General features: G+C 43.9%; 5 protein-coding genes, 3 long non-coding RNA genes and 1 pseudogene across 18 annotated transcripts; 6 read left to right on the forward strand and 3 right to left on the reverse strand.

The window, feature by feature from the left end:
* Positions 1–25090: 25090 nt before the first annotated feature.
* Positions 25091–26525, forward strand: LOC125176726 (uncharacterized). Its single transcript, XR_007156366.1, has 3 exons — positions 25091–25176; positions 26265–26327; positions 26443–26525. It is a non-coding gene; the product is annotated as an uncharacterized LOC125176726 (long non-coding RNA).
* A 334-nt stretch (positions 26526–26859) lies between these two features.
* LOC125176725 (olfactory receptor 52W1) lies at positions 26860–27992 on the forward strand. The gene has a single exon (XM_047878528.1). It carries the CDS (start codon positions 27003–27005, stop codon positions 27963–27965), a length of 963 nt encoding a protein of 320 aa, XP_047734484.1. The 5' UTR covers positions 26860–27002; the 3' UTR covers positions 27966–27992.
* A 5233-nt stretch (positions 27993–33225) lies between these two features.
* CD1H11orf42 (chromosome D1 C11orf42 homolog) lies at positions 33226–38229 on the forward strand. Of its 2 annotated transcripts, none has more exons than XM_047878273.1 (3): positions 33226–33308; positions 36848–37646; positions 38015–38229. In XM_047878273.1, exons 1-3 carry the CDS (start codon positions 33237–33239, stop codon positions 38227–38229), a joined length of 1086 nt encoding a protein of 361 aa, XP_047734229.1. In that variant the 5' UTR covers positions 33226–33236. The 2 variants fall into 2 exon arrangements, with proteins under 2 accessions (XP_047734229.1, XP_047734231.1); XM_047878275.1 differs by having other exon boundaries at positions 37917–38047.
* FHIP1B (FHF complex subunit HOOK interacting protein 1B) lies at positions 37517–62072 on the reverse strand. Of its 4 annotated transcripts, none has more exons than XM_047878270.1 (12): positions 61973–62072; positions 51458–51786; positions 50692–51330; positions 50165–50323; positions 49889–49975; positions 49531–49698; positions 45910–45989; positions 45482–45645; positions 44277–45056; positions 41636–41814; positions 41316–41478; positions 37517–38891 (listed from the first exon to the last, which is right to left on the reverse strand). In XM_047878270.1, exons 2-12 carry the CDS (start codon positions 51593–51595, stop codon positions 38530–38532), a joined length of 2919 nt encoding a protein of 972 aa, XP_047734226.1. In that variant the 5' UTR covers positions 51596–51786; positions 61973–62072; the 3' UTR covers positions 37517–38529. The 4 variants fall into 4 exon arrangements, with proteins under 4 accessions (XP_047734226.1, XP_047734228.1, XP_047734225.1 ...); XM_047878272.1 differs by having other exon boundaries at positions 44859–45056; positions 45440–45645; XM_047878269.1 differs by having other exon boundaries at positions 45440–45645.
* Positions 62073–62223: 151 nt separating this feature from the next.
* On the forward strand, positions 62224–72138 carry CNGA4 (cyclic nucleotide gated channel subunit alpha 4). Of its 6 annotated transcripts, none has more exons than XM_047877290.1 (8): positions 62224–62263; positions 64310–64414; positions 66636–66715; positions 66850–66951; positions 67141–67247; positions 67569–68214; positions 68990–69339; positions 71051–72138. In XM_047877290.1, the coding sequence occupies exons 2-8, from the start codon at positions 64391–64393 to the stop codon at positions 71509–71511; spliced, it is 1770 nt and encodes a 589-aa protein (XP_047733246.1). In that variant the 5' UTR covers positions 62224–62263; positions 64310–64390; the 3' UTR covers positions 71512–72138. The 6 variants fall into 6 exon arrangements, with proteins under 6 accessions (XP_047733246.1, XP_047733249.1, XP_047733245.1 ...); XM_047877289.1 differs by lacking the exon at positions 62224–62263 and adding an exon at positions 62272–62641; XM_047877291.1 differs by lacking the exon at positions 62224–62263 and adding an exon at positions 62272–62379.
* A 13721-nt stretch (positions 72139–85859) lies between these two features.
* On the forward strand, positions 85860–96215 carry CCKBR (cholecystokinin B receptor). 2 transcript variants are annotated; one of them, XM_047877294.1, is made up of 5 exons: positions 85860–86069; positions 93772–94023; positions 94167–94416; positions 94711–94883; positions 95074–96215. In XM_047877294.1, the coding sequence occupies exons 1-5, from the start codon at positions 85919–85921 to the stop codon at positions 95610–95612; spliced, it is 1365 nt and encodes a 454-aa protein (XP_047733250.1). In that variant the 5' UTR covers positions 85860–85918; the 3' UTR covers positions 95613–96215. The 2 variants fall into 2 exon arrangements, with proteins under 2 accessions (XP_047733250.1, XP_047733251.1); XM_047877295.1 differs by lacking the exon at positions 85860–86069 and adding an exon at positions 92829–92899.
* LOC125176228 (uncharacterized) lies at positions 87241–104886 on the reverse strand. The gene is made up of 4 exons (XR_007156177.1): positions 104615–104886; positions 98233–98400; positions 97494–97713; positions 87241–90118 (listed from the first exon to the last, which is right to left on the reverse strand). It is a non-coding gene; the product is annotated as an uncharacterized LOC125176228 (long non-coding RNA).
* A 141-nt stretch (positions 104887–105027) lies between these two features.
* On the forward strand, positions 105028–117026 carry LOC125176227 (uncharacterized). The gene is made up of 3 exons (XR_007156176.1): positions 105028–105374; positions 107594–111282; positions 116531–117026. It is a non-coding gene; the product is annotated as an uncharacterized LOC125176227 (long non-coding RNA).
* Positions 117027–124058: 7032 nt separating this feature from the next.
* Positions 124059–126829, reverse strand: LOC125146504 (TBC1 domain family member 12-like; annotated as a pseudogene).
* Positions 126830–143506: the final 16677 nt, after the last annotated feature.

Here is a 143506-nt window from a genome sequence, read left to right on the forward strand (position 1 = left end):
CAAAGATATCTACTCTCACCAATTTTATTCACGTGATACTCAAAATAAGACCAAAATAATAATAACAACAACAAGAACAGCAGCAACAGCAACAACACAACTGTCCCTATTTGCAGATAGCATTATTATATACATATAAAATACCAAAGAATCTACAAAAATATATATATTCCTAGAATGAGTAAGTGAATTCAACAAATTTTTAAAACACAAAATCAACACACAAAAATCAATCACATTTCTACATGCTAACAAAAAAAACATGTGAAAACCAAAAAGCAAAGATACAATACCATTATTGGGACCTCTTCAAGATAAAAAACTTCTTCACAACTAAGGAAACAATCAGCAAAACTAAAAGGCAACCAACAGAATGGGAGAAGATATATGCAAATGACATGTCAGATAAAGGGTTGGTATCCAAAATCTATAAAGAACTTATCAAACCAGCACCCAAAAAACAAATAATCCGGTGAAGAAACGGGCAAAAGACATGAATAGACACTTTTCCAAAGAAGACATCCAGATGGCTAATAGATACATGAAAAAATGCTCAACATCACTCATCATCAGGGAAATACAAATCAAAACCACAATGAGATACCACCTCACATCTGTCAGAGTGGCTAATATTAACAACTCATGGAATGACAGATGTTGGCGAGGATGCAGAGAAAGTGGAACCCTTTTGCACTGCTGGGAATGCTAGCTGGTGCAGCCACTCTGGAAAACAGTGTGGAGGTTCCTCAAAAAATTAAAAATAGAACTACCTTATGACCCACAAATGCACTAGTAGGTATTTATCCAAAGGATACAAGTGTGCTGTCTTGAAGGGGCACATGCACCCCAATGTTTATAGCAGTGCTATCGACAACAACCAAAGTATGGAAAGAGCCCAAATGTCCATCAATGGATGAATGGATAAAGAAGATGTGCCATACATATATATATATATATACATATATATATACATATATATATGTATATATGTATATATATATATGTATGTGTATATATATATATATACATATACACACACACACACACGTTGGAGTATTACTCAGCAATCAAAAAGAATAGAATCTTGCCATTTGCAACTATGTAGATGGAACTAGAGAATATTATGCTAAGCAAAATTAAAGAAAGACAAATATATGACTTCACTCAAATGAGGACTTTACAATACAAAACAGATTAACATAAGAGAAGGGAAGCAAAAATAATATAAACACAGGGAGGGGGGCAAAACATAAGACACTGTTAAATATAGAGAACAAACTGAGGGTCGCTGGAGGGAGTGTGGGTGGGGGGATGGGCTAAATGGGTAAGTGACATTAAGGAGGACACTTGTTGGGATGAGCACTGGGTGTTATATGTAAGGGATAAATCACTGGATTCTACTCCTGAAATCATTATTGCACTATATGCTAACTAACTTGGATGTAAATTTTAAAAAATAATAATTTTTTTAAAAAGATACAATACCATTTAGTGATGACAGCAAGATGGTGGAATAATAGATTTAAACCCTCAAACCCCCACAGAAACACCAATTTTAACAGTCACCCATAGACAAAAATACCTTTGTGGAAGCCCAGAAATCCAACCGAAAGTTTCCAGCACTCTGTTTGAGGGGAAAAAAGAAAAAGAAAAGAATTAGAATAAAGACATTATATAGGATAAGAAGAATGGTTTCACTTTGATTACATCACTCCTTACCCAAAATAGTACAACTCAGTACCAAGAGAGACCCCCCTCAGTTCGCAATCTCTCCCACAAAAACAGAAAAGAGTGAAGTCAGCACCCAGTTTCCCCAGCCTTGTAGGACACTGCCCAAGAGGAACACTTCTGTCTTACCCCCCTTCCAGAACACTAAGGGGACCAGCCTGGATGAATAGTCTGGAGATAGTTACAAGCAGGGAAAAGAGAGAAGGGCTCTTGACCACCAACACAAGGATCTCAACCAAAATTCCTCCTAACTGGCTTGCAGTCTCCACCAAGAGCCCATCCACAAACCCTGAAGGACACTTCACCTATGGACACCCCCAAGTAGCCAGTGTGTGCCCCAGCATTTCGTGAGTCCTCCCCATAGCCAGCACCCTACACTCCTCTGCAGATGGTGTGTGTGTGTCCACACACAGCACACAGATATCAGCAGTCAACTAGACTCTCCCGGTATGGAGAAGGTGCACAACACTTCAGGGTACCACCCTAATGAAAATAAGTGCGAGGCTCTCAGCACCTGCCTGGCTTGGTGGGATCAAGAGAAGACACACAATCCTAAGAATTTCTCCTCAAGAGGGAACAAGAAAAATGGAGCAGACTTATTAGAAAAGGTCTTAGAGACCTTTAGAATCTCTGCACCAGGATGACTGGTGAAGATCTTTCTCTCCTGAAGCCAGTCAGCAAAGACTGGAGGAGATGATTCCTTCAAATGTTAACATAGCAACTCAAGGCTTAGGACAAATTGAATGAAAACACAACGTAGCAAAACTTATAGGATGCAGAAAAAAAAAAAATCTCAACCTGAATTTATACCTCAAAGAACTAGAAAAACAACTAAGGCCAAAGTTACCAGAAATAATAAAGACTAGAGCAAAAATTAATGAAATAAAGACCAGAAAAACTACAGAAAAGATAAACAAAACTAAGAGTTTATTTTTTGTAAAGATAAACAAAACTGACAAACCCTTAGGTACATTAAGAAAAAAAGAGAAGAGACTCAACAATAAAATCAGAAATGAAAGAGGACCCTACAAAACAAGAAAGAAAAAAAACCCCACAGGATCTATTACCACTGATACCACAGAAATACAAAGGATGATTAATAATTATATGCCAACAAATTGGATAACCTACAAAAAATGGATAGATTCCTAGAAACATGCAACCTACCAAGACTGAATCATGAAGAAATCAAAAATTTGAACAGACCAATAATGAGTAAGGAGGTTGAATCAGTAACCAAAACTCCCAACAAAGAAAAGACCAGGATCAGATAACTTCACTGGTGAATTCTACCAAATATTTATAGAAGAATTAATTCCAATCCTTCTCAAACTCTTCCAAAAAAACTGAAGAGAAGGGAACACTTCCAAACTCATTTACAAGCTCAACATTACCCTGATAGCAAAATCACACAAGGACATTACAAGAAAAAAAGAAGTATAGGCCAATATCCCTGATATAGATACCAAAACTGCTCAACAAAATACTAGCAAACCAAATACAACAGCACATTAAAAAATCATACAACATGATGAAGTGGCATCAATCCCTAGGATGCAAGGATGCTTCAACATATCAATCAAAAAATATGAGACACCACACGAACAGAATGAAAGATAAAAATCATGATCATCTCAATAGATGTGGAAAAGCATTCGACAAAACTCAACATCCATTTATGGTTAAAAAAAAACTCTCAATAAACTACATATAGAAGGAATGTATCTCAGGGCGCCTGGGTGGCGCAGTCGGTTGAGCGTCCGACTTCAGCCAGGTCACGATCTCGCGGTCCGGGAGTTCGAGCCCCGCGTCGGGCTCTGGGCTGATGGCTCAGAGCCTGGAGCCTGTTTCCGATTCTGTGTCTCCCTCTCTCTCTGCCCCTCCCCCGTTCATGCTCTGTCTCTCTCTGTCCCAAAAATAAATAAACGTTGAAAAAAAAAAAAAATTAAAAAAAAAAAAAAGAAGGAATGTATCTCAGGGCACCTAGGTGACTCCGTTGGTTAAGCATCCAACTTCAGATCAGGTCATGATCTCATGGTTCATGAGTTCGAGCCCCATGTCAGGCTCTGTGCTGATAGCTCAGAGCCTGGAGCCTGCTTCAGATTCTGTGTCTTCCTTTCTCTCTCTACCACTTGCTGTTCACACTCTCTCTCTCTCAAAAATAAATAAACATTAAAAAAAATTTTAAAGAAGGAATGTATCTCAACATAATAAAGGCCATATATATTAGGCACAGCTAACATCATACTCAGGAGTGAAAAGCTGAAAGCTTTTCCTCTAAGATCAGAAGAAAGACAAGGTACCTCCTATGACCACTTCTGATCAACATAGTACTGGAAATCCTTGCTAGAACAATCAGGCAAGAAAAAGAAATAAACATCATCTGAATCTGAATCAGAAAGGAAGAAGTAAAATGGTCTCTGTTGGCAGATAGCATGATATTATAGATAGAAAAATTCTAAAAACTCCACCAAAAAAAAAAACAATAAAAATAATAGATGGATTCAGTAAAGTTTCATGATACAGAATCAACACACAAAACTCAGTTGCATTTCTATATGCTAACAGTGAACTCTCCAGAAAGAAATCAAGAAAAAAATCCTATTTGCAGTTACATCAAAAAGAATTAACTACTTAGTAATAAATTTAAATAAGGAGGTAAAAAATCTATACACTAAAAACCATTAAACCTTGGTAAAAAATTGAAGCGAACACAAAGAAATGGAAAGATATCCCATTCATTGATTGGAAGAATTAATATTTTAAAATATCCATACTGCCCAAAGCAATCTACAGAGTCAATTCCATCCCAATCAAAATTCCTATGGCATTTTTTCACACAAATAGAAAAAACAATTCTAAGTTCATATGAAACCATAAACAACTATAAATAGCCAAAGCAATCTTGAAAAAGAACAATGCTACAGCTATAGTAATCAAACAGTAGGGTAATGACATAAAAACAGATACACATACCAATGGGACAGAATAGAGACCCTAGAAAAAAACCCATACATATCAGTCAACTAATCTTCAAGATGCCAAGAAGCCAAATTGAGAAAAGAACTTCAATAATTGGTATTGAGAAAACTGGATATCCAGATGCAAAAGAATAAACTTGGACTCTTATATTAAATAATACACAAAATCAATTCAGTGTGGATTAAAGATTTAAATGTAAGACTTAAAACCACAGGCTGGGAGCCAAGATGGTGGAACAGCATGGAAGTTTTTTGTGTGTCTTGCGTCCATGAAATACAGTCAGACCGACACTAAACCATCCTACACACCTAGAAAACTGACTGGAGGATTCACACAACAATCTGCACAACCTGAACCACAGAATTCAGCAGGTATGCGGTGCAGAGAGGTGACTTTGGGAGCAAGAAGCCGTGGGGAGTAGGGAGCTGCTTTTGCGGGCAGAGAGAGGATGGAGACAGGGGAGGGGAGGAGAATATGGGAAAGGAACCCCCACCCCAAAAGCAGCTGGAGAGAAAGTGGAACATTGGAAACAGCTACAGGGACTAAACTAAAAAGGGAAAAAGGAGAAAGGAGAGGGCTTAAATTCCATTAAGACTGTAAACAAGGGGAGAGCAAAGGCTGCAACTCCACAGCTTGATACCTGGTGGTGCTCTGGTGGGAAGGGCAAATCCCCAGGAACAGAGTGGGGGCTGGGAGGTTCTCAGACCACACAGGGAAAAGTGGTTCCACTGCTGGAAGGACTTTGGTGGACACTGTTGAAACCACCTGGTCCCAGCAGACCTCAGAAAATGGCCACATTTGCTGGTGCTGGCACAAGGTCGTTAAGGGTGAATCCTAGTGCCAGATATGTGTTCTGATTATCCATAATCCCTGACACACTGCTGCTACACTATCTCACGAACTTTTTCTGGGGCAGGCTGGCACTTGGTCACAGCCTTGGGGCACCGGCAGCAGCAGGGTCCAGCAAGCGTTCCTGGGTGCTGCCGACATTCGGCCATTGCTCAGTGAGACCCTCCTGCAGAGGGGCAGAGCGGGTCAAATCTGCAGTCCTTCAGAAGTAACAGGCCAGGGAAAACAGCTGCATCTGAGACAAAACTTGGGAGAGAGGTACTGCCTAGGGCCTGGTCACAGGGAGTGAAAAAGCAGGGAGTGGATGAAAGCTCTAGACAGAGGACAGGTGCACAATAGCTGATCCGGGAAAACAGACTGGGTAGCTGGGTGGTGCCATTTTCACCTCTCCCCGGCATGCACATACGCACCTACCAGCACTGCAAAAATCCACCCGACTAGACTAGCAGCGCCATCTAGTGGAGAGCAAAGCTGTTATACTGAGCCCTGCCCAACTGGGCCAACTTCAGTCTTCAAGAAACAAGTTTCGTCGCCGCTTAGTTTATGGACTACAAAGCACTACACAGACTGACTTCTACGGGAAAACGAAGTAATTACAGTCCTACTTCAATATGTTAGCACGTTCATCTATTCAATTTCTTTCTTTCCTTTTTTGTTTTTTCTCTTTTACACTTCTTTTTCTTGAATACAGAAAGAGGAAAAAATTCATTTTTATTTTCAATTTTTATTAAAAATATTTTTCTTTAATTTTTATTACTTATTTTTTACCCTTATGTACATTTTTTCAAATTCTATTTTACTTCCATAATTTTATTTTAGTCTACTTCAGTGTATTCACCTTTTCAAACAATTTCCTTTTTTTCTTTTCTTTCTTTTTCTTTTTTTTCTCTTTCTCATTTTTCTTTATCTTGAATGCAGAAACAGAAAAACTTCATTTTTATTTTCAATTTCTATTAAAAATAATTTTATTTAATTTTCATTAGTATATTTTTTGCTTTTATGTAAATTTTTCAAATAGTATTTTATTTCCATAATTTTATTTTAGTCTACTACAGTGTACTTATTAGTTCAAATTCACACCTAGGAACTAGCATAATTTATTCAATTTGTGTGTGTGTGTGTGTTTTTAATTTTAATTTTAATATTTTTTTAATTTTAATTTTTTTTAATTTCAGTTTTTATACCTCATTAATCCTCTCCTCCCTTCAAAATGACAAAATGAAGGAATTCACCCCAAAAGAAAGAGCACGAAGAAACGACAGCCAGGGATTTAACCAACACAGACACAAGCAAGATGTCTGAACCAGAATTTAGAATCACGATAATAAGAATACTAGCTGGAGTCGAAAACAGGTTAGACTCCCTTTCTGCAGAGATAAAAGACGTAAAAAATAGCCAGAAAAATGCTATAACTGAGCTGCAATCACGGATAGATGCAGATGAGGCAGAACAGAGAATCAGCGATATAGAGGACAAACTTTAGAGAATAATGAAGCAGAAAAAAAGAGGGAGATTAAGGCAAAAGAGCACAATTTAAAAATTAGAGAAATAAGTGATACATTAAAAAGGAACAACATCAGAATCATAAGGGTCCCAGAAGAGGAAGAGAGAGAATAGGGGTAGAAGGGTTATGTGAGCAAGTTATAGCAGAAAACTTTCTTAACCCGGGGAAAGACACAGACATCAAAATCCAGGAAGCACAGAGGACCCCCATTAGATTCAACAAAAACCGACCATCAACAAGGCATATCATAGTCAAATTCACAAAATACTCAGGCAAGGAGAGAATCAAGAAGCAGCAAGGAAAAAAAAGTCCCTAACCTACAAGGGCAGACAGATCAGGTTTGCAGCAGACCTATCCACAGAAACTTGGCAGGCCATAAAGGAGTGGCAGGATATATTCACCTACAAGGGCAGACAATCAGGTTTGCAGCAGACCTATCCACAGAAACTTGGCAGGCCATAAAGGAGTGGCAGGATATATTCAGTGTGCTGAATCAGAAAAATATGCAGCCAAGAATTCTTTATCCAGCAAGGCTGTCATTCAAAATAGAAGGAGAGATAAAAAGTTTCCCAGACAAACAAAAAGTAAGTGAGTTTGTGACCAGTAAACCAGCCCTACAAGAAATTTTAAGAGGGACTCTCTGAGGGGACAAAAGATGAATATATATATATATATATATATATATATATATACATATATATCTCAAAAGCAACAAGTATTAGAAAGGACCAGAAACACCACCAGAAATTCCAATTCTACAAGCATCATAATGGCAATAAATTCATATCTTACAGTACTCACTCTAAACGTCAATGGACTCAATGCTCCAATCAAAAGACATAGGGTAATAGAATGGATAAGAAAACACGATCCATCTATATGCTGTTTACAAGAGACCCACTTTAGACCTAAAGACACCTTCAGATTTAAAATAAGGGGATGGAGAACCATCTATCATGCTAATGGTGAACAAAAGAAAGCCGGAGTAGCCATACTTATATCAGACGATCTAGGCTTTAAAATAAAGACTGTATCAAGAGATGCAGAAGGGCATTATATCATAATCAAGGGGTCTATCCACCAAGAAGACCTAACACTTGTAAACATTTATGCACCAAAGGTGGCAGCACCCAAATATATTAATCAATTAATCACAAACATAAAGAAACTAATTGATAGTAATACCATAAAAGTAGGAGACTTCAACACCCCACTCACAGCAATGGACACATCATCTAATCAATAAATCAACAAGGAAACAATGGCTTTGAATGACACGCTGGACCAGATGGACTTAACAGATATATTCAGAACATTTCATCCTAAAGCACCAGAATACGCATTCTTCTCCAATGCACCTGTAACGTTCTCCAGAATAGACCACACAATGGGACACAAATCATCCCTAAGTAAGTACAAAAAGATTGAGATCATACTGTGCATATTTTCAGACCACAGCACTATGAAACTCAAAATCAACCACAAGAAAAAATTTGGAAAGGTAACAAATACTTAGGAGACTGAAGAACATCCTACTAAAGAACAAATGGGCTTACCAAGAAGTTAAAGAGGAAATTAAAAAGTATATGGTAGCCAATGAAAATGATGACACCACAACCCAAAACCTCTGGGACACAGCAAAGGCGGTCATAAGAGGAAAGTATATAGCAATCCAGGCCTTCCTAAAGAAGGAAGAAAGATCTCAGACACACCACCTAACTTTACACCTTAAAGAGCTGGAAAAAGAACAGCAAATAAAACCCAAAACCAGCAGAAGACAGAGCAGAAATTAATGCTATCAAAACCAAAAAAAACAGTAGAGCACATCAATGAAACCATTGATGAATGCTGGTTCTTTTTTTTTTTTTTTTTTTTTTTAATTTTTTTTCAACGTTTTCATTTATTTTTGGGACAGAGAGAGACAGAGCATGAACGGGGGAGGGGCAGAGAGAGAGGGAGACACAGAATCGGAAACAGGCTCCAGGCTCCGAGCCATCAGCCCAGAGCCTGACGCGGGGCTCAAACTCACGGACCGCGAGATCGTGACCTGGCTGAAGTCGGACGCTCAACCGACTGCGCCACCCAGGCGCCCCAATGCTAGTTCTTTAAAAGAATTAACAAAATTGATAAAACCACTAGCTGCTTTGATCAAAAAGAAAAAGGAAAGGACCCAAATGAATAAAATCAAGAATGAAAGAGGAGAGATCACAACCAACACAACAGAAATAAAAACAATAATAAGAGAATATTATGACAACTATATGCCAACAAAATGGGCAATCTGGAAGAAATGGACAAATTCCTAGAAACATATACACTACCAAAACTGAAACAGGAAGAAATAGAAAATTTGAACAGACCCATAATCAATAAGGAAATAAAAAATCGGTCAAAACACAAGAGTCCAGGGCCAGATGGCTTTCCAGGGGAATTCTACCAAACATTTAAGGAAGAGTTAACACCTATTCTCTTGACACTGTTCCAAAAAATAGAAATGGAAGGAAAACTTGCAAATTCTTTCTAGGAATCCAGCATTACCTTGATTCCAAAACCAGAGACCCCACTAAAAAGAACTATAGACCAATTTCCCCGATGACCAGGGATGCAAAAATCCTCAACAAGATATTAGCCAACCAGATCCAATAATACATAAAAAAAGTTATTCACTACGACCAAGTGGGATTTATACCTGGGATGCAGGGCTGGTTCAATATCCACAAAACAATTAACATGACTCATCATATCAATAAAAGAAAGGAGAAGAACAATATGATCCTCTCAATAGATGCTAGAGAAAGCATTTGACAAAATACAGCATCCTTTCTTGATAAAACCCTCAAGAAAGTTGGGATAGAAGGAGCATACCTCGAGATCATAAAAGCCATATATGAACAACCCAACGCTAATATCATCCTCACTGGGGAAAAACTGACAGCTTTACCCCTAAGGTCAGGAACAACACAGGATGTCCACTCTTGCCACTGTTATTCAACATAGTATTGGAAGTCTTAGCCTCTGCAATCAGACAACACAAAGAAATAAAAGGCATCCAAATCGGCCACGAGGAGGTCAAACTTTCACTCTTCGCAGATGACATGGTACTCTGTATGGAAAACCCAAAAGATTCCACCAAAAAACTGCTAGAATTGATTCATGAATTCAGCAAAGTTGCAGGATATAAAATCAATGCACAGAAATTGGTTGCGTTCCTATACACGAACAATGAAGTGACAGAAAGAGAAATCAAGGAATCGATCCCATTTACAGTTGCACCAAAAACCATAAAATACGTAGGAATAAATCTAACCAAAGAGGTGAAAAATCTATACACGGAAAACTATAGAAAGCTTATAACAGACACTGAAGAAGACACAAAGAAATGGAAAAAGATTCCATGCTCCTGGATAGGAAGAACAAATACTGTGAAAATGTCAATACTACCCAAAGCAATCTACATATTCAATGCAATCCCTATCAAAATAACACCAGCGTTCCTCAAAAAGCTAGAACAAATAATCCTAAAATTTTTATGGAACCAGAAAAGACCCTGAATAGCCAAAGCAATCTTGAAAAAGAAAACCAAAGCAGGAGGCATCACAATCCCAGACTTCAAACTATACTACAAAGCTGTAATCATCAAGACGGTATGGTACTGGCACAAGAACAGACTCTCAGATCAATGGAACAGAATAGAGAACCCAGAAATGGACCCACAAACGTATGGCCAACTAATCTTTGACAAAGCAGGAAAGAATATCCAATGGAATAAAGACAGTGTCTTCAGCAAGTGGTGCTGGGAAAACTGGATAGCAACATGCAGAATGAACCTGGACCACTTTCTTACATCATACACAAAAATAAACTCACAATGGATGAAAGACCTCAATGTAAGACAGGAAGCCATCAAAATCCTTGAGGAGAAAGCAGGCAAAAACTTCTTTGACCTTGGCCACAGCAACTTTTTACTCAATACGTCTCTGGAGGCAAGGGAAACAAAAGAAAAATGAACTATTGGGACCTCATCAAAATAAAAAGCTTCTGCACAGCGAAGGAAACAATCTGCAAAACTAAAAGGCAACCGACAGAATAGGAGAAGATATTTGCAAATGACATATCAGATAAAGGGTTAGTATCCAAAATCTATAAAGAACTTATCAAACTCAACACCCAAAAAACAAATCATCCAGTGAAGAAATGGGTAAAAGACATGAATAGACACTTCTCCAAGGAAGACATCCAGATGGCCAATCAACACATGAAAAAATGCTCCACATCATTCATCATCAGGGAAATACAAATCAAAACCACAATGAGATACCACCTTACACCTGTCAGAATGGCTAACACTAACAACTCAGGCAACAACAGATGTTGGCGAGGATGCAGAGAAAGAGGATCCTTTTTGCACTGTTGGTGGGAATGCAAGCTGGTGCGGCCACTCTGGAAAACAGTATGGAGGTTCCTCAAAAACTAAAAATAGAACTACCCTATCACCCAGATTTTTCCATGGGGCATTTTTCCATGGGGTACAGGTGTTTTGTTTTGAAGGGACACATGCACCCCCATGTTTATAGCAGCACTATCAACAATAGCCAAAGTATGGAAAGGGCCCAAATGTCCATCGATGGATGAATTGATAAAGAAGATGTGGTATATATATACAATGGAGTATTACTTGGCAATAAAAAAGAATGAAATCTTGCCAATGGCAACTACATGGATGGAACTGGAGGGTATTATGCTTAGTGAAATTAGTCAGAGAAAGACAAAAATCATGACTTCTCTCATATGAGGACTTTAAGAGACAAAACAGATGAACATAAGGGAATGGAAACAAAAATAATATAAAAACAGGGAGGGGGACAAAACAGAAAAGACTCATAAATATGGAGAACAAACTGAGGGTTACTGGAGGGGTTGTGGTAGAGGGGATGGGTAAATGGGTAAGGGGCACTAAGGAAGCTACTCCTGAAAATCATTGTTGCACTATATACTAACTAATTTGGATGTAAATTTTGAAAATTAAAAATTAAAAAAAAAAAGACTTGAAACCACAAACTCCTAGAAGAAAACATAGGGACAAATCTCCTTTTTATTGGTCCTAGCAATAATTTTTTGGATGACACCAAAAACACAGTGAACATATGCAAAAATTAGCAAAGTGGATTACATCAAACTAAACAGCTTCTGTACAGCAAAGGAAACAACACCATGAAAAAACAACCTATGGAATGGGAGAAAATGTTTGCAAACCATATATCTGATGAAAGCTCAATATTCAAAAGATATAAAGAAATTGTTCTGTTTACTAGCAAGAAAAGAATCAATTTAAGTAAAAAATGGCAAAGGACTTGAATAGGCATGTGTCTAAAGAAGACACATACACACAAAATAAGACACATAAATAGCCAACAGGTATGTGAAAAGGTGTTCAACATCACTAGTCATGAGAGAAATGTAAATAAATGAATGGTGCCTGTGTGGTTCAGCCGGTTAAGCATCCAATTCTTGATTTCTGCTTAGGTCATGATCTCATGAGATTGAGCTCCACATGGGGCTCTACACTGTTAGCTGTTAGCTGTTAGTGCAGAGCCTGCTTGGGATTCTCTCTCTCCCTCTCTCTCTGCCCTTTCCCTGCTCGCTCTCTCTCCCTCTCTCAAAATAAATAAACTTAAAAAAAAAAAAAGACAAAACCACAATGAGATATCACTTTACACCTGTTAAGATGGATAGTATTTTAAAAATTTTTTTTTCAATGCTTATTTATTTTTTGGACAGAGAGAGACAGAGCATGAACGGGGGAGAGGCAGAGAGAGAGGGAGACACAGGATCGGAAACAGGCTCCAGGCTCCGAGCCATCAGCCCAGAGCCCCACGCGGGGCTCGAACTCACGGACCGCGAGATCGTGACCTGGCTGAAGTCGGACGCTTAACTGACTGCGCCACCCAGGCGCCCCAAGATGGATAGTATTTTAAAAACTATAACAAGTGTTGGCAATGAGTGAAGAGAACCATGGTACACTGTTGGTAAGAAAGTAAATTGGTATAGCCATTATGAAAACTGTATAGAGGGTCCTCATAAAATAAAAAATAGAACTACCATGTGATCCAGCAATCCCGCCTCTGGATACTTATCCAAAGAAATTAAAACCAGGATCTTGATGCGGTCCCAATAGTTCACTTTTGCTTTTAATTCCCTTAAAAGACAGATACATATGTTTTCACTCATATGTGGATCTTGAGAAGCTTAACAGAAGACCGAGGGGAAGGGGAAAAAAAGTTACAGAGAGGGAGGGGGACAAACCATAAGAAACTCTTGGATACTGAGAACAAACTGAAGGTTGATGCGGGGCGAGGGAGAGGAGAAAGTGGGTGATGGACACTGAGGAGGGCACTTGTTGGGATGAGCACTGTGTGATGTATGGAAACCAATTTGACAATAAATTATATTTAAAAATAAAATAAAATAAAACCAGGATCCTGAAGACGCTATACTCCCATACTTGTTGCAACATTATTCACAATAGCCAAGAGTGGAAATAACCTAAATGTTCATCAATGGAGATATAGACAAAGAAAATATGGTATAACCTACAATGGAATATTATTGAACCTTAAGAAAGGAAACCTTGCCATCTGCAACAACATAACATGAATAAACATTATGCTATGTTCAATAAGACAGATACTGAAAGACACACAAGATATGATCTCACTTATATGTAGAATCTAAAAGAGTGAAACGCATAGATTTTTTTAAATCTTTTTAATGTCTGTTTATTTTTGAGAGAGACATAGAGCGTGACTGAGGGAGGGGCAGAGAGAGTGAAGGAGACACAGAATCTGAAACAGGCTCCAGGCACTGAGCTGTCAACATAGCCAAAGATGCTTAACTGACAAGCCATCCAGGTGCCCAAAACTCATAGAATCAGGGTATGGAATGGTGGTTGCCAATGGCTGAGGTAAGGGGAAACGAGGAGGTGATAGTCAAAGGATGAAAACTTTCAGTCATGCAGATAAATAATTTCTATATATTTATCATTCAGCATAGTGCCTAGAGCTAACAATCCTGTCTTATGTACTTAAAATTTGCTAAAAGTGTAGATCTCATGTTAAATGTTCTTACTATACACACACACACACACACACACACACAAATAATAATAATAATAATAATAATAATAATAATAAAGGGTACAAGAGAAAACTACGGGAGGAGATTGATATGTCTATGGCCTTGATTGTGGTGATGGTTTCATGGGTGTGTATTTATACCTAAAATCATCAAATTGCATACATTAAATATGTACCACTTTTTATATGTCCACAATACCTAAAAAAAAAAAACTGGTTTAAAAAACTACAATAAAATTTACAATCACTCCACACTCTGGGAAACAGTATGGAGGTTCCACAAAAAAACTAAAAATATAACTACCCTACGACCCAGCAATTGCACTGCTAGCTTTTATCCAAGGGTTATAGGTATGCTGTTTCGAAGGGGCACATGCACCCCAATGTTTATAGCAGCACTATCAACAATAGCCAAAGTGTGGAAAGAGCCCAAATGTCCATCAATGGATGAATGAAGAAGATGTATACACAAACACACACACACACACACACACACACACACACACACAATGGAGTATTACTCAGCAATCAAAAAAATGAAATCTTGCCACTTGCAACTACGTAGATGGAACTAGAGGGTATTAGGCTAAGCGAAATCAGTCAAAGAAAGACAAATATATGACTTCACTCATATGAGGACTTTAGGACACAGAACATATGAACATAAGGGAAGGGAAGCAAAAATAATATAAAAACAGGGAGGGGGACAAAACATAAGAGACTCTTAAATATGGAGAACAAACAAAGGGTTATGGGAGGGGTTGCGGGAGGGGGATGGGCTAAATGGGTAAGGGTCATTAAGGAATCTACTCCTGAAATCACTGTTGCACTATATGCACTATATGCAACTAATTTGGATGTAAATTAAAATAATAAAATTTAAATTTAAAAAAGAATATCTGATGAGAATGACAATAAAAAGATAAACTAATAAATTTGATATTGACAAAAAAAATTTTACAATCACCCCAAAGAAAATGAAATACTGAGGTAAATTTATATCATGAATAAGATCATTATGCAGAATATTACAAATGCTTGTTAAAAGAAAGAAGATCTAAATAAATGGAGAGACATGCCATGTTTCTGGGTTGGAAGACAGGACACACTAAAAATAGCAATTCTCCCCAAATTGGTCTATAAATTTAATGACATTCCTATCAAAATCTCATCCAGGATTTCTTTGTAGACATAGACAAATTATTCTAAAATTTACATGGAAAGATATAGAATCTAGAATAGCTAAAACAATCTTGACAAAAAGGAGAAATAAAATAGGAAGAATTACTCTAGCTGTTATTAAGACCTACTGTACAGCTATAGTAATCAAACAGGGTGATATTGACAGAGGACAAGATCAAAAGACCAGAATAGTGAATCCAGAAACAGACCTGCACAAATATGCTCAACTGAGTTTTCACAAAGGTGTAAAAGCAATTCAGTGGAACTGCCATTTCAACAAATGATGCTGGAGCAACTGGACATCCATACACACACACACACACACACACACACACACACACACAGTGTAACTCGACCTAAATTTCACCCCATACAAAATTTAACTCGTAATGGATCACAGGCCAGTAAAAAACATTAAAACTATAAGAACTGTAAGGAAAAAACATGGGAGAAAGTATTAGGGATCTAGGTCTAGGCAAAGAGTTTTTAGAGTTGAGATAAAGTTCTTAGAGTTCTTAGAGTTGAGTTCAGTCCATAAAAGGGGAAAAGTAAGTTAGACTAAGTCAAGAGTTTAAAATTTGCTCTGCAAAAGACCCTGTGAAAAAAGGTGAAAAGAGAAGCTACAGACTGAGCGAAAAATATTTGCAACCACATGTTTAACAAAAGACTGCTATCTAGAATATATGAAGAATTCTCAAAACTCAACAGCAAAAATAACAACCCAATTCAAAATTATCAAAAGACAGGAAGAGATATTTCAATGAAAAGGATATACAGATGGCACATAAGCACAAAAAAGATGTGTAACATCAGTAGCCATGAAGGAAATACAAATTAAGATCATGATAAGATATTCAATACCTACCTCTTACAACAGCTAAAAATACAAAATAGTGACAACACCAAATGCTGACAAAAATGAGAGAAACTGAATCACTTATATACTGTTGGTAGGAATACAAATGGCACATTCTCTCTGTAAAACAGTTTGGCAGTTTCTTATAGAACTAGACACACAACTACCATATGATCCAGCAATTGAACACTTGGGCATTTATCCCAGAGAAATGAAAACTTACGCTCCCACAAAAACTCATACATGATTGTTTGTAGAAATTTATCAGGAACAGCCAAACACTGGAAACATCCCAGATGTCCTTCAACAATGAATGGTTCAACAAACTGTGGTATATCCATACCATAAAATATCGCTCAGCAATAAACAGGAATGAACTACCTGATTCATACAACAATCTCAAGTGAATTATGCTGTCAAAAAAACAATCCCAAATATAATTCTATTTATATAACATTGTACAGATGACAAAGCATAAAAATGGAGAAGAGGTAATCAGTTGCTAGAAGTTATGGAAAGGGGTGTAGAAGGGAGGCAAGGAAGTGGTGTGCCCATAAAAGGGCAAGAAAAGGGATCTTAGTGGTAATGAAATTGTTATGTATCTTGACAGTATTAATGTCAACTTCCTTTTTGTGGTATTGCACTATAGTTTTGCAATTTGTTACTACCAAGAGAAACTGAATAAACATTACACAGAATTTCTCAGCATTGTTTCTTATACCTGCATATGAACCCATAATTACCTCAAAATCAAAAATGTGTGTTGTGTGTGTTTCTGTATGTGCATATACAACTATTTAAAAAGAACACACTGACCTGAAAAATATACAATATATTACTGTTAAGCACCTAAGTGTAGTACTTGATAAAAGTAAATGCTGCAATAAATATTTGTCAAATGAACAAAAGAAAATTATGTAAAATATACTATTTGCTCCCAAAATTATAAAAATTAAAAACTAAAACTCTAAGTGTTTATATAACTACATATGAGCATGGATAAAAGTGTAAAACAATGCAGGATGTTAAGAAAAATTACTTCATAGTAGAGCAAGGGTTGGAAAGAGGACAAGATGAAGAGAGATTATTAAATTTTTTCTTGGTAATCTTTAGAATTCTGCTTACAGTAAACACCCATGAAATTTGAGGATTTAGGGAAGAGACAATTAAGAAAAGATTTTTTTTAATATTTTCAGATTTTTTGGAAAAAGGCAAACAATCCAAAACAATGAATGTCAAAGAATATGAATGTATGAATATGACTGTTGGATGCTATTAGCACACTGATATTCAAATAATACAAAGTTTGCAAAATGAGGGAAATGCAGCTCTTACCTTCAGGGAAGTGGTGGTGAGACCCCAAAGTGAGAAGAAAGCTGAGACTAAGTGATTACAGACTAAGCAGAAGAAGCAATCAGAACAAGGAAGATGACTGTGTGACAATAAATTCACCAGACTCAAGAGATAGTACATACTCAGACTCCCTAGAGTATCAGACAACTCTATGGTATTGCTCCCTCCACACAAAAAGGGAGAAAGATGGATTGGGAACACATACACAAAAGTGACTATCAAAATACAGAAAGTGGCACTGGCACTGTTCACGTTGCTGAGAAGACAGATTTGAGTGACATGAAAACTGAGAAAAAACTGACATTTGCAATGAATCCTCAGCCCAGGTCAGTGACACACTTACAGTGTAGCAACTTCTACAGGGTGTTTTACATTGCTTTCAGTGCACAAGGGAAGGAAGAGAAGAAGGGATGCTGGCCAGGGAATTATGAAACATTGAGCGTGTCTTTAGGGAAGCTAAAGGGCACAGCTGCAGGCTTTTGGAGAAGGAGTTGTGTGACATAAAATTCACAATGCAACCACAGAGGAGGGGCAGATAAGTCCTAAATGTATTATGTACAGAAGCTATAATGAAGAGAAAGAAGGCATTGATTTGAGTGGATGCAAGAATATTCAAGAAAATTTAGAGGTTAGGAGAAAAGCTATCTTATTCACCTACAGATTTTAGACAAAGCAAGTTTGGTGGTCCTTCATCCTGAATTGGTACATTGGTCTAGGGAAGGAAGGCGAAAGGCAGGCTAAGCATAAATTAAATTACCCATGATAAAAAGATGGAAGCCAACCTGATTTAGTTTTATGAAGCCAATGTAACTCTGATACTATATAGTCATGAAAAGTATCCATTTGGGACTCACACTGACCTGGATTCAAATCCAGATTCATTCAAAGTTTTGTGATCAGAAGTCAGCTATCCACATGTCAGTTATTTTATTTGTAAAATGGAAATAATGGTTGCACTTACCTCACAGGGACATTATATTGAATGAGGTGATACATGTAAGCACTTAGTCCAGTGCCTGATCACAGTAAGTGCCGGCAAGGCTGTAAAATAAGTCTAAATGTCATACAGTATTGTTGGGAATGAAAAATGGTATGACTACTTTGGAAAAGCATTTCTTAGCTTCTTATAAAGTTAAATATACACTTACCACATGATATACTGATACGATTCTTAGGTATTTACCCAAGAGAAACAAAAATATTTCTACACAAATATTTGTATGCCACTACTCACTATAGCTTTATTAATAATAGTTAAAAAATGAAGACAACCCAAATGTCAATCAAAAGAATAATGGATAAATAATTGTGGAATATTTGTGCAATGGAATTCTATTCACCTATAAAAAGGAATGAACTAATGATACCTTCAAGAAAATGGATGACTCTCAAAAACATGTTGAGTGAAAGAAGTCATATACAAAATAGTACATGATCTCATTTGTATAAAATTCTAGAAAAAGTAAAAGTAAATTTAAAAAACAGAAAGTATACTATTAGCTGCCTGAGGCTGGGGCTGGGGCCAGGGTTACAGGGAATTAACCGCAAAGAATAACAAGGGAACATTTGGGGATGATAAAAATGTTTTATTTCTTGTTTGGGATGGTGCTTATATGAGTATATACATTTGTGTCTAAAATCAAATTATATACTTAATATGGGCGCATTTACCCCAATAAATTGATTTTTAAAACTGTTAGCAACCTAGAATAAGTTTTCCAAAGAAGTACATTGTCATCACGGAGAAATTAAATTTTATTGAATAAAATAAAAGGGGACTTGAATAAACAGTAAGATATAACAGGTTATGAATGGAAAGATTCCATATTCAGGTGATAGCAATGCTCCTCAATTAATCTATAAGCTAGATTTACTCCCAACTAAGATCCCACAAGGTTTTTCATGGAAGTTAACAAAGTGATTCTAATAATCATGTAAGAGAATAAAGGCACAAATAAAGCCAAGATGTTTCTGGATACACACACACACAGAGAATAAGAAAGTGATTTGCCTGACAGATATAAAGATAATTACAGTAATATTGGTGAGGAATTAGCATATAACATTAATGTAATAGAGAACACAGCCTAGATCAAATCTATTATATATAAGAACTTAGTGTGTAATAATTGTATATTATTGTAGAAAAATACTAGAACAACCAAGTTTCCTTTTAAGAAAAATAAAGAAATAAAACTAGACCCTGGTCTCATATCATACACACAAAAATAAATTTCAGATGGATTAAAAGAATTAAATGTAAAAAAAAATGTCTAAACACACCATAAAATGTATAACCTTTACAATCTCAGGGTAGGAAAGGAATTATTCAATAATACACAAAAGTACATGGCCTAGAGGTGTTTTTTATTAAAATTCAAATTTTCTGTAAGGCAAGTGACACCATAAACAAAATTAAAAGATCATTAACAGACTGGAAGATTGTTATTTCCAACATAAACAAAGGATTAGTATCTAGAATATACAGAAAAGGTGTACAAAAAATATAGAGGGGAGGGTAAGGCAACTGAACAGAAAAATGGGCAAAAGAAATGATCATACAATTAACAGAAGAGGAAATATAAATGACCAATAAATATATTTAAAATATAAACTAAAATAATGAGCTCATGTTTCTACTTAATCAGATTGACGAAAACGTAAGAGTCTGATAATATAAAGTGCTGTCAAGGATGCTGAAACACAGGATCTCTCATAAACTGCTACTGGGAATACAAATTGGAACAACTATTTTGAAGAACAATTTAACAATATCTGCTAAAAATATAAATGTGCATATCTAATAACCCAGAAATTCCACTTCTAGATGTTTGTTTAAGAGAAACTATTATCCACGTGGAAAAAAAGGCATGTACAAAAATATTAAACAGCAGTATACACAGCAAAATCTCCAGAAACAGTAAGTCTACCAGTAAAGAAATAAATAAATTTTAGCATAATCATACACTATAAAACCATGTAGACATGTAAAGGGATGATAAAGCTCTGTAAACCTGCATAAACAGAACTCAAAACATAATTTCCTGTATACAGTAGGAAATAATTTATGTAAATATCTAAAAGCACCAACTAGCAAAAGCATTATAAAAACTGAATTCGAAAGATACACAAAATTCATGATAATTGTCTCTAAGGTGAGAATGAAACACTATAGGAGATAAAAGAGGCTTTATATGTAAATTTTATTACCTTTATTAAAAAGGAACTGAAAACAGGGGGGACAAAATGGTAGTTAATTATCAATTTTGAACGTCTTGGTAATGTGTGCATTGGTTATTCTTTGTACTTTTATATATATTAGCCACTTCTCAAGTAAAAGCATGACAAAAAAACAATGAAGAATATTAAAAACAAGTTATGAGGCTGCTGCAATATTCTAAGGTTGTGGGGTGTACAATGGGACATACTCCAGTGGGGATGAAAGGAGGAAGATACACAGGCTCTTTAAGGAAGCGGGCCTCAGTGGCTGTGTGAATGTTATGATAAGAGAGGCTGTTTCCCCATTCATAATACTATGTTTGACACGTAATGAGTTCGTAATAATGTTTGCTGGATTCTGTGAATGACATTAGTACTTTCCTGGTTGTAAGAGTTTCAGCCATGCAATGTGAGCTTACAGGAAGGGAGGCAATGGTGGAAAAGATGAAGGTGCTACCTATTACCTCAGAAAAGAACTTCAGGGAATTAATTTCTCAAAAGGTGGGCCCAGTAAACATAGTTCAGAAATCCCCTTCTAAATGCTAGAGAGCCTTTAGAGAGAACTACTCGTCTTCTGTAAGAAAAGTCTTTGGAAGACCAACCCAGCACTGATCTCCTTAGCCAATTATTGATCAGAGAGACTTAGAAAATGCCTCTTCCATGCCTCACATTGAAGGGAAAGAATGATTGGACAAGTTAAGAGGGAGGTTTCAACACCACAACCCAATTTTTCTGTCTTACAGTGTTGTCTGGGAGACAAAGACAGGAACTGTAACCTCAGTATGCAAGAGAACACTAGAGTCAGTGTTAAATTACCCATGATAAAAAGATGGAAGCCAACCTGATTTAGTTTTATGAAGCCAATGTAACTCTGATACTATATAGTCATGAAAAGTATCCATTTGGGACTCACACTGACCTGGATTCAAATCCAGATTCATTCAAAGTTTTGTGATCAGAAGTCAGCTATCCACATGTCAGTTATTTTATTTGTAAAATGGAAATAATGGTTGCACTTACCTCACAGGGACATTATATTGAATGAGGTGAGAAATGAGAAATGAGGTGAGAAATGAGAAATGACTATCTATAGTCAAAGACAGAGTCAATCCAAAGGACTGACCCCACTGCAGAGGAAGGGAAAATGGATAAGGACAGCAGACAATACTATAGGAGAATTGATAAAAATTAGATCTGACCTATTCCATACCCCTACCCAGAAACTGACTTCTACTAGATCCTGTTATGATAGGGAGAATAATTCCTCTCACAAATTTGTAACATTGGCGCCAGAATATCCACTGTCCTTGGTATTGGGGACTCCCAGTACCCCCAGAGCTTTATGGAATACTAAAGATGTTCTCATGGAAGGACTGGGTAGCCTCAGATGGGGGAGGGAAGTGAAGCTAGAAGACCTAGAAAACTGAGTGGTATGGTGGTTCCATGTCATCCACATCTCCATAGGATATGGAGTGCCACCTGATCTTACCTTGGGCTTATAGAGTCTACCCCACCAGAAACTGAGGGGAAGTGAAACGCCTGGGCTATTGGCGGCGCTACTGGTCACAGAAGGCTCTCATACTCGCCTGGGAATTGAGACTTGACCAATTAAGAGTTTGTCTTAATAGGTTTCTAGAAGAGGATTCAGGGCTTTTTTTCTCCCAGTTGTCTCCTTCTCGGCTCTCCGCCCATTGTCCCTACCTTCCAAGTGCTCCTCTCCTCCCTCAGAAATCCTAGGACAACCTGAACTTCCCCTCCCAGGAACAGATCTTTTTGCCCCAAATATCCTAGAAAACTCTTATTCATGTGCTAAATCTCAACAGAAATGTTTAAAGCAGTGGCTAAGAGCAAGAATGCTAGGGTCAGACCCAGTTGGTATCTAACTGCTATTTACTAACTGTGCGCCTTTGGGTAAGTTACTTATCTTTGTGCCTTAGTTCTTTGTCGGTAAAATGGAGGAATCTTTGTACCCCATTGCAAATACATGTTGTAGGAATAGGACTTAGAGCAGTGCCTGCACATAGGAAACTGCAGCCATTACTATAATTCAGAGAAGAGGGAAAGGCTCCTTTCCCTGTGCTCCCACCATATCTGATACTAACCTCAATGAATGCAATTACTAAAGTAGCCCTCCAACAACAGTTTGCATCACTGAGTCCACTAGACAGTGAGCTCCTTGAGGGCAGCAGTGCCTTGTTATTGCCATTGTATCCTCACCATATGGTACAGGGCCAGGCACAAAAGAGATTCAATCAGATCTGCTATAAAGCTGGTTTTTTTTGTTTTTTGTTTTTTTTTTTTTTTTTTTTTTTTTTTTTTCTGAAATTTATTGACAAATTGGTTTCCATACAACACCCAGTGCTCATCCCAAAAGGTGCCCTCCTCAATACCCATCACCCACCCTCTCCTCCCTCCCACCCCCCATCAACCCTCAGTTTGTTCTCAGTTTTTAACAGTCTCTTATGCTTTGGCTCTCTCCCTTTCTAACCTCTTTTTTTTTTTTTTTTTCCTTCCCCTCCCCCATGGGTTCCTGTTAAGTTTCTCAGGATCCACATAAGAGTGAGACCATATGGTATCTGTCTTTCTCTGTATGGCTTATTTCACTTAGCATCACACTCTCCAGTTCCATCCACGTTGCTACAAAAGGCCATATTTCATTTTTTCTCATTGCCACGTAATATTCCATTGTGTATATAAACCACAATTTCTTTATCCATTCATCAGTTGATGGACATTTAGGCTCTTTCCATAATTTGGCTATTGTTGAGAGTGCTGCTATGAACATTGGGGTACACGTGGCCCTATGCATCAGCGCTCCTGTATCCCTTGGATAAATTCCTAGCAGTGCTATTGCTGGGTCATAGGGTAGCTGTTTTTGAAGAGCAAATTTGTTCCAACCAATTACTACATTAGGCAACTGAGTAAGTTGGAACTGAGTGAATTTCATATTTGTTTACTGTATGATTCCCTCTGCCAGAAACTAGGTGAATGCACAAAACTGCATTCAAAACTGCTGAACATAGCAGCAAAGGAAAATCCAACATCCACACACCTAAAACACCTATCACCGCTCAGGTTATGAACCATACTCATCCACATCTGGTGTTAGAACATTCCACCCAATTTCGGATTCAGTAGTCCCCTGCTATGTGCAGGTTATACGTTCCAACATCCCCAGTGGATGTCTGAAAATATGGATAGTACCAAACTATATACACAGGCATACCTCAGAGATACTGCCGATTCAGTTCCAGACCACCGCAGTTAATGCAAATATAGCAATAGAGTCAAATGAATTTTTGTTTCCCAGTGCATATAAAAGTTATGTTTACACAGTATTGTAGCCTAGTAAGTGTACAATAGCATTAGGTCTAAAAAAAAAAAAAATGCAGAGTACGTTAATTTAAAAACTTTATTGCTAAAAAGTGCTAACCATTATCCGAGCTTTCAGTGAGTTGTAATCACTGACCACAGATCAACATAACAAATATAATAATAATGAAAAGGTTTGCAGGGTGCCCGGGGTGGCTCAGTCAGTTAAGTGTCTGACTTCAGCTCAGGTCATGATCTTGCAGTTCATGGGCTCGAGCCCCACCTTGGGCTCTGTGCTAACAGCGAAGGAGCCTGGAGCCTGCTTTGGATTCTGTGTCTCTCTCTCTCTCTCTCTCTCTCTGCCCCTCCCCCCCCCTTTCAAAAATAAAAAATAAACATTAAAAAAAAAAAGTTTTTTAAATAATGAAAAAGTTTGAAATGCTACAAAATTTACCAAAACGTGACAAGGACACAAAGTGAACAAGTGCTGTTGGAAAAATGGCGATAGACTTCCTAGAAGCAGGGTTGCCACAGACCTTCAATTTGTAAAAACCATGCTCTGTGAAGCGCAATCAAGCGGAGCACAATAAAACGAGGTATGCCTTGTACCATGTTTTCCTATACATGCATTACCTATGCCAAAGTGTAATTTATAAATTAGGCATAGCAAGAGACTAGCCAAAATAACTAATAGTTATAACAATATACTGTAATAAAAGTTATGTGAATGTGGTCTCTCTCAAAATATCTTACTGTGTTGTACTCACCCTTCTTCCTGTGATGATGCGTGAGAGGATAAAATGCGTGAGGACACAAAGTGAGGGGAATGACACAGCATTGTGATGTGGCGTTAGGTTACAGATGACCTTCTGACGATTCGTCAGAAAGAGAATCATCTGCTTCCAGACCGCATTTGATGGCAGCGGGCAATCAATTGAAACTGCAGCAGCGAAACCACAGATAAGGGGGACTCCCGTAGTCTCCCCTTCTACCGTTTCTCAGTTATTCACAAGCTGCTTCTAATGTTTCCACAAGGAAAACTCCTTGTCTTTTTCAAGGTAATGTGTCATAGTTACTGGTGTGTTTATGTGCTTTCTAACCAGCTAACATATGTAGAACGGTGCCACCATTTTGATTAGGGTCCTATCCTTTTTTTAAATGTGTCACTGGCGATGTTTTGGAATGTTGTGCCCTACTGCCACCTTTCCCGCAAGTCCTGTTTTTTCCTGCATTATTTTGTATAGCGTGGTGATTTTTAGGCTCTGCCTCGTTAGAGCAGAATCATACCCAGTGGACTCGGGGTTGATGGTATGTCTTTCTTTCTCATCTCCGTAGATACCTAAGGCTCCTGAATCTGTAGGAGCCCATGTTGGTCAGCAAACAAATGCTGTTTGGGCCAGCAGTACTGTCACACAAATAAAAGCAATAAATATATATTCATGGACAACGACATGCCAGGTACTGTGATGAGCAGTGGAGATACTGGCTAATAAGAAGCATTGCCTGTAACTCAGCCTAGTGGGAGAGAGAGAGAAGTAATTACAACAGAGGGGGACGCAGGCTATTCAAGAATATAGCAAGGTCTTCTCTCCAGACTTCAGGGAGTCTGTTTCTTTCCTTGCTGCCCCCATCTCTGCCTCCTTGCTCTACTTCCTGAAGTTACCTGTCAGCACAGAGCAAGGAAGCAGCACAGGGAAGAGTTAATGTGGCACAGGTGGGAGGGGTAAGGGCCCTGAGGGAAGCCAGTGGAACAGCTTCATAAAGGGCCCCAAAGGCACTGGTCAAGGTGAAGAGAAGCTGCCAACACCCAGTGCACAGGATCTTTCTCCAGTCAAGTCTTCTGCTGGTGTTTTCCTCCTCATTCATTTATCCATTCCATGTTTATTAATCTTCAGTAAGCTAGAGTCTGCGTGGAATCAGTTCTACTCACCCTGCCTCCTCCAACGTCAGAGATGCTTCTTCCACGTATGGCTGCTTCTCTGGGTTGAGTGCCATTTCCTCCCCCTCTGTCACCTCCACTCCCTCTGGCACCCCAGAAATAAGACTTTAGCGGGACCCCCTTCTGGATCATGAGGAAGGTAGGGAGTCAGAGAAGTTCCTTTTTTTTTTTTTGCTGCCATTTCTCTCTTTCTCTGTTCCTTCCTAGGCCCAACTTCAAACCTCCAGCTGGTGTTCAAGTTTACTACTTAAGTATCAAGTTAAAAATAATGTAAGCACCCCCAAAACCCACCAGATTTTCTCTGGTCACATCAGGCTTCCAGTTCCACTCAGTCCCATCTTCCTCACCCTCCTATTTCTCCTTTTCTCTTTACTTTCTTCTCCAGGGCTGATGCCCAGAATGTTAAAGATGGACAACACTGCAACTACTGTGCCCACCCCCATTGTAGAGCTGAGGAAACTGAGGCCCAGAAACTCTGCCTAAGCATATACAGTCAAGGACAGTGCAGCCTGGGGCCTGATACCCAACCAGCTCTGGCTTTCTCCCCATCATACAGAGACTGAGATGGACTCTACTTTGGATCCTAAAGAAGAAAATCTTTCATGTCAGCCACAGCTCTCAGCTGACCTCCAACTGTACCAGCCACTGCAGCAGTGAGGCCCTCCTTCCTCATGACCAGTGTCTTCCCTGGTCTCCCCCTATGACACTCATGGGCTTTCAGGCACAAAGGATTCTCCCATCCTAGCTAGTGTAGTGACCTTGATTATCTGTCAAAACCCCCAACCAAAGGTATAACCCTGTGGTCCCCCAACCCTGCACTACCCCTACACATACTCCATGGATGGGTCTCTGCCACTGTGATACCCCCCCAAAATCTCTCCCTTTATCCTTCCCCTTTCAGGAGTCATGCCCCCATGAACCCTAAAGCTTTGCCCCCTCCACAGGATGGCAGAAGGTCCACATTCCAACTCCACCTTCCCACGCCCAACCTTCTTCATACTGACTGGCATTCCGGGGCTAGGGCCTGCCCAGGCTTGGCTGACACTGGTCTTCGGGCCCATGTATCTGTTAGCCCTGCTGGGCAATGGAGCACTGCTGATATTGGTGCAGTTAGATTCCACACTGCAGCAGCCCATGTTTCTACTCCTGGCCGCACTGGCAGCCACAGACCTGGGCTTAGCTACATCTATAGCCCCAGGGTTGCTTGCTGTGCTGTGGCTTGGGCCCCGGCCTGTGCCATACAGTGCCTGCCTGGTCCAGATGTTCTTTGTTCATGCACTGACTGCTGTAGAATCTGGTGTACTGCTGGCCATGGCCTGTGATCGTGCCGTGGCAGTAGGGCGTCCACTGCACTACCCTCTCCTAGTCACCAAAGCCCGTGTAGGCTATGCAGTCCTGGCACTGGCACTGAAAGCTGTGGCTATTGTTGTGCCTTTCCCTCTGCTGGTGGCGCGATTTAAGCACTTCCAAGCCAAGACCATAGACCATGCCTACTGTGCACACATGGCGGTGGTAGAACTGGTGGTGGGCAACACACGGGCCAACAATTTGTATGGGCTGGCGCTTTCACTGGCTGTGTCTGGTATAGATATCCTGGGCATCACTGGCTCTTATGGGCTCATTGCTCATGCTGTGCTGCGGCTGCCTACCCAGGAGGCCCGTGCTAAGGCCTTTGGCACATGTAGTTCCCACATATGTGTCATTCTGGCCTTCTATGTACCTGGTCTCTTCTCCTACCTCACACATCGCTTTGGTCGTCACACTGTCCCAAAGCCCGTACACATCCTTCTCTCTAATATCTATTTGCTGCTGCCACCTGCCCTCAACCCACTCATCTATGGGGTCCGCACCAAGCAAATCAGGGACCGACTCCTGGAAATCTTCACATTCAGAAAAAGCCAGTTCTAATGGGCAAAAAAAAAAAAAAAAAAAAAATGGAGCCTGGTGGTGGAGGTGAAGGAATATTCAGAAGAGTCCACGGCCTGGAGGTGTGGATTATGTCTTCTTTGTCCCACTGTCTACATATGACTGTGATAATCACTCAATAAATTATTTGCTGTGAAGCCTCTACAACACATATCACTAGCATCTGCAGACTTTGGTCTATCCACATATCTTGCTTGGGAGGCAGGAGGCAGGGGGCTACATGTTACCATGCAGGAAAATAAAATCAGGAATTACCATGGCTTATAGTACACAAGATTTAACTTAAAGAAAACTTCCTTTCCCACCCCTTCCATTATTTTAACCTAAGTCTGCCCATGTCTCCACACAAAAGCTCCTCTATTGATTCTAGACCTGGGGACCTGGGAAGAGTGAAGCTGCCTCTGGAGGAAAGTGCTTGGGTAGTTTTCTGGGTTCAAAGCCCTCTTCATTCCTGGAACCAGATTCTGTCCTTAGGGAAGAAGTTACAGGCTTATTCCTCACATTCTGAGAATCTGGATAATGTGTCCAGATAGGGGTCCCAAAATTGGCCATTCCTAGTTCAGAGAATCCCCTTGGTTTCATGGGTTAGGGTCTATTTCCCCTACCTCCACTCTCCTGTCAATATCTCAAGAATTAATGGCTAGAACTCTCCCTTAGGAGTCAGAGGTCCAACTTAAAGATTTTGAGGGGCATCTGGGTAGCTCAGTTGGTTAAGCATCAGACTTCAGCTCAGGTCTTGATCCCACAGTTTGTGGGTTTGAGGCCCACATCAGGTTCTGTGCCTCCGTCTCTCTCTGTACCCCACCCCCCACTCATGCTCTCTCAAAAATAAACACTTAAAAAAATTTTTTTAAAGAAATTCTGATATCCCAGGAAATCATTGTAGCCACTTTACCTGCTTGCCTGAGGTCTAGTCACTATGGTCTCTTACCAATTTGCTCTTCTCTGCATCCTCAGCCAAGAATGTTGAATTCCCAAATAAAATCTACATCAGCACCCCCATTTGGACTGGCCAACATCACTAGAAGCACAGGATGTTGGTATAGGAATATTTCACACTGCTGTGGCTACCAGAGAATAGAGATATTACACATGGTGTAACAGGGGATTGACCTTCAGCTAAGATTACAATGGAAGGGACATTGTGCAAAAGATCTTTCACACCAGCATGGAGCCCAGAATGAATATAATTTCAGACAAAAAGCAGGAATTCACTTTTAGAAGGTCATGGAAAGCTGCAGGCCGCACAGGCAGACCCAAGCTCTTTGGGAAAACTATCATAACTGCAGGTATTGGAGTCAGCCATGAGGACCTGAAGCCAAGTGCAATGCTAACCACTCAGCACAAACAGCTGGACCAAGTACCACGGGAAAGCACACAGAACAGGCGGCTGCAAATCTGAAAAGGCAGGTGACATCTTCTCAGGGCCACATGGGGTCTCACCAGGTCCTCACTAACAAGGAGCTAAAGAGAAAGCCCAGAAGCTCTGCGTGATTTTCAGAGGTGTTGTCACATTGAGAAGATTGACAGTTTTCCTTTGTGGCCTCAGTCATTCCCAAGACTAATCTTTTTCATGAAGTTCTGAGTTAAAAAAATTCCTCAGGCAATGATTTTGTGGATAATTATGACAAAATTCTAATCCTAATTGGAACTGAGTCATTAAGATGTCCATATCCTTCTCTTAGGGATTCCTCTTTGATAAATCTATCCTGACAAAATAATTAGAGATGTGAACAAAGATGTATGCAGTAAGATATTTATTACAACATTATTATAAAGAAATGTACGTGTGACAGTCTTGTGTCACACATACACACGCACACATTTTTTGCCTCTCCCCTCTGGTACACGAAAAAGGGAAATCCTGTGCAGCCAATGTTCACAAGCAATGAATTCTGTCACCTTCCCACCACAGGAAACCTCTTGTCTAAGGCACCTTCATTCCCTGGTTGTGCACAGCTTCCCAGCGCAGCTGAGTCCAAGGTTGTGCATTGTTCATTGCAAGAACTTTCTTCAAGCCAAAAATCCACACCCTTGGACATTAGTATTTTGTCTGGATGGAGAGCACACACATACCTACCATGTGATGTGTTCAGAAGACTACCAGCAATCCCCTACTCCTCACAAAACCTGAGAGTAATTCTAAGCGCATAATCCCTTATCCACAATTCCAAAATAATAAAATCTTTGAAGAAACAATGTTTTTTTCATAACTTTGGCCAAAAACCTGACCTGAAACATCACGATGGTATTTATAGTATTTATGTATTTCACTTGGTGTGAATATTCATACATTTAGCTGCAGAAATATTGATGTGTTTGATTATAGGGCACTGTCCTAAACCTCAGTGGAGTACTCCTTTATATACAATAAAGGCACTATATCCCTTTCTAAAATCTGAAAAATTCTGAAGTCCAAAACACATCTGTCCCTGGAGGTTTCAAATAAGGGATTTGGGACTTGTACACTTATCCCTATAGCCTGAGAGAAGTTAGGGCTCTTTATCCCTTGGAAGTCTTCGCTATCAACACGATTCTATACTGCCCTGAAGCCTCTTGCAGAGAACCTCATGTTCCCTAAATAACCAGCCCCTCTCTTCTCATGCTGTCTGGTCCAGTTGCCACTCAGATACATTGCAGATGATCTGTGTCCAGGGAAACCCCCGAATGTGCCACACTGGAGGCAACCCCATGAGCAGGCTATGGCCCGAACAGCCCAGTCCTGAGGCTCATCAACTCCATCCAGCACTCAGTTGTCATCTATTTTCCTTCAGTAACTTTCAGTCTCAGACTCTGAGCCAAAGGGAAATACAGTCTCACTTAATGTCAGGGTAGGAAAGTGTGGAATGCAGGGAGCCTAAAGAATCATGATCATCAGCAAAACAGAAGATATGGGCTTCTGGCTGAGAGTTCATCTGTACCCAATTTCCCCTCTGAGCCCCCCTGATGAGAATCTGAGATTCTCATCACATTTCACCAACAGCCCATCATCCCTATCCCTACCCTCCACCCCCTTCTCATTCTGGAACCCCATCAGGATCTGGATACCCGTGTTTATCAGTAACTCCTGTCTCTGGACCTCTGCATCTCTGCCTCCCTGCACTGTCTGTATTGCCCCACATCTGTGTGCCTTGTCCTAGTGTATGTCTCTCTCCCCACTGCTGTCTACCTCACCCAGGATTCCCTTCTGGAGGGAACAGAGGTGCCAACTATGCTATACCAGATAATCCCTCCTGGCATAGGGCTAAGAGGGCACTAGAGGAAGAGATCTGGTTGTGCTTGTCCTGACAAGGAGCCTGGGGTTTCTGGTTTGGTCTCTGAAGCATTTCTCTCAGCTTGCCCACTTCCTTTTCACTACACCACTTTGAACATCCACTGAGCAGGCGCCCTCCCACCACACACTCGAGAGCAGAAGGAACACAGCAGTTTCTCCCTTCACCAAAAAGGGACTACCATTTAAATTTTAACTTAAAAGCTGGAATCAGGGGTGCCTGGGCGGCTCTGTCGGTTGAGTGTCTGACTTCAGCTCAGGTCATGATCTCACGGTCCGTGAGTTCGAGCCCCGCATCAGGCTCTGTGCTGACGGGTCAGAGCCTGGAGCCTGTTTCAGATTCTGTGTCTCCCTCTCTCTGACCCTCCCCCGTTCATGTTCTGTCTCTCTCTGTCTCAAAAATAAACATTAAAAAAAAAAAAATTAAAAAAAAAAAAAAGGCTGGAATCAGGCTGACTTAGGCTTGAATCCCAGATCCTCCATTAACTCAGTGTATCCCTTGCACTAATTTACTTAACCTCTCTGAGCCTTTTAAATAATTCACTTGTAAAATGAGGAAATATTAGTACCTACTTCAAGAGGTTACTAAAAGGATTAACCAACATAACAGATTCAGAGTGTTTGGCATAGCTTCTAACATGGGATATTTGATATTAATTCTTCTCCTGGAGCGCAGTCCCATGCCCAGAGCCAAACCTTTGTTTAAAGACCGAGCACCCATATATACCCTTAGCTCTAACCTACCCTGAGGCCAGTAACATCATGTAGGACCATTCCCTGTGCCTCATATTCATACCTCAGCCAGCTCAGACGATGACCGACTTTATGGGACAGCTCTACATGCTGGGCCAGCATAGGAAAGGATGCTCCCCATACAGAAGTGGTCTTCCTAGGCATGCAGGAGACTCTCAAAAGGGACTCAAGAGAAGACTCTTTAGACAGATAAGAGGCAGAGTCAGAGAGTAGCTACTAGAAAGGCTCTCCAGAGTGGTTCTTCTCTGAGGAAAAAACACTCTTCTTCTCCAGCAAACACCAGGTTGAGATCTCTGGACAGAGACACAAGGGGAAATCACACATAGATTAGGGCTGCAGTAGGTAAGTGCCAAACAGACACAGATCTCCCTAGGACATGGAGTGCATGAAGTGCATGAAGTGCATGAAGAAAAATTTCCTCAAATTTACCTGGGTAATTCTGGCTTCCTGAAAGTCCTCTCCAGTTACTAAGGCAACATTGTCCCAATTAGATTCTTATCCTCCACATTGTCACCACTCAGCATGACACCCTCCTACACATACACCTGGTATTCATTGCAATTGTAACCCACTCATTAATAATGGGTTTCAACCTAGGCTGTACATCAGAATTGCCTGAGGAGCTTTTAGAAATCCTGATGCTCAGGCACACTCCAGACCAATTAAATTAGAATCTCAGGGGGTAGGATCCAGGCATCTATAGTTTTTAAAGCTCCTAGGTAATTCCAAAGTATGACCAAGGTTAAGAACTACTGTTTGGTTCTCAGTCTAAGTCCTGATCTATACTTCCAGTGTGTCCTTCAGGACCCCTATCCAACCTCATGAAGAAGTCACCTGCAGCTAATAAGGCAGCACAGCAAATTGATTCAATAAGGCTGCTGAAAGGGGAAGCCTGATTCTGCTTCCTTTAAGAACTCAGACCAAGAACTACACACACACACACACACACACACACACACACACACACACACACACTCAAGCACCCCTGCATTTTCCTCCCCTAAGGAGGAGAATGGATAAGTGACTCAAGGGTATGGACTCATGCTGTGCATATAGTAAGGCTAGGAAAGTGACTGCCCTCCCCTCACCCAAAGCCCCATTATCTAGTAGGACCTCTATGACCTCATGCTATAGTAGGTCAAAGCCTAAGGCCTGGGGCCTCACCTCTCTGGGCAGCTTGGGGTTCCTGCAGCAGCCACTGCCCTGCCTAACCTCTCCCATACCCCACCATGTTGGTTGGTACCCCCCACCTGCTGACACTGGATGAAGCTGATGCCACCTGGACCCTCATCAAGGATAAAGTAAGAGAGCTAAAGAGAAAGGAACAAAGTGTGACCTAGATGGGTCTGAGCAACTTATGAGTAGGAAGTGGTGGGTAGCTTGAAGATAATAATATTTACTCTGTGCTTACTTACACGCTGGACACTGTACTAAGTGCTTTGTACACACTGTCCAATTTAATCACAATTGCAAAAAACAGCAAGAAGTTCCTTCAAAGGCAGTAAGAATTTCTGAGAACAGAGACAAGTGCTAAGTCAGGGTAGGACTTATGAGGTCAGGAAGGCTTCCTGGAGAGAGTGACGTTCTAGCTAGGCAAGTGGGAATTATTCTCACATAGAGGAAAGAGGAATGTTTAATAAACACCTAAATGAGTTAGTGAGCAGGTGGGTGGGTGGGTGAGCGAGTGAACAGTGTATAATTAAAAGTACAGCACATGCAAAAGCCAGGAGAGGATTTAAAAAAATTGCATATTTGTGAACTCAAATAGTCTGTAGAGCAGAGTTCACATGAGTAGTGGTGAAAATGAGGTCAAAGAGGTACAGAGGCTGATCATGAAGAGCCTTGTAAGCTTTCTAAAAAAGCTTGAACTTCTTCACAGATACGCCCTCCACCTTAACATCCACAAAATGAGAAATTTGGGTTTTGAGCCAAATATGGAGATTTTCAGGAGCAGGCAGATGTCAGCTCTGAGTTGCAAGTACCCCTGCCAAATCTAGATGGCCACAATTTCTGAATTTGGAGAATTTAGGGATCAGGTTCTGGTTACATAATCTGAAGGACAGTGAATTTAAAGCACTCATAGAAGGCAGCCCTTCTATCAAGTTTAAAACAACCATCTTAAAGTAGTGCCTACTAGACTCAAACAGCCTTAATAGATATAGCTCCCATTAGAAATGGAGCTCACCACAAAGGTCAGCTTCCCAGGGAAGCAGAAACAGGAGAGCCAAGGCCCTCACAAATATCAGAGTACCTAGCTTCAGCAGATTGGTCCTGGACAAGATCAAGCATTTCATTACGATGAAAGTAAATGCGGTCATCAACCAGCAGACAGCTACATCTCTGAGCATCAGAAAAATTCCCTATTTAAATGGAAAATTGTCAGGAAAGGCAAAGTAGATACACAATAAATCACTGGTGATATGTGGCAAATTCAAGGAGCAGGACACATCTGAGTAATCTGGTTTCCTCTCTCCAGAACTGATAGTTTATTGGGCACTTTGTAGAACATACAGTTAACCAAAATATGGCTTGAAGTCTCCTCATTCAGAATTCATACCAGCCGAGGTATACCCAGGAAGAAAGTTTTCCAACCTCACTTTCCCAGGCTGCCCCTGGGAAATCTAAATTTGCAGGCTTCTATGTTCCACAGAACTTTTACCCAGAAGTAAAGGTGCAGTGGGAACAGGTAGTGGTCTCACATGGTGACTCTACAAAGAACAGTCCCCCTGGCATAGAACTGAGTGCCCTATTTTCCCTATTTTAGGATAACCACTGGGGGCCTCAAGGGTAAGAAAAAGAGCCTATAAACCTCCCCACCATGGCAAATTCATGTCTATTCTGGGAAAAACCCTCCAGCTAAATCAGGGATTCACCTGATCAGAAACTTGGACCATAAGAACAGGTATTTTAAATGTCAAAATCCCACTAAAGAGGTACCTCCTGGAGACACTCCTATTTGTCTTATTTGTATAGGATCCTAGGGACCAAAGGAGCAGCTAGGGTAGGATTCTGAAGTTATATTTGGTCACTATGCTTTCTTTGTCATGGGGAAGAATATTCTAAACAAAAATGCCAACCCACCAATGCTCTGCTCTCACCCCTGGTAACCCAACTGGCCCTTCTCAGAGCTTCTCAGAGAACTGTTCTTCAGCCTGATGGCCCCACCAAAAATAAAGTATTTCCTGTCCCAATGAAGCAAAGAAGAGGAATTATGGGAAATTCTTCCATGCAGATTAAGAAAAAGCACCATGATAAACACTAGTATTTCAAATGGAAAAAAAAGAAAAAAAAGAAAAAGCACCATGTATTTCCCTGGCCAGGCGACAAAAGACAGTACTCTTCAAGCTACTTCAGCTTGTCCATAGTGCAGACACAACTTGATCAGTTAGCGACCCTCCCTCCTCTTATGCTATGGGGCAGCACTTCCAAAAACAGTTCTATGTAGCAAAAAACAGATTGATCATAAGGGATCACTGATGAACTCTACCAGAAGGCTGGCAAACTGGGCAAGGCCAGGGGACAGGCATGTAGGAATTGGGAGCTGAGGAAGGGCAGTAGAACATAGCAAAAATGCTATTCTGAAAACAGAACGGGTCTCAAACAGGAAAGGGATCCAAACAAGGAATTTTATGTACTGGCTAGCAGACCACAGAGCCAGAAGTCTGAGCTAGCAGTATCTTTGATGAGTTGAGATCATATCTAAGTACGAATACTAGAAAGGATCGTACAAGATTTCCCAGTCGGTCATGAAGTTAAACTTTCCAGAACTGGGTTAACCAAACCAAAAAAGGCCAAGACAAGAAGGACAAAACCTAGAGGAACTAGAATCCCTGAAAGCGTACTAGAAGAACCAGCATTTCAAAGATGAGGCCTCAAATCCCTAAAGGAACTCTCTCCTGCAGTTAGGACAGAAAATGTTTAAGAACGGTCATTCCAACCTATTTCTGTGTACCCATTTGTGGTGAATAACATCACCCACCCAATCAATCATCTAATAACTTATCCTTCAGGATTCCTTTTCTCACATTCCTTAAAGTGATCAAGTTCTACTAATTCCATAACCTAAATATCTTCCCCCATTATTTTAGTTGAAGGCCTCACCATGTTTTGCTTGCAATATTACAATACTCTTAACTGATCTTTCTCTCCTCTTGTCTTCCTACTCAAAATTAACTTTCTAAAGAGCCTTTCTGATCTTGCCCCTCTTGCCCAGAGCCCTTCAAGTGGTTTTCCATTGCCCTCAGGACCAAATTCCTGTCACACTGCATACAAACAAGATCTTTCAGTCTAGTTGCTGTGTGCTTGTCCCTCTTCATACCCTATGTTTAAGTGCAATGAAATTACGTGTTCCTGAATGTGCCCCACCTAGTTTATAAATTCTGGTTTTTAAACTGGTTGTATCCTCTCCCTGGATTGACCATCCTCCTACCTAGCTGATTCCTTCAAAGCTCATGTATTACCACCTAGAAACCTTCTCTGATCCTCTTCTATCAAAGAAAAAAGCTGTTAAATCACTACCCGTCTCCTCCACACCCGTGTTCTCTATTATCTTACTTAGCTGACTACTGTGTACATATTTGTCTCCTCCATCAGACCGGGCTATAATAGGATAAGGTCAAAATCTCATGCTTTTATGTATTCCCAATATCCAGCAGGGTCTGGCACATAGTATATTCAAGGTTTTGCTACAGGAGAGAACTAGGAAATAAGCAGGAAGCCGTCTGAGCACATTGTAGAGATGTAATTGCACAGGGAACAGCAGGAGGGTCAATCTAGAGTAGGCTACCAGGTAACTCCTGACCCTAACTCAGTCCCTGACCTATAAACTGGCCATCTGCAGGTTATCGAGGAGCGCTTTGGGCCCAATGTAGTGGCAGTACCTTTCCTGTCGGATGCAGCCTGCTATGACCTACTGGGTGTGCTAGTGAAGCAGTCCCGACCAGCCCACACACGCCTGGCTTTACCAAGTCGGCAGGGTCGGCGGGCACTACAACCAGTAGGGCCACTACCAAACCTCCTGGAGCAGGTAGGATCTAAGGGTGCCTTTGCCCACTGCACTCGGGAATACTCACCAAACGGCCGGGAAGAGATCGCCTATGAAGAAACGCGACTATTGGATGGGCAGCCCTGCAGGATCCGCCTGCACATGGGTGGTCTGCGCAAGAAGGTGGCCTTCCTGCTGCTGCCACCAGCTCAGGTGAGCCTACAGCAAAATCTTCCCTGGCTCCGAAGCACCCACAGCATCTATGTCATCTACCAGGTCTTCTCCTGTTCCTGGCTACAGCTGGGGCTGTTGCCTACAGCCCAAGAGCCCCAGCTGCTCCGGTTACAACGGTCCCTGCCTGTTGCCTTCTCCTGCCTCAAGTTTTCACTGCAGCCCAAAGGAGTGCTGGGACCACAGAAGCCTCTGACCAAAGATCCACTGCCCCATGGGGCCAACTGGGTCAGACCCAACCTTGGGATCATGCCACCTCTGGCCCCCATGTCAACCCCTACCGACACCCCTGAAGCTACTGATGTGCCCCCACCTGCCCCAGCCCCACCTACACCACCTCCTCAGGAAAGGCCAGAAGGCAGACCCACCAGATTCTCCTACAAGGGCCGAAACCCCTTCCGCAGGGGGCCCCAGATGCTGTCAGGTACTGCTAGGGGATATGAGGTTGAGACAGATGGGATCTGGTGGAGGGAGAGGGCATGAGGAATATAGGAATGTGTGCCCCAGGAATGTGTGGGGCACCCCTAACACCACACCAGATCCTGGTGAAGGGGATGGAGGGAGCCAGGGGTGGTGAGATGGAAGCATGGTCCTGGTGAGGGGGTGGGCACAGCACAGAGGGCCAGAGGGAGGGACCAGGAAGGCAGAAAGACCAGGGCATGAGTCAAGCTGTGACTATCCCCAACCCTGGCAGAGAACTGGCTCTTCAGCCCCCGCAGCCCCGCACCAGGAGTCCAGGGTGGGGGCCCCGGGGACCCCGACCGGCACTCCATGTCCCTGCCCCTGCTGCAGGGTCTGTCCTCAGAGTTCGACAGCGACGAATGAAGCTGAGGCGAGAGATTCAGGGGGCAAGGCCCCCAAGATCTGGCACAGGGATACTGGTCCCCAATAAACATCAGCTGCTGCTCCCCCAAACCATCCTCGGCCCATGCTGCTTCTTCCGTCTTGGGGCTGGAGAAGAGTCCCTACTTTTTTCCCCTAGGCTCCATGACCCCCTCACCCTTTAACGGTGTTAAGAAGCACCTTAAAACCTTAAAACCAATGTCCTCATGAGAGAGAAAATACCCCTGACCTCCTATTTATGTACAACCTTCCTGGGGCCCCAGCCCCAGAGAAAAAGGGTGGGAAAGAAGAATGAGCAGAGAATAGAGATTTCCCTTTTATACATATTGCAACAAGTTCTCCATAAAACATTCATCAGAAATAAATTAAAAAGTCCTCTTACCACTGCCTCCAAACATAAAAAGGAGCCTATACCCTGGCCCCAGCCCAGGCCACTGGAGGCCCTGATTGTCCATGGAAGAAAGTTAAGGATTGAGGGGCCCGAAGCCTGAGACAGGAGGACCAGATCCCTCCTCTGAAGTATCCAACAAGAAAGGCGAGGTGACAGCATGGGCCTGGGAAATGGCAGCCAACTCCTTGAGAAATTCAGGGAAAATGACTGCACAGTAGACAGCATTCTTGACTCGCAGAGCCTCACCTTGGCGCTCAGGGGCCCCACCCCGAGGGGGTAGAACCGGAGTTGAAGCCCCAGGGGAGCCCCCACCTAGGCCAAGTCCTGCGCCGTCTCTCCCAGGCTGAAGAACCAACTGTGCCGCCTGCCGGGCCCTGGTTGGACTGTGTGCATGCCGCAGGAGCAACTCCCCCAAGGATGGCCTCCGGCTCTTCACTGGGAATAAATGGGTATCAGGGATCGTGAAGGTGCTGGGGTAAGGCATCCTCTCTCGGTCTGAGAGATGCCCCCCTCCCTGGGTTCACAGTAATCTGGACTAGGACTCTAAAACCAAAATGCTGCCTGCCCAGCATTTTTCCCTCCATCCAGCCTCCCCACCAAGCCAACCATCACCCTTAGTCTTCTCGGTCAGTCAACACAACTGCTTCATTCCCAACCAAGACCCCTTCTCCATGCCCTCTCACCCTGAGGGACTCTCTAACTGCTCCTCCCTTTCCAATCGCTATTCTACCATCACTAAGCTATTTCTCCTCAGTCCATAACACAGGCTTACCTTATGCTCCTGAACTATCTATAACACAGGACCCACAGCCTCTACTCCTTCAACACCTACAGGGTGTATATCCAATCACAGTCCAGGGGCTTTACCACTTCCACCATACTCCACTATCCCTCCAGAATCTGATCTCCTGTGCCATCACTTCGCCAACCACCAGTCTCTCTCCTAGATCCACCAAAGCCTACTCCCACCTCATGTCACTTTAGGCAACTTCACATGGCCAAACTTCACCTCACTTTAGACTCAAAGGAACCATTTAAAACACTGCTGTCTCTCCTAATTTTCTTCCTAGATTCCTGTCTCTGGATCTTTGTCCCATCTCTAGGGCCTAGATTCTAGGGATCTAGTCTCTAGATCATGTTACAGTTCCCACTCTCTATCTCTAATACTGGCTACAGAGGTACGCTGTACAGGCCAACTAAATACGGCATTCAGAACCCTTCACAACCAGGCTCACATGCCCCCTCTAACCCCTTCTCCAAACTCTTTACACCCACTCCTGCTTTTGTGCCCACACAGATCTGCTCTTCCTGGAACCCTCCAGGCTTCTTTCTTGCTTTTGTAGCCTTCTAGGTCTTAATTTTGCTCTCCCCACTGTTTCCATCATCCTTGGCCTAATCTTATTATCCCCACCCCTCTGAAAAACCTCTGATTTGCCCTCCACTGACTTCCCATTTCACTGCCTTTATCATACTGTACTGTAATAACTTGTTTCTAGTTTATATACAGATCTTCTATCTCATACAGTAATCTGTGAGCTCAAGGGCTTAGACTCTTATTTATTCTACAGTGAACACAATACTAGCACTATGGAAATAAGACATCTTCACATGAGGAAATCATGCTAAGGAACTATAATAACCGTTCTGGTACTGTCTTCCCAACCCACATCTCTCATACCTCCATCTCACCCCTGCTCTCTTGCTCTTAGCATATTATTTTCCTTCCTACTTTGATTAGCAAATAAAGGACTTCAATTTCCTGACTTTTCCCTCCACACCTCACAACTCCATGGGTACATATCACTTCCTCCTTTGATCTATCCTCATTTGCCTCAAAAGGAGGAAAAAAAATCTTTTCCTGCCCAAAGTTAATCCTTTCCTGGTGCAATGGATCCCACTATTCCACCACCTTTGGGACCTTGCTTTCCCAGTTAGGACATTTCTCTAGTCACTCTCCAGACTGACTGTCAGCTCTTTAAAAGCAGAGGTCTCATCTTATACCTCCCTGAGTAGCCTGTACCAAAGACAATGGCTAGTACATACAGCAAATGCTCAGACACTTGCAGATGGAAGATCTAGATTTAAAACTGCATGGTCACATTTAATTCTTCCTTCCTCCTTGTGGCTCACAACCATTCACCAAACTCTGCCAAGACTTCCTTTTCATTTCCACATTATCAAATTCTTCCTTCCTGTTCCCACTATTCTAATTCAAGCCTTGCAGGTCACAGATGCATTTCAGCAGAAGCCTCCTGACTCTATTTTCTCCTGGCTCCAATTCACTTAGCACATGAACTAATATGCTTATCTCTCCACTCTCATATCTAAGAACCTCCAGTGGGTTTTCACTGCCCAAAAGATCACAACTTCTACCCAGTCCAACTCCTAATCTGAGAACCTAATCTGAACTCTGGCCACATCTTTCCAGCCTTATTGCCAACTGTTTCACCACCTTCCAAATCCCCTGTTCCAACAAAATAGTTCGTGCTGTTGCCTGGACAAAAGAAAAAAGCCATCCCACTCCTTTGGCTACCCAAGTCTTATCTATCTCAAGAACCATGTCAAATGCCATTCCTGTTCCCAAGCTGTAACAATACCTCAACCTAGAGACTACTCTGTCCCCTTGCCTGTCTTACTACTTCAGCAGTTTTTGCTAGTGCTGCTGATTTGGCTCTTAGAGGACACAACTGTATTTTATCCTGTGACCAGAAGCCACAGGACAAACATCAAGACTCAATTTTCTACAACTCCTCAGTTCATGGCACAAGGTTTCACCCTTAATAAGAGTTCAATTAACCTGGGCTAATTAGCTATCTAGGGAAGGTAGGAAGAGGACTGGAGTGGTGGGGTAGGCCTCACCTAGGGGATCGGAGCGGCGGGGGGTAGGTCCTGCTGCAGGGCCCTCGGCCCAGTCCAACTTGCCACGGGCAATGAGGTACTTCTTGGCTTTGGATAGCAGTGCTGGGAAGTCCTCCTGGGAGGCCGCAAAGCTCTCAATTTTATTCTTCACAGAACCCAGCACCTATGAAGCACAACTTCATGACATTTCTGTGTGGCTCTACACTGACAGTCCTTTCTAATCCCACTGGGCCTGTTCCCAGCCCCCCCAGGGTCACTCCAGCTGCGGGCCTGGCCCACCATGGAGCCTGGACGCACCCATGCATGCATGCATCGCACACCTGCAGCAGGGACTTGACACTGGGCTGGAAGACCATGTTGGTGTTGAGCAGGAAAGAGCGGAGCAGGGGCTGGGGGTGACAGGCCAGCTGGGCCACCAGCCCCGTCAGCAGGAAGTTGACATAGACGGAGTTCTGCAGCATGTTCTCGAGTTTGGCAAAGAGCACAGCCATGAAGGGGCCTGGGGAGGTTGGGCACAAGGATACAAGGCCTGAACACAATGCACATCACACGCATTCCTCCCAAAACCGAGAGACCCCCCGCCACTAGATGAAAATCATTTGTATGTCAGTGTCTGGGTTATATTTAAGTATCCTGTGATCACCTACTCTGGAAGAGATGAAATGGTAGATACCATGTGGACCCAAAAGTCCACATGCCAGCTTTACACTCAGGATGAAGAGCCAGATCATAGGCTCTGGAGTCAGACAGACCTGGTTTCAAATTCCAGCTTTATCCTTTACTAGTTAAGCTGCTGGATGAATCAAAATTCTCTAAGCATAGTGTCCTACTTAACAAAATAAAATATACCCACCTCACAGGGTTATTAAAAGGATCAAAGAAATATTCCTATAAAGCAGTTAGCCCAAGATGTAGCAAATTATAAGTTTTCAGTAATAACTATACACTACATAATGTCTCTCAGTATTTTAAAAAGTTTCACCCAAGAGACATAACAGAAGAAAGAACAAGCAAGAAAGTGATTAGGACCAAAAGAAGAATCAGGTTACACACAAGACAGAGGATAACACTACACCTGGATCAGAAAGAAAGCAAGAATGAACTGTAACAAAGACAAAGGTAACTACGAAGGCCAACTTAAAAGATAGGGGAGAAATCTCTGGGAGCCCCAAAGAAGAAATCAGCTCTGTTCAGGAACTGGGAACCAAGAAGGTAGAAGAGAATTTATAGAAAAAAGTTTAGTTCAGAGCTAGAGAAAACTGACTCAGAACAGACTCTTTGCTGGGTGAGAGGATAACAGAAGGGATTAGAATGATCTACTGGGAGAAGTGGCCTCAACTGAGCCAGATCACCAGCAGGAGGACTCTAGAGCCATCAGTCTGTCTGACCAGTGATCTGTAAGGGAAAGGGATTAAACCTAAGAACTGCACCATGAACTGAGACAGGAGAGCAACAAAGGGAAAGAGGCAATGAATTCCAAAAAAGATCCTAGAACATTCTCCACTCCAAATGCATGTGACTGGCCTTAACTCCATACAACTCTAGCTTAACAGGGTCCTAAGACACCCCATAACTCTGTCCTTCTGTTTCTCTCATTTCCTGGGACTTTCTTACATGAGAAAATTCAAAAAGCTCAGAAGAGTTTACAAAGAAGAAAAGGGACACAGCTTCAATTAATGTTTCAAGAATGTGGTAAAACCTGCATACCACCTTCTAATGGTACTGAGCAGGAAGAAGCAAAGCTTAAATAAATGGAAACACATTTTCTGTAGTCTGCAAGACGGAGTTGTCGTGACTCTAGAGCAGAAGCCTTGATGCTATGCAAGCAGGATGGCAGCATATCCCAGGCCCAGTTAGGACATGTACTGCTCAAGGCACAATAACTTGACTACAAACAACCAGAAGATGGGCGTATACCTTGGTCAACTTATATCTGCCTTGCAGCCAAAAGATGACAATCCCTAGTAAAAAGCTACCACGTGCTGAGTTCTCCCAAGGTACCAGCATCACAGTAAGTGGTTTACACACGTCAATGATATGAAGGGACACTAACTCAAGGTGTGTCTAGACACTGCTTCTCAGAGGTGGTGTATTTTGTTTGTTTGTTTTCCCCCTAGAGTGAGGTGGGGAGTAAGGATAAGAACCAGATAAGAGCTGGGATGGTAAAGCTGGATCTCAAATAAAAACAAAGAGGAGTTAGCCCAGTCACTCAGGTCAGGTCTAACTCCAGGGTCTTTAGAAAGACCAAAAGAGCTCAGTTGGGGAGATCAGAGCTACACTTTTCTCATTTGCCCTCAAAGAGGCATTTCACTCTATCTGCTTCAGTCCTTACTACTAATGATGAGTCTGTAAGAAAGTCTTAACTGGGTAATTATAGCAACCAACAAGGGACAAGGACAGAAAACAGCAAAAACCTGAAATTGAGTCCTTCTCTAAAGAGACTAGGAGAAGAAAGGAGACCAGGGCAGAGTAGGGGGAAGAACGCCAGAAGAGATGATCCTAGGTCACAGAAAAGTTGATAGGAGACCCAACACCCAGACAAATATACGGGTGGGAACAGCATGGAACAGCATGGCTTACAGATGCCTCACATACAGAACACCACATATGTCCTCCATATGTATTGTTCAGATATATTGCTGTGATTTACCAGGAAACACCAAACACATCCTGATCACAATCTCAGGAAATGGCCAGACTAGGGAAGAGGAGGAACATGCACATAGAACATACAAGGCTCAGACATAAATTAATACTCAAACCAGCACAAGCATGGAAGACATATAGACAGACACAGAGACCCAAGTATGACATGTATCTGGAAGGGATCCAAGCAAAATGGATGAAGAGCTAGGCAAGTACATGGAAATGACATGGAAAAGAAGTCTCAGAAATCAGCACAAACATGTTGAATACATGCAAAGAGTACGCAAAGGGGAAGGCCTAGGCTAAGTAGCTTACCAGTGAAGGGCTGGCTTGGCAGCTGGTTGAGCGTCCGCAATGGGCTGCTGAGGAAGGGGCTGGGGGGCTCAGGGGGACAGGTGAAGCTCTCATAGGCCTCCTCCTCCTCAAGAGGTAGTGGAGGCTCTAGCGGGGGTTCTGAGCCAGCCCCCCCATTGCTTAATGCCACCTCCAGTTCCCGGAGCTCCTGCCCAAAGCCCTCTAGTCCTGCCATGCCCTCGGAGGTGCTCTCTGGCAGTTCCCCAGCCCCCTCCTGAGGCACCCGACGAACCTTCTTGGCCCCCTCAGGCCATGGTCCTGGCACCCCATTGAGCTGGGGAGGGGGCAGGTGGCCAGGGCCCTCCCCTGTACCCCCAGAACGCCCTCCACTCCCCAGCTCTTCCTCCTCCCCTTCCCCCACATTGTCCCTGTCCTCCTCAGGCAGTAGGCTGCGTTTCTTAGTCCGGGAGCCAACAGGACTAGGCTCAGGAGGGGGCCGCTCGCCATCATAGGGGGCAGACCAGGTACGGCAGGCTCGGACACACCGGTCCACACCACGGCGTGCCTCACGCAGATACTCCAGGTAATTGTCTTCCAGCTCACCAGGCTCCTCCACAGGGCTGGGCCGTCGGCCAGGGCTGGAGGCTGGGGATGCAGCAAGCCCTGGTGAGCGAGGGGCTGGAGCTGGGGATTCCGGGCCACCCAGACTCTGCTGTCGCAGGAAGAGGGCCAGACGAGACGGTGTGGAGGGCCGGGGCACTGTCATCACAGAAGAGGAGTCAACACTTGGGCTTCCAGGGCCTACAGAGGGAAAAAAAACATAAGAGGAATCAAAGAGACAGAGGGCCAGGAGGAGGAATAAGGCACCTAGGGAGACTAAGAGAGAAGGCAGTGAAGCAGCGAAGAAATGTGACCTATTTAGGCAGCTGATTCTCCACCCTCCAAATTAAGCTTTTCTGCATCCACCACCCCCACTCACCACCCCCAATACCAAAGAAACAATGGAAAATAGAAACAATACATGACTGGAATGAAGAAGAGGAACAGCTTTGCTCAGAAGCTAAATTTCTTTGGTGGATTTAAGGCATCAACCTCCCCAAAGATGAAAATGCCACTCATGGCCATCTCCCTCCCCGCACCCAAACCCCACCTTCTTGCTAGGCTCCCCAGAACCCAGGCCATACCCGTTGTGTCCTCCCTTCTCCCTGCCTCTCTGCTAGGCCCACCTCGTGCCCATGAGGCATGCTCTGGACGGGGTGGGCTAGGGGCACGATGCCGACAACAGCGTGGGATAAGGGAGAGAAACTTGTCTGCAGCTCGTCCATATAGGTCCACATCACGTACAGCTGGCTTCTGGCTCAGCATCACATGGTTACACGGGACAAGATACCTGGGAAAGCAGAAAAAGGAGCACAGGATAGATCAGAAAGGAAGGACAGGGCTTGGGAGAACATCAGGCCAATGGAACTACATGGCCAAGACAGGCTCCAAGAACATCAGGCCAGTAGAAACACATGGCTAAGCCAGGCCAATGGAACTACATGGCTAAGCCATGCTCCACATGAGCAACCCCAATACAACCCATGGCCCCAGCAATGCACAAGGCCTTGAGAGTTCAGGATCAGCCATCCCTCAGCCCTGCCCCCACAGGTACCTGAGAACCAGCTGCAGCAGGACATCCTCACAGCTGAGGTTCAGTAGGGTCCTGAAGAGACTCAGAGAGACCATGCAGAGCTGGGGGGGTGGGGGAGGAGGGAGGGAGTCACCATAAGAGCTCTCTACCCACCAAGATGTTTACCAAATGGGAACCCCCCAGCCCCAGGCCCAACCAACCACTCCTAGAGTAGCATGTGCATAGGGCCTGGCACATAATGATCATTTGCATATTAAATAAATGATCACATGATCTTTGTAGGCAAGACCTCACTATTCACAGATAGGAATGAACCATGTGTCACGTTCTGTATTTCTACAGACCATACACATGTCAGCAGACTCTCTGGTTACATACCCTTGTCAGCAGAGATTCCAGTAGTACTTAATGAATACCCATGAAGAAAGACCCTAGGAAATACTGGGACTGAGTGAATGACTAACAGGAGACAACAACAATATGATAACTAAGTGAATGCCTGTCAGCAGAGACTGCGGCTGCACAGTAACTAAATGCCTACCAACAAGAAACCAGAGGGAACCTGGAAGAATCCCAGCTGGGAAGTGGGTGGGGCTGTGAACATGGAGTCTGAGTCACCTCTCCAACACTGATGTATCTCTAAGAAGGTAGAAGAAAGAAAAGCTCAAGCACAGCTGACAGGAAAAGGAAAAAATAGGTGTGTCCAGAATAGAGGAAACCATTTGTTTTAGAAAATAAGAAGGGTGGTTCTTCTCTGGCTAGGCGAAGAGAGTAGAAGACAACAGACACAAGTAAGCACTCCCTCACTCCTTTGAACCCCCACAGCACTTTCTCTCTACTTCCCTTATGGCAAGTATACCTAGAGCTCCCTGAAGATGACTATTGGGTCTTAGGCCAGGGCACACTGCACAGTCTAGATGCTCATCATTTACTAAATAAATGTGGGAAGATTAAAAGCCAACTGTAGTGACAAAGAGATGAAATATCAGTTCACATATTTGGATATTTGCAAGGATGTTTTCAGATTTACCCTAAATAACCATTTTAACTAGCAATGAAAACATTCACACTCACTGAAAGGTTGTGAGGTAGGTAGAAAAATGGTACCCCAAAGATGTCCAGGTCCTAATCCCCATAACCTGTAAGTATTTTACCCTACATGACAAAAGGTACTTTGCAGATATGATTATGGTTATGAAATTTGAGGTGGGGAAAGTAGCATGGATTATCCAGGAAGGCACAATCAAATCACTTGAGTCCTTAAAAGCACAGGACCTTCACGAGCTGGGTCAAAAAGATATCTGAAGCTTGAGAGGGACTTGATCCACCATTGATGGCTCTGAGGATGAAAGAAGGGGGCTACAAACCAAGGAATTTGGTTGGCGTCTAGAATCTGGGAATGGTCCTCAGCTGACAGCCAGCAAGAAAATGGGAATCTCAGTCCTAGAACTGCAATGAAATAAATTCTACCAGCAACCCTACTGAGCAAGGAAACAGATCCATTCCTAGAGACTCCAGAAAGGAACACAGCCCTGAAAACATTTTGATTTTAGCCTAGTGAGATCTGTGTCAGACGTATGACCTACAGAACTGTAAGATAATAAATTTGTGTGTTTTAAGCCACTATGTTTGTGGTGATTTGTTATGACAGCAATGGGAAACTAAAACAGGCACAGAGACTGACTAGCCAGCATGATTCACTTGAAGCCACAAAAGAAAAGCTTAAAGAAGTTCAAAGTCAGGGCAGCAGAATCAAGACTAAAAAAGGCCAAACAGTAGAAAGGAAAGCCCCGGCATCCTGAAATCAGAAACAATCTTGTCCTCCAAGAAGCAGGAAACAAGAAGAAATACCCCAAAAACATGAAGGCTCCTGAGACGAGAGGACCAAATGCAAGACTAATAAAATTAAATGCTGAAGACTAAAGACAATGAGAGAGAGTCAAAGTGAGGATAAGATTAAGACAAAAGGAACATGGAGATAGCCCAACATAGGAAAAAAAAAAAAAAAAATCAACCTCAAGAAGGAAATTAACTGTCTCAAAACATGAAGAGGACATTCCATCAGGCTGAATAGATAAAAGACCATGGTCTAACTTTAGCATAATGCGAAATTGGTATCTTTGTAAAATTAAAGCTTTGACATCTATTTCCTATTGATTTTAGACAATAATTCCTAATTAACCCAGGCATGTATCATAAGTACTTTTTGGAATATTGTAAAAATGCACATGCCCTGTATATTATAATCCAAGAAATCTAAGGCAGGGAGCCTAGAAACTGTTGTAGCTGTTGCCATTTTCAAATTCTGAAGTGTGCACCTGGTTCAGAAACACTGGTCTAATCAAAGTCAGTGTAGAATACTTCATCCATACCCTTAGTATTCAAAAACCTCACCTACACAAAACAGCTATCCCAAAACCTCACCTACCAAGAGGCCTACTACCAGGTATCTCAATGTATCTGAATGATTTTCAACAGTTTTCCAGAACCTTTAGTAATCTGAGAACTTCTATTTTAAATACAAGGACCTAGGGAACTTCAATTTGTTATAAGACAGAAACAAAAAAATGGTTCCAGAGCTAAATAAATGGCATAAAGTTCATGACTAAATGAATGCTTTATTCCCCTAGACAGACTCTGGGTCTTTATTATTGAAAACTACTTACTCCTCTTTCATACATATTTCTACTGATTAAAATCCAAACTGCTTACCATGGTCTACAAGGTCATGCATGACTGAATCTTACCTACCTCTCTACTTTCACCTCATTCCCTTCTCCCCCTTGCTCACTACACCTCCAGTCTTACTGGTCTTTTATTTCCTCAAATACACTCACTCATCCCCATCTCATGTACTGTGCATGCTGCACCCTCTGCTCAGACTCTTCTTCCACTTGTTCTTCAATAGGTGAACTCCCTCATGACCTTTAGGTCTTAGCTCAATGTCACCTCCTCAGAAAGGTTTCTGACCACCTTATTATTTTCTAAACAGCTGTTTGGTTTTTTCATAACAGTGACCACAACTTTCAATTATTTTATTAATGGGTTTGTATAAAGTAAGGAAGCTCCATGACACCAGCAACTATGCCTACCCTGTTTACCACTTATCCTTAGTAGGAGAAAACAGTAAGTAAAACATTCAGTAAAAATGTTCAGGAGGAAAAAATGTTTAAGTAGGTAGGTGGGGAGATGCGTGCCCCAAGTTACAGCACTTCAAATGTGGCAAATCCAAAGGGGAAAAGAGCTAAGCATACCAGTAGCAGCTGGATCACCTATCAAAGCAAACACAAAACCTGGGGAAGTGATCTCAGTCACCCACAGCAGGCCACAGTACAATACACAGCTGAAGAGAACCCCAGGCCAATGCTACATCGCAAGTACAGCACAATGGCAAAACCCCTAGTCATGATGAGGAGCCAGTTATCCAGAAAAAGTAATGTGTTCTAGATTCATATATTACAAAAGCAAGGGAGCTACTCCCAAAGTGGTCAAAAGTTTAATACTGGAAAGTAAATGCCACCTAACTTTGAAGTGACTGCTGGAGACAAAGGCCAAAGAAGGGCAGGCACACCCTCCCAGAACAAAGTTCAGAGAGAGAAGATGGCTCACCCAGGTAAGCCAGGACAGAGGTAGGGGCCATACCCGGGAGTTGCTGCCAATACGGGCAACGAGGGTGTCAAGGATGGTGTGGGTGTCATGCCGGTGTAACAGCAGGAATCGCAGGAAGGTACGGAGCAAAGCAGGCTCTGAGATACTCCGTAGGAAAAGCTCCAGATAGGCGGTACTGGCGATCATCTCCTCCACAGAGGTCTGGATGAAGGGGAGGGAAAGTTTGGAAATTTAGGGCTTCCCTGCACATGTACTAAGTTATTTTCCCCGAGCTCTAAGGAGGAACCAGGAGAAGATAGGGAAAAGGGGAAGAGTACCCAGCCCACTACTTCCCACATTGGTCCTGGCACTGGGGTCACCACCCCTCAGCCTTGCCACCCATAACTCTCACCTTATGCAGGGCAGGGCCCATGACAGGCACCAAGAACCCATTATGGATATAATCAACTAGCTGCTTCTGCACCAAAGGGTGAGCCACCTGTAGGGGTACAACAGAGAAGGAGGAAGAATGTGAGGTGGCCACTGTCTGGAAGGGAATAGAATGGTACAAGCAGGCACCCCACCCCCAAGATGGCAGAACAGCAGAACTCCAGGGAATGTGCCCCCTTCCCACCCCATTTGCCCAGAATGACCAAGAACCAGTCCTCCTGGGAAGGTGCAATCCCACCTGAATGACTGCATTGCAGAATTCTAGGGAACTCATGAAGAGCGCAAGTGCTGGCACTCCCAGCCAATCCTCCCGTCGCAGGCAGTGCCAATCATCCCCTGGAACCTCAATCTTGCGGGGCAGTGAGGAGTACAGGGCACTCAGCCCTGTGGCCAGCACCTGGGGGCCATCCCCAAGGACAGGTTACCAAAAGCTCAGACAATACATAAAAGGGAACCAGGGGAGCTATTAACCCAGAGTTTTGATGGGACTAGGGGAAAGAACTATTCCTCAAGCAGATATTTAGTTATCCAATGTGCCAGGACATCACCTGGGAACACTGGTCCATGAAGAGTCTTAGTATCTATGCTGTCCACCTAAGCCCATGTTTCATCCCCACCCCAACTCCAGGCACTGTTTTCAAACCCAGGGGGCTACCACCTAAAGGAAAAGTACCCAGTACATAGCCCCTCCACATCTTCTGGATAGCAAGGTGCTGTCTAGTGACTATACACCATACCCTACCCCCCATCCCAGGAGGTGCTGACCGGGCAGAAGTAAGAGTGATCTGCAATGTAGCGGCCCACAGTGGGACTCCCGGCCGACAGAGCCATGAGCAGGAGTAGGGCATCACGGGCCTGCTGGCCCAGCGTGCCCTCCCGATGGACGAAGGGAACAAGGCGAGAAAAGAGGAGAAGGCGGGGGGCAGCTCCAGGCTCAGGAGGTGGCTGCAGGAAGAACTCGAGCAATGAAGGTTCCCGGGCCAGACACACACACAGCTGGCTGAGAAGTAGCACCAGGCCTTCATCCAGTGCTGGGCTACTGGGCACAGGACGGCCACAGGCATCCAGCAAGGTCAGCAGAGCCTCACGAACTGGACCATGTCGCAACAGTGGCTGGCGAGCTTCACTCACTAGCATCTCAAACAGCTTCAGTTGCTCAGCCCGCCGTTCCTCAACCCCATCCCCAAGCTCATCCCATTGAAGCTGCCAAACCAACACACGGGTTAGCAGGTCCTCACGCAAAGCGAACTCCAGCAAGGGCCCAGGGGTCGTGGGGGCTGAGGGGACCACACGATCTTCTACCAGCAGTGTCAACATCTGGTAAGTGTGGTTGCGTACAGCACTGAGATCATCTGCACCCCCAGGAGCTGCCCGAGGGCCTTGCCGCTCCAGGATTCGCACTACCTGGAGAAACAGAAGATAGAAGGAATCTAAGATGATATGATGACTAAATGGGATGGTGAGAGTGAACAGAAGGTTAGGAGAACTCAGGGAGCCAGTGGATTAGGCCATTTGGTATAGAATCTCCTACCTGGGACCAGTGGTTCTTGAAGACCATGAGGCAGGTCTCAGGGTCAGCCATGACAGGGGCCTGCAGACTGGACCCCTGAGGTACACGGTGCCCAGGGCCCCGGGAGGCCAATCTGCTCAACCAGTTCATCCTCTCCATGAGGCAGGCTGGGCAGGGCCAGTAGCCAGAGGGCCACACTCTGAGAATTTGCCAGCTGGCAGCTTTCTCCACTTGTGTCTCTAGTCTGCTTCATCCGGTCTGCAGGAGCCAGTAGCTGGCCATGGATCCAGAAGATACACCAGGCTGGAATAGCGAGCCCAGAGGTCACGGCCCAGTCCAGACCTGCAAATCTAATTCAAAGACAGAGAGAAAGGAAGAAATCAACAGAGGAGTTTGCCTCTCTCCACTCCCCAACAGGAAGAACTCAGAGCCATCAATCCACTGAAAATTCCACACACATATGCAAACACACAGTACCTTAAATATAACGTGTTTAAAACAGAACTCATTCCTACCACCAAACCTATCACTCCTCCAGCTTTCTCCATCTCAAGTACTGATACCAATATTCACCTACATGCTCAGGCCAAAAACTTGAACATCATCTTTATTTCTCCTTTTCCTTAATTCCAATGTCCAGTTTATCAGCAAACCCTATCACCTATACCCTCAAAGCATGTCTTACTATTGCAATAGCTTCCAATCTGGTGTCCATGCTTCCAGTCTTGTTTCCCCCTCCCCTGACAGTCTAGTCTACACAAAATAACCAGAGTGATATTTTTAAAACCTAACTTATGTTACATCTCTCCTCTCTTGAATACCCTCCAATGACTTCCCATCACACTAGTAATAATCCAAATCCCTTACCGTGGCCTCTGGGTACTCTATGATCTAATCTGTATTAACTTCCTACCATCCTCCTCCTCACTCATACTTTACTCACACAGGCCTTCTAGAATACTCTATTCTCTGGGCTTGGAGTGCTCTTCCCTGATCTTCACATTGTTCACATCACTCCATTTTTTTCGAATGCTGTCTCCTCAGAGAGGCCTTACTTAATTCTATTTAAGTAGTACATCTTCCCACCTTCACTCTCTAGCTTCCTAATCTTCCTTCTTAGCAGTTTTCACTATCAAAAAATATTTACTCGCTTATTTATTTGTCTAGCTTCTCCACCAGAATGTAAGCTCACTGAAGGCAAGGTTTGTCTGTTTTGTTTACTATTGTATCCCCAGTACCTAGAGCAATACCTAGGGACTCAGTAAATACTTGCTCAATGTGTGGATGCTTAAGTGAATGAATGAATAAACAAACGAATGAATTAAGGAACAAGAAACCCAGTCTTGGGGTGCCTGGCTGGCTCAGTTGGTAGAGTATGCAACTCTTGGTCTCAGGATTGTGAGTTCAAGCCCCACATTGGGTATAGAGATTACTTACAAATAAAATCAGGAAGGAAAGAAGGAAGGCAGGCAGGCAGGCAGGAAGGAAGGAAGGAAGGAAAGAAAGAAGGAACTCAATCTTGATCTGACTCCAGCCCTCCGAGACTACTGAGGAAGAAATATTTTTCTACCTATCACAGTCCCTCCCTAGAATCCCACCCAGTAGGAAATAACCCAAGAGACCCTTAACTAGCTGAACACTCTTAAGGGGGAGAAATCCAGAGCCCACTGAAAGAGTGGAACAATTTTTATTCCAGTGAAGAGCACAGGGACACATTCCCATATACACACAGATACCCCACTCCTGCCAGATATAGCCAACACTCACTCCTGGGGCCATGACATGACACCCTCACTAGGGAAAGGGAAAAAGTACCAAAATAGCTGTTGGCCTAGACCATGGCTCACAGTTCCTTCTCCATCACACCCCTCACCACCTCAGCAGTATTATCTCTCACAAGTACAAAAACTTCAGAGGAAAGGCGTGGTTCAGTTGTCCTTCCTCTTTAAGCTCAACAAGGGCTGAAGGAACCCAGGGACCTGGCAATAGCCCCACACTCAGCCCTCGGGTTATGTTACCACCATCCCCTTCCACCCAGATACTCTCTCTTACAGTACCACCAACTCACAACCAAAGGAAGGTAGCAACTATACTTAAGGAAGCCTTCTGTAAAATAGGAGACAGTTTTATAAAGGGCAGGGCCAGCCCTAAACAGCAGGCAGGGTTCACTCACTGTACATCCGTACTGATAATGTACTGAGCACTCTGCTAAATAATCAATGCAAATACAAAGACAGATAAAAACAGTTGGAGGGGAGCATAAACAATACCTCCAATGAATATTATAAACAGAGGTATTTACAAAAGTATCACAGGGATATGAAAGCAAGTAATTCTGCATGAAAGACTATAATGGGGATTCCAGAAAAGAGATGACTTCTGACTTAAATCTTTAACAACTGAAATACTGGCAACAAAGAGAGCAGAGGAAAAGACCTTCATACTAAAAACAGTATGTAGAGAGGTGCCTGGGTGGCTCAGTCAGTTAAGGGTCTGACTTCAGTTCAGGTCATGATCTCACGGTTCGTGGGTTCAAGCCCCATGTCGGGCTCTGTGCTGACAGCTCAGAGCCTAGAGTCTGCTTCTGTATCTCCCTCTCTCTCTGCTCCTCTGCTGCTCTCACTCAGTCTCTCTCAAAAATAAGTAATCAGTAATAAAAAAATTTTTTAATTAAAAAAAACCAGTATGTACAAAAATATGGCACCATGAAAGAACATGACAAATCTGAAAAACAGTTCCAACTTGGGGATGGCATAATCACAGACTACTTAGAGAAGAGAGAAACAATATGGAATTGAAGGGTAAATAAGGGTGAAGCTTATAATTAGCAGTGAATAGCAGGCTAACGAGTTTAGGTTTTATCTATTGACACCCCGGAGACAAAAAAGATTTTTTAGACAAGGAAATGACAAGATCAAATTTGCCTTTAAAAATATGTCAAATAGAAGTATAATAAGGTGAATGAGACAGGCAGAAGGCAGATGAAGTAAGAGCAGGATTAGAAAAGATAAATCTGATATTCACCTTTATCTTTGCATGTGCCATGTGATAATGAAATTATTTACACCTGTAATATCTCTGCCAATAATACCAAGCTCCTTCAAAAGGGACCATTATCATTCATTCTTTGCAATCACAGTGCCAACACAGTGCCTGGCATTCAAAAATACTTGTGGAACTGAACACTGAATTAAAACCAATTATAGCTAACATATATTGAGCACTTACTATGTGCCAGGCTTTTTTCTAAGTACTATATATAGTAGCTCATTTAAATCCCATAAAAACTCTAGATGTACTGGTATCTCCATTTTACACATAAGAAAATCGAAGCCTAGAAAGGTTAGATTTACTGTAAAGTTAGCCAGCTAGTAAGCAAGACTAGAATGCAAATGCAGATAATCTGCCTCCACATTTAACCTAGCCATGAAGTAGAAGCAACAAGACCTGACAAATGAATGGAGGAGAAGAGAAGACTCAGATATGAAGTCTAAGAGATTCAGTAAAAGATAATGCTTAACAGGCAAGGAACACATAACAAAGGGAGGAGTGTTTTAGAAAAAAGGATGAATACAGTTTTGGATATGTTAAGCTTTGAGACACCTATAGGATATCCACGATGTCCAGAAAGCAAACAGAAATATTATACGTGAGCTCAAGAGTGAAATCAAGAATAAGGATATACATCCAGAAGTCAACAACTAATTGGTGATAGATGAAGCTATAGAGAGGGATGGAATCATCCAAAGACATCAGCAGATCCTGAAAGGAGCCAAGGGTAACATTCTGTGGAAAACCAGGAATTAGGAAAACAAAAGAAGAGGTGTTTTTGAAGACTGTGAAGGTAACCAGAAATGGAAGGAAAAATCCAAGAAACAATGATAATCTAAAAATCAAGGAAAGGAAGTTTCAAGAAACTAGAGATTGCCATAACATATAGTCTACAGACAGACTAAGTAGAATGAAGATTGAAAACAGTCAGTTTTAGCAATCTAGTTTTAGATAAACTTAGGAAAGTAACTAGTTAAAGAATGACCAAGAGCCAAAGAAATGTAAAATGCAATTATCTGGAAAGTCAGTGACATAGAAGGATGCAAACAGAGCAACAGCTTAAAAAAACTAGGAGGGGTTGGAGGTGGGAAGCCAAGAAAAAGAGTTTTTATTGTTTGGTTTGGTTTGGTTTTATGGGGAGCTTCAAGGTTGTTTGTCAAGTGAGGAAAAGAAGTATGAAGAAAGTAACAGGTTGTGGATAAATACAATGGGGATAATAGAAAAATCAAGTATAGCACTAGTCTGAGAAAAAGAAGTATGTATGCCATTTTCTCTGAGGAGGAAAATAGTAATAAAGGATGGGTGCCAGTTCAAGTAAATCTGAAATCTGAAAAAGGGAAGCTAATATCTACTACCACCCCACCACTCACCTAATCTTCTCTCACTCACTCACTCACCCAGGAGAGTCGGGGTGGGGAAGAAGAGAAAGGGGTGAGAAGGTGGTAGAGCCACAGAACAGATGCTCAGTCTTTCATACGTGGTTTCCTATAAACCATCAAACAGTCATACAGACTGGTAACTACCAGCAGCAGGGATGCACTGAAAAGGTACTTATCTGTCTGCCCAAGTACTGAAGATACCAAGTAAGCATGGGCTGGGGAGGGCAAAGCCAACAGTTGAGAATACTAATAAGAAATGTCCCCTTCTACTAGCTCTCTCACTATTATTAGCATTATGTCTTATTGGTTTCCTTAAACTCTGCCTATGCCCTCGTAAATATAATCCCTTTATCAAATTCTTCCCAAACCAAATGCGTTCAATCTGCCCCCCTGAAGACCTTGAATAACGGAAGAATATCTATTACTGCTTACAGAATGCTTTCTCAATCATAATCTCATCTGAGGACTGAAAACAAATAGAGGCCCTAACATCAAGAATAACACAAAGTAGTAGGTAAAGCAGGAGCTCTGGTGTTCCTCAAATAAAGGTTTGAATCCCAGTCCACCATTTTCCAGTTGTGTGACCTTAAAAAAAATCACCTCCCACATCAAAGCCTCAGTTTACATAAACTCCTGATGAAATAAGTGTTGTTACTGTTTTAAAAATTAAATAAGAGGGGCGCCTGGGTGGCTCAGTCGGTTGGGTGTCCGACTTCGGCTCAGGTCATGATCTCGCAGTCCGTGAGTTCGAGCCCCGCATCGGGCTGTGTGCTGACAACTCAGAGCCTGGAGCCTGTTTCAGATTCTGTGTCTCCCTCTCTCTCTGACCTTCCCCCATTCATGCTCTGTCTCTCTCTGTCTCAAAAATAAATAAACATTAAAAAAAAAAATTAAAAAAAAATTAAATAAGATAACCTATGTAGCACACCAGGCATATAAAGCAGGTGCTCTGTAAATGGCATTTTCCTTTCCCCATTCCCTCTCCCGATCCTATCTGACCAAGATAACCTCACCTCTAAGAGGAGAGATCTAACCTGCTCTGACCTGTGCATCCCACCACCTCACACTCATACCCTGGTAAGCAAAAGATGAGCCAAGCATCCAGTGTCAGCAAAGTAAAGCTTGATCATGTCCAAAACTAAACTGTCTTTAGCTGCTAGGACTCATTTCCAAAGATTAACAACTAATTCCTACCTTGCAATATAACTGGGGTGCCCACTTCTGCTTTATTACTTGACCAACAAAGGGCACTGCTCACAAACTCAAGAGGGACTAGCCTCCAGGACCTTTCTTCATCCCTCCCGATCCCCAACTCTTCTCAAAGACTTCAAAAAGAAAAGCCATACTGAAATCAGTGTCTCAGAACCCAAAAGCTAACACTTAACCAGGGCCCCCTTCACAAACTGTAAAAATACAAAAGGAGACCATAGCTTGGTGTTCCTATCACCTACTTAAGACTCTCTCATTCCCAGCTAACTGTGCAAAGTTCAAAAGCGAGACAAAGAAAATGGAATCACCACTCTATTACTGTGCCGTTTCCTGCCACAGCAAAGTCTATAAAAAAGTATGCCCCTCTTCCCAGATTTACCATCAGGCTCAGTCACAGGGGAAAAAGGGGAAGAAAGAGCTGATCTTTTAGACCCACAAATAGCCAAGTTCAGTCACTCATCTTAGGGCACAAAATAAAGCCTTACAGGTACATTCAGCAAGGGTGTCTACCAACCTCAGAATAGCAGGCACAGGTAGGAAGGAGGTGGCTCAGTTTTACTGAGGAACCTTTGCCCTGGGAGAGGCAAGAGAGGGAGGGAGCTGGGGACAGGGATACACCTGCAATACCTACAGCAGACAGGGAGAAATCAAAATGACCTCTCGAAAACAGGTCAGTAAAGTCCTGAGCTTTCTCTCCCTACAGTGGCTCTTCCCAGGCAAGATGACTGACTACTGACATTAGAGGCACGAATGAGCTATTACTGTAAATCCTGAAAGTAGAAAGATCTGGTTAAAACCTCATAGGAATACAAAAGGAGGGGGGACCTCACAGGAGCCTAATCTAGAGCTCAGCTTACATATATCCTCCCTGCTTGTCCATCCTTCGGCCTCTATGCATAAGACAAATGGGCTATCAATGTGTGGTGCCAACTCACCCCCTCCCCTCTCCCCAATACCACCTCTGCTTCTTACAGGGAATCTCACCTGACTTACACAACAATGTGAACCTCAGTTATGGTGACTCTCCTTTATAACAGTAAATCCCTATGTCACACATGGTTCTCTCTCCACCCCTCTTAGGTGATGATGACAAAGAAGATGTCAAAAAGAGAAGAGACTGAACTAGATCCTAAGGAAAAAGGAAAGTTCACTGGGCAGAGAAGAAAAAGTGTCCCTAGTTAGAGAAAAAGCTATTACAAAGATCTCAAGGCTTAAAAAAAGTAACATGTTAGGGAACTATGAAGACTTTATTCAAGCTGGAACACAAAGTAGAGAGTGGCAGGAGATGAGGCTGGAGAGGTGAGTTGAGGCCAAATGATGCCATATTAAGCTATTTGGATGTTGTCCTACAGAACACAAAGAGCCAAAAGTTTTTAAGCGAGGAGCTCTATGATTACATTTGTATTTTTAGAAAGATCATTCTAGGGAAAGACTAGAAAAGAGCAAGACTGAAGGCAGGAGACTGTTGGGGGGAGGGAGTGAGAATCCAGATCAGAGATGAGGAGGAAGTAAACTAAAGCTTTAACAGTGAAGATGTAGCCACAGAGATGAAGAGGAGATAATTTAAAGGGAAACATTAAGATTTTAGTGACTAACTAAATACAGGGCATAAAGGAGCAGAAAGAATGAAGATGACACTGAAGTCCTTGCCTAGACTGAGATACAGAATATGCTACAACAGCATGCTCTCAGAGCAAAGATAGTGAGTTCTGTTTTAGACATGTTAATTTTATGATACCTGTGGAGATATATGGTAGATCACTGAATATATATGACTGGAATACAGGGAGAGACACACTAGATAAAGAAGTAACCACCCCATCATGATATACTTTTGTATTTAACACTCTCTCTCTAAACTGAAATTGTCTTTTCATGTATCTACCTCTCTCAACCTGACTTAGAATTCCTTGAGACCACAGAGGACCATGTCTTCTCTATCTTGTTATCTCATAAATGTGAGCATCACAAGGACAGACTACATACTGAAAAAGTATTTTCTGAATGAATAAAGGAATTAATACATGAATGAATGAATTTCTTCTTCCAGTATTTACTAGAGGGCCTGGCGAATAGCCGATATGCAATAAATGATTACATAAAGCACTCCAAACATGTTTCTATCTAGGTATCATCACCCTCATTTATGTTACATCTTCTCAGATTTACCACCTAGCTGTATATGTAAGTCAAAATCCATTATACTTACTACACACTATTTCAACAGAGTTCAGTACAGCTTACCAAACTCAGTACTTTCTCTGGAACACCCAAGAATTTGTACAGTCCCCTAAGAACCTTCTGATGACATGACTTGTCCTGTCACCATCACAATGTGAACCAGGTATTATGTATACCTGTTCCCATGTCATTGCCACAATATTAAACAGAAGCCCCATCTCTCTGTCACCCTCAAAGTGTCTTTAATCTCTTTTGGAACCGCATTAATTACAAATGATAAAAAATGGTTTTGCCAATATAATGCCCTCATGTCATCACAACTTCTCCCATACTTAACGTGCCTTTTAGTCCACATCACCTTCACTCTGTTACAAACCTTCTTTCCCCAAGTCACTCTCAGGAGACCAAATTTTGGGTTCAGCCTTGCCACTGTATACTATGTGACCTCTGGTTTATGAATATGATTCCTCATCTATAACATAAGAATTCCAGCCCTTGCCTACTTCACAAAGTATGTAAACCCAGTGAAATGTGAAACTGAATGTATGTTGTTCAAATGTCAGAAGTTATATAGAATTACTGTATAAGCACATGTTCCTCAACATGATACAACAGCCACACCATCATCACTCTAAATTTCTGGATTTCAGGAACTAATAAAAACAATTTCTAAAAAATTTTACAAATAGGGTTGTTACTTTTTATTTTGGTAAATAAGACCATTTCTTGAAAACCCACTACCTACCATCACCATTATTTCATCAGTCAGAAAGCACTTTCACTAAAAGAATAGAATAATCTCAGAATAAACTTATCTTTATGAAAAACTCATGTTTCATATGTTATCTTTCTCTCCTTCCACCTTGGATGGATGAAAACTTTATCATGGACTGGCACTGTCCTTGGCCCAGAGTTTAGGAATCACTGCTCTAAACCCTGTTGTGATACATATAAGTTCTACAGTGTTCTGCCCACCAGGGTAGGTGGTCAAGGGTTACACTAGCATAAAAATGTTTGGTCTCTGGAGAGAAGCAATGAAAACATACCATGGGTCAGAACAGTCGGTTCTGAAGCTGAGACTCTGGAACGGACTGGCCACTTGGGTTTGGGTTGCCCTTAATTCTCAAGAGAATTGTCCAGACAGGAAAGGCCTAAATCTCCCTGAGGTTGAGGATGGTATCTAGGCTCTGTGGCCAACTGTGACTACAGAGGAAAATGTAGTGGTAGGAAAGCAAACTGTCCATTAAAACTGAGTGCCAACTCAGTTTTCTAGAACTTTTAATGTTTGTTTGTTTTGTTTGTATGTATTTATTTATTTGAGAGAGAGAGAGAGAGAGAGAGAGAGAGAGAGACTCCCAAGCAGGCTCCATGCTGTCAGCACAGAGCTCCACACAGGGCTCAATTTCACAAACCACATGAGACATGTGACTGAGTCGAAATCAAAGAGTTGGGCACCTAACCAACTAAGCCACCCAGGCACCCCTAGAACTTTAAAAATGTTCATGTACATGTGGTTGGCAGGGAGAAAGGGACCTGCAAGTTACTAATAAAATGAACCCCAAAATGTGTCATGCACGGAGGAATGAGTTGCAAAGGGATAGGAGAAAACTTCTGAGTGTAGTAGAAATGTTCTGTATCTTGAAAGTGGTAATGGTTTCACAGATGTAAACATATGGTAAAACCCATGTACATTTTAAACATGAGCAGTTTACTGTATATCAATTTACCTCAATAAAGTAGGGTTTTTTTTTAACTCAACTGTAAGAAAGTGACTTAGAGCAAAGCCATTCTGCTTGAGAACCTAAACATAGTGTTGTATGTAACAAACCATGTGACTTTCATAAAAGTAGAATTAGCAACTCAAAGTGGTTAGTCCAATTTAAATGACAACCGTCAGAGCACAGCTAAGCATAGGTGAGGAGCAGCAGTGGAGTAAGACCGCCCAGAGCAGGTGGAGAGAAAACAAACATGGGCGGTCATAGCCAAAAAACCTCCATGCGAGGAACCATCTTCAAGTTTGCAGTCCCAAAGAGGAACTTGAGAAACCGGCAGTTTCAGTGATTACTCTGGTTGAAAACTAAGCCTCAAAAATTATTTTCATTATCCTAGTTATTACTGCCCATGATGCCTTCAATTTTCTGTCCTCAAAAAGCCAAGTGCACAACACTTCCACCCAGGCTGTCCTACTCGGTCTGAAACTACTGCTCTCACTAGGCAGGACAGTCCATCGAAGAAGGACTTACTTACCTCACCCTTATCCAAGCCTCACAATCCTCATTCCTTCCCCCCATGCCCTACCCTCAACTCCCTCACCCATTCCCCAGCAGCCCGCATGCTCCGGCCTTTGCCCTTTACTCTCCCCTTCCCGCACAGGCCGTACCCTCTTACTCTGGTCCCAGCGTTGCCCTCACCTCTGCCCACAGGTGCCTCAGCCCCTCAGTAAACTGTGTTCACAAGTCCCTTTCCCTTCGTCTCTCGAAAAGCATCCCCAGCCCCTCTTACAACCCAGCTCCTCACTTGCCCACTCACCCTCAGGCTCTTCGTACCCTGCTCCCCTACCTTAGACACTCACACCCGGCCCCTCACCACATGCCAGCCCCTCACCCAGTGCCCTCACAACCGGTACAGTCACCAAATGCGGTGCCGTCATTCCACAGTCCCTTAGCCCCTCATGCGAATCTCCGGGCCCTGCGGCCCATACTTGCTGTTCACTCACAGAATCCCGACCCTGACCAGGCCCGAACGCCGCAGCCGTGCTAGGTGAGTTCAGGCCGCCGCCATCGCTCCTGAGGCGCACCAGCCGCGCCCCGCCCCGCGCCACACGCAACCCGCGCCCCCGCGCACCACACGTAACCGCCCAGCGACGCACCGCTGGGCAGTGGCGTGCCAGCTCATTGGCTGGACCCGGCCAGAGCCGGAGCGTCGAGGCTTGTTTCCTGGCAACGGCCGAGCGCAGGGGCGGGGTCGCCGACGGCGTTCCGAGAGAGGAGTACCACCTCTTCTCCAGGTCCCGCCCCTTGTGCTGTAAACCCCGCCCCTCTGAAGGACTCCAGCGTGTCATAGGAGAAGACTCCTGGGAAGGCGGAGGCCCACAGGGCGGGGGGCGGAGCCTGAGAAGGAAAGGTCGAACCAGAAGGGCAGAAGGCGGGACCTAAGGAGGGACGCAACTTTAAGAGGCAGGGAAAGGCCAAGGGGCAGGGCTTGGGAGAGAGCTGAAGCTGAGGGACTAACGGGAAGGAGCGGGGCCAATGGTCCAGGGTGGTGCCTAGGGTGGAAGAGTGGGCTGGAGCGGGCGGGGCTAGCACGAAGGTGTAGGCCTGAGGGGAGGAGTCAGTAGGTGGGCAGGGCCTGTGGAAAAGCTGAGCCCAAGAGACCGCTGACTGCAGTAAGACTATTACATTTTTTTAATGTTTATTTATTTTGAAAGAGGTAGAGAGCGCGTGAGAGGGAGGGGCAGAGAGAGAGAAAGAGAGAGAGAGAGAGAGAGAGAGAGAGAATCCCAAGCAGGCTCCGCGCCATCAGCGCAAAGCCCTGGGCTCCATCTCACCAACCGTGACATCATGACTTGAGCGGAAATCCAGAGCGGCGCTTAACTGACTGAGCCACCCAGGCGCCCTTGGCCTACTTCATTTTTGTTCCATCTGCACACATGGCTTGGACGACAGTACCGGGCTGGTGACCGCCCCCTCCCTAGCTTCCCCAGCACCTGATGCCCCGTGACCCCTTGGATACTGTCTTGTTCAGTTACTCAAGGAACACGGAATAAGCACCTCCATGCCAGATAGGATTCCAGATCAATTAGAATCCGTCTCTGCCCTGCAAGACTTTAGCCCTTTAGCCAGATAATTGCAATGTAGTGTAATAGTTGCCATCAAGGAGCAGCACTTAACATGATTTTATGTACAGAGGATGAAGGCAAAGAAGGGTGAAGGGGCTTAGGAGAGCCTTTGAGGAGTAAATGACGTCTGAGCAAAGAAACAAACAAGAGCATGAGAAACTAAGAGAAATGAAAGCTTCAGATCAGGGCTATGGCTTAGATCAAAGTATTGCATCAATGTTAATTCCCTGGTTATATAATATGATAACAGGGGAACATGGGTGAGGAGTTTAGGGGAACTTTTTTTTTTTTACCTTTTTTTCAACTTTCTGTAAGCCTGAAATTAGTTTAAAATATAAAGTAGTTAAAAAGAAAAAGAAATGGGGCACCTGGGTATCTCAATCAGTTAAGCGTCTGACTTCGGCTCAGATCATGATCTCCCAGTTTGTGGGTTCCAGCCGCACAACAGGCTCTGTGCTGACAGCTTGCTCAGAGCCTGAGGCCTGCTTGGGATTCTGTGTCTCCCCTCTCTCTGCCCCTCCCATGCTCATGCTCTGTCTCTCTCTGTCGCTCAATAATAAATAAGGGTTAAAATTTTTTTAAAAAAGAAAAAGAAATGGCAGTTTCAGCCCAAAAGATCAGCCCATACCAATGCAGGAGGTGCTCTGGAAACTATAATGAGTACAGCATGTCTGGAGCCTAGGGAACATGCAGAGGAAACATTGTGAGATGAGGCCGAAGACATGGATAGAAGTCAGTTATTAGATTTTGAGGCCATGTTAAGGAGTTTAGATTTTATTGAATAATAGAGAACTATAAAAATTTTATACATGGTTAAACTGATAAGGATCAAACTGAAGTTGTAAAGTTACAGAGAAATGGACATGTGGACATTAGAAGGTAGGGCACCAGGGCTTGAGGACTGGATGAATATGAAAGGAAAACAGAAGGAATAAAAACTGATGCTTAGTTTATATAATTTCATTCACGGGCAAAACTCAACTATGGTATTAGAAGTCAGGATAGTGATTACCCTTGGAAAAGCATTGCCTGAAAGGGGGAAGAGTAGGGTTCTTGTAGTGCTGGTTACATGGGTGTGTTCACTTTGTGAAATTCATCAAGCTGTATACTTAGGAAATGTGCACTTTTATATATATGTTTGTTCTGGTTGCTATGCTGTATAACAAATCATCCCAAACGTAGTAGTATAAAAAAACCATTTTATTATGCTCACAGATTCTGGGAATTCAACCAAAACACAGCAAGAATGGTGTATCTTTATTCAACAATTCCTGGGGCCTCATATAGGACACTTGAATGCCTGCGGGTGACTTGAAGTTGGTGGGTAGAATCATCTGAGGCTTCTTCACTCACATATCTGATGCCTGGGCTAGGACAACTCAAAGGCTGAACTCAGCTGGGACTGTCAAACACAGTACAGAGATATGACTGTTCCTTATGGCTTGGGCTTCTCACAATGTGGCAACTAGGCTCCAAGAAGGAATATCCTGACAGGAGGCTTCCAGATAAGGAGCATGCCCAACAGAATTAAGAAAAGGAAGCTGTATGGCCTTTTATGATCCAGTTATATTCTGTTATATTCTTGTTATATTCTATTGGTTGAAACAGTCACAAGGGAAGAATCAAAGAATTTGTGACCATTTTTTAAAACTGCCACAAAATCATATAATAATCATAATGATAGCAATAAAAATAAATACTAGTTTTAGATGTTTGAGCTGAAAGGCCAGAGAGAAGGATTATAAGAGAAAAAAACATAAGCTCAGTTATAGTCCCAATGGGCTAAAGGTGACTATGGGATATCCAAGTGGAGACATCCAGTGAGCAGTTAGTGGTATAGATAAGCCTGCAGCTCAGAGTTTCTGGGAGTCAGTAGATGGGAAGGGAGATCCTGTGCATAACCAAGATTGGCCAGAGAGAGCTGGGAGCACAGAAAGAGAGTAAGACACCTAGGTCAGAGTTCTAAAAAACACCAACACAGAAAGGATAGGCAGATGGGCTTATGAAAAGACTAAGAAAAAAATAGACAGAAAAGCAAGAGGGCACTTAGGTGGCTCAGTTGGTTAAGTGTCCAACTTCGGCTCAGGTCATGATCTCACAGTTCATGGGTTCGAGCCCCACGTCAAGCTCTGCACTAACAGCTCAGAGCCTGGAGCCTGGTTCAGATTCTGTGTCTCCCTCTCTTTCTGCCTCTCCCCCACTTCTCTCTCTCTCTCTCTCTCTCTCTCAAAAATAAATAAATAAACATTAAAAAAAAAAAAACAAGAAATTGCCTTAAGATAAAACCCTGACTTTATAAAATGGCTGACAAAGCTCTTCCCTAGCTATTCCCTGTCCACCATTCAGCCTTCTCTTTCACCACTAGCCACTCAGGTTCTCTACAGAAACCAATGGATGTCCCCCAATCATCCATGCTTTTTAAAGTCTCTGTGCCTTTGCCCACTCTATGCACTTTGCCTCTAGTGCTGTTCACTCTCTCTTCACTATAGACCTAACTTCTATTCATCCTACAGAACCCAGGCTCAGTTGGGACCCTTCTTACAGTGTAACAGTCATCTGTATATCCACCTAATAGAGCAACCATCAAGCGAATATGTAATTGCCTATCTACCCAACTATTTCCCCTACCAAACTCCGAGTTTCTGGAGAGCAGAAAATGTGTTTCATTCGTCTTATCTCCCCAATATTGAGCACGATATTGGCCTGGCACAAAGCAGGTATTCTGATTATGACTTGTTGACTGAGATGATAGAAGTCAAAGGGAAATTAAGTTAAGGGAGAATTTTTAGGATTTTTTTTGTTTGTTTTGGTATAGGAGAGATTTAAGCATGTTCATAGAAAGGGAAAATTGAAGGAGGTTGAGGATCTAGAAGACATATGGAATAGCTGATAGGATCGGGTACTAGAGATAACAGGAAAGGAATGGGGGCAAAACCCTACAGGATGGCCCCCCATCACACTCATCCAGTAGGAAATGAGGTAAGGTGGGTATGGATGTAGATAAGGGTCCAGATAATGAAAACAGAGCTCACATTTGATGTGACAAGCATTCTTTGTCCCTAGAGACTAGTTCAGCACCTGACACAAATGAGCCATTCAGTAAATAGTTGTTAAATGAATAAATAATGAGGCCTAAGCAGGGAACTTGCACAAGGTAAAACAGAATGACTGAGCCTACACTGGCACCCGTGTCTCCTGACTTAGAGGACCCCTATGTAGTTCAGTTTGGTGGGGTGGGGGAGCAACAAGGCCCAGCCTTACCTCTGAAGTATGCACCCCCATCTTCTCCTGGGACCTCATTAGAGATGTTTAGTTGGGCAGGTGTAAGCCCAGGCCCTGGGAGACAGGGCGGGGTGATGGAGCCACACTGCCTCCACCCCTTCTATAGTGGCTGGCCCTGGTTGTGTTGCTAAGAGCTTCAGAAGCCAAAGACAGAGGAGTCACAGTGGAGACCAAGGGCAACCTCTTCCAGGCAGGGAGGCACTAGCCCCCACCTCCTGAAGCTACCCACAGGTAGAAGCCCTGGATATCTCACATCCAGGCAACAGACCACGGAAGCATGAGCCAGGACAGCAAAGTGAAGACGACAGAGTCCAGCCCCCCTGCCCCATTCAAGGCCAGGTGAGACATCCTGCTTCCCTGTATCATCTCTGTCCGCCTAACTCGATGGAGCCTGATTCTTCTTGGTGCCCCCAGTGACAACGTCCACATTAATGGTGAAAAAAATGAAACACTGCTTCTCCTCTTGCCCACAGGAAGTTGTTGCCTGTCCTAGACCCATCTGGGGATTACTACTACTGGTGGCTGAATACAATGGTCTTCCCAGTGATGTATAACCTCATCATCATCGTGTGCAGGTTTGGCATGGGGCTAAAGGAAGGGCCTTAAACAGAGATAAGGGCTCAAGTGTCCAGCCAAGGAAAGGGGCGGGCCTGAAGGAGGGGCAGCACCCAAGAGAGGGCCCAGGGCAGAGTGCTGAGTGCCTTGGGGAGATTGCCTTACACAGAGGATGCCCTGAGCCAATCTCTTCTGTCCCTGCCACACAGAGCCTGCTTTCCTGACTTGCAACACAGTTATCTGGTGGCCTGGTTAGTACTGGACTACACAAGTGACCTTCTATACCTACTGGACATTGTGGTGCGCTTTCACACAGGTCAGTGAGCCCAAGACTGACCATTTGTTCCATGTTACCTTCCAAAAGAGGGCCTCTTAGTCACAAGGTGACTAGTCATAAGTGACCCCTTTATAGCACTTTTGCATGCCTCCATGCTTCACAACACCCCCATGCTCATCCCAGTAACCCTGGGGCAGGGTTATGCCCTCCCTCACCCTGTCCCCATGTCTGTCTCCCTGTCCCACCCTGGCCTGCCCACCCTCACCCTTATTACTAGAGCAGGTATGTATCCTGACTCAGCCTCACACCTGACCCCATCTTATGACTGACCCCAGCCTGTCTCCCCCTCCCCCTCCCCAGGATTCTTAGACCAGGGCATCCTGGTGGTGGACAAGGGTAGGATTTCAAGTCGCTATGTTCGCACCTGGAGCTTCCTGTTGGACCTGGCATCCCTGATGCCCACAGATGCGGCCTACGTGCAGCTGGGCTTGCACACCCCTATGCTGAGGCTGAACCGATTTCTGCGTGTGCCCCGCCTCTTTGAGGCCTTTGACCGCACAGAGACCCGCACGGCTTACCCAAATGCATTTCGCATCACCAAACTGATGCTTTACATTTTTGTTGTTATCCATTGGAATAGCTGCCTATACTTTGCCCTATCCCGGTACCTGGGCTTCGGGCGTGACGCCTGGGTGTACCCTGATCCCGCACAGCCTGGCTTTGAGCGTCTGCGGCGCCAGTACCTCTATAGCTTTTACTTCTCCACCCTGATCCTGACCACTGTGGGCGATACACCACTGCCAGCACGGGAGGAGGAGTATCTCTTCATGGTGGGTGACTTCCTGTTGGCCGTCATGGGTTTTGCCACCATCATGGGTAGCATGAGCTCTGTCATCTACAATATGAACACTGCAGATGCGGCTTTCTACCCAGACCATGCACTGGTGAAGAAGTACATGAAGCAGCAGCACGTCAACCGCCGGCTGGAGCGGCGAGTTATTGACTGGTGAGGATGCTGGGCTTCCAGACCAGGACAGGGACAGGTGTTCTGGATAGAGCCTGAGGAAAATGGCTGGGTCCTTACTGCCTAGAGGTCCAGGCAGGGCAAGTAAGGCATGGCATGCATTGGGGGATTCACTGAGTGGGGCTTAGTAAAGCATGTCTTCCATTAGTTGTATCTGCACTTGGGGGGCTGGGTTGGATAAGAGATTGATAGGGAGAGGAACTCATACACAAGGAAGGATAACATGGAGACCATGGAGTAAAAACTGCCATTGTCTGGTAGGGCTCAGATGGCTCTGGAAGAGGTAAAGGGAGAAGAGTGATACCTCCCAGGGAATGGCCAACAAGATGGTTGATTATGTCATAGGTATCCATGCTATACTATGAACAAAAGGAAATGTCAGCAAGTCGGGGAGCTAAATCAGAGGGCCTCTAGATACAGGGCCTGGTGACTGAAGTGGCTATCAGTGGGATATACAAGGCGTCACTGAATGGTGGTAGGTGGGATAAAGCCTGACAGGAGGTAAAGGGTGTCTTATTCACTGTCAACTGGTGGAGGCTTCCAGGCCTTGGTTGAGGGAGAAAAGGTCAAAACATATCAGTGACCAGCAGACCTTGGAGTGAAGATATTCATCAGCCAACTGTCAAGTATTCCCATGACCCCTGTGAGATCTCAGTGTGATTGAACTCTTGGCTGAAGCTGAGTTGAACCCTGATGGAAGGAATAGGGGCAGGCATGTTGGGGGCTGGGGAGGAACCACTGCTGCTCTTGTCCCTAGGTACCAGCACCTGCAGATCAACAAGAAGATGACCAATGAGGTAGCCATCTTACAGCATTTGCCTGAGCGGTTGCGGGCCGAAGTGGCTGTGTCTGTACACCTGTCTACTCTGAGCCGGGTGCAGATCTTCCAGAACTGTGAGGCCAGCCTGCTGGAGGAGCTGGTGTTGAAGCTGCAGCCCCAGACCTATTCACCAGGCGAATATGTCTGCCGCAAGGGGGACATTGGCCGGGAGATGTATATCATCCGTGAGGGTCAGTTGGCCGTGGTGGCAGATGATGGTGTCACTCAGTACGCTGTGCTTGGTGCAGGGCTCTACTTTGGGGAGATCAGCATCATCAACATCAAAGGTGGGTACCTCAGTGTTTGTTCTGGGACAGGGCTGAGGGAGGGGGCGGGGATAGCAGAACCCCATACTGAGACCAAATGGTACATCAGGGCCTGCAGATTTAGGAAACCTGGTCCTTGCCTGAGTCACTAGAGGGCTCACAGGAGAAGCAGGACATGGAGAGTCTGTTCCCTGAGAAGAAGCCAAGCCAAGGTTAGTGCACACTGTGGGTCCTCGGGAAGAGGAAGTAGATCTCTTTAGTGTGTGTCAACCCAAGGCACCAACACACCAGTGGCAAGTGACAGAGATGATAATAATAATAGCCAATATTAATTGCACACTTACTGCATGCCATGTTCAAAGTGCTTCACATGTACCAACTCATTATATTCTCACAGTAACTCAGGTAGTTACCATTATCCGTATTTTCAAGGCAAGGAAATTGGAGTACAGAGAGGTTTGGGAAACTGTCCAAAACCATTGAGGTAATAAGTACACACACTTGGGAGTCAGTAGAAGGAACTTTCTCACAGCCAAATGGAAAGGAGGGTAGTAAGAAGGCATTGCCATTCACTCCACCAACACCAGGCCAGGCCAGGCACAGTACACGGGCTCACTGATTCCTTCCATCCACCTGCACAGTAGGCATTGATATGCCTAATCACAGGTAGGGACACTGAGGCCCAGGAAATGGGAGAACACAGCAAGGGGTGACCGCACTGTCAACTGACTGAAGCCAGATGAGCTCTCAGCCTGGGGATCCCACTCTCTAGTTATTCCAAAGGCCTCACATCTGTCCTCCAAGGATCTTTCAAGCTCTACAACCTGGATGCAGTCAGCTGCTGTCTACATGATTTTGGACAAGTTATTTCACTTTTTCCAGGCCTCAGTTTTCTCATCTATCCAATAGGGATGGTATTAAAAACCCAAAGAGTTATTTGTGAGGATTAAATGAGTTCCACGGGTAAGTCATCAGCATCAGTGTAGTGCCTGGTGCCTGGCAAGTACCCTTCTGAGTCCTTCTAGCTCTGAGACTTTGCAGCTTTCAGCCTACTCTGTTTTCCCCCCAACCCCTCAGCAATATCGTTCTAAAATGTGAATGATATCATACAGCTCCCCTGCTTAAAATATTTCAGTACCTTGCCACTGCCCTCAGCATAAGGTCTGAACTCCCTGCGGTGGCTTACCACATGTGGCATCACCTGTTCTCCCCTCCTGTTTCCACTCTGCTTGCACCCGCACTTCACCCACTCTGGACTGCTTACTGTTTGCTGTGGCCGCCTAACTGGCTCCGACCTCCATCCCTCTGCTCATAATCCTTCCTCTGCTGGGATGCCTCCCACGCCCCCGCCATTCCCCTCTTACCTCCTTCTCAGTCAGGCATCACTTCCTCCAGGCTTCCCCAACGTGTCTGCCAGCTTGTTAGGGGCTCTTTGCCTGTCTTCTCACAGCACTGGATGCATACGTCCACACTGCACCAGCTATACTATTTTGTAACTATCCGGTTCAATGTCTATCACCTCCAGACTGAATTCTTGCAGGCAGTTCTTTGTTACCCACCTAGTACAGGGCCTGGTCCCCAGTATATTACTGAATGATGACAGAATTAATGAGACGGAAAAAGAGGCTCAAAAGTATAAGCAGGGAGATGGAGGGTCCTGATTCATGAGTAAAAGCCCCCCTCACACCCACCCGACTAACTGTCCTCCTATGTGTCTGCCCATGGGCCACAGGAAACATGTCTGGGAACCGCCGCACAGCCAACATCAAGAGTCTAGGTTATTCAGACCTGTTTTGCCTGAGCAAGGAGGACCTGAGGGAAGTCCTGAGCGAGTATCCACAGGCCCAGGTCGTCATGGAGGAAAAGGGCCGTGAGATCCTGCTCAAAATGAACAAGTTGGATGTAAATGCCGAGGCAGCCGAGATTGCCCTACAGGAAGCCACAGAGTCCCGGCTGCGAGGCCTTGACCAGCAACTCGATGATCTACAGACCAAGTTTGCTCGCCTCCTGGCTGAGCTGGAGTCCAGTGCACTCAAGATTGCTTATCGCATCGAACGGCTAGAGTGGCAGACTCGAGAGTGGCCAATGCCTGAGGAACTGGCTGAGGCTGATGATGAGGGCGAGCCTGGGGAGGGAACCTCTCAGGGTGGAGAGGGCAGGAGTGCCCAGGAGGGACCTTCAGACCCAGAGTGACCCCATTCTTATCTCTAGGACCCCAATCTCCAAGGGAATCCAGAGTTGTAGGAAAATCTGCCTGCAGAAACTCTGCCATCCTGTCTGCTAGGTACAGAGATAGGAATGAGTTGGGGGTATAGATGCTCACTTAGAAGTAAAAGAGTATAGCATCCATTCATCCCCCACTCACCAGCACACACACACACACACACACACACAGTTGAATGTACACATACTGCCCCCCAAGACTGCATTCCATATAAAATTCTCTGGAGTTTCCATTTTCAGAACGCATATCCTTTCTCACAAACATAGGTATGTCTAATACCCACATAACATACATACATCCATTCATGCACCTCATAAAGACACATATAGTGAGACACACACCAACAGACACACAGATGCCTTCCACAGGTGTGCATACCCTTGTGAACACATAAAAACACACCCAGAGCCCTCTTCTTCCAAGATATCCTTTAAATGCCTCCCAATGGGAAGTTCACAAATGTAGCCTGCAGGTTTTACTTCAATAAAGTATTTTCCTCCTCCCTAAGCATTATGGGGGTGACAGGAAAAGGCAAAGCCAATGGTGGGTCAGAATGAATTCTGTCTGAATTCTGAGTCATGGGGGTGAAGGGCATGGGCTGTGTAGTAGCTGGTAGGTTTGATTCAAAGACGCTGGGGTACATGATGAATTGAGAATCAGTGCTGAGCCAAGGCAAAGCAGGGTTATGCATCACACTGTTGTAAGTGTGCACGTGCTTTCATAGATATGTTCACATATATACACTGACCATTTGTATTTCATTCCAGAGTATGTATCCTTAACTTTGTGAGCTCTGAGTGATTTGACTTAGCTTAGTAAACCAGAGCAGACACCCCTGTTCCTTCTTCCTTCCTCTGGCCCAGCCCTGGAGCCTGGGGCTAGGGCTACCCCATGTTCAGGACTGATTTCAAAGGGAGAATAGTTCACAGGGCCACTCACCTGGCCCTGCTGTACCCTGTCAGTTGTTGGAGCTGGCCTTGGTACTGCCAGAAATCCAGCCCTCCCTCTCTAGATGGTATTTCAAAACACAGGGTGGTGAACAGAGACTAAGTAGAGTGGACCATCATGGTTGGCGACAACTGGAGATTGGTGTTTGGGGAGTTTTTAAGTAAATTTGGCATACTTGGAGGGAGACCTGTAGGTTTGGGGCAGAGAAAGTGTTGTGGGGTCTCTGAGGAGGAATCTTATATCATGTCTGAATCATATTCACCTGGCCACAAATTTAGCTCCTCCAAGGCCTGACAAGTCTTTGGTCTAAGCTGTGCCAGATGGCATTTTAGAATGTACCTTGGATTTAATTTATCAATACGATGTGAGTGGTGACACATAGAGGTCAATGCCATAGAAAGAAGAGTTTATTACTTACAGTTCCCAAGAGGAGGGGGCACGCTGCACCATGCCAGGCCACTCAGGGAAGCACCAGGGTAGTGAGGAAGCAGAAGGAGCAAGGGGAAAACATGGGCAAAAAGCTCCTACTTTGCTAGTAGTGGCAAGTTTTTAGGTGAGGACATCCCTTCTTGGGCATGAAGCAAAACAGATTTGGGGGCTTGTGGTTGGAGGACTTATAATATGATTTTCAAAAACCCATGAAAGGGAGACCACAGAGGAGATGTAAACAACTCTGGTCATCAGGTTGGCCCATGATTTCAGGATGCCAAATCATCAATTACAGGATATCAAGAACAATCATTACAGGTACTATAAGAGAATGAAGGGTAGGGCCCTCAGTGCTGTCAGGGAAGGATGTGTGGGAGCATCCGCTGATGTGTAGTTATGGAGATATTTCCTCAGAACTGTTGCTGTCCTCAAAACCAAACAACCTTTTGTATATGGTGGATGCAAGTGACATAGGTGTACTCAGACATGAAAGATTGGAACAAAAATTTCTCAGATAGCCATAGGAACTGAGTCTGTGGCTGGAGTCAAGGTTGTCAGGAGGGACTACGAGGGTAATTGCACATTAATCCATTTAGAAATCTGTAGTTATTTGTGATCCCTTCCTCACAAAATTTGAGATCCACAGGGCTGTCACTCAGTCTTTCTTATTCATCTCTATATCCTCAAGGCCAAAACTGTGCCTGACATGTAGTATGTACTCAAATATATATTTGGTAACCAATGTTGGAGGAAGATGTGTGTCAATTTCTTAAGAGCTTTTTCCTACCATCTCTGCCAGAATGGGTGGGTATGTTATAGGGGCCATTTTTGTGGTACCTGATGGGTTTTTTAGGGAGATGAGAATAAGCTTTCCACTGGCACACCACAATGTTCACCCCTGTCCGAGAGAAGGCTCTATTAGAACAGGTTGCTCTTGGTATCCCCATAGAATCCTAGTCTATAGCATAAGGAAGGTGATTATGGGCCATCTTCTCTGTCCTAGATACAAAAACAAAACACTTCTGGGGCCAGATGTGCATCTAGCTCTGCCTTAGCAGTTCCAGGATGAGGAGGATTCCTTATGGTAGAGCCCCCAGGCCAGAAGACATCTTGAATATGTCTTATACCAGCAATAAGCTGGGGCCCTCTAGTAGTGGAGTGACTTCCATCACTGGATGACAGACACTGTTTTGACAATTTGGTATCAAACTGAATAGAGTTAGGTCAGGATGGGCAGAACAGAACACAATTTTAAGGTCCTGGAATTACCAAAATGAAAACAAAAAACAAGAATCTTTTGGTCCAAAAAAATACTAATTACTGTGTATTATTACTGTGTATTAATACTATGTATTAAGTACCTATATAGGTCACAGAAAACTTTATTGAGATACTCATTTGGGTTTTGTCATTTCATCCCTTGTCCCATCATAAGAAAGAACCTAAGTCTCTGTATCCCCTAGACCTAAAACTTTTTGAATGACAGAGTCAAAAATAGAAATTTTCAGAAACTCTCCGCTTTAACTTTAGTTTGTGATGACCAGGGTCCTAGGTGAACTGTGTCCAACTGTCTGTGAGGGGTTAGAGTTGAAGAAGCAGGAGTTTCTGAGCCTGAGGAAAGGAGATTCCCCAAGACTGAAAAGGAATGGGATTCTTGAATATTAGGTTTCTTTTACTGCAATAATGTTACCACAAATTTAAGAGCTTTTAAGCTGTCTTAACAGCATGGATTTAGGGGTACCTGGGTGGCTCAGTCAGTTGAGAATCTGACTTTGGCTCAGGTCATGATCTCACAGTTTGTGAGTTCAAGTCCCACATCAGTCTCACTGCTGAGAGAGCTGTCAGTGCAGAGCTTGCTTCAGATCCTCTGTCCTCCTCTCTCTGCCCCTCCTCCACTTTTATTTTCTCAAAAATAAATAAAACATTTAAAATAAGTTAATTAAGTCAAATTCTTCAAAAAAAAATAGCACCCATTTATAATCTCACAATTCTGTGAGTCAGAAATCCTGGCACATTGTGGCTCAACTGGGCCCTCTATTCAGGGCTTCCAAGGCCAAAATCAAGGTGTTGTGCAAGTTGGCCTCTTTTCTGGGGAAGAACCTGCTTCCAGGATCATTGAGGTGGATTGAAGAATTCAATTCCGTTTGGTTGTAAAACTGATGTCCTTGTTTCCTTGACACATGGCCCCTTCATATTCAAGCCAACAAAGTTGTTGTGAAATCTTTCTCATTCTTCAAATCTCTTACTTCCCACTTATTTCAAGGCTGAGAAAGATCTCTGCTTTTTAGAGCTCATGTAGTTAGACTAGGCCCACCTAGATAATCCAGGATAATGGCTCTACTTTAAGGTCAGCTGATTATTAATCTTAATTACATCTACAAAGTTCTTTTTTTCCATAATCACAGGAGTAACACCAGAGGGCAAGGTAATGGGAGCCAAAATTCTACCTATCACAGGGTTTCTGGGGAGGAAAACAGCCTGGACCCCACTTTCACAGGGGGCCCAGAATAGGGAACACTATGAATTGGGTCTTTGGAAACAGGAGAAAGATTATCCTGGCCCAAAACAGCACGGGAGCCTCAGAGCAGCGCCACCTAGTGGGAGCACAGGCTTGAACAAGGTGCGTACCTACGTAACCAGCATGACCTCTAAACCCAGGCCTTCTTCCTCTTACCCACATATTCTATCCAACATAAATCCCCCAGAAACTTTTTGCAAGGTGCTAAATTGTGGGAAAAGAGAGTGGCAAGAAATCCAGCAAACATAAAGGGAAATTAAGTCTTCCATAAGGTAAGTGGTTAAAAGCTTACATGAGACTTGTCTGATTTAGAGAATCAAGGAAAGTTCCAATTTTTAAAAATACTGTTATGTAACACACACACACACACACACAACTACTATCTCATAAATTACCTCATTATCTCTTATAATAACATTAGGAAGCTTAAATTATTATTGTGCTTATTTTTCCAGATCAGGAAACTGAAATGCATAGAGCAATTAAAAATATATTAGATGTGATTTATTGAGAAGCTATTTTATGCCAGGTCCTGAGTTAAGTGCATTATCTCAATTAATCCTCACAACTACATGAGAAAGAGGTCATTATTACCCCATTTTAAAATAAGGAATACAAAGGGTGCCTGGGTGGCTCAGTTGGTTAAGCGTCCAACTCTTCATCTTGGCTCAGGCCATGATCTCATGATTCATGAGATCAATCCCCATGTTGGGCTCTGCTCTAACAGCTTGGAGCCTGCTTGGGATTCTCTCTCTCTCCCTCTTTTTCTGCCCCTCCCTACCTCAAAATAAATAAATAAACGTTAAAAATAAATAAACAAAATGAGGAATCCAAGGCTCGGGGAGACTAGATAATTTGCCCAATATCACAGGGCTCCTAAGTCACATGGAATAAAACCTAGGTCTGCCTTACTGTTTCTTTTGGGGAGATAAGTAAGGGACTGCCTCCTCTGAGGCTGAGGCCAGACACGCTCCTTCCTTTCTTAAGAATGACTGTTGCCAGCAGTAAGGAGGTTGGGGGCAGGGGGGCTAACCACGGGAGAAGAAGCCAGTAGTGCAAAGTTTGTGAATCACCAGCAAGCCTGCCCAATGTGTTGAAGTATTGATCTCAGGGCTGCAGCCAAAGACAAAGGACCACCCAGTGCTCTGGAGAAGAGCTGCAAATTCCAGCTCTCCCATCCACACACATACAGCTTGAGAGGGAGGCAGGAGTTTTGGAGTTGCTGCGAGATTCCTACAGGGGTGAGCTGTAGTTCTTCTACAAGAACTGTCCAAGGGCCCTGCTGCTGAGAGCCCAGCTGCTTCCAGCTTAGCTCTTCTCCCTCCCACAGGACCTAGGGCCTCACTCATTGTCCTGGGATCACTAACCTCAGGACACCTTGGCCTGGCTAAGATTTGAGATGTACCCTCCTCCTCAATGTTCCTTTGGCCTCCCCACTTCATCTTTTTCTTTCTGAGAGTTTGGCTGCTCGCCCAAGAGGCACATGGAAATAAAGTATCAAGCTCAGGAGGAAATCAGATTCATAGGGAGAAGGGCCATCCAACCCAAGGAAAGATGCCGTGCAAATGCTAGATGCCAGGAGCAGGAGACAAGGTGGGTGGATTCTAGATTGAAGCTGAAGGTAGGGTTTGGCTTGAGGCTCAGATCAGGGGAGGATGGTTAAGCCACGTTAGAGCTGGGGTCAGAGTCAAGGCCCAAGTCAGGGCAAGTATTAGGTTGGCCTAAAAGCACAACAGATAGGAAAGAGCTTGGAGCCAATCTGAGTCCGATTTTAGTTCTGAACTATCACTTGCTAGCTGAGGGACTCTCAGCCTCCTACACAAACTTTCAGGGTTGTTGAAAGAAATGCTTGGAGAATTAAAATGTAAATGAGATAATGATTGTAAACTAGCTGCTGGTGCCTGACAAGCAGCAACTGCTTAATAATGAATGGTAGCTATGACGGTTATCCCTGTCCCTGTAGCCGAGATTGCGCCTTTGAGGCAGTGGGGCACACGTTGTCCCGCCCTACTCAGCCCTGGGCCTCTAGACTGGACTGTCGATGCCAGGTCTGGCCAGCAGAGGGCGCAGGGTTCCCCTTTCCTCCCCTCTTTCTACCTCCTGCCCTGGCCTCAGAATTGCATTGTCTTGTAAAGCTGGAAGAGCTAGAATCTTAGGGACAGGGAGAAATGGAATCTTACAGACAGAATAGTGGTCTCAACTGGTTTGTAAGAACACTTGATTTTTTAGCAAAGACTAAAACGCAGCAGTGATGATGCTGAAAGCCATTACAGAGGAAGTTGTGCCAAGTCAGAGCTGGAGGCAGCCCTGTTGGGGTCGCCCTACTGATTGGCTGGGAGGATTCAGGACTGCCCTCCCTACAGGAAAAATCCTTGTGCTTTTCATCGAACACGCGTGGGCTTTCTTTGTGTCTGGCAGTGCCCTTCCAGTTTCAGTATCTTGGCTTATTGTCCTCAGCCTTGCTGTTCACCAACAGGTGCCATAGGGCACCACAGGCTAATAAGTCGGGTGTGTTCATGTAAGCCCTCTCCCTGGTGATTCCCTGAGTGAGCCTTCCTCTGGCTTTTTTAACTTTCAAATGAGTCCCTGACATGGGAGATCCAGGCCCCTCTTGACCTACCTGCGAAAGCCCATGTCCGAAGCCAAGTGTAACCATGAGTGAGAGCAAGCCCCTGTGTGTGTGTGTGTGTGTGTGTGTGTGCGCGCGCGCTCTGTTCTCCCTAGCACAAGCCCCAGACTCCGGAAGGTAGTCCTTTCCCTGGTTTCTTTCCTCTGACCAACATCCCTGCCTGCTCTGGCTCCAGCCGGTCTGTCTTTTCAGCCTGCTCCCTCTTTGTTTAATTATCCCAAGAGAAGGGCCTCCTACGTGGGCAGGGAGTGTGGGCAGGAGCTCAGCACAGAAGCATATCTGCACATCACAGAAATGCAGACAAGAGAAGGCCTTGAAAGATGTGGAGAGAAGGCAGCCTAATGAGCCACAGGGGGAAGGGCTGAGCCAGTGGGTGAGCGGGCACCTCAAGGATTAAACTGTGACTGGTTCCTCTCCTAGCACTGGATCCCAGCTGTGTGTGTGTGTGTGAGAGAGAGAGAGAGAGAGAGAGAGAGAGACAGAGCGCCAGGGGTGCAGGAGCCAGAACCTATCCCACCACCCTGACACCGCAGTGTGTGAATACTAGGTTTCCTGGGTAAAGCACTGATATTTTGTGGACCTGAAAGATTCCTAGAATAAGCAGTAACTTATAAGGTAGGCTATCTGACTGTACATTACACAATATATTCTCCTCTCTTTAGTTGTTTCCCCAGAACATTTACTGAAGTGTTGCTTAAACGTTCTCCTCTTATCTCAATTGTGATATAGAATATTGAAAGAAGGATCATGTGCCCACACTTGAGCCAGTGTGGCAGTAGCTAGGTGATTGAGACTTCCCCAAGGGAAAAGCAAATTATTCTAGCTATAGGTGTCAAGCTGGGTGGGCCAGCACTCCCCTTCACAACACACATGCGCGCACACACACACACACACACACGTGCGCGCGCACACACCCACACACAGAGGGGAAGCAAAAACATGACAACCTTGGCAGGTCAAGGCTTGAATCAAAAAAGTAGCTTCCCGGGGCGCCTGGGTGGCGCAGTCGGTTGAGCGTCCGACTTCAGCCAGGTCACGATCTCGCAGTCCGTGAGTTCGAGCCCCGCGTCGGGCTCTGGGCTGATGGCTCAGAGCCTGGAGCCTGTTTCCGATTCTGTGTCTCCCTCTCTCTCTGCCCCTCCCCCGTTCATGCTCTGTCTCTCTCTGTCCCAAAAATAAATAAACGTTGAAAAAAAAATTAAAAAAAAAAAAAAGTAGCTTCCCTCAGAACTGAGGCTGGCCCTATATCAGGACATCTTGCACTTGTTTCCTTGACCTCTTTGGTCTCTGACTTGTTCTGGGACAAGGGTCAGCGTCTTTTTCCTCTGGTTACCCATACTGACTTTGCAGTTCCCTCCTTGCTCTGGTCTAAAGTCCCCTGTTTCCTGGTCCTGAGCAATCCCATTCTCCCTGAATGCTGGTTCAATACCTGGCATTGATGGAATTTCCTGATTTGAGAAACGAACTTCCACCCTCTTAGCATTGCATTTTCATCCCCTCCTATGCTCATAGTATTCCCCCTTCTCCATTCCAACTATTATTTGGAGTTGTTTTCCTCTTATAAACCATCTTCTTGAAACAATCTCTAGCCACCATCTCCTGGCCCTCACCTCCCCATCGCCCAACTGCATTTAGTTCGGACAGTATGAGCAAGCGTGATGAACAGCATGGACTGCACCATGAAACTCTAAACAACCCAAGGTTCCTTGAGCACAAAGACTGCAAATAAGTAATGAGAGTAGTGTGGAAAGTGCTTTGAGAACTTGTTGGAGAAAATGGCAGGAGCCAGACCTTTGGAATATACGTAAGCAAGAGGACAACTATTAACATGTAATTGTAAACATTACCATAATGAGAGGTACAAAGTGTTACAGAAGTACATAGGAGAGGCACCTAACTCAGGAAAGCTTCTCAGAGGAGTTTCATCTTCCGTAACCCCTTTTCCAACATCAGCTTCTTTGAACACTCCTCCAACTCCAGTGTTGACTAAAACCAGCAGTCCTGTGAGGATGGTACACCCTCTGCAAAAAGGGGTAACAACTCTTGGTTTCACAACTCAGTACACAGATTTGGGGTCCTCTGCACTCACCAATGCTGCTTCTTCACTCTCAATACCCTTTGCTCCTTGACACTCCTTGATATGTTCTTTGCACTACTCTCTTCCCTTTCTCATTTCTGACCGCTGCAACCTTTTGAAGCCTACTTATTACTCACTTTAGACTGTGTTACCTACTTCATTGTCCTGCCCATTATTGTGCCCTTGTCCCTTTGTTTTTCCATCCCACCCAACTGGCAAAATCTCAACTTTGGGCGAATTGAACAATCAGTATTCTCCATCCTTGCATCTGACTATCTGAGCGCTGCTGGAGAAACTGATACCACTGGGAATTCATGGTCACCAACTCCTAAGTGGGTCCCAGTTATCTTACTACATGCCTCTAGTGCCCCCTCCCTCTTTCCCATTTTATACAGTTTTCTTAAGCCATCCTGACTTCTAAAATTTCAATCCTATCTACTCATACACACACACACACACACACACACACACACACACACACCACTCACTGATAACCAGATCTCCAACTTCACAGAGAAAATAGAAAATATAAGATAGCAGCTGCCATTAAATCTATGCACTACTGTGTTAATTAGTTAAAAGTTAGTTAATTAGAAATCTATGCACTACTGTGTTAATTAGTTAAAAGTTAGTTAATTAGAAAAAGTTGCTATAACAAGAAGAGAAAAAAATGTAGGGCCTTAAGAGTGTAGTTTCTTTGTCATATGAAAGAACTTGGGGTAGTAAAACAGCTGGAGTATGAAATATCCAGGCTCCTACCATCTTATCACTCCACCATCCCTGGTGTGTTACCTTCATGACGTGACTGGAGATGGCTTACCCTCACATTCACATTCAACTTGCAGGAAAGGACAATGAGGAAGAAACAGTCCACTCCTCTCCTATAAGAGCTTGATCTGGAAGCTGCACTTATCACTGATACCCACAACCCTGTCCAGAATATGGTCATAAAGCCATGCTTAGCTGCCAAGGCATCTAGAAAATAATAGTTGTTAGCTGGTTGGCCATGACTTATTTTAATCTATAACTATTTCCTTCTATCTTCCTCTTACAATTGAGGCTCTACTTTTATCAAAACCTAGAACCTTCCACATGGGCTCTGGATTACACACTTTCCTGCCTTCTCAGGAATCTTGCATTCAAAATTAATTAATTTCTCTCCTTCTTCCTCCCCCTCTCATTTCTCTTTTATTTGTTTTCCCTTTCTCGATCATGATGCTTGCTCCCCTTGTTTTCCTCCCACCTGTCTTTTGCAGGCTGGCCTTTCCCTATCCAGACTTTAAATATGGTCTTTTTCATATTTCTGATCTGGTTCCTCATTTATTCTTATTTAACACACTCTCATTAATTCTATGGTTTGCATTACTTCTTATGCAAACTGTGCATTCAACTTCCTACTGGAATTCCTACTTAGATGTCTAATAAAGCATCTGAAACTTACCATGTCCAAAAGGGAACAGATTCACTGGTGGGAGTTGCTATCTGATGGTTACTATTTTCTCTATGAAGTGGGAGGGCGGGTTATTTATTGTGAGTGAATGATGGTGTATGTGCATGTGTGCATGTGGGGTGTGTGTGTGTGTGTGTGTGTGTGACATGAAATGAGAGATTTTACAAGTCCAAAGAAAATTTGAAAAAAATAGTATGTAAAATGAGAGAAAGAAGGTGATCAGAGAAACTTAGTAAAACTTCTGATCATTCTGGAAAGCATCATAGTATGAGCACCTGAATTCTGATGTCCAAAATCCCTGGCTTTGAATTGTAGCTTTTTCACCTAGTAGTTTTGTGGCTTTGGGCAAGTTACTTAAATTCTGTCTGAGTCACAGTTTTTTTCATCTAAAATAGTAATCAACCGTATCGGACTTAAATGCAGAGTTCTTTGTGAGGATTAAAAGTAATGAATGTGCTTTGAACAGAGTAGGTAATCACCAAACAGTCCCTATCCAGTTACCAGAAACCTTATTCATTTTAATCTCATCCTTCTCCCTCACCCTCAACATGGAAGCATCCTCTAGATTCTGTTTGCCTCCTAAATATCTCTTGGATCCATCTTCTCCACTGCCTCTATGACTTAGGTCAAGGCGCTATGCTATCATCTGTCATCTGAGTTACTGTCATAGACTCCCAATGGGTCCTACCCCTTAAGTTGCTCTCCACACCAGCTGCCATAACAATTACCCCAAATCTTTGTAAAGGTTAACAAATTTCCAGTGCTTCCAATTCGTCCTTTCATCCTTGGGTGGCTTGCAAGGTCTGTATTTGCTACTTTCTTCCTGAGAGGTGTGTTAGTTTTCTGTTGCTACTATAACAAATTACCATGAATTTGGAAGCTTAAAACAACATCTTTTTATTAGGTCGCAAGCATGTGGGCCAGAAGTCCGGTACAGTATGGCTCGGTCCTCTGCTTAGGGTGTCACCAGGCTGAGGTCAAGATGTCAAGCAAGTGAAATTCTTTTCTGGAGGCTCTGGGGTGAACATCCATTTCCAAGCTCATTCTTGTCATTAACAGAATCTAGTTCCTTGTGGTCGTAGGACTATAGTCCCTATTTTCTGGCTGGCTCTCAGCCAGAGACTGCTCTCAGCTAGAGGCCAATCTCAGGCACCTGCTCCTGAGGTGCAATCCCGGCTCCTTCCTCAAGCCAGCCACAGCCCCTTGCATTCCTTGCCATGTGACCCCCTCCATCTTCAAGCCAGCAATAGTGTGTCAAGTCCTTCTCTTTTTTCAAATCTCTCTGACTTCCTCTTCTGCTGCCAACCAGAGTAAATTCTTGTGATTTGGCTAGGACCAGTTGGATAATCTCTTTATCTTGAGGTCAACTGATTAGTAACATTAACTACATCTGCAAAATCTCTTTTGTCATATAGCATCATCATGGAAGTAGCATCTTATCATATTTATAGGTTCTACCCACAAGTGAGAATCCTGAGTGCCATTTTGTAATTCCGCCTACCACAGGAGAAACCAGAAAAACATCCCTGAGAAATGCCAATGCCTTGAGCTGAGATGAGAAGGATGATCAGGAGTTAATTAGATAAGGAAGGAAAAGTTTCCAGAGAGCATGTGCAAAAGTCATGTAACCGGAGGACACAGATCCCCCCAAAAAATGAACTAAAGAAAGGCCAGTGTGTCTACAGGGGAGAGAACAAGGAGGACAGTGACTTAAAATGAGGTAGTTACAGACGCCACTAGGAGCCAGACCATGCAGGTTTCAGAGACTCTGTGAAAAGGCTTTCTCCATCCCCAGAGCAGAGGTCATTAGAGTGGCACAATCAGATTTGTGTTCTGCACATATCACTCTGACTCTAAGGTGGAGGATGGAGGTAAGGGGGCATCTGTAAAATGTGGTGGACCACTGAAGAAGCCAGAAGAGCAGTGCAGAAACAGTGCCATAATGTTCATGCAGATAGAAACAGACCGAGTCAAGGAACGTTCAGTGGCTAAAATCAACAGGACTTCATGATTGATTGACTATGGGAGGGAGGCAGTTATGTTCCCCAGGAAGCAGAGACTAAGACAGAGATTACTGTGGAGGATGTTTACTAAGGAGCGCTCTTGGAGTCTACACGTATGCAAGAGCAAGGAAAGAAGGACTGGGTGAAGGGAGAAGCTGAGCAGCAATTCAGTCCCCACAAAGGCTTTGGTCAACCCCACGAGGAGCTGTGCATGTCTCTCAGAGTTGTCCTCTGTTGGGGTGAGGAGGCTGAACCTTTGTACCTCTGTGCTGAGCAGTCACTGGATGTAGGATGCCTCAGGAAGGGAACATGACCTTGCCTGAGCAGGCTTTCCTGAGCTCAGCCAACTCCCAAAGCAGCTGGCAGTGCAGTGCAGAATAAATCCCTCATTTTTGGAGAGGAGTTTGGACTTTTTGTCACAGCCTCTACTACAGGTAAAAGAGCATAAGGGAGTAAGGCAGCCAGGCTGATTCCTAAATTTCTGATTTCTGCATCTTAGCAGATATACAACCATATATTGTAATCATTGGCTTACCTGTCATTTTCCCCCAGGAGGGTGGGAGCTACTCGGGCACAGACCGTATCAAACAGCAAGTACACAGCCCTATGGCTGGCACATACTTTGCTGAATAAGTGAATGTCCATCTACTCCTATTTCCACTCCTCTCTCTCCTACATTTCCTTTGCTCCCCACCCCCACACCCTACCGCCATCCAATGTGGGAAAAGTCCAGCAGGTTATCTGAGGTGCCACCTGTGCTGGAGCTGAACAAACAGCAAATCAGGCTCTTCTGGTCCAGGGCACTCTGATGGGGAAGGCAGGCAGTGCCAGGAGGAGGGGAGTTAGGGGAGACAGGTGACGACATCCCCACCCACCTCAAGACTAAATCCTCCTTCAATGTCCCAGCCCCTGTAAACTCAGTGCTAGCTGGAACAGGTCCTCTCCAAAAGACAGCTTGCATAGGGCTCTCTGAATTCCCCGTAAACTCAGACCTCATCCACAGTCTCATCTGGTCTTTGACTGATGCTCCCACCTCCAACAGCTACTGCTGGGGGCCGCAGAGTGGAATTTCAGGGTCATATTGGAGTTTCCTTGGAATGGAGGAGAATGGATAGCCAGCAGGGCAGAAATCTTAGTGGAGGCAAGTCCTGCCCAAGGAACCGAACACACCTCAGTTCTGTGCATGTCCCTTTAAGCTTTGCACCGGCTGCACCCCAGTGATCTGCTCCCCTTCTGGTCCCCTCCCATGGGAACCTGACGCCCCACACAGGCTGCTCCACTTGCACTAAGAGCAAACAGGGAGCGTCATTGTGTCGGTGAGGGTAGGTGCTGCCTGGAGACCACGAAAGCCAGGGCCTCCTCCCCTCTTGTGCCAGTGCTGGGCCAGAATTAGAACCAAACCCCACCATCACCCCACCCCTCACTGGTTTATTCTAAGCAGTTCTCACTGCTACCCAGGCTGCCCTCACACCAAAGTCAGACTCTTCCTCTGGGCAGCCCTTTTGCCTGTCAAGGTTCCCCCGAGAACAAATGCTGCCCCCACATCCTTGCCCGCTGAGGACGGTTCTTTGGAAGCTTTGGGTAGAAACCTGGGTGTTGGGCCCTGAGGTAGGAGGTGAAGGGTGCGCGGGCAGATGCAGGGGCGACCCCAGCCCTTTGGAGAGGAGATGCAAGAACTACGGTAGCGATGGTGTCCAGGTCACTGGGGCCACTGAGGCATAGTACAGTAACCGTGGGTGATGCCACCGTGTTAGATGCCACCCCCACATCCCCTGACCCACCGGGGAAAGATGCGAGATCCCACGGCGGCCGCTCCCTCTGACCCTCCTTCCCCCACCCAGCATCTCCCTCTCCGCCACCCCTCCATCCACCCGTACTGCTACCCTCGCCAGCACACACACACACACACACACACACACACACACACACACACACACGGAAGCACACACTCACACTCCCAAGAATTCTGCCGAACCAGGACGGTGGTGAAGGGGAGTGGGTGGGAAGGAAATCTCTAAGAGAAGACCGGAGAGGCTAAGGAGGGGGCGAGCCTGGAGGACTGTCCCTGTGGGTGAGGGGAGCGCAGAAGTCCTGAGCGTGGGAGGGGGGCGGAGAGTCACCTGGCGGGACCGAGGCGGACGAGCCTGGAGGGAGGCGAGCCTAGGCGGGGCGAGCAGAGGAGGAGCGGCGGGGCAGGGGCCAAGGTTGGGGGCGGGGACCAGGCGGGGCGGGAGCCTCCGCCCGAACCGCGGCGCGAGCAGGTGGAGCCGCAGCGGGAGCCCGCCGGGCCGAGCTCGGGGAGGCAGCGGCTGGGCCGGGGCCATGGAGCTGCTAAAGCTGAACCGGAGCGCGCAGGGGTCCGGACCCGGGCCGGGGGCTTCCCTTTGCCGCCCCGGGGGGGCCCTCCTCAACAGCAGCGGTGCGGGCAACCTCAGCTGCGAGCCCCCTCGCATCCGCGGAGCCGGGACACGAGGTGGGTGCCTCCCTAAGCCCCCTCCACCAGCTCCTTCTCGCTGCACCCCACACTGATAGAGATAAAGGCCCCCACTGCCTCCTCAAACGCCTACACCATCCCCTCATAGTACTCCCTCAGTCCCTAAACAGCTCCCCCGACACTTCTGCCCCCCCCCCCTCCACGGCTCATAAAAACTCCATCACAGCTTCACACCACCTGATCAGAGCCCCTTCACACCCTGGTCTCCTGGTCGTACCCAGAGCCACTGGTCATCCTCAAACACAGCCTCCTGCCCAACACAGAGCCCCCTCCTAGACACAGACGGCCAGGAAGCGAGGACCTCCTCTTGCCTATCCTTCCAGGTCTCTTCCTTTTAAATCCAGTTCACAGAGCCACAGCGGGGAAGGAAAGGAAGAAAAGAAGGCAAGACTGGGAAAAAGAAGAGGGCTGGTTGAGGGAGGGAGCACTATGGAAGGCTTGAATGGGAAGTTAGAGCTATATAATCTCCTGTGTCCTCTGCCCCACCCCTAGCCTTCCCAAAAGAGATCCTCAAACCGGAATTAGGCTGGACATTGGGGGCTGCACCCTAGAGATGCCAGTCTCCATTTCACTCCTCCTCAAATCCTCCTGCCTCCCAAAGGGGAACTCTAATCAAAGCTCTGTCCCCTCTCTTTTTCTGTCTCCAAGTCCCCTCCAAGCACCCTCTCCAACCTGCCTTTCCTTAGGTTTCCTCCTCCTAGAGCCTGGCTGCCCCCTTCATCTCCTATCTCTTGTGCCACCATCTCCCCCACCCCCACTGCTTCCACTCACTCAGTCCCCAAAATGACTTTCACTCCTCCCACGGGCCAACAGCCGCATTTTCTCCACAACCCAGCTCATGATATATGTTTTCCCTTCCTGCACCTTTTCTTTCCTTAAATGTCTTCTGGACACCTGCTGTTGTCGCTGAGCTAGGTGCTGGGGACACAGGGATGAAACAGACCCAGTCTGGACCCTCATTGGTCCATAGTCAAGTGCAGAAGGGAGACAAACCAGTTGGAAAATCACAGTCACTCTGAGAAGTCCCAGGAGAGGGTCTGAATTGTGGACATCCAAAGGAGATGGGATCCAAGAACTTCATAGACAAGGGAACCCAGGAGCTGGGTCTTGAAGTTGGAGTTCAGTAGGCAGAAAAAGGAAGCAGGGGGATTCTAAGAGAGGGAGCAGTGCTGAGCAGAAGGAAATTATTCCATGTTCAAGAAGGGAAAATGGCAATAAATTTTAATTTGAGTATTTATCCCACAAAATAATGTATATGCTTTCTCAGACCAGTTTTTACACACTCTCACTTAGATTGCTTCATTCTACAAATATTTATTGAACCAGAGAAAAAATGAACACAGTTCCTATTTCATGGAGTTCACAGTTTAGTGGGAGAGCCAGACAAGTAAGCAGGGAATTGCAGCACAAAGTGGGATGTGCCTTAGATTAAGGCTGTGGGAACACAGAAGAGGAGCTTTAGTCTAGCTTAGCCTTGGGGGTCAAAGTGGGCCTCCTGAGAAGGTAATTGAAGAAAAATTTAAAAAGACAAGGGAAAGCCAGACAAGCGAAGGGGCAGGAAAGGCAAGAAGCATTCTAAGCAGAGGAACAATATGTGTAAACGCCCAAAGTTAAAATCCATGGTACTTTCGTTCAGTGTGTCAGTTTCTGAGTGCCTGAAACATACATCAAAAGAGAGGAAAAATGAACACTCAGGATGAGCACCAACCTAGAGGGTTTACAAAGAGCCTCACAGACCTGGCTAAGGAGTGTAGATTTTTATCCTGAGGATGATGGGAACTACTGAAAGACTCCGTAGTACAGCCAGGATTAGTTCTATAGTGTAGAAGATGGATTGGAGGACAAGACATGAAAGGGTGGGGGATGGGGTGGACACTTTAGAAGGCTATTCTGTTTCTCTGATAAAAGATGATATGGGCTTGGACTAAGGTTTTGGCAGTGGGGATGGAGAGAAGTGGATGGATTCGAGAAGCACTTCTGGAAGTGGAATCAACAGAACTTGGTAGGGATTGATTAGAAATGGAGAGGGAGGAAGAGGTCAAAGGATGACATCCAGGTGTCTAGCTTGGACAATTAGATGGATGTTGGTGCTATATCATGAGAAAGATAACAAAGGAACAGAAACAAATTTGAAAGAGAAGAACTATAAATTCACTTTGGAACCCACTGAGTTTAAGTGCTGTTGAGATACCCAGGTGGGGTAGCCAGTAAGCTGTTGAATCTGGTGGTCAGGAACTTAGGGGAGGGGTGCAAGCTGGGAATACAGACTTAAAAGGTCTTTGCCTACAGAAGGTAATGGAAGCCACAGGAATAGCTAAAATCATACAAAGATGACAAGATGAAAAGAAAACAGGTCCCAGGGAAGGACCCTGAAAAAGACTGAGATTTAAAAGCCAGGCAAAAGATGGAGAGCCCATGATGAAACCATCAGAGGGAAGGGAAAGATTTCAAGCAGGGTGGGATAAGTGATGTCATATGGTGCTGATATAAGTCGAATAAGGACAGAACAGCATCCTTCAGATCCAGTAACAAAGAAGTCCTTAAGAGGAGTTGTGGGTATTAAGGCCTGACTACAGTTGGTTGAGGTTTGGGAGGGTGCATGAGGAGGTTATGAGAAGTGAACCAGGGTGTGTAGATGAAACTTTCCAGAAATTTGGGAGGGAGAGAGAAGCAAAGAAAAAATAGGATAGTGCCAGAAAGAGCATGGGATTGAGGAATGGTATGTGGTGGGGGTTGTCTTTGGGTATATGTGTGTGCAGTAGAGGCAAGAGTCTTTTTAAAATGTTGATGCAGCATGGGCCAAGACAGAGGAAAGGAAGGTCAAAGGCTCAGCAGAGAGCAGGGACAGTCCACAGAGCAGGGGACCCTGAGAAAGCAGAACATGAAGTGATTCAGAGCACAGGTGCAAGAATTGGCCTTGCTTATCTGGATGTTGTTACCTACACAGAGTGGATGTTACCCAGGCAGTCAGAAGTTACCCACAAAGACTGTTTGCCACTCACTCAGATACTACATGTTAGCCAGGCTCACTCCAGTGTTACCAGTAGAAATGTGGATGTTACCCACATTATTCTTATATGTTACCCACATAGACCAGAGTGCTAATGTTCACTCAGATGCCACCACTGAAAACCAGGTATCACCCACAGTTACTTTAACAATGCCCATAGTCATTTAGATGTCACTCACCCATCAGACACACTTGCTTTCATTTTATCATCTACACATAGATATCACCCATGCTCACTTAACTAACCTTTTCCAGATATCACCCATAAAATCATGGTTGTTAGTCTCACACATTCAGATATTAACCACAAAGATTCAGATATCACGTGTGTTCACTCAGGCACTGAGTTATTTTACTCAGATTGATCTCTCACTTCACATCTTAACATGTTAACATCTCACATCCATGCTCACCTAAATATTGCCTACACATACTTGAATATTACTTTCTGCTTACTCAGCTACTACCATCATCATTTGGATATTCCCCCATTCAGTTCAGACCTCTGAATATAATCCACATTTTCTGAAGATGTTATCTACCAAACGAGATGTTATCCGCAGACATATTACCTCTGCACAGTCTAAATTTGCCCACTCTCAGTCAGGCATTATCTACAGACACGTAGTTAAACCCTTCTCAGACCTTGTCCACAAAAATATGTATTACTCTCACCCACCTAGATATTATCTCAAAAACTAAATTATTATCCAATGTTCACTCTGATATTACCTGTACATCCTTCCATATTATTTCTGCTCCTTCAGTGAGTACCCATTGACATTTGGATATCCCCATTTGCCCAGCTATCATCCACAATCAGTTGCATGCTGTCCATGATCACCACAGACACATGGGTATTGCTTTGATGTCTGTGTTCATGGGTGACCAGATCCAACATGCCAGTGGAAGGCAGGGTTTGAGGCATCAGCAGCTTCGGTGTTGTTTCTTATAAAGTCCTGGTTTTTGTGTTTGGCACATTATCTGGATTTTTGTGCTCATACTTCTCTGCCACCATCTGGAAAGAACAAATGCAGATCTTTTAGACCCCAGAAACAGAAATGAACTGTCACAGTCTTCTGAGTTCTCTGGCCCAGCAGGATGATGCCCAGAGGTAGTCAAGGCACTAGAATCTATAAGGTGCCACTCCCATTCTTCCACCCCTACCTTAATTTCTTAGTTGCCGAAGCCACCATGATCACTCCTATTCCACCACACAAACACACATGGATGCATACACATAGGCAAAAACACACACACAAGTCTTCATTCTAATTGCTTTTTAGTGACTTTTGAAAAAACTAATAGGGTATTTTTACAGTAGTTTCAGAAAAACTGAATGGAAAGCACAGGGAGATTCCCACCCCCCCCCCCCATATACACACAGAGAGACACACACAGTTTCCCCTACTATTAATACCTTGCATTAATGCAACACATTTGTTACAATTGATAGGCCAATATTGATACACTATTAACTAAATTCCATAGTTGACATCAGGGTTCACTTCTTGGGTTGTATATTCTATGGGTTTTAAAAGATTTTTTTAAATGTTTGTTTATTTTTGAGAGAGAGAGAGAGAGAGAGAGAGAGAGAGAATGTACAGGCATGCACAAGCAGGAAAGGGGCAGAGAGAGATGGAGACAGAATCCCAAGCAGGCTCTGCGCTATCAGTACAAAGTCCCATGCAGGGCTAAAACCCATGAACAATGAGAGAATGACATGGGCTGAAGTTGGACACTCAACTGACTGAGCTTCCCAGGCTCTCCTCTATTCTATGGGTTTTAACAAATGTATAGTAACATCTATCCACCATTAGAGTACTGTACAGAATAGTTTCACTGCCCTAAAAGCCCTGTGCTCTACCTTTTCATCCCTCCTACCCTCTCCCTGGGCCACTGGCTCTAAGAGTGCTTTTAATTAATCTTTTTCACATCTCCTAACTGTTCAACAGCAAAGACTTGGAGAGATAGTAGTGGCTGGAAATAAGCTAATTGCTGGGAATGCGCAGAAAAATAGCAAAGTGTTGTACGATCGCTGGGCAATTTTACTGGAACTTTGTCCCTCTAGTTTTCAGGAGTCCCCATGCAGATTGGGAACTTGATAAGAGTGGGCATCATCTCATCTTTCTGCTCCACCAAGTTCAAAGACACACATGGGATACATCAGCTGGGTGAATGAATGAGAAATGTGCTTTTTCATACTTCAGGGTGTGTACCGACTTGAGGTGTGGTTATTGATTCAAGAACTAGTTGAAGAGAGACATCCAGAGGAGGATCTGAAAAAGATGATAGAATGGAGAGATTAAGGAAAGTGGAGGGTGGGGGCGGTAGACTGGAAGGAGACAAAAAGTACAGGATAGAATACTAGCTCACACACACCTCAAATTTGCTACACATAAGCCTTCCTTGCAGAAAGGGAGACATGTCTCCAAAGAGACAGAGGCAGAGAGGAGGGCATGCTGGAGCTTTAGAGGCACAGAGGTGAAGCATGGATGGGGCAGGACAAAGCAGGTGCATTTGTGTGGAGAGTGAAAGAGATTCGTTCAAGATTCATTAGCCAGCATGTGTGAACACCTCCTATTTGCAGGACATTAAGCTAAGTGCCAGGGATATGCGGAAGAATGATCTGGGCATTGCCCCTGTCCTCAAGAAGCTCATAATCCAGTGGAGGAGATACAGAATTAAACATAATAATACAGTGAGCAATGCCACACTGGAGTAGAGAGAGGCAGAAAGAGGCACTGAGATTGAGATTTGATTGGGGAAGGAGGCAGCATGATGAATGACAGAGGGGTGAGGGAGCAGCAGGAGGCAAAGCATTTTAGAGATCTGGAGACTCAGCTGCTATTCTGATTCAACACCTGACTTGACTGTGTGATCTGAGAACTAATGTCACTGCTGGGTTCTGTTCAGGAATCTCTTGTAGATAGCATGCACTTGATGCCTACAGCTGTTTCTGAATAAGTTGGTTATCATTATAAGAACAGTTTAATTCAGAGCCTAAGACAAGAGTCAATGTATGGGGCTGCAGAAGGGGGAGCTGCAGCTCTGAGCCCTTCCCTCCCCACAACCTGGAAGGCTCTGGCCCTGCCTTCTCTCCCTTCAAGCTCTCATGTCTCTCACGCTGAGGCCATGGGCTTGGGTGACTGAGTCCAGCTTAATTCAATTCACTTTTGTTTGGGTCTGCTTGGTTGTGATATAGAGGCCCAAAGATGGATCCATCCCCTAACAGACAATGACACAAATGAATGGGGTCAGCCCTCTGTCTAGCCCAGCAACACTAGTGTCCTTCCTGTGAGCTCCCACAACACTTTGTATATCCCCCAGCTTTACTCCTTATCCCACTGTGTGGCAATTATCTATTTATGTACCCAAATTTCCCTCTGGACTGTGAGCTCTCAGATGGCAGGGAATTTGTCATGTCCATCTCTTTGCCCTCACTGCCTAACACAGAGGGAGTCCTCTGTAAATGTCTGTTGAGTGAAAATGAATGTTAGGAGATAATTAAAATACAAAGTAGAAAATAAAAAGCATTCTGATAGATGTGTAAGGAACATTCATGGGTCAGAGGAAGGGGAGATTAACTCCAAATGAGGCATCCAGAAAGGCCTTACAGAAGAGGGGGCAGTTAATCTGAGTCTTGATGGGCAGTGGTGTATAGGAATTTACCAGATACAGAAAACCAATTTGTGATGGGGGGAGGGTATTAGTGGCAGTTGGTGAAAGAACATTCCAGGCTGAGAAATCAATGTTAGCAATGGAGGAAGTCATGAGGGTGCATGATGCCTTCAAGAAAGTGAGTCATCCAGGGGCGCCTGGGTGTCTCAGTCGGTTAAGCAGCCGACTTCGGCTCAGGTCATGATCTCGCGGTCTGTGAGTTCGAGCCCCACGTCGGGCTCTGTGCTGACAGCTCAGAGCCTGGAGCCTATTTCAATTCTGTGTCTCCCTCTCTCTGACCCTCCCCCATTCATGCTCTGTCTCTCTCTGTCCCAAAAATAAATAAACGTTAAAAAAAAATTTTAAAAAAAAGAAAGTGAGTCATCCAGTGGCTTAAGTGGTTGCATTGCAAGAGGAGGTGAGACAGGACAGTTCTCAGAGGATCTGGAAGACACGCTAAAGGGTTGCAGACAGTACAGGGAAGGTGAAGAGGGATTTTTTTAGACAATAAGGACCTGACCTGACCTATGTTTCAAAAGGTAGTGGGTGATCAATAGTGTCAAATGCTACAGGGAGATCAAGTAGAATAGGCTGAGAAGAGACCTTTGGACTTGGCAGTTAAAGCTTAGTGATCTTGAGAAGTGTCCAAACAGTGATGGGGGCGGAGGGGAGATGGATCGGGCACTGGACTGTAATCGACTGAGGAGTGAATGAGAAAATGCAAATAATCCTTTCAAGAAGCTTGGCTGTAAAGAGAAGGGAGAATTTGAAGCAAAGCTTGAGAAGAGACAGACCTTCTCAAGGAGAGGAGGAGTTAAGCCAATTTCCCTAAGCCTCAAGGGGTTAGAAACCTAAAGGATTCAAGTGAACCCATCCGCTGAGTGGGAAGAGGTATTCCTGGGATGCAGAGGGATCTAGCTGGGTAGGAGATGTGGGGAATAAGTGGGCTTGGAGGGTCTGGCTGAGTGGGAGCCAGACTCCTTGCTGCCACCCCTCTGTTTTCCTACCCAGAACTGGAGCTGGCCATCAGGATCACCCTTTATGCAGTGATCTTTCTGATGAGTGTTGGAGGAAATGTGCTCATCATTGTGGTCCTGGGACTGAGCCGCCGCCTGAGGACTGTCACCAACGCCTTCCTGCTCTCACTGGCAGTCAGCGACCTCCTGCTGGCTGTGGCTTGCATGCCCTTCACCCTCCTGCCCAATCTCATGGGCACATTCATCTTTGGCACAGTCGTCTGTAAGGCGGTTTCCTACCTCATGGGTAGGTGAGACAACCCCCTGCTCCCCTCCTTACCTAAAGTTCTTGCTGCACATAGGGGTCTTTCTCAGTAGGGCCTGAGCAAATCACTGGTTGAGTATATAGTACAAGTTTCCTGAATGACCCCTTCCTCTTCCCTTGTTTAGGGGTGTCTGTAAGCGTGTCCACACTAAGCCTTGTGGCCATCGCCCTGGAGCGATACAGTGCCATCTGCCGACCACTGCAGGCACGAGTGTGGCAGACACGGTCCCACGCAGCTCGTGTGATCATAGCCACGTGGATGCTCTCTGGACTGCTCATGGTGCCCTATCCCGTGTACACCGCCGTACAGCCAGTAGGGTCCCGTGTGCTGCAGTGCGTGCATCGCTGGCCCAGTGCACATGTTCGCCAAACCTGGTGAGGGCACCCATTCCTGGGAATTCCTCTCTCCATCTCCATCAGCTGCTTACTACCATTCCCCAGAATCTTCCTCCAGCTGCCCCAATATTCTGATTCCCTCTCCTCACCCATCACCCTGGGATTCCCATTTGGGGTCCCTCCCCAGTTCTCTAGCCCTTCCCAGCAGGACCCCCAAATCCTACTTCTACCTCAGGGGCCTGGTCACCAGCCCTAGAAAGGATCCCTTGCTCTTCTTCCACCTGTGATTACAGGTGGACAGATACCCGCGTGATTGATCTGCTCTGTCTCCAGGTCCGTACTGCTGCTCCTGCTCTTGTTCTTCGTCCCGGGTGTGGTTATGGCTGTGGCCTACGGGCTCATCTCCCGCGAGCTCTACTTAGGGCTTCGCTTTGACGAAGACAGTGACAATGAGAACCAGAGCCGAGTCAGAAGCCAAAGAGGACTGCGGAGCGGGGCAGGACCAGGTGGGGGATATCCAGCTTCCCCTCCCGGCCCCCACCCTTACCACCGGCCTTGGGAAGGGGCGGAGCCTAGAGTGGGTGGGGCAGAAAGGAGACTGACACGCAGATGCTGGAAATCGGGGTCTGGTGGTTCTTGGGCTGGAGGTTGAGAGGACTCAGCCTGCTGCTCTGACCGCCTACCCTCTGTACTCAGGTTCTGCCCAACCCAATGGGCGTTGCCGGCCGGAGATCGGGCTGGCTGGAGAGGATGGTGATGGCTGTTACGTGCAGCTTCCGCGCTCTCGTCAGACCCTGGAGCTGTCCGCGCTGACGGCGCCCACACCTGGGCCAGGATGTGGCCCCCGGCCCTACCAGGCCAAGCTGTTGGCTAAGAAGCGCGTGGTGCGGATGCTACTGGTGATCGTTGTGCTTTTTTTCCTGTGTTGGTTGCCATTGTACAGTGCCAACACGTGGCGCGCCTTCGACAGCTCTGGTGCGCACCGCGCGCTTTCGGGAGCGCCCATCTCTTTCATCCACTTGCTGAGCTACGCCTCAGCCTGTGTCAACCCCCTGGTCTACTGCTTCATGCACCGTCGCTTTCGCCAGGCCTGCCTTGAGACATGTGCCCGCTGCTGCCCCAGGCCTCCACGAGCTCGCCCCAGGCCTCTTCCAGATGAGGACCCGCCCACCCCCTCCATCGCTTCACTGTCCAGGCTGAGCTACACCACCATCAGCACGCTGGGGCCTGGCTGAGGGGTAGAGAGGGAGTGGGGGCTGAGGCGGAACATACCAATTCCTACAAGTAGGGACCCATCCAGACACACGAGAGACACAGACCCACTGACACAGGAGACTGACACCCAAAAAGCATGGACTAATTCCAACACACACACAAAAGTGGCTTACCTGACACAAAAGAAACAAACCAGATCCCCACACAGGAAATAAGGCACACTCTTGATATGGGACCAAGCCTGGCACATAGAAACAGGGCACTGACTTTAGACGCACACAGACACAGCATCCCTAGCAATGGACTATCCATACATAGTGGAAATTCTGAGAGAGGCTGGCCTGCCTCTCATATACACATAGTAATGGCACTGATTCTTTAGGGCTCTGGAGCCTGGCACGGTACTGACTCCTGAGATGCTCCAAGCTGCCCACCCACCCCCCCAGTTTGACCTCACAGTGCCCTTCCCCATTTCAGCACTGAAAAATACCAACCAACCTAATCTCACATCTCCCTGACCAACAGGCTGTTTTGCACTGAAAAGTCCCTTCATTCCTTTCCAGTTAAATTCTATGGCCCTGACCCTCCTCCATCACCCAAACTCTTCAAGAAATAATAAATGACTTGGCTTTCTCCTGAACTTCCTTTCTGGACTTTTTTTTGGGGGGGGGGGCAGGTGAGGAGGCATGGGATTTTGTAGAATTCTCCCTCTTGGGTCCTTCTTCCATGGTCTCTCCTGTGCATGACCTCCTGCCAAAATGCCCATGGTCTGAGGCTAAATGGGGATGTGGGTATTCTGTCTGGGTTGTCATCCTGGACCCACCTACACACTAGTGTCATACATAGTAGCTGGGGATGGGGGTGGCAGGCAGAATATCCATGACACATCATGATTCCTAAGCATTCTCCTAAAGTGGTGCCATTGCTAAGGTACTATATTAATAGGTAATTACTAAAATTTTATTGAAATGTAAGTGGAAGCACTATATAATAAGACTCAGTTTATTCAATGTGTGTTTCAAATACCAGGACTCAGATCATAAGTGTACAAGTTAAAGAGTAGGAACTTTTTTAATGCACTCTTCTCTGGTGTCAGAATCTGGCCAAGCTTCTGCCCCGTGGAAGCACCTTTACTGGCCAGCAACAAAGGTGGGGAGAATGCTGGATCTGAATAAGAGGAATCCCAGAGCCCAGGCTTCCTTTTGACTATGAGACTGATCCAGCCCCAGAGAGAGGCAGAGACAGCAACATCATCCCTTCGCACACACAATGACAGGTAGGGAAGAACAGATGACCTCACCAGGGATATACATGGATAATCAGAAGTATGATAGAGTGAGAGGGTTTCTTGACACTTTGTCTTGTAACAGATGGGAAAATAGAGACCCAGAGCAGGAAAGAAAGCTGTTCAAGGTCATACAATAAATTAGAACAAGACAGAAATAATCCTATTGAAGTAGACACTAAGCTCAGATGGGAAACAAGCCATACCCATCATGAGGCAGACCCAAGTTTTGTGGGGCCTGGAGCTTATAAAACCGGGTGCCCTTTTTAAGAAAAAGAATACAAAATGACAGATACAAAATTGCCAGGACACTGACCAGGGCCACGGAAGGCGCCTATGCAGTGAGGAGCCCAGAGATTTAAGCCTCCTTAACCTCACAGCCAGTAACACCTCTAACTCCACCCACTAACTAGGCTGGACAAAGGCCAGGTGAAGGACAATGAGAAAGGAGAGTGGTCTTTTGTTTACCAGTGCTGAGGCTGCTCCCATCCATCCTTTCTACAGGGCCCTGGGCTGCAAGAGGCAGGATGCAGGAAGAAAAGGAGGGAGAAGGCGTTCCAAGCTGTCAACTACAACAGTGCAGGTTAAAAATAGAATCCCAGCTGGTCTGACTTACTGGAGGCAAGATATCGGGCCTTTCTTTCTCATGCCAACTTTTTCAGGGGCGGAAGTAGGGTTGCCCACAGGCTTTGCAGCACTCTGAAGGAGATTGCTGATGAAGGCCCATCAGGAGCTGGGCCCTGGGCTCTGGATGACCACCAGATGGCAGTGGGAAGCTGGGTGGGGTCGGGCTCCAAGTCCAGTGTGAGCTGAAGTACCTGTGGCCCAGGGATAGCCTAGAAGGTAGCACAAAATCATGGCCTGAATAACACCATTTCGCACACAGTGCTGCCCTTTGGTCTACCAGATACTTACACATCCATCACCTTACCCCCTCCCCCAAGCCCTGTCTAGTTACCAGATATGGAATCTCAGGGACCTCCCATCCATTTTCTGTCTCTTAAAATCTGTCAAACATTTCAGGTCCAAATTTAATATCGCTGCCTCCCAGAAGTCCTTCATGGTCATCCTCACAAAGCTTGTCTGCTCCTGTAGTACTTACTGCTTTCTCTCTTCTATCATATTGACTTGTGTTCCTGCCTGATTTCCCATACTGGGCTGGTAACAGCATAATGTGGTGAGAAAATGACAGCCTGGGCTAGAAGGCGGGGTGACAGAGGGGGTGGGAAATGTGGAGCTTCTCAGTGCAGCGTGACAGTCATCTTACATATACCAATTCACTTCATTCTCTCCTACACATTTCTCTTTGTTTGACAGAAAAGGAAGGTGAAGCTGAGAAAGCTTAGTGGACTTACATGAAGTCCTGTGGCAACACTGAGCTCAGGTGTCTGCTCCCAAAACCTTTTCTTTTTCCAGGCATGCTGCATTGTCTTTCAAGGCTTAAAGACCTGGGTTCCAGTAGACCTGGCCTGCCTTTTAAAAGTTGATTTTGTGCAAGTTCTTTCAGTGAGTCTCAGTCTCAGCTATAAAACAAAAATAATTACATCAACTTCTGTGAAATGTGATTTATAATAAGAAATATACGTTGGGTCTTTACCCCCTCTCCAGGCACAGAGTTCCTAAAACCCTTGGAATTTCCTAAGTGATGAGAGCCCAAAAGGTGCTTTTTGACTTGTTGATGAACTGACTTTCCTAAAGCCTCTAGCTCACTTTAAGAACAGAGAGGGAGGCAAACCTTAAGAGACTCTTAACTACAGAGAACAAACTAAGAGTTGCTGGAGGAGGGGGATGGGTTAAATGGGTGATGGGCACTAAGGAGGGCACTTTTCAGGATGAGCCCTGGGTGTCATATGTAATAGATGAATCACTGGGCTCTACTCCTGAAGCCAAGACTACACTGTATGTTAACTAATTTGAATAAAAATAAAAATAAAGAAAGAACACATTAAGAAATCTGCTGGCTCAAAAGAAGGAAGTGTTATCCTACAGGAACATTCCATCTGTTACTGGAAATATCTAATCTCCTTTGCTGACTGGTTTTATATATCAGTTGTATGGGTTTATACAGCTATTTATTTAGTTTTTAGGTTTATTTATTTTGAGAAAGACAGAGAGAGCGAGCGGGGGGAGGGGCAGAGAGAGAAGGAGACAGAGAATCCGTGCTGTCAGCCCAGAGCCTGATGCTGGGCTGGTACGAACCGTGAATCATGACCTGGGCCGAAACCAAGAGTTGGATGCTTAATGGACTGAGCCACCCAGGTGCCCCCAGTTGTATGGGTTTAGTTTAATGTCCACCTTCTATGAATAAATAGACTCATTTCTGTGGGCTGTCAAAAAAAAAAAAAAAAAAAAGGGCTGGTTGCCAGAAGAACCAATCACATGATTAGGGTTAGACCTTTCAGCCCTGCCCCTGACCTCCAAGGAGGAGAGGAGGGCTGGAAATTCAGTTCAAGAACCAATGGTCTGAGATTTAATCACAATTGCCTACCTAATGAGGCCTCCACAAAACCCAAAAGGACGGGGCTCGGAGAGCTTCTAGGTTGGTGAACATGTGGAGACTGGGGAGAAGTCCCACTTGGAGAAGGCATGGAGGCTCCGTGTCCTTTGCCCACAACTTGCCCTGTGCATCTCTTCCATCTGGCTGTTTCTGAGTTACATTTTTTAATAATAAACTGGTGATTTAGTAAGTAAAATGTCTCTCTTGAGTTCTGTGAATGCTGTAGCAAATTAATCAAATCAAGGAAGGGGTTTTGGAACCTCCAATCTATAGCCACTTAGTGAGAAGCACAGGTAACTACGAGGACTTCCAACTGGCATCTAAAGTCAGGGGCAGTCTTGTATGACTTAGCCCTTAATCTGTGGGATCTGATGCTATCTCTAGGTACATAATGTCAGGATTGAGTTAAATTGTGGGTCATCCAGCTGGTGTCAGAACATTGCTTGGTGGTGTGGGGGGAAAAAAACACATTGTAATCGGTGTCCGAATCGTAATTCACACTGCCATTTTGAGAATTACATAAAGCAATGCTCAAAAGTTCTTATCATTGTATCAGGCACATAGCATAACAAGGGTTAGACTCAAGATTGCTTTAAGACCAGCATGCAGGAATAACAGTAGGAAACAAGGTCCTCTGCAGACAGAGACCACCCCTAACTGAAGGGAGCAGAACTCTGGGTCCAATAGGAAGCTTGGGGCCTGCTAAGAGATGGTATTAGAATGTAATGAAGTCAGAATTTGAATCCATATGTGCCTGACCCCAAAGCCCATGCTGTTTTCACTATGCATCCTGATTATGATCTCAGTCATTCAGGGCTGAAAAGTTGGGAGCGATTTGGAACCACTCAGGCAGGATTCTTCTCAGGGCTCAAAGTAGAAAAACAGGTAAGTCTATAATTCTGCAGACCTGCATCCCTTGGTGAGCCCCACTTCTAGCATCACCATCCCCGGAGGAAAGGCCCTGAAGATTCACTTCCCCAAACAAGATGGGGACAACTGTCCTGAAAATCTCACCCCCTCAAACCTTCTAAGAAGGAAGGTTTCCTAGCTAAGTCTCAGATATGAGGTCAAATCAGAGAAGGGGAAGCATCAAAGTGAACATGCACAAGAAGGAGGCTAGGCCAAAAGCTGGCCCCTCCTATAGACAACTCAAGCCAGGGTCTTGGATGACCGTACACTCTGGTTAGTCAGGTCTCACTAGTGAGAAGCAAGGATGTTTTGTGGACAGACTTCATTCCTTGGAGTTATTTCTGGCAGAGGACAAGTGAGAGGAGAGGAAAGCAAGCATAAAGGTTGGGGAAGAAAGCAGGAGCCAGCTGGGATCAAATCTTTGTTGCTGGGATATAATGCCTAGAGGGGGGACCTCCTGGAAATGGTGGCCTTCATTGCAGATTCTAGCAATGTTCCTTTAGCTGTTTCTTATTCTCTGAGCCTTATTCAGTATCCCCAAACCTAAGGATACACTCGGTCAGCAGATTCTTCTTCATCATGCACAAAGAACAGCACCTCCCCCTTGGTAGGGTGAGTCTTCTGGAAACAGAATCTAACCCAGCCATGTAGCCACATTTTGAGGGAAGAAAATAGCTTACTGATTAGGCCCAGTGAAGTACTACTTTGTCTTAATCAAACACTTTTGAGTCCCAGAACCCACCTAGGCATATAAGTAATAAGAGATAAGACATGGAAGGGATCTTGAGAAGTATACATTTGAACGATGAGGCTGGTTTGAGTGATAAGGCTGTCCAATTTCCCAGGGTGAAACACGTAAGCTGTAAGCAACATGAGAAAGCCAGAAACATAAGATATTCCCAATCAGATACATGATCCCATGGGCAGGGAGAGGCAGATGCAAAGCCCTCACCTGGAGATGGGCAGGACCTTCCAGGTGGAACTCAGTTTGGGGGCGGGGGGAATCCCTTTCCTCAAACCAGAAGTAACTCCCCAATGCTTCCAAATGCAGCAGTATTAGTCAGCCCTGAAGTAATGAACAGCTCTTCAGGGCATTTGAGGCAGCCCCCAGACCACCTACATGTGTGGCTCTGTAGTTCAGCCCCAAAAAGGCAAGAGCAAAAGCGATGGGGTCATTGAAGCAGAGAAGTCTGGCTTAAGCCTGGAATGTTTAGTTCCTGCAGTCAGAGAGGTGGAGGACCCTGCACACATGTCAGGGACATGCCACACACACAAACTTGGAATGCTGGTACAGGTCAAACCAGAACTAGACAGCAATAGTGGGGATCTGGCCAGAGGAGACCAACAGGAAGCTACAGTATAGGGAGCTAATGGCAGTTTCCTGGTATGAAAACTGGTCTTACTGGAAGGATCTGGTACCCAGTCTACCTCAATGCCACTTACTAACTATGTAACCATTAGTTCTGACTGGTTACTTTCCCTTTCTGAACCTCAGTTTCCCTCATCTGACAGTATCCTTCATCCGGCGATAGTTCATGCCTTGTTATGTAGTTGTGAGGGTCACAAGAGATGGAGAAGCTATCTCCCCTGGAAAACAAGCCCAGGAAGATTGTTGGAAGCCCCAATATTAAAACAATTCTAGCACCCACCTCCATATGCAACCCAAAGTAAAAATAATGCTTAGTCATAACATCATATAATAAAGTCCCACAAACTTCTGCCTTCCCCATGATGAGTACCTCAGAGACTTTCATTTGAAATGTCAAACATTTACTTATAATTGTTTAGCAGTCATGTGGGTACAAAACATAGTCAACTAGTTCTACAAAATTAAGGCAAATAGCAGTCCCCAGCCCCCTGTCTTGCTCCTCTCCCATATTCCTTCCCTAGAAGGAATCACTTTCAAATCTTTTATCATTTTTTTTTTAGTATTTATCCCTGTATCTTTTTTTTTTTTTTTTTTTTTTTTTGAGAGAAAGAGAACAGGAGTGTGAATAAGCATGCAAGCAGGGTAGGAGCAGAGAGAGAGAATCTTAAGCAGGCTCTAGGCCCAGCACAGAGCTCCATGCGGGGCTCGATCCCATGACCATGAGATCATGACCTGAACCAAAATCAAGAGTCGGACACTTAACCGACTGAGCCACCCAGGCGCCCCATCCCCATATCTTTTCATAACATGCTAACATTATTTCTCGGTTCTTCTGTTTGGTAGTATTATCTATTGACTATCCACCATGGAAGATGAGGGGTTAATTCTCATGTCTACCACCAGCCCACCAGAAACACATACTCCCATACTCCCCTTTCTACCCAATAAAATTGTCACATAACTTTTGTTATCGTGATGACTAGCCTCCAAAGTGATCTACAATGATGCTCACCTCCTTGTATTCATGTCCTTATGTACTCCTGTCCCACATAAAGTAGGGTTAACTTGTATAACCAACATAATATCAAAACGTTTAATAAAGGCAGGACCCACACCTGCACTTTCATTACTTAGCCCCACTCACCATAATCCCAGCCCTGTTGGGTCCTATCTTTATTTCATCTTCTGATTTTTTTTTTCATCATGGATTTTTTTTTTGCATTAATTTGTATTTTCCTCAATATGACATTTAAAAATTCCTTATCTTAATTGCTAAATTTTCTGGTACCTCTTTAAATTTTGCACCTAAGGCATCTCACTTACTTTACCTTAGTCCCAGCCATAACATAGTCTAATTGCTTCTTGAGAAAGGATGCATGGAAGGTAAATTTTTGAAAACTTGTCTATATATCCCTAATTCTAGCCTCACAGTGGTTTCATAATTTGACCAGGTATATAATTATAGGTTGGGATTTTTTTTTTTAACCAATATTTTGAAGGTGGTGTTCTATGAAGTTCAAAGTTCAGCTTTGCACAGTGGCTGTCAATTTTGGAATTTTGTTGGCTATACATGTCAGTCCTATTCGCAGTATGACAGGATTTAATTTAAAAGTGGAGGACTAATAGCTGATGGGCAGTTTTGAGCAGTGGATGGAGCTCGTCAACTTGGAGCTTTATTGTAGAGTGACCTGGTTGGGCTGTTGGAGAACTCCAGATGCTGGGATCTCTAAGTCTTTCCTCTTAGGCTGATCAGATCACCTAGAGAAAACTTTTCCTATTTTCTGAACAGAAAATAAAGTCCTGGGTCCCATCACCTGGGGAGCCAGTGGAGGAAGACTGCAGGGTGGAGTGGGGTGGCTACCAGGCCTTTAATGTGCTCATGTGTACTTAAGTGTCCAGTATTTGTGGTCTCCCTGGCTTCAACTATGCCTGAAAGACCTTCAGTTTTATCTTCTCCAGACAGATCTCCTGCTTCTGCCTAGTAAGAAGAGCAGTACCTTCTTCTCAACAGCTTTCAATCAATCTTCTTTTATTTTCCCTCTACCCCATTTCCAGAGATACCTTGAATATCAAATCCTAAGCCTTTTGAGGGATCTATCATTTAGTTGTGGAGTTCTTGGCTTACCCTGTACAGTTATAGGCTGTATTAAATCATTAGACACCTGTCCATCTATTTTTTAGTTCCCAAAATGTTGTCATCTCTCTTTTTCTCACCATCTCTGAGGATTTATGACTTTAAAAATCCCTTGAAAAAAAATAAATAACTAAAATAAAAATCCCTTTAAAGTCAGTTCGGGGAGCGCCTGGGTGGCGCAGTCGGTTAAGCGTCCGACTTCAGCCAGGTCACGATCTCGCGGTCCGTGGGTTCGAGCCCCGCGTCGGGCTCTGGGCTGATGGCTCAGAGCCTGGAGCCTGTTTCCGATTCTGTGTCTCCCTCTCTCTCTGCCCCTCCCCCGTTCATGCTCTGTCTCTCTCTGTCCCAAGAATAAATAAACGTTGAAAAAAAAAATTTAAAAAAATAATAATAAATAAAAAAATTAAAAAAAAATAAAGTCAGTTCGGGGATCAGGGCAATGCTCAGCATGGCACCAGAGGGTAACAGAGCATAGGATATGGGGATGCATTCTACATCTTGGCCTAGGAGGATGAGGAAATCCTATTTCCTAGCTTCGTCTCCGTTTCACTCATATTGCAAATAATGCATTAGTTGAAAAAATCCGTTTACTGTGGCTTTGGTGGGGTTTAAAAGGGGAGCAAAATTGTATGCCTATATTCAAAGTGTAATCTTTATTGGGAGGTACCCTAGGCCTCTTTTCTATGGAAGTGTCCAACTTGGATGGTCAGCTTCTGGAGGTAAATTTTGGTCTCCAAAGAAGCAAACACTGCTGGTGCTGGTACAATTTCATTATCAGCATAGTGTTTTCCTCAAATATTAACTTTAATTGTAACAGTTATAATTTACCAGTTAGTAAAGCAATTATAAAATAAGTTATTTCATCCAGACGTCTCGCATGGATGGGTACTGGGTCCCACTGGCCTGGTCTCTGGTAAGTCCTCGCAAGGGCAAGGCCTGAAGGAGAGACCGCCCCAAGCCAGTTCAGGAGGAGCCGCAGAGTTACGAGGCGTCCTCAGGGGAGGTGGTTCGGTGCCAGGCTCTGCCATACATCTTCGGGTTCCCGCTGGTACGGTCACCTCTCCTAAGGCAGCCCCAGGGATAAACTATCCGCTCCTTTTTCGGCTGCGGTCGCCCCGCCCTCACCTCGCCCCGCCCCCTGGGCTCGCGCCCACCGGCGCGCGAGAGCTTTCAACTTCCAACGCCCGGTGGGGAGAACCCGAACCGCGCGCGGGAAACGGCTGAAGCCGGGAACGGTTGAAATGAGAGGGAGAGAAGCTGCAGCACGGAGCGGTCGCTGGCTGAAATAGGCTTCCGGGAGACAGGGAAGCGGCAGAGAGGGGAGGAGGGTGAGCGCAAGGGAGGCTCTGTAGGATTGGGAAGCCGAGAAGGGGAAACGGAGAGGAAGGAGGGGCGGTTTGATTGGGTGATCCATAAGAAAGGCGGATCGATGGGCCTGGAGCAGAGGAAAGCCAGAGAATGGGAAGTTCTCCTGAGGGGGTAAAAGAGGATTTTGGAGGAGAGCCTCTGTGCTCACTCCAGCAGGGAGGGTCGATCACCGGGGACAGGAAAACAAGTGTTCCTGTGGACTCCAGAAGTAGCTGCCTGGGTAAGCCTTAATTCTAATATGTTTTGATGACTGGCAGACCTCACTCAGCAGGACTTGGAAGACACTGCTGTAACTATTACAGGGTTAGGTTGTAATTGTTTTGAGCTGGCAAAGTGCAGATAACTGTAATAATCCTACCTTCCAATCACATAATGTGTAATTAACCCTTTCAAAGTGCTTTCCCATCTTCTAATCCAGTCCCTGCGACAGCCTTGGTAAGGTCATGAGATGGTTGCCTTGCCCTCTTTTTATAGGCAAACAAGTTAAACTCAGGTGAAATGATTTGCCCAGAGTCATAGATCAAGTAAATGACTGAGTAGAAACAATAGGTTGGTTGAGATTTTAGTGAAGCCGGTGTCGGGCAGTCTGAAATAAAGATAATTATAGCAGGAGGCGACTCTGCGACAAAAGGTAACACAGAGGTGATGACTTGATGAGCCCACAAAATAAAGTCTCCAGACTCAAAAAAATCATTACCTTCTCATTGATAAAGCCCAGGAGGCAGATAACCCTACCCTGCGCCTGAGGTCTCCAGGTCCCTCTATAGCGTCTCTGAGACCCTTCTATCAGGCATCAATTTAGAAATTGGGAGGCTTACTCTGTCTGGGCCGCCATAATAGAATGCCATAGACTGGGTGGCTTATGAACAACAGAAATTTCTTACAGTTCTGGAGGCTGGGAAGTCCAAGACCAAGGTGCTAGCAGGTTCCATGTCTGGTGAGAGATTGCTTCCTCGATGGCTATCTGTTTCTATAACACCACATGGTGGAAACGGCAAGGGAGCTTCCTTTTGGCTTCTTTCCTAAGGGTACTAATCCTATTCATGAGGGCTCTGCCCAAAGGACCTAATAACCCCCAAAGACCCCACTTCCTAATACCATCACTTTGGGGGGTTAATTTCAGTATATGAATTTTGGGTGGACACAAACATTCCGACCATAGCAGAGCTATAAAGGACTCACTGGTTAGTGGTATCAAATATGCACAAGCGAAACGGTCATTCCTTTGTCTTCAGGGGTGAGGCAGTGCTACAGCCTTCTATCTGTGTCTTAAACTGTCTTGCCTGCCCTCCCTATTGTTCTACAATGTGCTTGACCTTTCTTCTGATTGGTACGCAGGATCTGTATAACTTAGGTGTTCCTTTGATCTTTTGATGATGAACACTAGAGAGGATTCAGGGACTTTGGGATGGTGGGTAGGAGCCAGCTACAGGAAGGTCTAGAGAAAGCTTTCCAGGCGGATGGAATAGAGGATGGAGTCTATAGGGCAGGAATGACCTTGGTGAGTTGAGGAAACAGGGGCCCCAAAAGGCTGGAGCACAATAACTAGGGCAGAAAGTGGCATAAAATGAAGTCAGGGAATACAGCTGGGATCAAACTACAGTTGGGGGGAAGACAGCTTGGAGTCTAGGGTATTAAATCTGAGCTAGGGTGGGCTCCTGGAAGAGATAGGAATGTCCCTGTCAAAGCCCCAGCTGAATACTGCAGAACAGCAGAGGTGGTGAAACAAGAAAACCCAGGCCAACCTGGCTGAAACCATCTAAATGAAGATGATGTCGGGTGAACAGAAGGAAACATAAAGACCACTAGAGTGCAACACAAGAGTGTCAGTGACCTAAAGAACCTTATAAAGAACACACCAACCTCTCAAACCTAGACAAAGAAGGGTGTCTGAGAGGATATTTAAACCACAAACCCAATTCAAAGCTGCAGACTGTTTTAAGAGACTTATCTCAGGAGGACTCTGGGGGGCATCCACCTCTGAGGCTGGAGATGCACTTCCCCACTGTTATCTATAGAAAAATGGAAAATCTTTTACATTGTCAATGGAGTACATGGAAGTTTACTATTCACTAGCTCAGGGATTGTCCTCTCAAAATTTATAGCTTGACTACATAGAGTTTTAACTGATTGTCTGATGGTAGGTAGGGTTGCAATGGAGCATAATGAACTGAAGGGTAAAAAAAAAAAAATGCTGGAATATACCATCACCTGGTAGAATCCAGAGTCCTAACGAGCTTCTATATAATTCTAGTCTTAACTGTTACACTTGAGAGAAAATGATATAAACCCCATACATGTTTTTAAATGTTTGTTACCCCTTCTGTCCAAGGTTTCTGTACTGTTGCTACCTTATGCCAAGTCACTATCATCTCTCACCTGGATTATTAAAGTAACTAACTACTTAATCTTTCTGCTTCCATGCTTGCATCCTTACAGGCCTTCCTCAAACAGGAGTCTGAGTGTGGATCTTCTAAACACTAAATCAGGACTTCTTTTTCCCAATAATGGTGGGCTACGTTATTTGGATCGACCCTATAGCTGAAAACAACCTGAAACAGGAAAACTGAACAAAATATAAGAAGTATGTTTTTAAGATCAATGAAGAGATGACAAAACAATAAGGAATTGTCATGCCAAAAAGTGAAGGGAAGACTTAAGAATGGGTAAGAAGGCATGGGAGCCACTTTTGCCCTGAAGGTACTCTCATATTCCCCAAATTAGACCACTTTGACATCGTCATGAGTCCCAGGGCACGAAAATCAGAGGCACAGACTGGCCAAGTAGGGAGTCTAATAATAGACTGTGGTGAGCAGGCTCTAAGGTATCTCCTACCCCACTCCCAAGTGTAAGGGAAGGGACTTCCGACTTTAATCTTACCAAGAGAGTATGGCAAAGTGATAGAATGTCATTCCCATGACTGTTATGTTATAAAAGTGTCAGTCTTGTTAGTTACTTGGTCTTGTTAGTAGACACATGGCAGAGAACTTAGGGCAGCCTCTAGCAAGAATGCCACAGATTAAAAAAACCCACTGAATCCCAACAAATACAAAGGGAATCAACACCTAGAGTCATCATAATCAAACTACAATACCAAAGAAAAAAAGAAAAGTTTAAAAGCTGCTAGAGAAAAGGACAAATTATGTTTAAGAAACATGCTTAGTACATGGGAGACACCTATTATATATTTGTTAAATGAATAAACAATCACACATTACTTGGGAGCTCTTATGCTTTACTAGCTCTGTGACTTATGTCACTTGACTGCTTTGAAACTCAGTCTCCTGATCTTCAAAATGTAGATAATAAAACCTACTTTATAAGGATGATTATTAGAATTATATTCCTGGTGTAATTAGGTGCTTCAGTTCTGCACAGGCTCTCTCCCAAATTTGTGTTTCTGGTCTATTCTATGCAAATTTATTCTCTAGGTCTCCAGTTCCAAACATCTATCTTGAAATACTTCTATATCTAAAACATATTTCCTTCCTTCCCTTTTGAAGGGCTAGAGGCTTCAGAAAAACAACTCCTATTGCAATAACATCTGTTCAGCTATGGGCGGGGGGGGGAAGGTGAGTGAACAAACATTTACCTTAGGATGTGCCTGATAATTCCCCTACCTAAATAATACTCAGTAGAATTTTCCCAAACTCTGTCATGATAAGGGTTCCCTGAGGCAGTTGTTAGTAATACAGTTTTGGGGTCTGTTCCTCTGAACAGCAGGACTCCTTAGGTTTAGGGTAGAACCGGGAATCTGACTTTTTAACAAGCACCCGGGTGATTCTCACCTTCGTAGAATAGTAGGACTATAGCTAGGAGGTGAGGATTAAATAACTGGCCAAGCTACTGATTAATCTGAGTGAACAAATATTTCCTGCTGTAGGAAAGGGGAGAATAAAGTACAAATAAGAGGCTGGACCTGTGAAGGTATGGATGTAACATGGCTCATGTCTGGACAGGCTCACTAACTTAGAGACATAGATGTGCATAAAATATTTTAAGGCAAGAGGCTAGGCTACCATTGGATGGCCAATAGCAAACAAAATAGGAGTTCTGATGGTAGGGGACCAGGGAAAGCTTTGTAAAGGAAGTACACTCTAAACTAGACTACTGTCTAGACTTCCAGATTTTTTTCAGGTGAATTATAAATAGGAAATGGAATTCTAGGAAAGAAAAATAGTTTTAAGCAAAGGAATAAAGGTATAAAATGCCCAAGTTGGTTCTAGTGAAAGCAAGAAAACTGAGCTGTTCCTTTCCTAAGTACAGGGGAAATGCCTGGACAGGAAGGTGAAAAAGGGCCAGGTGGAAATGAACGAACAATTTGAAAACATAGTGCAGAAGATCTTACAAGGTTAGGGTTGAGAGGATGGGTGGGAAGAGGGAGCAGAAACCTGAAAACCCTACCATGAGACTAGGAGCCTCTGAGTCAGAGAAAACCCAAGATGAGGACCTCTGCCTCAGGACCCTGATTCTCACACCTTGAGAGAGGGCTTTCTGACCCCATAACTGACTGGCAAATCCCGAAACTTAAGCCCCCAAATGCCGAAACTCACCAATCTACTCCAGTAGTGAGTAGAGACCCTGTGATCCCCTCCTGGGATTTTAAATACGTCCCTGCCTACTCCAGTCCCTCCCCACCTACCCTGCACCTTTCATGTGTTCAAAAGTCCTGGAATACTTTTTGTCAACAGCAATTTCCTCTGCCCAGAATGTTTTTCCCTACTTTATTTGACTAACTTATTCATTTGTCAGGTCTCTGTTTATATACTTCTCACTGAGAGAAGCCTTTCCTACTCACTTGGTCTAAATGTCCTCCACTCCTCTGTAGATGCCCTTTGAATTTTTCTTCATAGCTCACACAAATACTTAAGATGACATTCTTATTTGTGTTTGTGGCTCTCTTCGGTCACACAGTAAGCTCTGTGGCTGTGTCTGCTTCCCTCCCCATTCTCTGCTCAGTACCTAGCCCAGGGCAATCTCTCACCATATTTATTTTAAAGAGACAGGGAAAGGGACTCTAAGCTTCTCCAAGATCCTCTGAATTCTCAAGACCCTAATGCCTTTCCTGCCTCCTTTTCCAGAGCTTGTGCCTGGGTTCGAATCCTGATGTCAGTATTTACCAACTGGGACACACTGGACAAGTGGTCTACACTGCTTAAATCTCAGTTTCCTTTTCCTGTCAAATTGAGAGGACAGTTCCTACCTCACAGGGTTGTGAGGAGGATTTATAAGAGCATCTAACAGTAAAACATCTAACAGTATCTAGAAAATAGTGGTTGATAAAAGTTAGCTGCCATTATTACTGTTGCTAATAACGAATCACCTCTAAGATTCAAGCCATCGGGCTTTTTTCCACAAGAAAGTTCTCCTTTTATTAATATACCTAAAGAGGTCTTATAAATTGATAAGAAAATGCAAAAAAAAAAAAGTGGATTCCAGAATTGTAAAATCACAGAAAAAAATGTTGAACATTTTAAATATATATATTATCAGAGTAGAGAGGAGGAGAGAAAGGGGCACAGTCTGAGTCTCAGGTACTCCCACATCTTAAAGTTCTTCCCTCTAGTGTTGGGGAAGAAGGAAAAGCAAACAGGCAAGTGCCTTCTTCCTTGATGGGGTGATGCTTTTGTGTTCCCTTCTCTGCAGGAGGTTTCTGCTGCTCTGGCTGAAGCAGCTTGCCACGATGCCCTCTGAGTGCTGGCTCTTACAGAGCACACGTGTGGTTCTTGAGAGGTCACATATTTCTCTACCTCTTATGCCCATTAAACCACTCCCCCTTTCCCCCCGCCACAAGAAATTCATGTCTGGGACTCACCAGTGATGTCTCATGCATGCAATCCACGAATTCCTGTGTGGCGTTTGCCATTCATCCATTCCACGCCTTGGAGTACTCCACTCTCCTAGAACACTGCTGTCACTGCTGCTAGGGTTTCACTAGCCAGGAGCCATGACATTTTCCTCCAAATGTAGGGGACACCCTACTCCTGACTCCACGCCACACAGATCCAAGATAAATGGGGTGGTACTGTTCTCCTGCGGGGATTCTGCAACAGCCTCCTCCAAGAAGATTTAGCTGCTAAAGAATCTAAAAGTACTCCCCCGGAAGTGGCCTTGGAGCATGACCAGGGGTGAGTATTGGCCTTCCGATCCTCCATGTCATTCCATTTTTCCCTCTTGTCTGTCTTCAACTTATTCCCTTCAGTAAGAGTCAGCATCCCCTGGAAAGTTGTTAGAAATGAAGACTCTCAGGCCCATCCCCAGACCTTCTAAATCAGAACCTGCATGTTAACAAAACCCCCAGGTAATTACTCTACACACTCAAGTTTGAGAAATACTGAAACATAGGATTCAATTTTTGAATTCTTCCTCTCTAGTTATTCAGATCCAAGTTCATTTTTAGCCCAAGGAGCTGAATTTTCCCCCTTTTTTGCATATACTGGTTATTGTACAGGAATTCCTTGGCTGCTTGAGCCCATGCAGTCTCTGCTATGGTAGTCCTGCAGGGATTCCATGTAAACAGCCTCACATCTGCTCTTTACAGGTACCCTAGTGATTTAAAAAATCACCCATCCCAGTATGATAGGTTATCATATACAGGTAAACGGTAGATTTTGAAGGAATGTTGAAATCATCGGCACCTGTAACTCCGTAAGCCCCTCTTCATCACATATGTTTTAAGATACTTGGAGATATTATGGAGGGAAAAATGATGGTAATGCGCCTATTGCATTAGTAAATGCACCCATTCACTGTGGTTAGAAATAAATAGCATAGCTTACACTGAAATTGTGTATGCACATGGTCCTTGAAGCTAATTTTTTCCTCAACCTATAACTTGTATCAGAGATTGGTTTGAGGACATTACTGCTCTCGGCAGAGAGACTGACAGGGGCTCTAGCTGTAGCTGGTGTCTGCCTGCCACTCCCAAGGTGCAGTGTTTCTGGAATTCACCCAAAGGTTCCTTGGCATGCCTCCTAGGATATAAGTCTCAGAAAATACAAGGAACTGCCTTGTGAGTGACTTTTTAGAATTTGTTGCATCTTCAGTATGGTTTGATTTCTCCATGGTTTTGACCAGTTGGATGAGCCAGCATTGTTGTTGGGTTTTTTCCACCTCTGGTAAAGCTAGCTCTAGAACTTCCTGTCTGAGGAATCTCATGGAATATTCAAAATAAGAAGACCCCCAAAGAGATGTGAAACCATGCTATTATTTTCCTGCTTGGCTCCTGTGTCCTTTGTGGTTGACAAGTTTCTTAAAGCCTGCAGGGTGTTTTTCCAGCTTGGATATGCTTGGATGGAAATTTCTGAAGTCCTACAGAACCTTTTTAGGGCAATAGTGGTTGGCTTATTAGAGGTTGGGAAAGAGGCTGTCTGTCCTCTTTGGAGCAAACTTGTATAGCCATTATGTTAAAAAGAAGAAGAAGAAGAAGAAGGTAGCCTTGATAGGGCGTGATCATAAAACAGCTTCACTTTCATTTCTGCTCTCTCTGCTCAGAAGCTGGTTTCTCAGGTAGGTCCCTGTAGTTTTTCCAGACACCCTTAGAAAAAAAAGTCACTTTTAGTCACAAAATAGTCTCATTTCAGTCACTGAAATGTCCAGTCCCATGTAATAGTTAAAACTCTGAACTTCATTTGAGGCAAATATTTCCCCTTCCTCTACTTCCCCAGCCAGGCTGATTCAGGCTGGAAACCTGGCATGAGGGAGAGGGAAGTAGGGGCCAGAGGAGCAGAGTGGTACAGCTGGCTTGTTTGCTTTCCCACCTCATGCTTCTACTGCTGCTCCTCTACTCCCTCTAGGGTGTGGGTCCTACAGGACTTGGGGTGGAGGTAAATGGAGGAAAGAATAAGAGGAAGAAGGGCCTTTAGGGGAACTGAAGCGCTTGGTGGTGGTGTTCCAGGACCTCGGTGGGTGTTCAATACAGACTCCTCTTACTCAGAACTTAAGTTCCAGGGACAACACTGGATGACAACGCCGCCTTCTGCTCGCCACTTGCTCCGCTGGCTTCTGCATTTGATTCCAGCCCCTGTTGCATAGCAGCCTCTGGTGGGAAGCCCACCTGGGCAGGGGTTCCTTGAAAAAACCCTCATGCTTATATTCTCCCTTCCCCCAGGTGACTCACGGGGTGCAAGCTCTTTTCTGTTCTGCGTTTAGTGGTGTACACACTCCTCATCACGGACTCTAGCCACGGCCTTTTGCTTTTAATTTTCTCTGGCATGGGTCGCATACCAGTCGCTTTGGCCCTCTCAATTCTAAGGAACACTGTTTTCCAACTAATCTTTGAAAGCCCTTTCTCCGGAGACTTGAGATGAGGAAAGGCTCAGCCTCCCAGGGAGGCAGTGGGGAGGGAAGGCCACAGTGGTTCAACTATTTTTTCCCAAAGTCTCTTTTCAAATTCCTCAAACCTCAGACCTTGAGGGGTTGAGGAGTCGGTGTTAATCTCAGGGTCACAAGACTGTCACCAACTAGCTGCTTTGCTGGTCTTGTAGGTGGTCTTACAAACTGCCTTGAACTAAGGGGAACTGTCACTTACTATTGTCTCCTTTTCCCTGGGCCTCCGCTGCACCCGGCTGCATCCAAGACATCTCTCATTTTAACATGTGCTTTCTAGCTCTAGCTATGCACCCTCGGGATTTCATTTTAAAGCCCCCGGAGGAGAAGGAAGCATCTCTACCTTTTTCGAGCATTATTTTAAACATGAGTGACAAGTTGCCTTCCTTTTTGTCTTTCTGTCCTTATTAACAGTTTATTACAGTATTTTGGAGGAGGATTCCGTTTTTCTTTTTTTTAACCACTTAGGAATGAGATTGGACAATTTACCATGACTCTGAATTGGGCTTCAGAGAAATAAGAGAATCCTTCTATTTTTCTTGTTGAAAGCCGTTTAAGGCAAATACTTTTAGATTTATGGGTATTTTCGTTTTACGTTGGAGCTGAAGTTGGGATTTTTAAACAAATTCAAGTTTAAAAATACATATTTTAATTTTCAGCTATTCGCATCAGGATTCAGAAGTATGGGAGAAAGGTGAAATGTGGGAGAAAGGTTGTTGTTGTTTTCCCATGTGAGTGTCCAGGCTGGTGAAAATGTGCGTGCGAGGAAGGAGTGCCTGCCTGGTTAGATGAAAGCCATGGGGCTAGCTGGGCTTGGAGGAGGGAGGTAAACATAATTCTGGAGTAATGAGGTGGTGCCTGGGAGTGGCTGAAGTATAGGCCGGTCCAGTAGGACCATATCTTTCCTAGCATATGGAGTGGCATCAGCATCTCAATCTTAATGATAACCGTATACAGGAAAAACTTGGAGCTTCAATAATACTATCCTTCCCACTACCTGATTCTAATTCTATTGGAGCTATTTACAGTTCAGAGCTGTAGGTAATAGCAATGCAAAACACCTGACACTGACACCACTCCCCACCCCCTCTACACACACAAGGGATTTAAAGGGATTCCCCTTTAAACTGGTTATAACGTCTCATCTGCTTCCTCATTAATGAGTTAAAGAAAACCATTAAGGGGCACCTGGGTGGCTCAATCAGTTAGGCATCCGACTTCAGCTCAGGTCATGATTGGTTCCTGAGTTCAAGCCTGCATCAGGCTCTGTGCTGACAGCTCAGAGCCTGGAGCCTGCCTCAGACTCTGTGTCTCCCTCTCTCTCCGCCCCTCCCTAGCTTGCACTCTGTCTGTCTCTCTCTCTCTCAAAAATAAAACATTAAAACAAAAGAATCTTTAATATGCATATTTGCAGGAGAGTCATACTTTTATTTTGAAAATGACCTTTTTACAGTTTTGGAGGTCTTTGCCCAAAAGGCCCAATGGATTCATCTGACAGAGAGCCAGGTAAACCAGAGAAGTGCACTTCCTATGGGCTGCTTAAGCCTGGGCATATCTCTTCTTGGCTCTTGGAGGTGTATCCAAAGTGACAGGGCATCTTTGCTATTTTCCTAATTTAAATTTTCCTCTTTATTTATATTTTGGTTTTGGTTCATTTATAGCCAGTACTCACTAGTAGCAGCAGTGATGGGAGAATCTGCTCTTATAGTCTAACCATTGGTGATCTTGAAAGGGCGGGCCTATGCCGGCCGACTCCATCTTGGTCTGTGTTCTCCACCTTGAGTAACCTCCCGCTCACCTGTTCAAACTTCCTGATCAAAACACACCCAGCGACCTGCGTAACAGGACTCCGACCCTTCCTCAGCCAATCGGCCAAGGCCACGACCCTTCCCCAGGCAATCGGCTGAGGCCACAGCCATTACCTCACCAACTGCCCCTAGACCCCTATAAAACTTTTGTGCTTTTGAAACTCGCTCTCTCTCCCTGGTATCTCACCGCTGCATCAGTGCAGGTAGGGGATTGAGCTCGAGCTAGCTCGAATAAAGGCTCTTTTGCTTTTGCATCAGACTCGGCTCCCTGGGGTGGTCTTTGGGGATCACGAATTCTGGGCATAACATTTGGGGGCTCGTCCGGGATCCCCAAGACCCCTGAGGGACCCCCGACCCAGAGAGCCTGACTGGCCACGGTTAGTGTCTGTCTGTTCTGTCTTTTCTGTGTGAGCTCATTTCTGGAATTCTGGTAGTGCCCGACGCAGTCTAAGTGGACGCACTGGAGGACCACGGGCCGGGAGTTTCGGAAGACGTTCCGATTCTCCCTTCTGGAGGGACGTGGAATCCCCTCAAAGGTCTGAGACGAGGCGGGTTGCTCCCGCTGGTCGGCGTGAGGCCATCGTCTTTGGAGGGATGTGGAATCCCCTCAAATGTCTAAGATAGCTTTCAGTTTTGCTTCCATGGAGTTGGAAGACTTTCTATGGGCCCTCTCTTTGTCTGTTTTTGTGTTTCTCTGTTTTGTTCTGTGGACTTACTGGACGGACGTTATGGGACAGACTCAGACTACTCCTCTCTGTTTTGTTCTGTGGACTTACTGGACGGACGTTATGGGACAGACTCAGACTACTCCTCTAAGTATTATGATTGATCACTTTAAGGATGTGAGGGGAAGAGCTAACAACCTCAGTGTGGAAGTCTGAAAGGGTTGGTGGCAGTTTTTTTGTTCTAGCGAGTGGCCAACTTTCAATGTCGGATGGCCACCAGAGGGGACCTTCGACCTCCCTACCATCCACCGAGTCAGGAGTATCATCTCTCGGCCTAAGACGGGCCATCTTGATCAGCTCCCTTACATTATCATTTGGCAGGACCTTGTAGAAGACCCACCCTCTTGGCTTAAGCCCTTCCTAGCCCCGCTCCCTCCAGAGCCAAAACCCATTCTTGCTTTGCAGGGGACAAAGAAGAAGAAAAGTCTTATCCAGCCTTCAGCACCCCTCTACCCTGTCTTACAGGGGGGTACTGAAGAAGAATTAATTTTTCCTCCCCCGTATAACCCCTCTAGGATGCCCGAAGAACACCATCCTCCCCCTCCGGGGAGGCAGACGCTGTTCCGAGAGCAGGAGGCGGAAACGCTCCAGTGGGAAGCCCACCCTTTACCAGACAAAGGGCTCAGAGGGAGCAATCCGCCTCCACCACTGCCGCCGACTCCACTATTCCGCTCCTGCGAGCCACCGGACCCCCAGACGCGGAGGGGAATCAGCCCCATCACTATTGGCCTTTCTCCACTAGTGACCTCTACAATTGGAAAGCTCAGAATCCTAAGTTTTCCGAGAAACCGGCAGGGCTTATTGATTTATTAGACTCTGTTCTTTTTACCCATCAGCCCACGTGGGACGATTGCCAGCAGCTTTTGCAGGTCCTGTTCACGACTGAAGAAAGAGAAAGAATCCTCAATGGGGCCCGGAAACTAGTTCCGGGCACAGACGGGAATCCCACCACCCACCAGGCTCAGATAGATGCCTCCTTCCCCTTAACTCAGCCCCAGTGGGATTTCAACATGGCAGAAGGTAAGGAGAGGCTCCGGGTCTACCGCCAGACTCTAATGGGGGGTCTCCGAATGGCTGCTAGAAAGCCAACCAATTTGGCCAAGGTAGGAAATGTACAACAGGGAAGAGATGAATCTCCGGCTGCCTTTTTAGAACGGATCATGGAGGCATTCTGTACCTATACCCCCATGGATCCAGAGGCTCCAGAAAGCAAGGCAGCTGTTATCATGGCCTTTGTAAACCAATTGGCCATAGACATTAGGAGAAAATTACAGAAAATAGATAGACTAGGAGAAAAAAGTCTGCATGACTTACTGGTGGTAGCCAAAAAGGTATATAATAACCGGGAGCCTCCTGAGGACAAGCAGGCTCGCGCCATGGTGGATGCCAGCAGTAAGCAGACTCGAGACCTGGCCAGAATACTACTAGCTGCCACTGCTGACTCCCCCGAGGAATGAGACCGCCGTCTCTGGCAGCTGGCAGACGACGCAAGAAAAGGTAAAGGAACCACCAAGGGGGGGAAGCAGAGGCTGCAGAAGGATCAGTGTGCATACTGAAAGGAGATAGGGCATTGGGCCCGAGATTGTCCAAAAAGGGCCGGCGGGAAGGGAAGCAAGACTGATCGAGTAAAAGTCCTAGAGCTAGATGAACTAAGTGATTAGGGGAGTCAGGGTTCGGACCCTCTCCCCGAACCCAGGGTAACTCTTAAAGTGGAGGGGACCCCTGTTGACTTCCTTGTCGACACCGGAGCACAACATTCGGTCCTCCGCACCCCACAAGGAAAACTAGCCAGCAAGAAGTCCTGGGTACAAGGGGCAACTGGTATGAGCCAGTATTCATGGACTATCCGAAGAACAGTAGATTTGGGAATGGGCCGGGTATCCCACTCCTTTATGGTAATACCAGAATGCCCCTACCCGCTGTTAGGACGGGACTTACTGACCAAGATTGAAGCTCAGATAACTTTCAGAAAAGGGGGGCCTCAGGTCACCGATGGCAAGGGCCACCCCATCCAGGTACTGACCATGAAACTGGAGGATGAATACCGCCTCCACCAGGAGGCGCTCCTGAGAGAGGATAATATAGACAGATGGGTACAAGAATTCCCCTTGGTTTGGGCAGAGACGGGGGGAATGGGACTAGCCACTCACAGGACCCCAGTCCTGGTTAGAGCTCAAGCCAGGAGAGAGTCCGGTAAGGATCAAACAATACCCCATGTCTCAGGAGGCCCGGAAGGGGATCCAGCCACACATCCGGAGACTACGAAGCCTAGGGGTACTAGTTCCTTGCCAGTCTGCCTGGAACACCCCCCTACTGCCGGTCAAAAAGCCTCACACAAATGACTACTGACCATTACAAGACCTCTGGGAAGTAAATAAGAGGGTTGCGGACATACATCCAACTGTTCCCAACCCATATACTTTCTTGAGCTCCTTGGCGCCCTCCAGAGTCTGGTATACTGTACTAGATTTAAAGGACGCCTTCTTCAGTCTGCCGCTGGCACCCCAGAGCCAACCCTTGTTCGCCTTCGAGTGGCATGATCCAGAGGAGGGCTACAGTGGGCAACTCACCTGGACACGGCAACCTCAAGGATTCAAAAATTCACCCACCATCTTCGACGAGGCACTACACGAGGACCTGGGTGAGTACAGAAGGGAGCACCCTGGCCTCACCCTTCTACAGTATGTAGATGACATCCTGATTGCTGCCGACATGGCCAAAGACTGTGAGCGAGGGACCCAGGACCTGCTGGCTACCCTGGGGGCCTTAGGGTACCGGGCATCCCTGAAGAAGGCTCACATATGCAAGGAGAGGGTAAGTTACCTGGGATATATCCTGGAGGGCAGACAACGGCGGTTATCAGATGCCAGAAAAGAAACTGTCCTAAAGATCCCTACTCCCACCTCCCTAAGAGAAGTGAGGGAATTCCTAGGATCAGCCGGCTACTGCCGCCTCTGGGTTCCAGGTTTAGCTGAGATTGCCAGGCCCCTATATGAAGCTACCAAAGAGGGGAAAACATTTAAATGGACTGAAAAAGAAGAAATTGCCTTTAATCAGTTAAGAAAGGCCCTCCCAAGTGCCCCAGCCCTGGGCCTACCAGACATTACGAAACCCTTCTACCTCTTTGTAGACGAACATAAGGGAATAGCAAAAGGGGTTCTAACTCAAGCCTTAGGCCCCTGGAACCGCCCAGTGGCTTACCTGTCTAAGAAACTAGACCCAGTGGCTGCCAGTGGCCGCCATGCCTAAGAATTATTGCGGCGACAGCACTCCTAGTCAAGGATGCAGACAAGCTGACCCTAGGACAGGAGATCTGGATCACGACCCCACACGCCATTGAAGGGGTCCTGAAACAGCCTCCTGACAGATGGATGAGCAACACATGTGTGACTCATTACCAGAGCCTCCTACTCAACCCTCCACGAGTGCGGTTCCACCCCAGTGCAACCCTCAATCCTGCAACCCTGATGCCCGACCCTGACCTAGGTGCTCCATTACATGACTGTGTGGGAATCCTGGAACAAGTACATGGATTCCGGACGGACCTGACCGACCGGCCCCTCCCCGATGCCGAGGCTACTTGGTTCACTGATGGCAGCAGCTTTGTGCAAGACGGACACAGGTATGCGGGTGCAGCGGTGGTCACCGAAACGGACATCGTATGGGCGGAGGCTCTACCCTCCGGAACGTCAGCCCAGCGAGCAGAGCTCATAGCCCCCACCAAGGCGCTGATGCTGGGAGCTGGAAAACGGCTTAACATCTACACAGACAGCCATTATGCATTTGCCACACCTCATATTCATGGGGCAATTTATCAGGAGAGAGGGTTACTGATGGCAGAAGGACGGACTATAAAAAATAAGCAGGAGATACTTAACCTGCTTACGGCCTTATGGCTTCCTGCCAAGCTAGCCATTATCCACTGCCAAGGGCACCAAAAAGCTGATAACCCAGTAGCTAGAGGTAATTGAAAGGCTGACCAGGCAGCCAAAGCAGTAGCCCTTACTCCAGTCCCCACCATGACCATACAACTAACGGACCCAGGAGACCCAGTTTTACCAGACCAGCCCAAATACTCCCAGGAGGCGTTACAGCGGATCAAGAAACTCCCCATGGCCCAGGAGATAAAGGGATGGTGGTATACACCTAACAAGGAGCTCGTGCTGCCAGACCAGCTCGGAGTCTCAATATTAGAGCACATGCATCGGTCTACTCACGTGGGGGCCCGAAAATTAAAAGACTTAACCCAACATGCCGGAATCAAGATTCACCAACAGGACACCAAAATAGAGCAAGTTGTATCTGCCTGCAAGACCTGCCAACTCACCAACGCGAGAGCCACATCAAATAAAAAAAGGAACCAGGCTCAGAGGCACCAGACCGGGAGCCCAATGGGAAGTTGACTTCACTGAAGTCAAACCAGGAAAGTATGGTTATAAATATCTTTTAGTATTTACAGACACCTTCTCTGGCTGGGTGGAGGCATACCCAACCAAGCATGAAACGGCTCAGACGGTGGCTAAGAAGCTACTAGAAGACATCTTACCCAGGTATGGTTTTCCTGCCATGGTAGGATCAGACAATGGACCAGCTTTTATCTCACAGGTAACACAGGCAGTAGCCAAGGCGGTGGGGGCAAACTAGAAATTACATTGTGCTTATAGGCCCCAGAGCTCAGGACAGGTAGAAAGAATGAATAGAACCCTAAAAGAGACCCTTACCAAATTAACCATGGAGACTGGCGGGGACTGGGTGACTCTCCTACTGTACGCCCTTTACCGGGTTAGACACTCCTTACACTCTGGGTTTTACTCCCTACGAGATCATGTTTGGCAGGCCATCCCCTGTTATTCCCAGCCTTCGAGCTGAACTTATTGCTGAGTTTAAAGATCAAGAACTTTTTCTTTCCTTGAGAGGGCTCCAGAGGGTGCACGAGGACATTTGGCCGCGCCTCTGTGCCATCTACGAGGCTGGCCCGACCCCAACACCTCATCAGTACAGGCCGGGAGACTGGGTCTATGTCAAAAGGCACCACCCTCGAGCCGCACTGGAAGGGACCCTACATCATGGTGTTGACAACCCCCACCACTCTCAAAGTCCATCCCACCCACGTTCAGCCAGCGGACCCCTCCTCGATCCGGAAGGACTTCGTCACGCAATGGGCCATCAGTCGGGACCAACACAACCCACTCAAGCTCAAGCTACAGCGCATTCAACCCACCTAATATTGCTAACTCTGTTAACTCTGCTTGTCATTGCTCATGCTGCCGGGAGTCCCCACGCCCCCCAAAACATCACCTGGCAGATCATAGACACCAGCTCGGGGACAATACTTAATCAGACCTCCCAGAGCCACCCCAGGGACACTTGCTTCCCAGAACTTTGCGTAAACCTCCAAACTCTGTTCCCCTTGTCACCATAAATGCAGCCGGTCCCATGATTGGGTCCGTAAGCTACATGACAAGGGGGGAATGAAAGGGCGGGCCTACGCCGGCCGACTCCATCTTGTTCTGTGTTCTCCACCTTGAGTAACCTCCAGCTCACCCGTTCAAACTTCCCAATCAAAACACACCCAGCGACCTGCGTAACAGGACTCCGACCCTTCCTCAGCCAATTGGCCGAGGTCACAACCCTTCCCCAGCCAATTGGCTGAGGCCACAGCCATTACCTCACCAACTGCCCCTAGACCCCTATAAAACCTTTGTGCTTTTGAAACTCACTCTCTCTCCCCGGTATCTCACCGCTGCGTTGGTGCAGGTAGGGGATTGAGCTCGAGCTAGCTCGAATAAAGGCTCTTTTGCTTTTGCATCAGACTCGGCTCCCTGGTGGTCTTTGGGGATCACGAATTCTGGGCATAACAATCTTTATAACTGGGTTAATGGATTATAGAAATCTATTCTCTGTTGGGTGAGAGACAATGGAGAATCTGGATTGTTAGTCCTTTTCATTTGTTTGTCAGTTTTGAGCCCCAATCAAGAGTCACACTGAGAAGGCAATTTTCATACCAGGCCTGGTAGAATTTGGGATTTCTGCATTTACTTTTTTTTCTTCAGACAGAGAGAAAACGCAGGTAGGAGACAGGAGCAGAGGCAGTGCAGAGAGAATCTTAAGCATGGAGCTTGACATGGGGCTCAATCCTACAACCCTGGGATCATGACCTGAGCCAAAATCAAGAATTGGACACTCAACCACGGAGCCACCCAGGTGCTCCTATATTTATTACTTTTGACTGAAATTTATCTCTTTATCTGTCTCTGTATGTGTATGTGTCTGTAGTTTAGAAAGGGTTTTCATCTCTCATTGTATGACTGTATAATATTTTTCACCACTAGAGGTATTAATATATTTGATTACAAAGAGTTCTTTTCTGATTGGCTAATAGGGATAAATATGTGCATAAAGCAAATATTCCTAAAATTCTTAGAAAGCAGTGAAACTAAACTTCTAATACTTTAAAAGTGCTACATTAAAATATATACTTACACCAACTCAATAACATTTTTAAAATTCAAGTACACAAATTTAAATACATCTTCACAAAATGAAATTAGTTTAATATTTGGGGTTTAATAATAGCTATGTTTTCTCTGATTTATTAGTGTTAAGTATAATTCCTAACAGTATTCTACTTGGATACTTTTTTTCTAAGCTTATACAGATTTTACTCATCATCAAATAAGTTAACATTACTCATAATCCTTAAGATTATGAAAAAAATGGAAATTTGTGCATAGCTAAATTGAATCATTATTCTTAAAAACGTTTTATTTCAGTGGTAATTTTGTTTTGTACTGTGTCAGGTTAAAGATAATTTCCAAGAACTTTAGGTAACTTAAAACTTAAGCTTTGTGTGTATATGTTGGAAACTGTGGGGCGGGGATAGGGGGGTCTTAACTATCAACACTTACATATTAGAAATTGAAATTGAGAAATATTTATTGAATCACTTGAAGATAGCAAAAATGAATGCACTGCATATTAATAACATCTTAAGAATATTATACAACTAGTTCTGACATTGCAGATGCCCTGAGATGGATCTTATAATAACGTATAAGTTTGTTCCAGAATATAAAATGAAGACCATAACTTGGAAATTTACCATTTTAAAATATACAGTTCAATAGCATTAAGTATACTCATGATGCTAAGTAACCGTCACTACCATCCGTCCCCAGAAACTTTTTATCTTCCCAAGCTGAAACCCTGTACCCATTAAACAAAACTCCCCAGTTATTTTCATTTGTTTGTCTGTTTTGAGCCCCACTCAAGAGTCTTATGCCCACTGAGAAGGCAATTTTCATACCAGGCCTGGTAGAATTTGGGATTTCTGCATTTACTTTTTTTTTTTTTTAAGACCCTAGCAACCACTATTCTTTCTGTCCAGAAATACATTTTATTTGCTTTGGTTTATAAAACCTGAGTCTGAAAAGCTGTGAAGTGTGTTAAAGTCTTTGCAAAGTTTGCCCAGTTTTGACGGTCTCGTTTCCTTGGTTTACTGTTTATTGCCTTCTCCTCTAACATGAAACGTTTTCTTCTGTGTAAACTGTCTAGATTGCATAAGGTTGTCTTAACTGAATAATTTTCTGTGCTTTATGTTAACTTTATTATGTTCTTGATTATTTTTAAAAGCAAACAATCTCCTTACTTAGGAAAGAATTAAGGTTCTTTATGCTTAAAATAAGGTTCTTTACGCTTAAAAATAAGTCACGCTTATTTTTAGATGTTTTGTTGTCACTTTGAAATGAAGCCAAGCATTGTTTCTTAGGTACCCATGATCCTATCTTAACTGTTGAAATCTCCTGACAACTAAATGGGTTTTGCCTCCCTAAAATCCAAAGATTTGTTCTTTTAACCCATAAAAGAGAGGTGTTAAAGATAATTAGGTTTTATTTGTTATGTTATTCTTTGAGTTTCATGGAAAGAGTCATTCAAATCAGAAAAGATGCTCTGTGTTCCCTAGGTTAGATTTATATAGGTAAAATAGTATTACTATAAATATTTTACTATAAATATATTACCATAAATATTATGGGAAGTCCCTGAAGATTTGTCAGTGTTTCTATTTATCAGCATCCTGATGGTGCATTGTCTCATGTTAGCAACAGGAATGTGGTGTGACCAGTCATAATTTCAGTTATTTTTAAATGGTTACTTACTTGGAACTTCACTTCTTTCATTTGTACCTCACATAGAGACCACTGGTTTTCATTTAGGGATAAACATCAGACTTATCTATAGGGTTTTTATTAAAATACTGATGTTTAAGACCTACTCTGGATCTCTCAACATTGTTGATACATTTTGTGTATGTTCTTAGTATACTGCATATATATATTATGACTCAGGAATTTTGCATATTTCAAGAATATTTCCTCTGTAAAAAAAAAAGCGTGCTCATCTGTTATAAATCAAATGTCATATTCACTATTATCTTTGAAAATGGCCTTAGTCATTATATGTATAGACATGTTGACTAAAGCTTTATTTATTTTCTTGGATACCCCTTTGTTTTGCATGACATTGAAATAACCAAAATTCTTTGTCAGTTGCATCAGTCTGGTTATGAACGCGCTTCTGTAATTGACATGGTCATTTTAAGTCTCTGGCATCTACAGATAGTTTTATTACTCAGATACTTCCCCAAAGGCTCTGCAGTGAGCTGCAGGCCAGACAAGAGTTACATCTTCAACAAAGAAGCATGATCTCAGAGCCCATGGAAAAGGACTGTACTAGATACTTTAAACTGTTGACACTCTGAAGAATAGATCTTGGGTACAGGCTTCTGACGTCATTGCCTAAACAATTTTAAGACTGTACAGTGGGTTGAGTCAAGATTTCCAGAATTCTTTGTAGTCAAGAAGCTGATAGGTTCATGATACTGCTAACCTAAGATCCAGAAGAACAAGACTTAATTACACAGGAGTGAATGAACTGATAAAAGATGATTGTAGGTATTTGTTTGGAATGTTGTTGATGTTGTTTTAATGTTGTATTTTCTGGATATAAAAGGAAGCCCTTTCTCTTATGTAAGGTATCCAATAACCCATAACAATTTAGTAGATTCTGATTTTGTGAACTAAAATGGAATGTTCTTAAGTGATATTCTCCCTGCCTGACACCCCCTCCCAAATCCAGAAACGTTTATTATACGTACTTACTTTTAGATGGTAATAGAGTTATTTGCATAGGTTCAGTAAGAATCTAACCACCTTTTTACTGGCTCTAATTGGAAAATTTGGTATGCAACCAAGGCCTTGTCTGGAATGTCATATTTAAGAATGACCCTTATTTAATGGGGTACTACCAGCCACTACTTTTCCCCCCAAAACTATTTTAAAATATTGCTTTCAACTGTCCACCCCAAATTATGAAGTATGAACTAGGAATTTACATTTTCTCCTTTGTAAAATGGCTCTGCTTACAAAATTTTTTCTTAATAATATTGTTAACAGGTTACTCATTTCCTTTACTTCGGACACAACATTCAACATCAGCTGTTTTCCATCTCTTGATTCTTTTGGATTTCTCCAACTTTCCTCCATGCTTTTTACATAGGAAAAAAAAAACTGTTACCAAAAATACTTGTTTTACATTTCGGTCAGTCTGATTTATGAAGATTAGCTGTTCAAAGCAGTGCTGTTATTCCTGTCTCCTTCCTTAACATCCTTCATTATGGACACAAAGCCCAGTTCTAAACAAAAATTCTTCCCCATCTCTGTGAAATACTCTCAAAATGGACAAGCTGGACCAAGTAGAGTAGTGGTTTGTGATACAGTGTGAAGATGCAGTCCTTTATCATGTATATGTCTGGTTATATATATATTAAGACCATAACACTTGATATGAAGAAGCACTTTGAAGAGATTTTCCTCAAAGAAGGCTTCAAATGTTCAACACCTTATTGCAGTCCACAGAGAAAAAGGCCAGCTGGCATGGCTTATTCATGAAACTTCCAAATATAATGAAGGCAACTGTCTCTTCCAAATTGAGAGTGAGCACCGCCTCGATGAAGGACATCCCTTGGACACAACCAACATCAGGTGTGTAACATGCATTTACTCCTTAGATATTACAGAAAAATACTCTGGTTCAGACCATCTTTCTGAAAGATGTAGAGATGGAATGCATAGGATATGTCCAGCTTAATTGTGGTGGGCATTTGGATCATCAACAGATACACCTTCTGTATCATGTTTAGAAAGAATGTGTTTCACCAAAGCTTTTCCACTGTTCCTTTCCTCTTGAGAGAAACATTTCACAAAGTTCAGGGGTGATACAGCTAGACTCTGAACTTTTACCATGAACAGTAGGGAGAAATCCCTGCACCCCAATTCTCAAACTTTTTTCTTACTATGCATTACTTCCCAATTGGGTGATATTTCACGGGTCCAATTTACCATTGCATTTGTAAGATTTTCTTTATGCTTAAATCTTTTTTTTTAATGTACTGCTTTAAATTACTCAATTTTGAGACTCAGCTCAATGGTCTAATGTTCCTGTCATTGAGGTAAATCTTCCTCCACAGATTTGACAGGAAGATTTCCCTGGAGTAGGCAAAGATTTCCTAAACAGGACACAAAAGCAATCATCAATCACAGGATGGTCCATACTCAAGAATCAGAACAGTGCTAGAAAGTGGCTCAAATTCAAAATTCTCATGTCCTGAAGACCAAAGTGGTGGTTTACAGGTCCTCCCTGTTTGTGTTTCATATTCCTGCTGAATGATTTTTGGAATTTTTCTGAAGATTCTCTGTGGGAGGGAGTTTACCATTTTTCACCAGGAGCACTATGGACAATTGGTCGGCACTCATTTCGCCATTTTTGTTAAAGGTTTCAGACAACCAAGGGCAGGTTGAGGGTCTCAATCTATCTCTGTCTCAGGGGAGGACTGCACCCTCCTCAGACCCCTGAGGCTGACTTCTGGATGCTCCAAGTCTGTTTTTGGTGTCCCCAGCCACCAAGCAGCAGCTCTGTGGAGGACAGGATGCCTACACCATCAGTCACCCCATTGCCAGGCCCCCTAGGTGGGCATGGCCACTGGGACGAGAAATGAGAGGCTCCTTGTTGACCTGGGGAAGTTGTTGTTGCCAGCTGTTGACCAGTCAATTTTATAGAAGGTTGACTTTATGGAGACAGTGCTGACAAAACCCTCCCAGATAAACTGGTTTACAAGTTCCAACCTTAGAGCTGGTAAGGGAGTTTATGTTCATGGTAGGCCAAGAGCCTGCAGATTCTTTGAGGACTTTGAGAAGAGAGGAAGTCACCCAAAATGGATGGGTACTGTAGAAGTAATCTGATGGATAAAGTTTCTTGGACTTGGCCTCCTAGCCTCAGGACAGCAAGTAATAGAGACTTTTAGAAGTCCAATCTAAGATTCCTTATGGAAACAAGAGAGCAAAATTTAAAAAGGCCTTTTGGTAAATATTCTTACTGCACCTATGTAAATAATCAGGCCTAGTGTAATGAGGCCAGACTCATTTTATGATCAAGAATCTTTAAGATTCTTTTTAATCAAAAGCAGGGAAATTGTAGGGAAAAACTGTGCTCCAATGGAAAATTATGTGTGGTCATTCTAAAGCTGATTGTCTGATGCTGATTATGTAAATTATAGATAACACACAGAAATGCCAAAGAATTCTTATCCAAAGACATGCAAACAAATTCTGTCCAGGAAAGAAAGAACTGAAAAACCAATTTTGGCTCTATTTGCACATCTCTTACAATTTTCCAGACCTATGTCTGTTCTTGGGATTCTCCTTTGACCTGGTTGTAACACACCACTAGTTTCCTCATGAATAAGCTAAATAAAATTTCCATCAATTGTTTTTTTAATACCTGCAAGAGAGTCATGATTTACCTGCTTAAAAAATTAACTTTTAATGCCTGCTTTTAAAAATTAACTTTTAATGATTTAAATCGCCATTTAATGGTTGTTCACATGTACCCTGTGTCTTTACGTCAGCCACAGAGGGCCTAGAGACTTTCAAACAAGTGTCAAGAGACTTTTGAGACAACCCGGTTTGGTGACCTTGTAGCAACCTAACACAGAAACTTTCTAGAAGCTTTATGGTGGCAGCCCTGTTCAGAAACTACTTAGTGTTTTTTCTGTTCTACTGATTGAAGTAGCCTGAGACTTCTTGGCAGTTATTGTCCTGGTCATTCAGCTTTCTTAAAAAGGGCTGCTTACACTCCAGAAGTATACTTCAGGGATAAAATACAAATTAAAGATCCTCATATTCTAACTGTCACAGACAAAGCAAGGTAGTGCTGAAGCAACTGCCACATGGGAATTTATAAGTTTGTTTAAATCAAAGTCACAGAAAACTTCATTCTTGTGCCCAGATGGCAAGGTAGAAGTATGGTCAAAGAGGGTGGAACTATCCTTTACTACCTTTTGATGACAGAGTTCCTGGTACCACTTCCCTACTTCAACAGAGGCTGGCCAACAGTGTCCTGACTTAGGGTGCAGCTAAACTCAGCAGGGCCCTGGAAAACCCTCTCCCACTTAGTTATCCTTTGATCAGAAGGGCAACTGACTTATTTTCCTTTTTTTTTAAGTTTATTTTGGAGCGAGCACACAAGCAGGGAAGGGACAGAGAGAGAGGGAAAGAGAGAGGGAGTGAGAGAGAGAATCCCAAGCAGGATTGCCACTGTCAGTGTGGAGCACGATGCGGGGCTCAAACTCACAAACCATGAGATCATGACCTGAGCTAAAGTTGGATGCTTAACCAACTGAACCACCCAGATGCCCCTCCATTTATTGATTTTTTATTTTTTATATGAAAGTTATTGTCCAATTGGTTTCCATACAACACTCAGTGCTTATCCCAACAGGTGCCCTCCTCAATGCCCATCACCCACTTTCCCCTCCCTCCTACCCCCCATCAACCCGCAGTTTATTCTCAGTTTTTAAGAGTCTCTTATCGCTTGGCTTCCTCCATCTCTAACTTTTTTTTTCCCCTTCCCTTCCCCCATGGTCTTCTGTTAAGTTTCTCAGAATCCACATAAGAGTGAAAACATATGGTATCTGTCTTTCTCTGTATGACTAATTTCACTTAGCATAACACTCTCCAGTTCCATCCACATTGCTACAAAAGGCCATATTTCATTCTTTCTCATTGCCAAGTAGTATTCCATTGTGTATATAAACCACAATTTCTTTATTCATCAGTTGATGGACATTTAGGCTCTTTCCATAATTTGGCTATTGTTGAAAAATGCTGCTATAAACATTAGGGTACAAATGCCCCTATCCATCAGCACTGCTGTATCCCTTGGGTAAATTCTTAGCAGTGCTAACCCTCCATTTATTTTTTAAATCAACTCTTGCTTTCTCTGTAATACTAGCCTGGTATATCAAAAGAGAAATATTTCCCTTCAAGTGAGGATTATCTTTAAGAATCACAGGTAACACATGGTAAGGATTTTCGTTGTTGCGGGGATGATTTTATAAGTAATTCTAGTATATCCAAGTTACTCTACTACAGTGCTTAGCACCTGTGTCCTGGAATATTATACCCCTTCCTTCAGTATATAAGATACCCCTTCCCTAAGTATGTAAGATGTGCATAGCCTGCAAAGCATTTGCATAAGGCTGATTCTCAGGCAGTACTTACCAGGGGAGGAACTTTTTAAGCCTACCAAGAGAATATTTTGTAGGGGTTCTTAGTGGTATTATGCTTCCAGAAAAAAAGATGACCTAATGGGGATATATTTGCTGAGCCAACATGGTTATAATTAGTTATGGTAGTTTTTTAAAAGAACTACGTATTTAGAATTCACATTTGTGATGTGGTTTCTCCTTCCCTGGCAGGGCACATTTTGAACAATGTTTACAGAATCCTTTATGATTCTGGAATTCTGGACATTCTGGACATGGAAAGCATTGTTGAATTATACTCTTGCCATAGGCTCTGTCCATTACACACCCACACTCACTATGTTCATAATTCATTGGAATTGGTTCTTCATATAATCTTCCATAGCTGTTTTCTAATTTGGACATTAGGTAAACTGCATTGTACTCCCTGTACAATGACTGCCAGAAGTGAACACTCACAGGTACAGTTTTATAAAGAAACTCTGATAATAAATTTTGGGATATTAGAAGGCCCTGACTAACTTTTGAAGGAGTAAAGCAGACGGAGGTGAAAAACCAATTTCACTAACAAAGCTTGGTTGGAAGTACATGGCTTAGATATGTGGCAAAAGTGGACTCCCCATTCCCAAACTCTGGAACTAGATTTACCTAGTTACAGTCCAGCCTGAAAACCCATGGAATCAAACACAACCAGCAAGGCTCCTACTCACCACCAACGGGCAGGACCGTAGAGCGAAAGGGATGTCAGGGCCAGGCATACATGCCCAGTTCCCTCCCAAACTCAGTTAACTCACATAAGGAGGAATAAGGCCTAGAGCTGGAGGGTTTAGGGAAAAATTCCTTCTTCTGAAAACCAGAGTCATGGGAAAGAAACCTTCCCCCACTAACAATGCCTTTTCTCAATTTTCCATAAGTTTATTTTCCCACCACAAAATAGCTTTGTCCCAAATTAGATGATCCAGAAACAAAGGACTCAGTCATGATAGGTTGTATAGCAAATTGTTAATAATGACATGCTCACAGTACAACTTCTCATTTTTTCCCCCCACTTTTGACTCATCTGTTAGAAAAGTCTTGTGCTAAACAAAGATGCTTTGCGGGGGGTTTATTCCCTGCGCTATAATTAAAGTCTCCCAAATTGTCAAAATTGTGCTAGCATGCCCTTAGCCTTGACAGTAGACTTGCCAACTGCTGACTTGGGGCTTTTATAACTGTCAGCCTTGACTTGCTCCCAAGGTAGCGCTCACTTCTGGGTTTGCTTGGTAATACTCTGATACTTAAGGACATGTTAGGAAGATCCAGCTCTCTACTGAGGGATGCATGTTTTGGTAATGACAATGATCGTGTACATAGTCAAGCAAATCCTGAAGCCCCAGGAGGGCACATATTATGGTGAAATATGTGTGAAGTGCAGGTAGTCTGAGATGTATAGAATTCTTTGCATTCTTCCAGAAGCCATTATCACATCATCTATGAACTGACATAGAATATATTAGCCATCTCTGAAGTTGTATGCAGGGGAGCCTGGGTGGCTCAGTCAGTTGTGTCCAACTCTCGATTTCAGCTCAGATCATGATCTAACACTTCGTGGGTTTAAGCCCCTCATTGGGCTCTGCACTGACAGTGCAAAGCCTGCTTGGGATTCTCTCTCCCTATCTCTCTGCCCCTCCCCAACTCATGCTCGCTTGTGCATTCTCTCTCTCTCCCTCTCTCTCAAAATAAAAACTTTTTTAAAACTTAAAAAAAACAAAGTTGGATGCAATATCTCAGGGGTGACTCAGGACAGGCTTTATTTCTATTTTTGTGTATATGTTAGTATAGTAGAACATGTATACTATTTATAAATATTCAGATATTGAACATTCATGCCCAACATTTTTCTTCTAGGATGCACAATCAAGATTAGAAAACATTGGGATACATCTTCAAAACATGAAAACACCTTGCTAGTGGGTTTCCCAGTCTTCCTCACCAAATTTGTATCGGGAAGGTTTGACCATTATGCTCATTTAGCCCACAATTCATTCAGAGCATGCATGCCAACCTGCCTCTGATTGTATTCCTGAAAATTTGTTCTCTGAAAGGACTTTTTTTCTGATTATTTATCTATTTCTAATACTCAGAAAAATGCTTGGCACATACTAAGTACTCAATAGTTGTTGAATGAATCTCATAGTGGTTTAACTCAATATCCTCACAATATAGCCCTTCATGGTTTAGAAATGGAAGCCTCATTTTTTACAGCATGGATTGCCGATGCACATACTTACCTAGAGTTATATAAAGTTTCTTTAAAATGCTAGGCCTCAGAGGCAAACCATAAGAGACTCTTAAATATAGAGAACAGACTGGAGGGTGCTGGGGGGGATGGGTTAAATGGGTGATAGGCATTGAGGAGGGTACTTTTGGGAATGAGCACTGGGTGTTATATGTGAATGATGAATCATTGGTTCTACTCCTGGAGCCAAGACTACACTGTATGTTAACTTGAATTTTAAAAAAAATGCTAGACCTCATAAATCTTGTTAGTTCCATACACTTTGACAAGAGCCATATTGAGTTCTATTTATTCAGGATGGGTAACCAGGTTGATTTGCCTGAGACTGAAGAATTTCCTGGATCCAGACTTTTGGTGGTAAAGTAGGGACACTCATGGGAAGACCAGGATGAGTCAATCACCCTGGTTCCACTGGACACAAAGTCCCTATAAGGACTGTTAACTTTCCTCATACAATGGACAATACACAAGCAGGAGCATATGACATTAGTTTTCTAAGCATCCTAGAAATCAGGACAGTACAAAATAGCCCCAGGGTGGGGGTACACTTATGCTTTCCTCAGTCCAAAATACTATGGTTTAAAATCAACACTGTCAATCTTCACTACCCACCACAGCAGTGCTTGGTCTTGTTCACAAAAGGATAAGACTTGTGAATTCATGACTATAGTGTATCCTCTTCCCAGACTGTGAAACGAGGCATAGGTTAAGGACATGTTTATGACCACCCAACAAAAGAGCATCCCAAGGGTTCCAGAGGCGATAGGATAATGGCATACCCAAAAATGAACTGAAGCAGGAGATGCCCCCCTCTTTTTTTTTTGTAATGGGTCATGCCCAAATGAACAATACACTAGAAACCTGAGTCTGTCCACATTGTGAGAACTAACCAAAGGTCTGTTGTAATGATGCTCCAAGATGATTTGTTTCACAGGGTTGTGGGTTCCTATAGCCATAAGAGGGTGGGGGAGAACAACCATTGACTCAAGCGCAACCTGGTTCCTCTGATCACAGCAAAGCCATCCAGGAAGTGGTACCTAACAAGATGCCTGGCAGGCATGGCATGTTAGATAACCCCTCAACTGTGGGCCAAGAAAGCATAATCTTTGATGGAAAAGAAGTGGCAATGAGAGGAATGATAGAAGAACTATGTTTCTGGTTTCCAAGTTTACATACAGCCATAAGGATGGTGCAGCATAACACAATAAAAGGGATCAGTATTCATTTGCTCAGGGCCATCTTGTTGAGACCTGACTCAGTATCCATGTAATATTGACTCAGAGCCGTGTAAAAGATGTGAGTGATACCCCCTTATCAGAAAGGGCCTTGGCTTCTGACACCTTCAGGGAAGATTAAAGGTTTATATGCCCAACAGCTTCTCACCCTAGATCACATGTTAGACACCCCTAACCCCCTACTCTGGACACAGGAGGTGTTTGGTGCTCACTACCTGACCAGAAAAGTGTTTTTATTTGTCCTCTGTTTACCCCCATTCTTCTTAACAGTACCTACTAAGTTTGAGAACACATCTGCAACAATAGTTGAGTTACTCTAACATTGAAATATGTACTAGATAAGTTCCTACATGTAGCTCAACTGCCATCCCCAACAGAAGAACAATGATTTGTTTGACTCTCTCCAATCCATTGGAGCTGAACGTAATATTCAGGACTTATTTACCTGTGGGTTTTATTTTATCTCTACCCCTCTTGGACATCTGGGAAGTTAAACAGAAATAAAACAGAAATATTCAGTAGCCCCAGTATGATCTATATAAGCCTTTTCCAGTGCTTAATGCTCCCCAGAAATACATCTCCCTCCAGATATCACTGAGTTTCCCCTAAGCATTTCAGTACTTTTCATCTCAGAAGCCCTCTGTTTCCTCCCCTGGGTTTTGGTTGAGCTGGACAATCCAGCAAACCAGGCACTATGATGGTGATGTGGCTGTTTTGACACAACAGCTACAGTTGTAAGAGGCACAACTCTCAAGTGGGCATGAGGCTCTGTCTTAAAATCTTCCTTGTTACATTCAGACAAACTGCTGACAAGTCTGGTCACATACACTGGCCTTAATGCTCTTTTCTACATCACTAAGCCCCCTTTAAATTCCCGCTGTGATGGTGACGTGTATCTACACTAGATCTACACCTTGTCTCTTTCTGCCTTTTGTGTAATCATGCCCAAATCACAATCATAAAGCATTTAAAAATTTTTAAATACCTCTGAAAAATGCATATATATATATACATACTCTTGTCTTTTTGTTTCTTGCCCTGGAAAACACTTCTTGCAAATAATCTTACATACTTTTACTTACTTTTATTTCGTTTCACTGGTGGCTCTGATATTGTTTGTTCATCGGTGCCTTTTTGTTGGCACATCCCAGAACCCTGTAGCATCATAAAAAAGACTCAGGTAGGTATCCTAGTAATGGGTACCAGCACTTCTGAAAAGAAAAAGAATAAAATTTCCCCAATTCCTATGAGACTACTTCCATACACACCTGAGTTTTGTTGTTGTTGTTAATGTAATATCATTGGTGGAGCAGAAGTTTACCCTAAATTAACTTTGCATCGTTTTTCATCATGCACCATAGGTAGAGGAATAGGCTATAGAGTCTTCACTGAAATAACTGGTTCCATATTACTGGATGCCAGATTGAGTAAGGGATTCATTAGAACTGACAGTAAAAACTGTTCAGTTAATGCTTCAACACAGTCTTTTATATTGAATGCTGTGGAGAAAGAGCCATAAGAAAAAATAAATAAACCAAACTCTCTACCAAACAATTTATCTGAATTACAACTTAGATCCTTATAATGTTTTTGTGAATCCTAGGCAATGTCTTCTTTGTGAGTCAAGAATAAGTAAAACTTAAAGCTCCCCCATCTCACCATCACATACCAGGGAAATATTTTTCACCCAATTTTTAAACTGTATGTATCCATGTGAGGAACAGTCTGGGTAAGGCTCAATCAACTGTGAAGTTTATCAGCCTCAGCACTATTTTTTTAATTTTTTTTAATGTTTATTTTTGAGAGAGAGAGAGAGAGAGAGAGAGAGAGAGAGAGAGTGTGTGTGTGTGTGTGTGTGTGTGTGAGAGAGAGCAGGGAGGGGCAGAGAGAGAGGGAGAGACACAGAACTCAAAGTGGGCTCCAGGCTCTGTGCTATCAGCACAGAGCCCAACGTGGGGCTTAAACTCACGAACCGTGACATCATGACCTGAGCTGAAGTCGGATGCTTAAATGACGGAGCCACCCAGGCACCCCTCAGTCTCAGCACTATTGACACTTTGGACAGGCTAATTCTTTGCTGTAGGGGGCTGTTCTGTGCATTTTAAAATGTTTAGCAGCATTCCTGACCTCTCCACCTACTAGATGCCACTCGTGACACTCAAAAGTGTCTCCAGACTTTGCCAACTGTCCCCTGGGGGCAAAATCATGTCTAGTTGAGAACCAAAGGTCTAGAGAAAGGACTGTGATTGACCTAGCTTGGATGTAATGCTTCGTCCTGGGCCAGTCAGTTGTGACCAGGGGAAATAGGGATCAGTAAATTAGAACATAACTCTAGCTGGGTCTATGTGGCTGCCCCCTTAATGTCTCTATGTGGCTGGAAAATGCATCCACTCAACATCTACCACACTACAGAGATTCCCTCTAGGGTTTGGCTTCTGTAGCTTTGTTCTTTGTAGATGGTGTTAAGCTCTTAAATTTGTTATTATACTTATGTTTTACTTTTGTCAATAGGTATTGAGATTTCTTGTCTTGTTTTGGAAGCTCTTCTTCATTTTCAGGCATTTATATTATCCTTATGTTTTAGTATTCTGCCATCTTCAAAAAAGCTTTGACTTTTGTTTAATCTAGATCAGAGCTCCATATTTCCTATTCAACTCCTTCTCATTAGTATAACCTGAAAAGTACTAGGCAAATATATGGGCCTTATTGTGTCTGTCCTCCAGGAAGAAAAAAAGGTGTGGGGGGGGGGGGGAAGGAATGGTCATAACTAAATATCCTATACTTACTTGCTTATATACCTTGGAAGTCTGGGACTATATTAGTGGCTAAAAGCAAAGGCTAAGAGGAACAAACTACCCCCCCCCAAACACACACTATCATAATGTTTAATATATATAATGGTCTGTCTGAGTAATATACTTGAAAGTCAAAGAGCCATGAGTCTATTTGAGGTATTCTGTTAAGTCCCCCAACCCACTGATCTGGAGAAAAGATCCAGATCCCAGCCCTTCCCTTGAGAGAAAGGTTGCACTGAGTTTTTGGTAGAACAGCAAAATCCTGTAACACAGGATATGCCTTCTAAAATAAGAATATTTGAAAGAATGAGCTTCCAGGGACATAATGAAAGCACCTCCAACCACGGCTGGAGCAAGGACAGGGAGATTCAACTCTATTGCAGAATCCTGGCCCACCGGCAACGGCAGAGTGGAAGAGAACGTGAGGAACAGAGATTCCTAGTGGCAGGGCAAAGAGCTTATAGGAAAGCAATCAGAGCATCCTGCGTGGTAATGACAGGATAATAGCAGTCAGTCCAGAACTATGTGCAGTTAAGAACTTGGGTCTAGGGGCGCCTGGGTGGCGCAGTCGGTTAAGCGTCCGACTTCAGCCAGGTCACGATCTCCCGGTCCGGGAGTTCGAGCCCCGCGTCAGGCTCTGGGCTGATGGCTCAGAGCCTGGAGCCTGTTTCCGATTCTGTGTCTCCCTCTCTCTCTGCCCCTCCCCCGTTCATGCTCTGTCTCTCTCTGTCCCAAAAATAAATAAACGTTGAAAAAAAAAAAAAAAGAACTTGGGTCTATCACAGCGCCTGGTTGACTCAGTTGGTTGAGTGTCCAACTCCTGATTTCAGCTCAGGTCATGATCCCAGGGTCATGGGATCATGGATCCCAGCCCCATGTGGGGCTCCACACTGAGCATGGAACCTGCTTATGATCCTCCTCTCTCTCTCCCTCTCTCTCTTGCCCTCTCTCTCTCCCTCACTCATACTCTCTCTATTCTCTTTTTCTCTCTCTAAAAAAATAGATAAATAAAATAAAGAACTTGGGTCTATCAAATTGCAGGATCTGCACCTACTTGTGCCTAGTAGTAAACACTTCATGGGCATTAATCCCCAACAGAGATAGAGGTGCTAACACTTTCCAGCAAACAGGCAATTATGGAAAAGGGATGATAATTCAGTATTTTTAAGTTGATTTGCCCCACTTTTAAAATTTAAATTTCAGTTAACATACAGTGCAATATTGGTCTCAGGAGTAGAATTCAGTGATTCATCACTTACATACAACACCCAGTGCTTATCACAACAAGTGCCCTCCTTAGTACCCATCACCCATCTAGCCCATCTCCTACCCACCTCCCATGGTCAACCCATACTTTTTTCTCTATCATTAAGAGTCTTTTGTTAACCTCAGTATCTTGGGTGGACTGCACATTAATGTATTTCCACCACTGATGGAGGATATGGGTGGAAACAGGTGCTCAGGATGTAGTTTTTATGGTTCCAAGAGGAAGCATCAGCCTTATTCTCTTACTTAAGGCATGCTTTTAGGAGGAGTTTCTTAGAATTGAGGTAAGAGGATAGGGAAGCTAAGTTAATAATTATATACCAAAGGCCCACTATTACATGAAACAATTATTTTTATGACTTTTTAAATGTTTATTTATTTTTGAGACAGAGACAGAGAGCGTGAGTGGGGGAGGGGCAGAGAGAGAGGGAGACAGAGAATCCTAAACAGGCTCCACGATGTCAGCACAGAGCCAGATTCAGGGCTCAAACTCATGAGTCCTGAGATCATGACATGAGCCGAAACCACGAGTCAGATGCTTAACCGACTGAGCTACCCAGGCACCCCTATTTTTATGACTTTTAAATACATGTAGCATTATGGAGGACTGAAAGATAAATTCAATATATCCCTGCCCTCGAAAAATTAACAGCATTGTGGGGAATGGAACAATTATACAAACAGAATATAACAAGTATCACACAACAATGCAACTTTGGCTAAGAAGAAGAGATCACAAGTTTTTGAGAAAATCAAGAATGGAATCAAGTGTTTTGACCAACTGATTATATGACATAGATTTGAATAGGGATATCTAAGAGATGCTTTCAAGAGCCCACATGAGAAACAAAATTCTAAACGAGGATAATGGCAATGTAACAGAAATGAGACTAGATTTGTGAAATGTTGCATACCTAGATCCTTCAAGATTTGTTGACCAATTATATATATGAGATGCTTGCAGAGGAGACAAAATGTTTGAGCATTGGGAATTGGGACAATGGAGGTAAGGTTAACAGAAGTGTTAAAAGACAAAACTGAAGCATATTAAAATTTTTAAGTTTATTTAAGCATTTATCCATTCCAATAGGATAGTGCCAAATCAGAAGTGACTAGGAGAACTCCATGACAGGAGCCAAGGTAAAGACTTATATAGAGAGCCTCTAGAAGCAAGATAAGGAAATTATTGATTGGCTCTTGCTTAAAAAGCCTAGTCAGCTGTTTGTGACTGGATGTCCTTAGGTTTCAATTTTGCAACCTCAAAGCATTTACAGGCTTAGAGTTTGGTATGCTTAGGTGGACTGCCCGGGCATTAGAGCCACCTCAGTCTAATGGCCTCTTTGTTTAAGTAATATGACAGAAGTAAGGGAGAAAAAAGGAAATGGAGTGGATGATAACAAGCTTGTTTTCTGAGACCCTGGCTTTAAATGTGGTATATGTAAGAGGTTTGTGATCATACAGGGTGTGGCTATCTTGTCTTATTTTTTCTCCAGTGAAGACTCCTGTCTTTTCATGCTGTCTGTTCAATTATATCCCCAGTTTGTAGATAGTCTGTGCAGCGTAAGTATTTATACTTTGAAAGCCATGCTTAGGATCCATGCCATCACCACCCACCTCCACCCTGTCTCCTCTTTATTTAGCTTTAGCTCCCTATGAGTAACTCAGATGCCTGCAGTTTTATTTTCTTCTCTGTGCTGACAAGATGGAGATACGCCTGCAGGAGCACTCCACTACTGAAGCTCTGTCAAGAGAGGGACAGCTGCCTGCAGAGACTCGGGCTCTAACTAAAGATTATCTATCTTCTGCATTTTTTTTTTGGCTTCTCAACACAATCTGAAAGCCCCTTATTTGGATGCTGGAAAAACAAATGTACAGGCTCAAGACCCCATTCTGTATAAATCATATGAGGCCCTCTTACTAAATAGAGCCTCTCAGCATAGAATTGCCTCTATCTTCCTACCTTTACTTCACACTCATAAATTCCATCCTCATTTCTGACCACTTGTATTTACTTGAGTCTATGTCTTATTGTTGTTTAACATGTTTTAAATATGTACTTTTTCCTGTACTTGTTAAAAAATAATTTGATTCGGAAACTAAGGAAAAAGTATAAAGAAGAAAACATGTGATTTGTCCTATCATCACAGTTAACATTTTTATCTAGTCTTCCTCCTTCTATGCACATTTTAATTTAATTTAATTTCTTTTTAAGTTTATTTATTTATTTTGAGAGAGAGGGAGAGAGTGCATGCACGAGCACGCACAAGTTGCAGAGGGGCATAGAGAGAGGGAGACAGAGAATCCCAAGCAGGCTCCAGCTGTCAGTACAGAGCCACACACAGGGTTCGATCCCATAAATCATGAGATATGACCTGAGCCAAAATCAAGGGTCAGACACTTAACTGACTGAGGCACCCAGGCGCCCCAGCACACTTTAATTTTAAAATGTAGCTGGGGGGGGGGCGCCTGGGTGGCTCGGTTGGTTAAGCGTCCAATTTCGGCTCAGGTCATGATCTCACGGTTCATGGGTTTGAGCTCCACATTGGGCTCTGTGCTGACAGCTCGGAGCCTGGAACCTGCTTCGGATTCTGTGTCTCCCTCTCTCTCTTCCTCTTCCACTCGCACTCTCTCTCTCTCTCTCTCTCAAAAATAAATAAAGATTAAAAAAAATTTTTTTAATAAAATAAAAAAAATGTAGCTGGGATCATACTGCATAAATGATTTGGTTTCCTTATACTTCAAACCATTGTATTTTGAAATTTTTCTCATATAATTAAAATGATTTTAAACCATAATTTTGATAGCTGCATGAAATTTCATTATTGTGAATGTTGTATTTTTCTTTGTGGTATTATCTCCTATTCTGATTACTTAATTCTTCATCATGGAATTTTCCTGGGCTATGCATAGTCCTATAGTTACAAGAGAAAAAGGAAAGGATAAAAGCCAAAATTTATATAAAGAAAAAAGCTACAGAATTCTTAACTCAAAATTTCTGCTCATACTTCTGCTGTGAAAGATATATACAGTTTGGTTAAGAAATATTAAAAAAATTGACAGTGATTATATGAAGTTACCAGGGCACCTGGGTTGAACGTCCAACTCTTGGTTTTGACTGAGGTCATAACCCCAAGGTCATGGGAATGAGTCCCGCATCGGGTTCTCCACTAAGCATGAAGCCTGCTTAAGATTGTCTCTCTCTCTCTCTCTCTCTCTCTCTCTCTCTCTTTCCTTTTGCCCCTCTCCCCTATCACTCTCTCTCTCTCTCTCTAAAATAAAAAAAAAAAGGAAAGATAGAGCTATTTTATTTATAGTCTAAGGACTTCTGAATTAAGTAGAATGGTAAAATTTTCCACTTTTTCTTAAAAAAATTCATACATGTTCACAAGTGCAAATAATCGAAGAATCAAAAATGAAAAATACAAGTGTATATTTCCCCATCCCACTATCAAAAAGTAAATTGTTTTCTATGACATATATATTATACATATATATTTTTAATGGAATCACACAATTTATATTACTCTACATTTTCTAAGTTACATTAATGATATCTTTTCACATATTTATTCTTTCTTTCTTATTACCTAGAGTAGAACTCATAGAACAGTAACTGAATAATAATCATAGTGCACATCTTTGTGTAGATATGCAGAGGGTCCTTTCCATTAGTACGCACTATATAAGCAGTTCATCTGTCCACTGACCCAACAGGAGGCTGCTTTGGTGGTGGGAAGCAGTTTCCACACACTCCCTACAAATGTATCCCATGCCTGCCACAGTTTTCATCATGGACTCTGTTGAGTCTACATCGTTTAGGGACTAGGAATTTCCTATTACCAGATCTTGTTCTTGCATGATATTGCCAGGTGGTGCTATGATCTTTTAAGAGCTACCCTTAATGGATACTATTTGGGTTTTTTCCCTTCTGCTAATGTCTCTATCCTCTGATCTTCTTGCCTATCCCTGGGCACATCAACTACTTGAGATCCACATAATGTTCTGCAAGTTTTAAAAACAAATTCCACCAAATCAAGGAAGTAATACTCCCTGCTTTATGTAGAATGCCCCTATATGTCAACTTTAAAATAGAGAGGAATCTGGGGGTGTCTGTGAGACTCAGCTGGTTAAGCATTCAACTCTTGATTTTGGTTCAGGTCATGATCTCATGCTCATGAGATCGAGCCCTGCATCAGGCTGTGTGCTGAGCATGGAGCTGGCTTGCCATTCTCTCTTGCCCTCTCTCTCTCCCTCTTCCTCTCTCTCTCTCTCTCTCTCTCTGCCCCTCCCCCACTCGAGTTTTTTTTCTCTCTCTCTCTCAAATAAATAAATAAACTTAAAAAAATAAATAAAATAGAAAATATCTGAAATAATGAAGAATCTTAGCAAAGGAAATTGGATAGAAGTCAAGGTTTTAAACATGAGGGGGGATAATAGTAGAGATATGTATAGTCTCCAAATTTACTGACCCTCTCTAAAGGAATGGCAAAGAAAAGACTGGAAACAAGCTAAACATTGAAATTATGAGTACTTATGTCTATGCTGATTGCAAATTGATGCTTTTGAACTCAGAATTATTTATTTGGAATGTGTATACGTAATCTCTCTGTCCATGGAGGAAAGTAACAGGAATGGGGGACAGGAGAGGGTATTCTGACCTTGAAATTATGTGACATCATTTCCAAATACATTTGCTTAAATAGATGCCTTTTAAGCAAATGTTTAAAAATAGTTAATTGGGAACATTAAATTTCCATTCATAAATATGAGAAATTCCTTTCTGAAACTTATTTTTTGAAGAGTGTGTTTTGACCAGAATGAATGTGTGATTTATATATGTGAGAAGTTGAGAAATTATAAGTCTTATCAGTTCTACCTAAATGTGTGATTTGCCTGTCAAAACAGTTTTTAAAACTATTAGTTTTGTGTATTCCAGAATGATCTATAGTTCTCAAGTGTACTGAAGTAAGTAAGGTGGAGTCCATTTAAGGAAAGTAAAATGTCATTATGAGTTAAATCATGTCTAAAGTCATGACTTTTCTTCAGAATGATTTTTTAATGATTTTTTTCTTTCAGGGATAAGTATGATCTTGATAGATTGAATTAAGCAACACACAGGGAGAAAAATACAGGTACTTAAAATGAAATATAGCCGAACAATTATCAAGACATTTCTCCCATATAGAGATTCTAGAGGGAGAAACAAGGTGGAGGGGGGTCTTTTGAACCACTTAACAATTCTACCTTGAGAGAGCTGCTTCAGAATCAAGAAGGGAAGGGAATCTATCACAACTCCTGTTTTAGTAAAATTCCTTTATGAAGTTTCTTAAGTTAACTTGCACAATTCCAATTTTAGTCACTTTTATCCTAAATGTTTTGTTTTAAACCCAAATATATAGTGGTGAAAGCATATAACAGAACTAAAAGATGTATTATTCTTCAACTTGGGGATTTCTTTAATGGTGAAATAGATTATAAACCTTAACCCTTAAAGATGGCCACATGCTTCATCTCTGTCATAATTATTAAAATTATTACAGAAAATGCATTTGCAAGATATGAAAAGAACATATTTTAATCCATACAGTCAGTTATTATTTATGCCAAAACTGAAGTGCCTGAAATTTTTTATGACTGAAGTTTTCTAAATGTTCTCTATCTGCTTTTATATAAAAAACTATACAACATCTGGCTTGATATTTGGGAGAACTAAATGTAAATGATATCATGAAATAAAAAGTGAAATGTCCTTTGTGAATTGAGTTTGTGAAAGTAAGGTGGACTTACAGATACTGTTCTACACAAACTTGCTTATTTAAGTTTTCAGAAATGCAACTTTATTTCTCTAATAATTTTCAGTATGGATTTGATTGCATTTTAATGTTATATCAATTTAGTTGTAACTTGACATTCTTAACTGGTTTTGGAAATTTATGAAATCTATGAAATATAGTGAAATTAAAGAAATATTTATGAAATATTTTCTGAGGTAGACATATATGTGTGTTTGTATATGTATTTGCGTGTGTATATATATGATATGTAAGTATATATGTGTGTATTCATACATATGTATATGGGTATACATGTGCGTGTATAGCTATAGAGAGGTCTCCAAAGGTTTTCCATGAAACTGAATGCAATGAAAGCAACTACTGAAATGTTTTAAAACCTCTATGTAGGTTGTGTGTGTAATACATGTATGAAAATTTATGCAGGTTCAAATTAGGACTCTAGGGAAAAATTAAGTCTATAATTTAATCCCCCAAAATTGTAAGGGCTAGGAAATTTTAGAGAAAACTCCATCAATAAGT

This window comes from Prionailurus viverrinus, chromosome D1, assembly GCF_022837055.1.
Source record: "Prionailurus viverrinus isolate Anna chromosome D1, UM_Priviv_1.0, whole genome shotgun sequence".
In the NCBI taxonomy this organism is placed as follows: domain Eukaryota; kingdom Metazoa; phylum Chordata; class Mammalia; order Carnivora; family Felidae; genus Prionailurus; species Prionailurus viverrinus.

Coding starts and splice junctions, on each gene's coding strand:
- LOC125176725 (XM_047878528.1), top strand. CDS start 27,003: ATGGCAGAAGGTCCACATTCCAACTCCACCTTCCCACGCCCAACCTTC.
- CD1H11orf42 (XM_047878273.1), top strand. CDS start 33,237: ATGTTGGTTGGTACCCCCCACCTGCTGACACTGGATGAAGCTGATGCC. Junction 33,309..36,847: donor GGACCCTCATCAAGGATAAA/GTAAGAGAGCTA, acceptor GGCCATCTGCAG/GTTATCGAGGAGCGCTTTGG. Junction 37,647..38,014: donor GGGGCCCCAGATGCTGTCAG/GTACTGCTAGGG, acceptor CCCCTGCTGCAG/GGTCTGTCCTCAGAGTTCGA.
- FHIP1B (XM_047878269.1), bottom strand. CDS start 51,595: ATGGAGAGGATGAACTGGTTGAGCAGATTGGCCTCCCGGGGCCCTGGG. Junction 49,699..49,888: donor TGGGCCCTGCCCTGCATAAG/GTGAGAGTTATG, acceptor CCCTTCATCCAG/ACCTCTGTGGAGGAGATGAT. Junction 45,057..45,439: donor GAGAAGGGAGGACACAACGG/GTATGGCCTGGG, acceptor TTCCCTCTGTAG/GCCCTGGAAGCCCAAGTGTT.
- CNGA4 (XM_047877288.1), top strand. CDS start 66,017: ATGGGGGCAAAACCCTACAGGATGGCCCCCCATCACACTCATCCAGTA. Junction 66,716..66,849: donor CCTGCCCCATTCAAGGCCAG/GTGAGACATCCT, acceptor TCTTGCCCACAG/GAAGTTGTTGCCTGTCCTAG. Junction 68,215..68,989: donor GAGCGGCGAGTTATTGACTG/GTGAGGATGCTG, acceptor TCTTGTCCCTAG/GTACCAGCACCTGCAGATCA.
- CCKBR (XM_047877294.1), top strand. CDS start 85,919: ATGGAGCTGCTAAAGCTGAACCGGAGCGCGCAGGGGTCCGGACCCGGG. Junction 86,070..93,771: donor CCGCGGAGCCGGGACACGAG/GTGGGTGCCTCC, acceptor TTTCCTACCCAG/AACTGGAGCTGGCCATCAGG. Junction 94,024..94,166: donor GGCGGTTTCCTACCTCATGG/GTAGGTGAGACA, acceptor TCCCTTGTTTAG/GGGTGTCTGTAAGCGTGTCC.